The 144,179-nt window shown below is 33.5% G+C and overlaps 1 protein-coding gene across 1 annotated transcript; it reads right to left on the bottom strand.

The window, feature by feature from the left end:
- Positions 1-60,773: 60,773 nt before the first annotated feature.
- Positions 60,774-129,615, bottom strand: LOC129229560 (methylcrotonoyl-CoA carboxylase subunit alpha, mitochondrial-like). The gene is made up of 16 exons (XM_054863887.1): positions 129,508-129,615; positions 127,641-127,669; positions 124,526-124,668; positions 121,137-121,354; positions 112,859-113,006; positions 110,360-110,481; positions 109,378-109,489; positions 107,479-107,560; positions 91,582-91,709; positions 90,942-91,125; positions 86,897-87,006; positions 84,089-84,293; positions 82,424-82,516; positions 75,241-75,425; positions 69,110-69,289; positions 60,774-61,005 (listed from the first exon to the last, which is right to left on the bottom strand). The coding sequence occupies exons 1-16, from the start codon at positions 129,546-129,548 to the stop codon at positions 60,898-60,900; spliced, it is 2,088 nt and encodes a 695-aa protein (XP_054719862.1). The 5' UTR covers positions 129,549-129,615; the 3' UTR covers positions 60,774-60,897.
- Between the last annotated feature and the right edge of the window lie 14,564 nt (positions 129,616-144,179).

Genomic DNA, 144,179 nt, shown 5'->3' with positions numbered 1-144,179 from the left:
GAACTATAAATTGAGACCAGATACCTGTACTGTACACAGTAAAAATTACAATCACCCCCAACTTGCTGTTATTGACACCATAATAAAGGCCTACAAAATACATAGCACATTTTTTCACTTTTTTTTATACAGTATGTACATCTAAATGACTGTTTGAAGTACACGAAGTTCAGTTTAATAGGATCTGGATTTATACTTTATTACATTTTCCTGTCACATGAAAAAGTAGTTGGACGTGCTAGACTATAAAAATTTCTGGCAGGGGGAAAAATGAGATTTTGAAATACGGTGAAAAAGTTTAACAAACTGAGAGAAGGGACTAAAATATATTTTCGTGTTAACCATATTTTCTGTTAAGAGTTATCATGTTAAATTTTTTTCACTGTATATCCATAGATACAAGTTGTGGGATGATTCCTAGATTGAAAGTATCTTGTCGCTTTAGACGGAGACTGAATGCTAGGACCCTTAAATATTTTTTAGTGTAATGAAGGACACCCATCAGCGGAATAACCTTTTCCGTAATCTGCAAGATGCAGCAAACTAAGTTTTACTGCAAAACCATACCACCTTTGCAGTTTCCAGTATTAAATTGAAAACAAGCCATTTTCGATAAAAAAAAAATTCTCTCTTTTGACTCCTCAAAACTTTGATGGTAATCAGGGCTGCCGCTACCAGAAATGCGGCCCAATGCCAATTTTAATCCTCCCCCCCCCATGAGCCCCTATCCCCCCAATGCATAATTTCATGCCCGTCTGCTTAATTTAATCTCCCTCACACACTTAAGAACTTCAAAATGAATAGTTTAAAATTGCATTCATATGTGACGTTGCATTGTTTACTTGCTTATAACTGAATATTTAAATTTTAATGTAAATTTTAAAATTGTAATTTGAAGTTAGCATAAAAATATATTTACAAATAGTGTACCTTTATTGTGTAAAAATTGGATAATTTGTCATGTCTGAGGTAAGCAAAGTAACTATGAATTTTCAGTAAGGTGAAGTTGGACGGACCAAGAGAAATGATCTGATTTCGAAATAAAAAGTTCTTTTTGTAAAAATTAAAATAAAACATGATTCAGGCACTTGTAAGATAAATAGAAATATCCTTGAATGAAGTGTTGAAATTATTATCACACATACATATTACATTCGTCTTTTTCTACCCACCACCACCTTTGTATTCGCTTCTGGTGATTTAGGTTTATCAGGTTGGTTTTCGCTTCGATCAGTTCTAAGTAGAGTACCATATGCGACTCTAGTTTTAAGAAATTATGCCCCCATTGTACTCAAAAACTTTTGCTATTTTTTCATTGCCCAAGAGTACTTCATTTATATTTATACTATCGAGAAATGGTAATGTAATGCAAGTTTTTTTTTTTTTTAGAAAGTAGCATAACTTTTTTGATGGAATTATTTACATTATTATTTGAAAGGCAGCTCCATGCTTTTGCTCCCAGCTTTACATGCAAGCCCCTCAAAGCTCCGGGCCCCGGTACTATAGGTCCGTTATCCTCACCCAAACGACGGCCCTGATGGTAATTAGAAATATGGATCACACAAAATGTTTAATACCAGAATTTAAGAACATATACTGCATTTAGAAGATCAAAAAATTTGTAAATTACAGTACAACTACAATTATCCGAATCAACCGCACCCCGTTCGGATTGTGAGATTTTTTTGAAAAGGGATGTATTTTAATCTACTTACTGTATAAATATTGAAAAGCAGAACTACTTTTAAAGAAAGAGCTTTTATTTAATCACTAGTGGTACCCGCACGGCTTTGCCCATAATAGAAAAATTAAAAGGTCTTTTGGTTCGCCTGTATATTTACAAATAATGTATGGTGAATTTTCTCGCCAGTTGGCTTGTACCCATATTACGGTTCCACATTATAATTTCGTATCTCTCCAATTGGCTTGTGTTACGGTTCCACGTTATGAAAATTTCGTGATTTACTCGTCCATCTTATGATATTTTTGTTCTTAAAATTGGAATAGAAAAAGAACCACATCGAATTTTCGAAAAATTGCTTCGAGGTGCACATCCCAATGCTACAAACTAACTTTATGCCAAATTTCATGAAAATCAGCCGAACCAGGGCCGGATTTAGGGGAGGGCAGGTGGGGCTACTGCCCCGGGGCCTCCACAACAAAGGGCCCCCACAATAAAATTATTACAAAATATCCTAACTTTCACGGGTCGAAAATATCGGATATATACGTATGTATCAAAATATTCGTATATATATCGAAGTATTGAATATTTTCGAAAATATGATGATCTTTTCGAACCTTGATTAGGGGCCTCCACACTTCCAAATCCGGCCATGGGCCGAACGGTCTAGGCGCTATGCGCGTCACGGAGATCAAGACATCCGCCGGACAGAGAGACTTTCAGCTTTATTATTAGTAAATAAGTAGAAAGATAAAGCTTTTCCTGATAAGTACTAACGGTGGTGATGTTGCAGAAGGAAAGATAATAGCATGTGTCGAGACAGAATCGTTACTTTGCAAATCGCAACAAGTGCAATTGCCTTAATTAGTCATCATTAGTGATTCTTCATGAAAAAGTACCATTTGTTACTTGTTGGAAACCATTATGTATCAACTTATTTTTAATCACTTATTGACTTGAGAATATTCTCCAATATCTTTTTTCTGTAGGGCAGAAATGGGACAGCGATACATTCTTGCTGAATAAGGGGGGAAAAGCAGCTTTAGACTCTTACTGATGCATTTACTGGACCAGCTAGAAAAGCTTTTTTACATTTTATTTCAGAATTAATTCAGTGCTGTCTCAGTCCTCTTAATCTTTTTTTTTTTTTTTGCTATAGGGGCTCTTATTATCCTTAATGTCTAACGAAACAAGGCACAATGAACGAAATCGATAACGATTTTTCAAATGTTAGATTAAGGGGCATACTCAACTGTAACAGAATTAGATGAAATCAAATACGATCAATTGTACTTACCAATAGCACAGCCAGAAATTTATTTTTCCCCACATAAAAGTAAATTTGTGGCTACTACTGGTCGACACAATTTGATCAATTCGAACACAATATAGTTGAATATGCCTCTAAGATAGAATACAGGAACTGTAATATTAAATATTTAACGATTGATGCTGCATTATCTTAATGTACAGTGGCTCCCAAAAGTCTTCGTACACCTACGACTTTCAACGAAATAGGCCCTAAATCATTGGTTAGAATTAATATTTCGGAATAGGTATTTAATTATAAGATTTATGATCAATTTTAAACAAAACTGCATGAAAAGTTTTTAAAAAATATTAAAACTTAATTTTTAAAAAATCAAAACCCGAAAAGTGCCGGAAATTTTATCTCACAAAAGTCTTCGTACACTTTATTAAATGTCTATATATTATTGAATAATCCAACTTTTGATTAAGTTATTAATCAGTAGAATATCATACAGTATTAATAACACCTTTTAAACGTCTGGGAATAGATTTCATTCTTTTTCTTTCTTTTTTAGCGTAATTTCTGAGTAAGTGTTCAACCACATTTCGAGTCTTACTATTTCTAGCTCTATTTTCGTTTTAAAGCCCTATTTTCGTAATCTGGCCTCCAGATATCTCTAAATACGTTACATTAAGTTACAATCTGGAGATTGAGGGGGTATTTTCTAAACTTTAGGACAATTTTTGAGTCACTAAACGCAAACGTTGAAAACCGTGTGCTTCTTATCGTTATCTTGATAAAAAAACATAGTTGTTTCCAATAACCAAATTTTTGGCTAAGAGTTCAAAATTGGTTTTTAAAATATTTAAAGGAACAGCATGATTCATTATTTCATCAAAAAAATACAAACTACCAAGTCCTGATGCTGATATGCACCCTCACACTAAAACACCTTCACCGACCTGATTAACTGATCCAACTAAGTTCTTAAGATTAAATTCCTAATTTTTGCTTCTACTTACAGTTATACAACAATTTAACCAAAAATGTTGAATTAATTTTTTTCTGTAAGTAAGACATGATTCTAAACTGTTTTTAGCTTATTTATTATTGATTTTGGGCCGAAAAGCGTAAGCTTTCTGTTTTTCGCACGACCAGGAAAATTTCTGCAGGAAGAGGTCCCATTTAATCCAGCTAATCAAAGAACTTGGCGAACAATTTCAGGTGAAAATTAAATGTAAAATGTTTCATTTAACTCTGCAGAAACTTTTACAGTGCTCAAATGTGTTTTTTTTCATTAATTTTTTAACTTTAAATCTACGATCACGTTTTGTCAACTTTGCCGGTTGACCTTTTCTTACCTTGTTTTCGGTCCGATTTCTTTCTTTAAAGCATTTTATCAAGCGATTTACTATACAAACAAATAAATTAACTAATTTAGAGACATTTCAAACCAATTTACCACTACTATGGGAAAAAATTCAAATTTTGAATGGCGTTTGCGGTTTTTTACGAATACCAGCCATTTTACAGTAATAAGCAATATATTAAGGAATAAATAAACAAAAAATTAAAGCCAAATGACTTATAAGGGTCAACATAATGCAAAAATATTAATAAAACGGCATATGATAATTTTAATCATGAATTTATTCGAAAATATTTGAGTGTACGATGATTTTTGTGACGTGTTATTTCTCTGTCTCTTCGTTTTCTGACCCATTTCAAAAAAAAAGATCCTTCAATATTTTGAAAAAAATCAATGGGTTATATTTAGAATGACATAGGAAAGATGTGAAAAAATATTGGACTTCATATTCGAATTCAGTTTTGAGTTATTTTGGTTTTACTAAAAAATTTCAAAGTGTACGAACACTTTTGGGAGCCACTGTATGCAAAATTAAGTAATTTAAGCTAAACATTAACTAGGAAGTAAAATTCAAGGAAAATGGACTTGGTTAGAATACAGCGAAATTAGCCAGCTCTGGATAATACATACGAAGAGGCAAATGCCATTCACAGGAAATTTTCTAAATTTGCAAAATGTTTTACATTATTGAAACTAATTCTGTATAACTACTTTTTTGGCAAGTGCATGGCCGCAGAGAGCCAAGGCGGGCCCTTGTCAGTTTGGTCGCCAGGTCCCAATAAAACTTCAATAATTTCTCAGATTCCAAACTAGGGGCCCTAGTTCTCGACTAGGCGGATATAGCCTCTGGTCGAGCAACAAACGTTGTTCGCAAATTTTGAGATTCTCCCAACTAATTATGTTGAAAAAGGAACAAATATAATTTAAAAAACATGCTAGTACCATTGTGGTACTCTTAATTCACTGACATTTTTGCTGTTGGCCATGATATGAGACTTGGGAGAAGTGCAGCGGGGTTTTGCAGAATGTTTTTAAAAGATAGTTTGAATTGATAGACAGTTTTAAATTTTATCAAGAGCCTGGCTGCAGTCGTACCGTTAATTTCTGATTTCAACAAATTCTATCAACTTTAAACTGCAAAGCATGCAACAAAAAATCAAGTAATTTCATTTGTTAATGGACAAAGCTCCTGATCCAAATGTGGAAAGAAAACTTAACCGATTTGAATAAGTCAAAAAGAAATCGGTTGATTTTTGAAAAAATTAGTAAAGAAATGTCGCTGTTTGTTATCATCCGCAGTGTGGAGGAAATCAAAACAAAAATTGAAAACTTGATGAAACTCTACAGGTTTGTGTCAATATTTGTTTTTTATCTGTGTTTCTTATGTGTTAATTTATTAAATCACATGCATTAATAAATCATTATAATATGACTGTGATTTTTGTTTTTTTCTCTTTTGTGCGATGCAAATAATCAATCATGCGTAATTGAGGAGAAATAAACTTTTTTTAAAATTTAGGCTACCAATTACACTACTACTTTATTTTGCACATATAAAACGAAGAAACATGTATGGAAATCTTACTTTTGCCTTTAGTTATTTTTTATTATTTTTCGCTAAGAATTGGGCTACTAATTATTAAATTCTTTGTTTTTGTTCCTGCATAACACAAAAACGCTTATTCGAACTAGTTTTTTATTATCAATTGAAAAAAAAAAGAAATTACATGAAAATGAGGAATTTATTTTTCCCATTTTTTTCTGTTGTTCACATAATTTTTTTAAGTCTTTTGTATTGATTTCAAATGAATGCAATTCTTGCAGCTATGCTTGATGATCACAGTTTCAGGTCCATATTAAAATATCTTACCGGTGTTAGGAAAACAGAAAGTGTATATTCAGTGTATGTGTAAAAAAACTGTTACATTTCTATTTTTTAAAGCCTTAAATGTCCACTCCTTAACTCCACATCTTTATTGGGAAAAATAATAAATAGAGTATAACGCTATCTTTTTTTCAACTGGTATGCAGGATTTAAAATTTGTATCCTGGCGGCCAATAAACATAATTTTTTCGCACAGGGACGCATCAAGTTTTTCCCGATGCGAAAATTCTTCATCAGACATTCCACGAACTCCACGAACTGTCGTTTTTGACCAAAGAATTAACACTTCTCAAATTAAGCGAGTGCATCATATTATGCAGCAATCTTCGAGAAGCAAAAGAAAAACAAACTTTAGAATACTCTCGACACCAGTCAGTTTTCTCACTTAAAAACTGGTTCTAGAGTACAGTCGACGCTCGATATAACGACCATCTCCGTCCTAGAGAAAAAGGTCTTTATAACGAGTGATCGTTATAAGAGGTATAAATTTAAAAAATGTACACCGTCATCATGCATGCCCATAAGTAAATGCCCAAATGTTTTTTATCATAGGAATTTTTAGAAAAGTAGTGTGCAAAATATTATGACAGAATATTAAACAAGTTTTTAAGTAGAAAACATATGGAGGAAAATGTTACACACTTTCAGATCTTCTACTACTACTACTACCACAACAATTTCTGAAGATAAAACCAGAAACGGAGGTCTGCCTTTTTTAGTAGACGTGATTTTTGCAAAACATTATTTTCTGTTTCAGATATAGGTGATAAATTTTGTTTCTCTTGCTTTCCAAAGAAACATTTAAAAGTCCCTCGAGAACCCCAAATCTTTAAAAATACTAGATTCAAACACCAAACTCCCAATACATCTGTCAACTCCCTTTTCTTAGGAATCTGGAATTTTCTCGATTTTTCCACCCACTATTTTTTCTGTGCTAGCTGTGGTGAGTGGTAAACTCCCCCCCCCCCCCAACCCCTCTTAAAGTAGGATTTGACATTGAAAACTTCAGGCAGATGTCCGTAAACAATAATCAATGTCATTTTAAGCTACAAATTTGTTTTATTGGAAAGAACACAAGAAATAGCGTCCGCTGATTCGGTCGCTGTATTGGATTAGACGATACAGAACGGTCGTTATAACGAAAGCAAATTAACATAGAGTTTATAGGAACAAAGTTGGGACTTCTACCACTGGTCGTTATAATGGGACGGTCTTTATAATGTGTGGTCGTTATAATGAGCTTCGACTGTATTTTTAACCCGGATCAGCGGTAGCTAATGCGAACAGTGAGAAAAGGGAAATGGGTTAACTTTAACTCGGATCAGCGGTTTATGTAGCTCGCTCCAAAGCCAGTTCATCAAGCAGTTTAATAATTTTAGCACCAGAAAAAAAAACTAAAAATGTTGTATACAAAGAAGTTCTAGCTTAAACATAGGTATAACAATAAAATGTGGATGACCTGTGTTTGCAAAGATAATCAATACTTTAAAAGGATCGTTAATAACAGTTAAAGATCGGTTAAGGACAAGGGCATATATATATATAAGGAGTCCAGGGGCCCCGGGATCCTCCCCAAATTAGAAAAAGTTATAGGTAATAAGTAATTATTATGGGGGATTTCCGAAACTAGGTGCACCAAGCACTGTTAACCCCTGCTAATTCCATTACCCGAGCAATACCGGGTGCGGGAATGCTAGTAGTTCATAATCCTCAAATTTTATAATTTATTTTACACACTATTATTTTTTAAATTTTCTTACACATCTTAATTTTGTACGAGTATGTTTTTTTTTATTATTATAATGTGTTTACTACGCTTTTTAGTTATTTGTATACTATCATTATTTTTTAATATTTATTCATTTTTAAATCATGATATTTTCAAACTTAAATTATAACGTTTTATATTCGCGGCACCCTTTGATGGATTTTTAGTGATACAGTTTTGAATATTTTTAATTTCACAAACCAAAATTATGACGACCGCATTGATTATACATACCCTAGTAGCACCCGATATCTTAGCGTCATCTGTACGTCATTGCCGTATATCGTTTCATCTACCCGATATCGTATATCGTTTCTACTGTATAGCTCGTCATCGGCACGATATCACACGAAACGGCATTTTACAAAATTGCTTATAATAGTCAAATTTCAAAACTGTACAGTTATTTTATGAATAAAATGGAATAAATCAAAAATAATTCAGTTTTAATAAAAAAAATTCAAATATTTGAAATTTCACGCACTTCTCTAATCGCGACGCGATGACGCTTACGTTATCGTTACAGTGACGCGTAAACGATATAGGCAGATATCGCAAACGATGACTGCACAATGACGCTTGCGTTATCGTTATAATGACGCGTGACGATTTTGTCAATGGCGCACGCTCTGTCGGATTAGACATCATTTTATATCGTGACCCGATGACGCAGCGATATAGGATTGGTTATTTTCACGATATCGTCGTACGTCATTGTAATTTCTTTTTTTTTTTACTTGTACCCATTTATATTGGATAGTCACTCCTCTCTAAACAAGAAATTTCGAAAAATAACTTATTCTACGTTCGAAAATAGGTTTCATATTTTTTCATTTTTTTTTTTTAGGAATGACAACGATATTTTTCGCTTCTTCCAGAAGCCAGAGGGCGTTCGCGCTGTTTTCTAATTCAAATTTCAAGTGTAAACAAACATTTGCTTCGAGCGAACGTGGAAAATTTCATAATTAATTTTCGGGATCTACATTATGACATTTGACTGTTTTGCGTCAACAAGCTCTAAAATTCAAAGTCAAACTCTAAAATAATGAATTTGTGTTTAAAATTTAAACATTGTTTTAGCGACAGTGAGTTTGAATGCAAGGTAATGGAACGCTGTTATGGCTGAAACATGATTTTTTTGTTGCTAATTGAAACTAAATCACAAATTTAATTCCTTATGCAAAGCTGCTTCAGTAAATTTATTTCAGATGAAATTCCATTAAAACAAACACTTGCATTGTATATAACTAGGTTTAGTATTTTTTTAAACGGTACAATAAAAATGGCAGATATGCTTGCCTGCTCCTGGATTATCCATCTCATTACTAGAAATGCTGCAATTTTGAATATTCTACAGCAAGATGAATTATAGTTTGACATTTTTTCCCCAATAAATTTTGATTTTCTTATTATGTCCCCCCCCCCTCCCCTGGCATTTTAAGAAGACCCTGTGCCCTCTTTTTAGTATTTCTCAGTACACTGTCCTTGCGGGAAAAAAACACAGAAGATCTTGTTTTAAAAATAGGCCAAAAAGCACCGGTGGAATGGTTTAATTGATGGAAAAAACTGCTTTTCTTTTCTGCTAATTTAGTCATTTAAAACAGTTTAGTTGACTGATTGCAATTTTAATTTACAGCATATTGCATGCTTAATTGAAAAAAATGTTGTTTTTTCCTGGATTCTTTTCGATTATTGTTATCAAAATATATTTGTCCCAAAGCTATTGCATTGAGCGTTACTGTACTGTTTTTTCCTAACATTTGCAATGTGTATATCAGTCTTGTATAATATAGACGAACGCGCGAACGGCGTTCGCAGAAAATTTTTGGCTCTGCAGAATTTTTTTTTTTTTTTTTGAAACTGCTAACGTTGATTTTAAAAAAAATATATATTTTTTTAAAGGGATTTTTAAGAAAATCCCAGAGTTTATTTCTGTTAAATCCTTTTAAAGCACATGTGTAAAAAAAAATAATGGTTTTGGCAGTTTTCTTCAGTTGATGAAAAATAAACTATATGTTATTGTAAAAAAAAAAAATTATATGATTTAAAGCACTTTTTTTTTTCTCTTTCATATTTGAATATAAATTTTTTATTCACGGGTGAGTTGCCATGGCAAAATAATTATTTGCAGAAAATTTGCCAGTTAGGATTTGTGTTCGAAGAAAGCTTTTCATTTTATCTAAGTCTGGTGTATATGTCCGTTGCCTCGCTCCCCGTGAAAAAATTTTAAATGATGGGCTTAGTGCGCACTAGAACTGCCTGAAATTCTACATTATGGTTGCAATAACAGACAAGAAAGCTAGTGAAATAGAATTCCAATATATACAGTGATCTCTCGGTAACTCAAAGTCCCAAGAACATGGTTAAAACCTTCCAATAATCAGCAGTTCAAGTTACCGTAATTTCCTTTCCTATCATTCTCAAGTATAATTTTTATTTTGTTTCTCAAGAATAGTGCCCGATACATAAACTATTGTAACATGCATAGTTTGGATAAATTAAATATTAATATGTATTAAATAAAAATAACTTTACAGAGAACAGAATAAATTTTTTAAGATACTGTCACTTAATGGGGTAACAGATAAATGACTACACCGATTGTATGAATAAAACCTCCTGAAACCAAAATTTTCCCCATAGATGCAGTTTTAAAGACAGGGCTGGATTAAGTTCCATATACACCCTAGGCCAAACTTTGAAATGACGCCCCACCTCACATCCGAACTATATCGAAATCAGCCCCCCTCCCCAATGGGGTTAGGCTCAGAAAAGGCCTCCTTCCTCGTATTTTGCTTTGTCCATAATATATACAGTTGGCTCTCTGTTTAACGACGGCTTTTCACGGTCCCAGATAGTCCACTATAATGTTAAAAGCATTCTATTTAAGGACGCTTTCTACTTAAGGATGATTTTTTGTGGTCCCTTGAAAGTCGTTAAACAGAGAGCCTACTGTATTTTTTATTTTTAAAAATATTTTGTAAAGCATCCTGCCATACTTTTTCTTTTCTAAAAATATTTAACTTTTAGTTTTCCCATAAAGGAATTTTCAAATTTCAATCTCAAATTTTTGTTCCCCCTGAAAAAGGAAATATTGATACTTTGGGCTGAGGTGGGTATCTTATGTATTTTTTTTTTATTTATTTACTTAAATTTAAATATGTCTCTTGAATTTCCTGATACACTTTTGTTCACCATTCATTTTTTACGTTAGGACCATTTATAACTGCAAGTATCTCTTCCTTTCCATATTCTAAATTACTTTCTTCATTTTATTCATTTATTTATTTTTTTTTTCTATTTAAAACATATTTTGGGGCATCCCATGTATTTTTATCCACTTTGTTGGGGTCTTCGTGATGAAATTTTGAATAAAAATGCTCCAAAAAATAATATGTTGGCAGCAAACTCCGATAACCAATATAATTATGAACAAAATATATAAAACTGTGTATATAATTTGCTATCAATTTGAAACTTTCACGCAATTAATGTGTGTGTAGAGAATTTAAGCAGTCTATGGCAAATATTTTGTGCAAAATAGGTGATATGTCTTGCAGAGGCGCCCCAATGGAGGTGTCATGGGACATCCCCAAACTTTTTCTCTCTTAAACCTGTGCAACATTTTTTTTCTTTTTCTTTGTGCCTTTGAATCTGTGAGCTCTTCGAGAGGACCCAGTCTAACCCTGAGCAAAGCTATACTTTGAAGAAATTATTGTTCAAATCAAAGATATTGAAAATTATCTGCTTTTACTGGAAAAGGACCTCGACTCAAGCATACACCCCCTCAGCTCTCCTCAAATAGCTTTTTTTCTGTCTAAAGATCTGGTTGCATATCTATAAAGTTGAATTTTGCTTCTTCATAATAGCATGCCCGTTTTTTTTTTTTTTTTTTCAACAAGCTATTAATTTTTTTCCCGTGACGTGTGCCCTTTTCGGCTTGCACTTTTAGCCCAGGGCTTAGGGTGGCCTATTGTGTAATCCGGTCTGATTAAAGACTCCAGCTTAATCGAATAATTTTCCTGGGTAATTGAATAATAGTGATCAGCTTTCAAATATTTTTGTTGAGAATTTTTTAAAATAAATTTGAAATTAGTAAGAACAATTATTGACGTAAAAATGTAAAACAATATTTTCCGCCCTCAACGGGCGAGAAAAAACTTGAATTTTCCATCAAAACTTTTCGTCTATTCTTATTGTTTTTTCTTGCTGCCATTACAAGAAAAGACTATAGTGCAGTCGTAGGGGTACATTTGAGACATAGAAACAACTTGGTATTAAGAAAAACTTAAATTATTTTGGGACCAAATGGAAACTTCGAAATGAACGAATGTTTAAGTTATAAACCTTCGAGTTATCGAGAGTCGACTGTAGTATAGTATTCTGATTTTTTTGCTCTTGAAATAGAGGAAGGCTATCATATTTCAATTTTTTGGCTCTTGGTTAAATTTTGCCGTAAACTAAAATTAGGGTTAAAACAGATTTAACTTTAGTTAAATAGGGATGACCACCTGAGGGGGGGGGGGGGGGATCATGGTGCCGACTGCGTCCAAAAAGTTTTTAGGGGGCATTTTTTACCTTTTTAGGGAGGTTCTTGGTTTTTGGGGGGTCTTCGTGATTTTTCGAAGTGGTGATTTCGTGGTGAAGGGGGCTGGGCACTCCTGAGTTAAAACTGTTTTGTGAAATTCCTTAAGTGGTCTTAATCAAGGCTACAATAACAAATATAGAGTGATTTAGCAGTAAGTTACCACTCCTAAGCTATGGCTAAGGCAGAAATACATGAAATACAGCACGGTTATCGAGGCCTGTAACTATAAATTTTGGGCCCTCCTACAACAAAATCTATATGCCCGCCCCTCAAAGGCCAACAGTGTAAATTTGCAACGTTAATAAGTTGTAGTGCTCATGTTTTTTTTAAAACTTCTTAAGGACGTGCCCCCTCCCCCCCCCACTCCAGGGGTATGCAGATCGGAGCCTGCGGTTATCACATCCAGGGACTGCAGTTCCGCTCTTATTAGAACTCATCAGTCTAAAATAGCGAATAACCAAGCTGGAGGCAGATGTAATGGCATTGAAGCTGAGAATGCCAACTAACGAAAGGTAAAGTAAATTTATCTCACCATTGAGTGTATGAAGCATTGTTCAGTTTGACTCATGATTAAATTCACGAATTGGGAGAAAACCTATAAAGCGGGCAAAAATGTAAGCCTAACTTGAAAGATTTATAGAATGAAAGCCAGGGTTGGCAAGTTTCTGCCGAGGCGGTTAAAACCACTGGTAGAAACCGGTTAAAACCGGCATGGCAAAAACCACTTTCTGCCACATTTGCGGCAGAAACTGGCAAAAACTCACAACATGAAAAAAAGAATTAAATTATTGACATGTAATAAGAAGTGCATAGAAAAAATAATTATTAACCAAAGCACAATTTAATTACGATATTACCCAAAATTTAAAATCAAATGTTACATTGTTTGGACCCTGCAGTTGCTTCTTAGAAAAGGTGGTTCTAAAATCTAAACAGTTTCTCAATCTAATATGTACAAATGAGAAACTTTAGAATATTCCTGCAACAGAAGAGCTAGCAGGCAATGCATGAAGGAACAAACAATGTTCATCTATTGTATTTTTTTTTTTAAGTGGTCCACCATGTAGTAACTGGGGTAGTGGGAGAAATTCAACTGGAAAAATAAGTTTCGAGAAATAGGGCCAATTTGTTTTGCAAAGCTGTGACATTAGGTAAAAAATCTATGTTAATATTGGCAAGTAAAATTCTGGCACTTTCTTCTTGAAGCAAGTGATAATTTCGATCACAAACAATTTAGATGAAACATATAAGTGAGCAGATTAAAATCAGAAATGCCTTTTAATTCTGTATGTCACTCCTCTTTCCTGAGCACCTTATATAATTTTTCGTCTTTTGTTAGATTAATCCAAACAATACGAGCATCTGCAATTGAAAAGTTCCCTTTTTGAACTAAATCAAGGGCATTAGCATAGGATTTTATTTTTTTAAATGATGAAATAAAGTTTAATTTTTTAGTTTACTTAAACGAATATCATTTAGCAATCACTTAAGTAATTCAAGATGCTTTTGAGTTTTTGCCAGTTTCTGCCGGTTTTTACCGGTTATAACCAGTTTCTGCCACCGGCACGGCAAAAACTAGTTTCTGCCGGCAGAAAGCCAACCTTGATGAAAGCCCTACCCTGTACTACGTTAAGCTGATTCCGTGTAATGTAAAAATTCTTTCAAAACCGAAACAGTTTTGAGGTTCTTAAACTTGGATTGAAATTAAAAGATTGGTTAAATCTCGGAGAGCTGTAAAATTATGGGAAACTTGTTTCTTTGCTGACATAACTTATAAACGAAATGAGTGTAACAAAATCAACATTAAAAAACCCACGTAACTACCTCGATACGCTTAAACAGGTAAGTTAAAAATCAATAAACTATAATATAAGAATAAGATGAAATAAAAACACTTGAACAAATAAATCCAAAATTTGAGAAGAAATATTGAAACAGGTAGAAACAAGCAACTATCACTTGGTTAAAAATTCTTCGTTTGGGGGGGGGGGGCAATCCAGTGAGCCGCTGGGACACTGCAAAATTTTTGAAGAGGGCCGCTTACAATTTACAGATCCGTGCCGGCTGGATGGCCATGGTTTCAATTCCTGTCGGTGTAAGTTTATCCATGTTTGCTAATGGTGACTGGTGTATGATTAATCTGTAGAAATCTCAGTCTTTCAAATTATCCTGTTTGCATTTTTGAAATTTACCAACCATAAATGAGTCATGTTAGCTGTAAAATTTGTGGAAAAAAAAATCGAAAGGCATTGGTTGAAATGACAATTGCATGCGATTGTGGATGTTTAGTTGGGTAGTGACTCCATGATCCTCTCCTTGTATCCGTCCCTTAATACTCAGCTCTTGGCCAAAGTTTGATTATGTAGGGGGAGATGATGCATGTAGTTGTTTGAATGCAATAACATGCATTTTGAGCAAGTCAAATATTTTTAAAATGAAAAAAGTATGTTTTCAGCAGTTTTGAAAATTAATTTCAACACTAGCTGAGTGATTTTGATAGGCAAAATTTTATTTTGTCATTTTAATGACCTTGCTGGTTGCTATTGAATAACCCCAAAGAATAGCTATTGCTGTTGACTAGTGCATCAGGTAAAGTAAAGACATTTTGTGAAGTAAGTGTTCATTTTACTATGCAGATCAGCAATTCTCAACCAATGGTCCCAAGGACCAAAAACTGGTTCACAGAAAAATTTGACTGGTCCTCAGAGGTTTTTGTTAGTTCATGTTAAAAAAGTTACCTTATTTTTTTTTAGAAAAAAGGAAAGAAAAAAAAAAGATTTAATGTTTAGCTCACAACATTTAGAGTACAATCCCTGGCACACATGTGAGTTTCGGCATCTTGAATTCAAATTATGTTTTTCGCAGCCACAAGTTATGATAGGATCATACTCTTTGGGATTCTTGTTTTTACAAATGCCTCCTATTGTAATTATAATTTAATAAGAACTTAATTTGGATTCAAGATGTCAAAATTCAAATTAATGCAGGGAACTGGATGCCAGATGCTGTGCGCAGGGTTCCGGATGTCTACAAAGGATTGTATAAAGTCAAGTGGGTCCGGCATAAATGAAATCGATTCCAGGTCAGGTGACATGGATGCCACAGCCCAGGAGGAGCACCAGTCTGTGGATTCTGGGGGGGGGGGGTTCAAACAGGAAAGAATCTTTCAACGTTCAAGTAAAACCACAAACAATTGTGACTTCTCAATAAAAAATATTGCATTATCTAACCTATTTGAAATCTTTTACGTTAATTTGTTATTAATGTTCGTATTTTTCTACTTTGTTTAACATTGCAGTCTTTATTACGCATGTATAATTATATCAGAATAATTTCTAATCTTATAATTAATGTTTAAATATTTTTTAAAAATAGTTCTTTAAAACCAGAGCTGCGAAAATGACCAACTCTCTGATTACTCTACTTTAAAATCAGACTGATTCAAACTCTGACTCCGCAAGCACAGGCAGCATTACAAACTTTGGGAGAAAATGACTCATTCCAACTCTTGAAATTTCAAACGTTCGATTCCTTCTCCTTCACCCCAAAATCAATACGGCTCCGACTCCGCAACCCTATTTAAAACTAAACAAAGCTTGATTAAACTATTTATCAATTAATTTTTATCAAAGGTACCCACAGGGGAAGATTATGGCGCAAGTTGCGGCATCAAAAAAAAAAAAGCAAGGGGGGGGGGAGGCAGCATTCATTTTTTTAAAATTTATTGATTTATTTTTAATTTCAATTATTAATTTACTTCCATTTATTTATTTATTTAGCTTGTGTGTGTGTCATTGGCATAGCACAAATCTTTTCTATCAAAATAATAATAGCAACAATAATTAAAATAAATAAATTATCAAATAAATAATTTAAAAAAATCAATGAAATTACGAAAAAGTGAAAAATAAAAAAAAAAAGGAAAGAGAGTTGAGATGAGGGGGGGGGGGGGAGCAAACCTGATTTTTATTATTTCTTTGTAAAAAAAGATGATCTTAATTACAGCTAGCGATGTCGACATATAAAGCGAAATAGGGGTGATATCAGAATAGTCAACCAAATGATGACAGCACGATGTCACTTACGATATCGTCACAATGACGCTTACGTTATCGTTACAATGACGCATAAGCGATATAGGGAGATATCGGAACTATGGGCAAAACGACGACGACACAATGACGCTTACGTTATCGTTACAATGACGCATAAACGATATAGGGAGATATCGGAACTATGGGCAAAACGATGACGACACAATGACGCTTCCGTTATCGTTGTAATATCGAATACGATATTGTTACGATAGCGCACGCTCTGTCGGATTAGACATCGTTTTATATCGTGACCCGATGACGCAGCGATATAGTATTGGTAAATTTTACGATATCGTCGTACGTTATGTGCTACTAGGGTAATAGTTGACCCCTATGCAAAACATAAAATATATACTACAGTACAAATGAAATGATAATATCTTGAGTTCTTTTCGCTTTACTCATACAAAACGAAACATTCCTTTTCTCCCTTTCTTTTTCAGATTTTATTTATTGTTTTAAAATAGCTCCAATGTTTTAATTGCACCTTCTCTTATGAGATTTTGAAAATAGAAATAAAACATTTGATTTCTTTTCAATAATCAAATTGCCTTAATTAGTAAGTAATCCTATGAAAGTAACTAAAATTTATCCAAGTATGTTAAAAAAAAAAAAAAAAAAAAAAATCCGACTCGATTTCAAGCAAAATTTTCTTTTTTTTTTTCTTCTGAAGACATGTTCCCAAGTACAAGCAGTAAAGCTTGCTTTGAAATTCCTTTCTGATTCAAACTGTTTTGTTGTACGAAAATAATGCGGAAGGGTTGACCACAAGACACCAAGGGGGGCACCTCCTTAGGGAATCCGCCCAGGCCGATTCCTCTCTCAGCTGGGGGCTTTTAGTTGCATGGTTCCCTTTAGGGAAATCAGGGCTTTCGAATACAAGGGCTAGCTCGTTCCTTTGATCTTTTCATCCGCCGCGAAGTGGACAGCGAGAAGAGAAAACTCGTTTTTGACGTCATCGGGTACACTCCGCGGGACAATATCCACAGCGTATGCCCTAAGAACTGTGGTATGCCTTAGCTAAAATACAATTAAAGAATTTTTACTCTGTACAAGGATTATTGAAGAGGCAGTTAAAGGGACTGAGGCCGCTCCCAGACAAGGCTAAAAATCACTTATTATGAATAAGGATATGAATATTGTCTTCAAGGTTTGATTTAAATTTTCAAATGTCTCATAACATTTGACTACGGTTTCTTCAGAAATAAGCTCCTGCTCCTGCGCTAAATCTGTTGGCAGGTTATTTTCCCTTCACGTTATGCTAAAGTAAAGGTCACATTTTATAGAATCGAAAATATTTGTGGGTAATTATATTTGAAAGTATTGAAAATGCCTTCACGTGCTGATTTCCTAGTTGCTGAAAAAGTTCTGGAAACTTAAGCTTCCCCTCAAGATTTTCAAAACACACCCAAAAATTTAGGAATACAACCTTTTTTTCTGTTTTGAAATGCTTTTTATTTATTTATTTATTTATTTATTTTTTATTGAATACTAACTTTGAAGCTGCTTCAATAAATAATTGGGGGAAAAATTTTAAAAAGTTAAGATAAAGAGCAAGACAAATTTTATAAAATGTGGTGTACGAAGTTATTTTTTAATGTAAGATTTGGTTCAACCCTGTCACAATGCAAATTTATGATATTTAATTAGTTTAGTAACGGCACTGTGAGACCGTAATAAATTTCCTTCAACCGTAAAATTACAATGCATTTAGATGTAATGCATGAAATTTCTTTGTAAATATTATTCAATAGATTTAACTCTACAATTTCTTGAACACTGTATCCCCATGCTTAAAATATATAATAATTCGCATTGATGCGACAATGACTTAAAGATGGGAGAAGAGAGATTGAAAATAAGTACTATATCGTGATTATCTCAATCGTGTATCTATTTTTGTAAAGGAGCTTTTTTTTGTGATTATTTAAAGCTTTCAAATCAGATACATTAGTGTTTTTATGATTGTACAAAAGCTAGGCCATTTAATTGGTCTTCTGTATTGAAAGATCAATTGCCTGACCCATATAAAAAGGCTATTGAACTTTTTTCTCGAGTAAGAACATTTGGAAGAATCCGATATTTGAATGAAAAACTTTCTGAGGACAAAAGGTAAGCCGGCAGAAATATATATATTTTTTTTTAATGGATTTTATCACAGAAGAAAACTTTGTAGAATATTGGGAAAGATTTCATTTATTACTGTAACGTAATGTTTTGGAGAATTCAGACATGAAGAAATTTTTCAGTCTACAAATAAGTTAGCTTTATAAATTTGGTGATAATCATTGAAACTTTAAATTTGGTTTACGTTGCTAAATTTCAATATGTTATTTTTAAATTGAAGTGATTGAAATGCTGATTAACAATTTCAGTAAGCACCTATTAATCTGGAATTCGCTTTATCCGGAAAACCATTTGAATGTACATACGGTATAAAAAAAGAACGCGTTAGCGCAATAATGTATTTTTGTAAGGCTGTAACTTTATTTTTTTAACTTTTTCTAATGCAGCTTGATATTTTATTCTCTTTAATTCAAAATACAATTTTTACTGTGTTTAAGTATTTTACTTATGTACATTGGTTCAATTTATAGGTTATTTTGCTTAATTCGTTTTAAACAATCTAGATGACCTGGATCCTCAATTAGTCCAGGTTAATGAGGTTCTACTTCAGTTTTCAAATACAACGTTTGTTAAGATTCTTGGTCAGAGTTATAGTTACTTCGTGAAAAAAAAACTTCCTCTAAAAATATCGGCAGTATTTAGATTCAAATGGGTTATCGCGAAATTCCAATATGTTTTAGTTATTCCTTATATCTGTCTTATCTCTTTCATTTTCTTTGAGAAAAGGTTGAAATAACAATATTATTATTATTTTTTAAAGTCGAAACTGACAAAATTATGTACACACATGAGAAAACTTGACGAGCACAGTAAATTATTTTCATTTCTTTATAAGTTCAATTTTAATGCGCAGAATTTCCGCTTTATACCCCTTTAAAACATGCATATTGGATAAAGAATATCGAAAACTACACAATAGGAACTAAAAATTTGTATTGTAGATTTCTATTATGTTTATTGTTTTTGGTATCGCTTATTAACTTGTCGATAAGACTCAAAACATTTACCCTTGTATTTCATTTTTTTGAAGCTTAACCCTCAAGAAACTTTTAAACATAAAAACGGGAAAAGAGAGTGAAGAATTACGCACGCAAGCACTATACAAATGTCCCAGATCGAGTCTACCCAGTGACGTCACTGGCACTTTCCCCCTCGTTCCTACTTTCGCGGCGCTAAGAGCCAGCCCTTCTAACTTCTATAGTCCTGTAGGGAAATAGGGGATTAGCCGCAAGTTTTGATCTTTTGTAAGCATTTATCTTTAAAATACTTTCCACGCTTGAGCAACTGATATTTGGACACTCAGAAGGAATTTAAAAGTCATCGGAATTAGGATAAAAGAACCGACCAGTCTCTGTGTGTATAGGTCGTTTTGAAGAGTCACAATGTATCAAAAGGCACCGAAGAATACTTTTTATCCTCTTAGAAAATCATTCCCACAGTTATTAAAGCGTTTTGTCCATTCAACAGGTCCAATTCACAGGTTGTATCGATCAGTCAATTGTTTGAAGAATGCTTTGTTGAGCCATTTTGAAAGATAGATCATCTTACATTTAACAGTTCTTAAGATTTCTTAAGTGTATAAAAAGAAAAAAAAAATGATATACTGAGGTAAAAGCAAAAAAAAAAAAAAAATAATAATAATAATAATAATTGAATAAAATAATTAGTGTTATAAAAATAATTGCTTTTTGTCCTATCCTCTATTGTTTATTTTCCTTTATGTACTGTGTAAATTTAAGGAATATTTCAGCACATATTAGCAACATTGTATTTTATTGCACTATTTAATTCAGGGCCAAAAAAGTAATAAAGCGAAGCGATTTTCGAATGCAAGCTGAACAGCAAAAACAGCATTAAAATCCCGATAGCAAAATGGGGAAAAAAGTGCTCTTGCAACGTAGCAAAAAGCAACTCCGTTCGTTATCTGCGGCATGCGCGTTAAGGGGTTTCGGGTTGATCATGGAATGGGTTAATTCCGAACAGAAGATGGTATAAAGAAAATGTTCTGAATGTATTTGACCGTTCCTATCAAGAAATTAATCTTTCTTCGACGGTAATTGGGGGGAGGGGGCAGACTCGATTTAATGGCTTTCTTTATTTCCAGATAATTGTACATTTTATCAAAAGTTTTAAGTTTGTCCTCTTGCAACTTTTGAAATCCATCGAAAGTTTTAAAAAATCTTTACCAAACAGTTTTCAAATCCTTTTTTTTTTGAGCAATCACGATTGTTTATTGTTCTCACTTGACGGTCCTTGGCATTGTGGTTCCTTTTTCAGCTTGGATCAGGAGCCTCTGCAGCACCACCGCCCACCGGAGGACGGAGCTGCTCCTCTGGTCCGAGCCTCCACTCAGGGGCGGATCTAGAGGGGGGCCATGGGGGCCATGGCCCCTCCCAAAACCTTGTGATTGTAGGAATTGTTTTAAGAAAAAAAAGAAAAAAATATTATGAGAAGATAACAAAATTTAACACTTGTATTTTGCTGAAAAAGAAGTTTAGGTCTTAATTTGGAGAGAAATTATATCCCTATCCTCAAAACAAAACTTTTTTTTTCCAAAATTTTTCTCCATCTTTTACATCATTTCTTGATTCCAACTACAGACACTTGGACGATCTCTAAATGCTGCGGTTCTCAGAGTATACCTTTTGTTCACAAGACCAAAGAGAGCCTAAATTTTCGTTTCTATGGCTTTAATTTCGAAACTAGGAGGAGAACCCCCTTTTCCCATGTCACGAATGCCTTGATATGTAGCAAAAAACTGCATTTTAAGTCTTTTATTTGGAAAAAGTGTCAACGGAAACTAGCTTATCCAGCCCTTATCACTTAACTTGCTTAAAAGCAACTTAAATGAATTTTTTTTGGACTTCAATTACAAACGAGTTTTGATAGGACCTCCTCCTTCTCTAGTTTATATCGTGATGCTAGCTTTAAAAGGAGGTTTTTCGGAGGAGCTCACGAATCTTCCATCCCTTTCTAAAATATGTATAAATATAGTTAAAAATCGAATTTTTAGAGCCTCAAAGGCAAAATATTTCCAGGAAGGAAGGATTCTAAGCACCTTCACACGTCCTTTAATGTAAGCAAACATTACCTAAAGGTGCATTTTTAGGCTGGACAGCTGAAGAGCTAGAAGAGCACCCCTCCTCTTCTAACTTCTCAATGTATAACGACAGAATATTTTGGTTTCTAAGCTTTATTTTCAAAAAGTATTTTAGGTCCAGCGGCCGAAACCTAGCCTTTCTCCGTACATCATCAAAAATAGACAAAATGCGTTTTTAGTTTCCTAATTTTTAAAAATTACTCGAAAATTTAAATTTTGAAACATTTTCGAGGGAGATTCCTAAATCCACCCCCTCACCTAATAATGTCTCGATACCCCGAAAATTGAGTTTTTAAAACTTCATTTTAATAAAATTTCTGGGGAGTTATCAGGGCCCAATTTCCCAATAGGCAGAGTAGGCAGCTGCCTAGGGTGGCAAACTTTTCAGGGGCGGCAAATTTGCTATTATAATACACATTTTTTGAATTAAATTGTTATTCTTGAACGTAAAATATTAATATTCTTTCATTTTCCAGAGACCATTTTTTCTGGTAATTTAATAATGATTACTTTCACACATCTTATGAAATTCAAATGTTTTTCAATCATGGTATTTGTCGAATCGTCAGCAAAATTTGCCGAATAAAAAATTTTGTGGGAGATCACTGTAATCGGGGCGCCTCAGAATGTGAAACGCCATCATTTCTTCATAAGTTTGAGAGTTTGAATCTGGGGAACACTTTTTTACGTTTTTTTGAGTCAAGGATATTTTGCTTCTGTTAGGGGGGGGGGGGGGGGCAGATTTCAAATTCGCCTAGGGGCGGCATGGAACTAAATTCAGTCCTGGGGAGTTTGTTCAAAAATTTCGGATGGCCCCTCCCAAAACAATCGGCTGGATCCGCCACTGCCTCCACTAGCCCTTTAAGCCGCTTCTCCTGGTCGGTGGCGTCCATGTCCGACACACACACACATGCTCACAAACGTACACGCTCACACACACGTATCGTTACGCACATACACACTCCCACACACATGCCGTTACACACTTACACACACACACACGCCTAAATGCATACACACAGGTCTACACACACACACAAGCATATACATGAACGCACGTGCACCTGCACACACAACTATACGCACGTAACCGTCCAGGAGGAGAGGCAGTCTTGAGGGGACAGGAGCCGTTTCTAGAAACCATAACTCCAATGAGTAGGGTGTTGTGATTGCGAAAAACATAATTTGAATTCAAAATTTCAGAATTCAAATTAATTTCTTTTTCTTATATATCTTAACTAGCAAAAATACCCGGCGTTGCCTGGGTCAGTAATAATTATTAGAAAAAATCGTTACTTGCATTTGTTTTTTGTTTTAAGTGAAAGAATTTAAAACACATCTTTTTGACGTGATTAAAAATCGAGTTTCTTCCTTACTCATAAAACTAAAATAGCAATACGTATAAAGAACAAAGTAGTATTGATTTAGAAACGAAAGCACTATATTTAAGCATATACAAATTTAAAAAACATGAAATTAATCTTCTCATATTTAAAAAGATTAATCTGTTGATACTTTTTAACATGGAGTCTAAAACCTTCTCTGTATGGCTAATGAAGTACGAAGTTATTAAAAAAAAAGTAGCCGCGCTCGAAATCCCCTTATACTTGCTTTAGTTATTTCGGGAAATTTCAATCATTGTGGCTCTTGGTGCGATTTTACCGAATTTGCGAAAGTCGTTTCGGGGTACCTTCGATGATGCTCCCCCATTCTTTCCTTACTTTGTAAAACGATATGATATTAATTTTCGTTACAGAGATATCGTCGCCAGATGCTGAGATATTTTTGGTCACCATAAAATGGCGCTAAACAGTTTCATACGAAATGTTACCAAAATAAGTAATACAATTTGGTGATTGTTTGAAATTGTGCAAAAAGGAAAATTAATGGAAGTTTTTGTGCTGTTTATGGATTTGCCTAATTTAGTTGCTGGATTATTTAACACAGTAAAAAAAGTCTTTTGAAAATTCTTTGATTGGCGATATTTTGTTTACATGGTGAAAGCTGAGAAACATTATGACGTAGTCTTCGGCTTCAAAAACAGCAACGTTGAAAAAACTGCCAAATGCATCAGCTACGGAAATCTTTGCAAAAATTTTGGCGATCTGCTGGTTGTTTGGATAATGAGTAAGTGTTCAATCAGCATAAATAATAATAAAAACCATTAATTACATTAAAGTTCCGTTTAAATGGAAAATCATGAGCCAAATCATGTATTATTTGCCATTCTTGTGCAAAAATCTTACTTCAAGATTTGACTTGAGAAAAGCCTTGAACAATCACGAAAAGCAAAGAAAGTCAACAATACAACAATTGTCGCTATCGACAGGGAGTTGAGATGATACACTAAATACTGTATTGAGTTGAGGAAAGCCTTCGAACATGGATCTAAAAAGCTCATAACTCGTTTTTTATTCTACTTAGAAATTTCGAACAGGTGCCATCTTCAGCAGAAAAATCAGAGCTTTCGATGGACATATAATGTAAATATGTGCAAGTATTTTTTCATCCCAATATTAGAGAATTTATACAAAAATTGTGTTTTATTGCCCCCCTAAGGGGGTTTTGCCCCCCATAACGGGACGAAAACTACCCTGTGTGTTATTCTGATGCATAAGCTATATTATTGTAAAGTTTCATCAAAATCCGTTCAGTAGTTTTTGCGTGAAAGAGTAACAAACATCCATCCATACATCCATACAGACAAACTTTCGCATATATAATACTAGCAAAAATACCCGGCGTTGCCTGGGTTAGCAATAATTATCAGAAACAATCGTTACTTGCATTTGTTTTCTGTTTTAAGTGAAAGAACGTAAAACACACCTTTTTGACGTGACTTAAAATCTAGCTTCTTCCTTACTCATAAAACTAAAGTAGCAGTATGTAAAAAGAGCAAAATAGTATTCATTTAGAAACGGAAACACGAAATTTAAGCGTATACAAATTTGAAGAATTTCCGAAATATGTGAAATTAAACTTCACATGTTTAAAAAGATTTATCAGTTAATACTTTTTTTTTTACATTGAGTCTTACCTTCTCTGTATGTCTATTGAAGAACGAACTGTTTAAAAAAATGTAGCCGCGCGCCCGTGATCCCCTTAAACTTGCTTTAGTTATTTTGGAAAATCTCAATTATTGTGGGTTCTAGGTGCGATTTAAAATATTATCGAATTTGCGGGAATCGTTTTGGGATACCTTGGATAATGTTCCCCCTCCTTACTTTGTAAAACGGTATGTTACTAATTTTTGTTAAAGAGATATTGTCGCCATATGCTAAAATACTTTTGATCACCATAAAATGGCGCTGAACAATTTCATCCATAATGTTTCCAAAATAAGTAGTAAAATTTGGCGATGGTTTGAATTTGTGCACAAAGTCACATTAATGGAAGTTTTTGTGCTGTTTATGGATTTGCTTAATTTAGTTGCTGGATTATTTTACAGTAAAAAAAGTTTGTGAAGATTCTTTGATTGACGATATTTTGTTTACATGGTGAAAGCTGACAAACATTATTACGTAGTCTTTGACTTCAAAAACCGCGACAGTTGAAAAAACTGCCAAATGCATCCGCTACTGAAATCTTTCTGCATAAATTTTGGCGAGGTTTCTGCTGTCAGATTGGATAATGATTAAAAAATCCAATCAGCACAAATAATAAAAAACCCCCCATTAATTGCACTAAAGTTCCGTTTAAGTGGAAAATAAGCAACCAAATCTTTAGCTATTATTAGCCAATCTTGGGGGAAAAAACGTTACGTTAAGATTTGACTTGAGAAAAGCCTCAAACAGTCAGACGAAACACAAAAACATTCAACAATTCTAACTATGAACTGGGAGTTGAGATGATACACTAAATAATGAATTGGGTTGAGGAAAGCCTTCGAACATGGAACAAAAAAGCCCATAACTCGTGTTTCATACAACTTAGAACTTTCTAACAGATGCCATCTTCAGCAGAAAAATAAGCGCTTTCGATGGACACATAATTTTAATATGTGCACGTTTTTTTCCACCCCCATATTGGGGCATTTATGCGAAAATTGGGACTAAAATTGGAATAAAAAGGGAACTATCAATCGGATTTTTTTCGAACTGGTCTATAAACCTTCCCAGTACCAAACTGAACAAACGGTGAAAGTTTCAGCCAAATCTGCCGGGTAGTTTCTGAGATCTTAGGGAACAAATTTACCAAACTCCATTTTTACTTTCTTCTATATCTAATATATAGAAGAAAGTATTGGATTCGTGCAAATTTTCGAATTTCGAATTTTGACGGATTCGAACGTTTTGAGGTGTGCTGAGTCCATTTCGACCATTTTTGGAAAATGTCTGTCTGTCTGTGTGTGTGTGTGTATGTATGTGTGTGTGTATGTACAGTGGCTCCCAAAAGTGTTCGTACACCTACGACTTTCAACGAAATAGGCCATTATCCATTGGTTAGAATTAATATTTCGGAATAGCTATTTTATTATAAGATCTATGATGTATTCTTAACAAAACTACATGAAAATTTTTAATAAAACATGAAAACTTAATTTTTAAAAAATCAAAAACCAAAAATTGCCGGAAATTTTATCTCACAAAAGTCTTCGTACACTTTGAAAAAATGTCAAAAAATTAGTAAATAATCTAACTTTTTACAAAGTTATTATTTAGTAGAACATCATACAGTATCAACAACAGCTTTTAAACGTATGGGAATAGATTTCATTGTTTTTTTCTTTCTTTTCTTGTGTAATTTCTGAGTAAGTGTTCAGACGTACTTCTAGTCTTACTGTTTCTAGTTCGCTTTTCGGTTTAATGGTGCATTTTCGTAATCCAGCTACCAGATATCTCCAAATATGTTCCATTAAGTTCAAATCTGGCGATTGAGGAGATATTTCAAAGCTTAAGGACAATTTTTGAGGCACCAAGCGCAAACGCGTGCTTCTTGTCGTTATCTTGATAAAAAAACAAAGTTGTTTCCGATTACCAAATTTTGGGCTAATAGTTTAAAATTGTTTTTTAAAATATTTAAATAAACAGAATGATTCAGTATTTCATCAAAAAATTCCAAATTTCCAAGTCCTGATGCTGTAATACACCCTTACACTGGAACACCTTCACCGTCCTGATTAGCTGATCCAACTATGTTCCTAAGTTTAAATTCCTCATTTTTTCTTCTATTTACAATTATACAACAATTTAACCCAAAATATTGAATTTATTTTTATCTATAAGTAAAACGTTGTTCCAAAATGTTTTGAGCTTATTTATCATTGATATTACGACGAAAAGCGTAAGCTTACTGTTTTTCGCACGAACAAGAAAATTTCTGCGGGATGAGGTCCCATTTAATCCAGCCATAGACTAATAATAAGAGTAGACCGAGCTTTCTCATTCTTGCTGATGAAGAAAATTGGTTCATAGATGTATCATGTGACTAGTGGAAGGGCTTGGCGAAGACTTTGGCAGCATGGTTGCTAGATGGCAGCATTATCTACAGTTTGGCTCTCGACATGTATTTTACGACAATGTGTTTTCATTAAAAAAAACTTCCAGGTGCAGAGATTGAATTGTTTTTCTTTTAGTTATGCATTATTTTGACATTAGTAATAGTTTTTGATCAGTTTTCGCTAACTTTTATTTCATTTGGAGCTGTCAGCGTTGGCGTGAACGAAATGGCGTAAACGTTTTGCGTTAACGCAAAAATGTACTAATCGGTATCTTAAATTGAAACTGTAAGTAAAAATCTTACCGTTTGCTGATTCTTCTTGGTCGCTTGCATCTTTTATTGCTTAGAGAGTTATTGAAATTGACTAAAGGAAATGCACAATACTATCTAAACGAAAAACTCACTATATTAACAAAATATTTACAACTTAGAATAACAAATTTACAAATCGGACTCCATAAACGATCATTCTTCCGTGTTCCATAAATTCTATTTATTTTATTTCGCGCTGGCGTTGATCGTCTGCTACGATTAACGCCCGCTGTTGCTAGGATATCCACCAGTCACATGGTTTGGTTCATGAGCAGCAAAAGGGTTGCCATAGCTCGGTCTACTCTTATTATTAGTCTATGAATCCAGCTAATCGGAGAACTTGGCGAACAATTTTAGGTGAAAATTAAACGTAAAATGTTTCATTCAATTCTGCAGAAACTTTTTCAGCACTCAAATGTGTATTTTTCATAATTTTTTTAACTGTAAACCTCCGATCACGCATTATTAGCTTTGCCAGTTGACCATTTCTTACCTTGTTTTCGATCTGATTCCTTTCTTTAAAGCATTTTATCAAGCACTTTACTATAGAATGGAATAAATTAACTAATTTAGAGACATTTCAAGCCAATTTACCGCTACTGTGGGGAAAAAATTCAACTTTCGAATGGTGTTTGTGGTTTTTTTTCGAATACCAGCCATTTTTAAAGTAATAAGCAAAATATTAAGGAATAAATATACAAAAAAATTAAAGCTAAATGACCTTTAAGAATCAACACAATGCAAAAATAATAAAAAAAACGACATGTTGATAACTTTTATCATGAATTTATTCGAAAATATTTCAGTGTACGATGACTTTTTGTGGCGTATCTTTTCTCTTTCTCTTCGTTTTTTGACAAATTTCAAAAATAAAATCTGGCAATATTTTGAAAAAAAACTACTGGGTTTTTATTCAGAATAGTATAGGAATGGTGTGAAAAAAAATTGGACTTCATATTCGAATTCAGTTTTGTGTTATTTTGGTTTTACTACACAATTTCAAGGTGTACGAACACTTTTGAGAGCCACTGTATGTATGTGTGTGTGTATGTATGTGTGTCACGTCTGTGTGTGACCAGTTTTTTGTGGCCGCTCTACAACAAAAACTACCGCATGAAATCGAACGAAAATTTAGTACACATATGTGCCCCTATGTGAACTTGTGCCCATTAGTTTTTGGCGCGAATTCCTCCAAGGGGGGGTGGAGCAATGGGACGTTTTTCGAGTTACGCGTGCTTGCTATTCCTCAGGAAGTTACTGGCGGAATCAAACAAAATTTGGTCCACATGTTGGTATTAACAAGAACAGGTGCTGATTCAATTTTGGTGTCAATAACTCAAACGGGGGTTGAGCTATAGAACGTTTTTTGTCGTCAATTGTGACTGCTGTATCTCAAGAAATAATGAACGGAATGAAAGAAAAATTTATCGGCAAGTAGCCCTTAGTGGGTATAAGAACTGATTTTATTTTGTTGTGTCAACAGCTAGAAAGGGGGGTAGCGCAATCACCCGTTCTTTTTTTCCATTTTTGAGTGCCCTATCTCAAGAAGTAATGCTACGTTCTGGTTGAAATTTGGAATATATGTGAATCCATATGTAAACAGGCTTTGGTTCTATTTTGACGCCGATCGCTCCAAGAGGTGTTGATTTTTTTTTTTTTTTTTTCGAATAAAAATATTTTTATTAATGCAACAATAAGAAAGATAAATCGTAATAGATTGTCGTCTGCGTATTTCTCGTGATTTTAATTGTATGGAAATGATAGGAAATATTATCTCAATGATTTAAAATTTTTAACTGTTGCCATCTTATGTTTGTTAACAAATAAAATATTTGTAATTCATTCAAGCAAGGCTTTTAAAATAACTTTCAATTTTCGCTCTTTGCTTTGCTTTTGCAATAATTCAGACATTGGGTCAAGTTTTTGCATGTGTAATTTTGTTTTTGTTGGGAATATTGCTTCCTCGTCAAGCATGGGGATGGATCAGAAAAAAAAAAGAAAAAGAAAAATATAGAAGAAAGTTTCGTGATGGCCACAACATACTAGTTATATATTAAGATTAGTAAGATACATAAAAATCTTCTGTGCGTACGTTTGTCACCATAAGGCTTTTAAGTGGCTGGGTCGATTTTGATCAAAGTTTTTGTATGTAATTAAGTTGTGGCAAGCATGGTTTCGAAACGCGATGGATCGAATCGGAAACGTTTTTGTTAATTGATTAATTAATTTAAACATTTAATGGTAAAATCTCCCAAATGATTAATATTTATTTAAACCTATTGTTGAGCGAGAACTGAAATAAATATTTAACGCGTTGCCAAAGGACAAGAAGAAAGCCAGCTCTGCTTTTTATAATGAAACTTCCTACTGTGATATGTCAATTGATAATAGATAAAACGTAGATAGAGAGAGAGTGAAGCCTTCATTTGTTGAAAGCAACGATTTTAGGTCCCGTCATGTATTTTAAAGTAAAGTACTGCAAGGTTCACGCAAAACATGTGTTCTGTCGTCATAGTTGAACCACGTGACCAGATCGGTGCTTTAGGTTTTCCTAATCAAATGATCAGAAAGTACCGTACCTAGCAACATTTGTTTCTCGGCTGAAATCCATCTGAGTTTTGGCACCAATGTCAAGAATACTTTAAGGATTATCTAACTAATCAGTACATTATTAAAGAAAAAGATGATGGAATTTACAGTCGAAACAAATTTTATTTTCGTCGAGATAAATTACAACAGGATAGATTCAGTAAATTACCACACATTAGCCAGGGCTAAAGCAGAAATACGTGAAATACACCGCCAGCCCAGTAGTTTCGTGCTTATTAGCACACATCAGCCCGACATAGGAAAGTGACTGAGCAGATACAGATACAGATAGGAATTTATATGGGTCAGAGCGGAGCTCTTTTAACCTGTATGAGGGAAAGTCATGAAGGAGTTGATTTGAAATGGTGTGAGGGGGGGGGGGGACGGAGAAAAAAAAAAAAAAAGGAATCTTTTCAGAGCCACACTATATACATATTTACAGGGATTACATAATTGAAATGACAGAAGAATTGAATAATCTGGAATATGATAAGAACTGAGTATATACAAGTATTTACATGGAATGTACAAGTGGAATGAAAACTGATAGGCCTAGTCCTATCAGAGCCGAGAATGAAAAGAAGCTTAGGCAAAACCTAAGCAAACAAGAAACATCAACAAATGAACATAGCATCCGACGGCATATTTTTGCCTCCAGAATTAAATGCGAAGAAGATTTGATCGAAGATCAGTGGGTTATCGTGATAGCCAAGTTTGGTGAAGAAGTTTGTGGTGGTGTCAACAATATAGTTTTTGATGTAAGATATCCCCGAGTCCTTATGCAGGGTTTTATTGGAGACGAACCATGGAGCTCTAAAAATTCTCCTGAGAATTTTATTTTGGAGAATTTGAATTTTATTGACGTTACTAGTAGCTGCATATCCCCAGCAGGGGATACTGTAAATGAGAGCAGGGCGAATGATCGTGGTGTAAAGTAGTAGTCTGCTTTTAGTGTTCAGTGAGTTATTTTTATTAAGGAGAGCGTATAAATAGCCCACTTTGACATTGGCCTTTTTGATAACTTGTTCAATGTGATAATTGAACCTGAGCCGTCTGTCAAGATAGACGCCCAAGTACTTGACATTCTTAGAGCATGGGATAGTGTCTTTTCTCACCATGATTTTCTTGAGATAATTTTTGATGTTAGGTGAGAAGCAAATTGCTTGTGTTTTGTCAGTGTTGATGGCTATACGCCATTTGTTTAGGTACTGAGTAATGATCCATCTGAGTTTTGGCACCAATGTCAAGAATACTTTAAGGATTATCTAACTAATCAGTACATTATTAAAGGAAAAGATGATGGGATTTACAGACGAAACAAATTTTATTTTCGTCGAGATAAATTGCAACGGGGTAGATTCAGTAAATTACCGCCCATTAGCCAGGGCTAAAGCAGAAATACGTGAAATACACCGCCATCCCAGTCATTTCCAGCCGAGGATTGCAGTTTCGTGTTCATTAGCACACATAAACCCGGCATAGGAAAGTGACTGAGGGGGGGGAGTCAACATTTTGCGTTTGGGCCTATGATGCTTTCGCATCTTTACCCCGATTTAATGGAAGGTAAGATTGGGAAGGGAAGGGGATGAATAATTTTGAATGAGCCTCCAGGCATTTAGGATGCCTGGGAAAAATCAAACAAAATATTGGGGAAAGGGAGGGAAAAATAAAAGAAAAGGGGGGGAGGGGGGGGGGTCAGAATATCTCTTTCCCTGAGAGTTAAGCCAGTCCTTGGCTCTGGAGGAAAGTCATCAACTTGGCGATGAGGTCCGGGGGTCGGGACGTCTGCGATCTTGGGGCGGCAGCAGCCTCGGCGTAGGATGCCATTTGGCGGGGCTTTGGTCTCTTTTAGGACAGGTCCGGCTCATGGCTACGTGCTCTCCAGTTGATGCATCGGGAGGGTTCCTCGGGCTTTTTCTTGCGGGTCCTGCTGTCATGATCTCCGGCGCAGCGGTAGCACTTCGGCGGGAGGGTGTACTGGTGAGCAGTGTGGTTTCAACCTTGGCAGTTGAAGCACTGGGAGGGCCGGAACTTGGGGCGTCTCTGGTGCTCCACTCGAATACGGAAATAGGACATCCTTCTGATGTTGAAGATCTCTTGTGCCTCTGGTCTGTTTTCGAGAAGGACGAGGAAGAGAGGGAAAGGGGCGAAGCCCTGATCCCTTCTCTTATGCAGCTGAATCACCTTCCGTACTGGGAGCTTGAGGTCGGTAAGTTCTGCGTGAATTTCGTCCACCGAGTAGTTGATGTGTAGTCCTCGAATGATGTCTTTGACCGGTCGGTCAGCGTCAGATCGGGTGGCATAAAATGGGATGTTCTTGGCCTGAACTGCAGATTTCAGAGCAGGGAAGTCGTCTGGGTTTTCTGGCTGAATGTGGAGGGTCGATCCGGAGACTTTCACCTCTATTCTGTTCTTGGTGCTGAGTTGCAGGTCATCAAGCAATGAAGACGGTTCATTAACTCCAACGATGCTGATCCTGGGGTTACGAGATTTCTTCGGTTTCTTGGTGCGGGGTTTGGGAGGGGGGAGGGCAGAAGTTTCTACTTGTGCGCCTTTTCCCTCCGTTTTCTTAGGTCTGGTCATACTTATAATCTTGCTGCAGAGAAGTTGACAGCTTACCATCAGATGATGGAGCTCTTGAGCATCCTTAAATAGGTCGATCTTCATGAAATTAAGGAAGGTCAATCCATTCATGATCTTGTCAAGAGATGTTTTGGCTAGTAGGAGTTCATCGATTGAGTTCGAATTCCGGACTTCTAGGTCGAATTTTTCCGGGGGAATATCCATTCTTGAGTGAAGTGTAAGGGAATTCGTAATCCGATAAGTCATCCTCTGTGTCTATCGATGAGTTAGCGGTGTCATTCTTAGACTTCTCACGCGCTGGTGTCGAGAGTGGATCCGAGCTTGCAGCGTCACGTACGGGAGGAGCCGCCTGTTCCGTTGTCGTCGATCCAAGTTCTCTGCGGGACCGGTTGATGTCTAATTGCGGCATGGCCGGGAGTGCGCCGATGGGAGAAGCGGGGGGAACCGGTTTCTCCCTTAGTTCTTCCTCATGACTCGATGCGTGAAATATTCTCTGGATTCTCTCTTTCAATCAATCAATGTCGAAAGTGACTGAGCTGGTGATGGAAAACCTCTTAAGGAAGCTAAGAGTGCGAAACAAACTGGTAGCTAATATAGAATTAGCTGACTAGACGAGTGACCGAAGCACGAAACGGCACGTCCTCGGCTGGAAATGACTGGGCTGGCGGTGTATTTCACGTACAACAGGGTAGTTCTGTACACAAAAGATCAGTGCAGTGGAAGATTTTTATCTTTGGTGGAAAGAACAAATTAGGCAATATATGAAGCTTTAAAGGTTTTCGTTCAAAAGATCGGACTGCTAATCGGTCGGAGTTGGCTTCTCTCACTGATCGGCCGAATTACAGTAACGTGGTGGCTTGGCGACTTTGGCTATAAACAATACAGTTGCGTGATCATTTGTTTACATTTTAAAGTACCTGTTAATGTAATTTATTGTATGTTTTGTTTATTTGGCGAAATATTTCAAATTGTAAAGGATAGTTTTTCGGTTTTAAAGAGTTTTTAGTCATTTTAGTTGAAGAATGTTTATTTTACATCGAGAGGGGGGGAGGGATGAGTGATTTTCGCTTATTCAGAGAACAGTTTTTACCTTTCTCATTTTTTTTTTTTTAATGATATCCTTTCGATTGTTTTATTCTTTTTTATATGGGGGGTGTTGCAGCGGGATTTTCCGTTTGCTCTAGATGTGTAGTTAGTTTTTACATTTAATATCTGAGGACGCTTTTTATCCTTTTAGTATGGCTGAAAGAACAAACCATCAAGTACGGGAGAGAAAATAGTTTACTAAACAACTGCTCAGTGGGCATTAGATAAATCAAATTGTAATAAATATACGCATTCTGACACCAAGCAGCTTTAAACATTTTCTTTTTATTTATTTTCTTCAACAAAACGGTTCAAACACTTGATAGTTCATTGAAAATTTTTAACTTTTCAAGTTACAAAGTTTGAACCGAACAACGTCTGTCGGGTCCTCTAGTACTCTTAGAAAGTTTTCCAATTGTCGCCAAGTGTTTTGACACCAATCATCAATGCACCAAAAAATAATCATCGTGCATAATTCGCCAACTAAAGTCTCAAACATTGAAATATATTCCCAAACTTTCATATATATATATATATATATATATATATATATATATATATATATATATATATATATATATATATATATATATATATATATATATATATATATATATATACAGTAGACTCCCGATTATCCGCGAGCGGTTTATCCGCGGGGCGGATTATCCGCGAATCAATCAACAATCACGAACATGTATTTTCGCAGTAAAAAGCGAATACCAGTGGCTGTTTTTTTTTTTTTTTTTTTTTTTTTTAAATTATACATTTACTCTCAGTTGCTTTTGCTTGATTGATTGATTTGATTTAATTTTATTATTATTATTATTATTATTATTTTTATTATTGTGCGTTCTTCATCGTACATACACTTGCTTGTTAAGTTCGGTTGTGCAAAAATGCAAAACATTTGTACTGTACTCTATATATATTTTCACTGTTTGCAGAAAGTGTTATGCATCAATACAGTTAAGAATTTGAGATAGGACAATTTTTACCTGATTTGTCCCCCATTTTAGTCTTTTTGCGGTTATCCGCGATTTATTATCCGCGGCACTTGTGCCACCCAATTCCGCGGATAATCGGGAGTTTACTGTATATATATATATATATATATATATATATATATATATATATATATATATATATATATATATATATATATATATATATATATATATATATATATATATATATATATATATATATATATATATATATACTAGAGGACCCGACAGACGTTGTTCTGTTCAAACTTTGTAAATTGAAAAGTTTCAATGAACTATCCTGTGTTTGAACCATTTTGTTGAAGAAAATAAATAAAAAGAAAATCTTTAAAGCTGCTTGGTGTCAGAATGCGTATATTTATTACAACTTGAATTATCTAATGCCCACTGAGCAGTTGTTTAGTAAACTATTTTCTCTCCCGTACTTGATGGTTTGTTCTTTCAGCCATACTAAAAGGATAAAAAGCGTCCTCAGATAATAAATGTAAAAAACTAACTACACATCTAGAGCAAACGGAAAATCCCGCTGCAACATCCCCCATATGACAAAGAATAAAACAATCGAAAGGATATCATTTTTTTAAAAAAATGAGAAAGGTAAAAACAGTTCTCTGAATAAGCGAAAATCACTCATCCCTGCCCCCCCCCCCCTCTCGATGTAAAATAAACACATTCTTCAACTAAAATGACTAAAAACTCTTTAAAACCGAAAAACAATCCTTTGCAATTTGAAATATTTCGCCAAATAAACAAAACATACAATAAATTACATTAACAGGTACTTTAAAATATAAACAAATGATCACGCAACTGTATTGTTTATAGCCAAAGTCGTGTATTGGTTATAGCCAAAACATCATCCCCAACTTCCAGTTTGGGTTTAAGGAAAAACACTCCACCACCCACCAACTTATCCGTATGGTCAACTATATCCAAAACAATAATAATAATAACAAATTTACGGTGGGAGTCTTCTTTGACATTAGCAAGGCTTTTGACAGAGTCTGGCTTGAAGGACTCTTATTCAAACTCATCAATCTAAAATTCCCAAATTACATTATTCATATTCTGAATCATTACCTCCACAATCGTACCTTCCAAGTGAAATTTCTCGACAGTTTCTCTGATAAACACACTATCAGGGCTGGTGTACCACAAGGTAGTGCCCTGGGACCCACCCTCAACAATATCTTTATCCAAGACTTCCCCTCTAATGAGGACCATCTCACTTGCCTTTTCGCAGACGATACCAGCATCATGACAACCGACTACTGCAAAGGCTTCGCTAGGCATCGTCTTCAAAAATATGTCAACATCATTACTCAGTACCTAAACAAATGGCGTATAGCCATCAACACTGACAAAACACAAGCAATTTGCTTCTCACCTAACATCAAAAATTATCTCAAGAAAATCATGGTGGGAAAAGACACTATCCCATGCTCTAAGAATGTCAAGTACTTGGGCGTCTATCTTGACAGACGGCTCAGGTTCAATTATCACATTGAACAAGTTATCAAAAAGGCCAATGTCAAAGTGGGCTATTTATACGCTCTCCTTAATAAAAATAACTCACTGAACACTAAAAGCAGACTACTACTTTACACCACGATCATTCGCCCTGCTCTCATTTACAGTATCCCCTGCTGGGGATATGCAGCTACTAGTAACGTCAATAAAATTCAAATTCTCCAAAATAAAATTCTCAGGAGAATTTTTAGAGCTCCATGGTTCGTCTCCAATAAAACCCTGCATAAGGACTCGGGGATATCTTACATCAAAAACTATATTGTTGACACCACTACAAACTTCTTCACCAAACTTGGCTATCACGATAACCCACTGATCTTCGATCAAATCTTTCTTCGCATTTAATTCTGGAGGCAAAAATATGCCGTCGGATGCTATGTTCATTTGTTGATGTTTCTTGTTTGCTTAGGTTTTGCCTAAGCTTCTTTTCATTCTCGGCTCTGATAGGACTAGGCCTATCAGTTTTCATTCCACTTGTACATTCCATGTAAATACTTGTATATACTCAGTTCTTATCATATTCCAGATTATTCAATTCTTCTGTCATTTCAATTATGTAATCCCTGTAAATATGTATATAGTGTGGCTCTGAAAAGATTCCTTTTTTTTTATTTTTCTCCGTCCCCCCCCCTCACACCATTTCAAATCAACTCCTTCATGACTTTCCCTCATACAGGTTAAAAGAGCTCCGCTCTGACCCATATAAATTCCTATCTGTATCTGTATCTGCTCAGTCACTTTCCTATGTCGGGCTGATGTGTGCTAATAAGCACGAAACTACTGGGCTGGCGGTGTATTTCACGTATTTCTGCTTTAGCCCTGGCTAATGTGTGGTAATTTACTGAATCTATCCTGTTGTAATTTATCTCGACGAAAATAAAATTTGTTTCGTCTGTAAATTCCATCATCTTTTTCTTTAATAATGTACTGATTAGTTAGATAATCCTTAAAGTATTCTTGACATTGGTGCCAAAACTCAGATGGATTTCAGCCGAGAAACAAATGTTGCTAGGTACGGTACTTTCTGATCATTTGATTAGGAAAACCTAAAGCACCGATCTGGTCACGTGGTTCAACTATGACGACAGAACACATGTTTTTGCGTGAACCTTGCAGTACTTTACTTTAAAATACATGACGGGACCTAAAATCGTTGCTTTCAAGAAATGAATGCTTCACTCTCTCTCTATCTACGTTTTATCTATTATCAATTGACATATCACAGTAGGAAGTTTCATTATAAAAAGCAGAGCTGGCTTTCTTCTTGTCCTTTGGCAACGGGTTAAATATTTATTTCAGTTCTCGCTCAACAATAGGTTTAAATAAATATTAATCATTTGGGAGATTTTACCATTAAATGTTTAAATTAATTAATCAATTAACAAAAACGTTTCCGATTCGATCCATCGCGTTTCGAGACCATGCTTGTCACAACTTAATTGCATGCAAAAAATTTGATCAAAATCGACCCAGCCGTTTAAAAGCCTTATGGTGACAAACGTACGCACAGAAGATTTTTATATATTATTAATACCCGGCGTTGCCTGGGTCAGTAATAATTATGAGAAAAAATCGTTACTTGATTTTGTTTTATGTTTTAAGTGAAAGAATTTAAAACACATCTTTTTGACGTGATTAAAAATCGAGTTTCTTCCTTACCCATAAAACTAAAATAGCAATAAGTATAAAGAACGAAATAAGTATTGATTTAGAAACGAAAGCACGATATTTAAGCATATACAAATTTCCACAGTATGAACATGGAGTTTAAAATGTTCTCTGTATGGCTATTGAAGTACGAAGTGTTTAAAAAAATGTAGCCGTGCTCGTAATCCCCACTTATACTTGCTTTAGTTATTTTGGGAAATTTCAATCATTGTGGGCTCTTGGTGCGATTTTACCGAATTTGCGGGAATCGTTTTGGGATACCTTCGATGATGCTCCACCTCCTTCCCTTACTTTGTAAAACGATATGATATTAATTTTCGTTACAGAGATATTGTCGCCAGATGCTGAGATACTTTTGGCCACCATAAAATGGCGCTTAAGAGTTTCATCCGAAATGCTCCCAAAATAAGTAGTTAAATTTGGCGATTGTTTGAAATTGTGCAAAAAGGAAAATTAATGGAAGTTTTTGTGCTGTTTATGGATTTGCCTAATTTAGTTGCTGGATTTTTCAACACAATAAAAAAAAGTTTTTTTTAAAGATTCTTTGATTGGCGATATTTTGTTTACATGGTGAAAGCTGAGAAACATTATGACGCAGTCTGACTTCAAAAACCGCGACAGTTGAAAAAAGTGCCAAATGCATCCGCTACTGAAATCTTTCTGTATTAATTTTGGCAAGGTTTCTGCTGTTAGATTGGAAAATGATTAAAAAATCCAATCAGTACAAATAACAAAAGAAAAAACCCATTAATTACACTAAAATTCCGTTTAAATGGAAAATAATCAACCAAATCTAGTATGGGGAGGGATCCGAAAAAGGAAAAATATAGAAGAAAGTTTCGTGATGGCCACAACATACTAGTTATATATGTAGAAGATATGAAATCTTACTGCCGAAGTTCAAATTGGATAAGTAATACGTAAGGCGCAGTGGCGGCGATTCGTGGGGGGGGGGGGGGGGGGCGACTGCCCCCGCACTTTTTCCATCATCAAAGATTGCCTAAACGTTAATATTTCAATTTCAAAACATTCTGGGTGATATTACCCGAACATCAACGTTACCAAATATTGCTTAAAATTTCAGTTTTAAAACTCAAAGGGAAGTCAGTTTTTAAACTTTAGGAAGAGAATCCCCCTAGATAGCGTAAAACTGAGTTTTTAAGACTCCAATTTAGAAAAAACTTTCAATAAATATGTGTGCAATAACACTTTGGATGTTTTTTGATGACCTAATTTATTTATTTGGTGAAACCATACATTATTATTATTATTATTTTTTTTTTTTTGTGGATTTTAAATTAAAACAAAGTAAAATTATTCACCACATAAAAAACGAGGGTTTAAATAATATGAAAAAACTCGTTGAGATATTTCGCCAAATCAATTTTAAATTCTCCATTAGCATATAACATAATAAGCTTAATAAATAAAGCGAGTCAAAAATAAAAATTTTAAGCCTCTTTAAATTTGTAACATTAGAAAAGAGAAGCAAACATAACGGCGATGTAAGCCTAATTTCTCAAATTTTGTCAGCGATGATATAAGAGTAATTTTTCAATTTTGACCAAGGTAGAGAGAAAACAACTCACCAACGAAGTGACGTACCAATAATGGAAAAAATTGTAAGACAGTATGTATAGTATACTAAACGTTAAATACCGGTTATCACAAATTTGCCATTTCAACTGCGCTTGCGCGCGGACTTAGCTTTTTGGGCTTTCTGTAGCTTTTTGGGCTTTCTCTTTTGATTTAGTGTTGCTTCTTTATATTTAGGCTGAATGAGAGTCTCACCAAATTAATGAATGCGATTAGAATATTTTCACAGCGATTTCGTGATATATTACATGAAACTACGGATATGAATAACTGATAATCTTAAGAGAAAAATGACACTTCATTATTTATTAGTTTAGAAATATTTATTTAACATAAATGTAAAACACATTGTGTACTTCAAAATTGATTGGAATATTAGTACAGAAATCCGTCTTTTGCGGATATTTTACGTTATTATGCATAACTTAGTATTATACAATTTTATTTAAGTTGAGGGTTCGGCTTTGTATTAGAAGTGATGCTGAAATTCTAGTACGCTCTTCTGAGGTTAAGAATTTGGTCCTGAAAACGGACAGACAAATCAAACACCGAATCCATTAATAATTAAGACGCAAAATTCATTCTTTACCGAAGCCTAAAAAGTAAATCAGAGCAAACTTTGTGAGTTCTGATTTTTATCTGTTGCTATCTCATATTTATTACCAAATTTGAAATGTTTGTAATTAATTTTCGCAAGATTTTTGAAATCAGCTAAGTCCGCGCGCAAGCGCAGTTGAAATGGCAAATTTGGGATAACCGGGATTTAACGTCGAGTAAAATGTATTGCATTCTTACCGATATTGTCCGAATAAAACTATTATTGGCGAAATCTTAATGATTGCACCATTAAATACCTCCTTTGCTCTTTTAAAGTTTTCAACAGCCCTCTGTATTTCGTAACATTTTTGAAGTAGAATTCTGAAAATTGGCAGGATTATTTATCTTGTTGTATGTGTCTTTCACACGAAATTTCATTAAAATCAGAAATGGTGATTAGGTCAAGAAGGTGGCTGACCTGACATATGGAATTCCACAATGTAAAACATGTGAACATTCTTGATTTTTTTTCAGTACCTTTCCATTGCAATGTCAGTCTAAGTTTTGGTGTAGTAAAAGAACAGTGTTGGAGCTATAAAATATTTTTTTTGAAGAGATTCTAAGGGGGCATGTTTTTAGATATTCGAGGTCAAAAGTCACGGTGAATGACCTTGAAACTTAAACTTGTCGTAAGAAAGTCATGTTTTATATCAATAGAAAGCTCTATTCTTTAGCTTTACAATGGTTTCTGAATTTTCATTCTACTATAGTTAGGAGAGAAGTTAATGTCATTTGAATGTCACAACCTTTCGTTTTTTGTACTTTTTCAGTTTTTTAACAGCCCTGTATTTCGTAAAATTTTTAAAGTAGAATTCTAAAAATTGGCAGGATAACTCATCTTGTTATATGAGTCCCTCACACCAATTTTCGCTAAAATCAGAAATGGTGAGGTCAAAAAATTATTATTATTATTACTATTTGATTGATTTGATGTGGAATTACCCACCTGCTTTGTGAGAAGGTCAGCAAGATTCTCATTTAATGGTATGCACTCAAACACAATTCTTTTCTCTTTCACCAAGTCTCTCAAAAAGAAATACTTTATGTCGATGTGTTTACTTCTCTCTGAAGTCACATGGTTCTTTGCAGTAAATATAGCGCCCTGGTTATCGACCAGTACTTTCTGAGGTGAGGACATGAACTCGCTGCCCCTAGGAGATTATTTATCCAGATAGTCTCCTTGGCAGTGTGACACATGGCTATGTACTCGGCCTCTGTTGATGACAAGACTGTTGTCGGCTGCTTCTTGCTGGACCAAGGGGTTGGAGCTCCCGCAAGTAGTATTATATACCCACTGTAGGATTTGCGATCTGATCTGTCACCTCCCCAGTCAGCTTCAGAATAGATTCGCAGGGGTTCGCCTGTCTTCATAAATTTCAGCTTTCTGTCTCGGGTTCCCTTCAAGTACCATAGGATGTGCTTTACACCCCACCAGTGTTCTTCGTTAGAGTGTCTTTCATTGAACTGGCTCATATAGGTGGATGAGTAGGCCATATCTGGACGGGTACCACAGGTGAGATACAATAGGCTTCCAATAGCTTGTCTATATGGAATCCCTTTACTTACATCCTTGATTTCTTCCCATTGTTGGTCGTCTACTTTATTAAATTTTATACTAGGATCTAGTGGTGTAGCTGCATTCCTTGCTTCAGTCATCTTGTAGGAGTCTAATATTTCATTTACATATGCAGTTTGGTCTAAAGTGTAGGATCCATCTTCTTTGGTTATCTGCATAGAAACTCCTCACCACCCATGCGAATGCATGCAAGTGCTTCTCGCGGGACAGGGAGGTGAGTCTCTACTCTCTAGTTTCTCAGGCCGGGTCCCGGCTACAGAGCCGACACCACACCCCAGTCAAGGGGTTTACCTACGATGAAACCAAACAATTTTCCCCGCCTGACCGCCGGGTGGTGGGTATAGACCTACCACTGTTGCGGATGGGGGATGGTTATCTGCATAGATAAAATTTGGTTTGCAGGACCTCGATCTTTCGCAGTAAACTTTTCTTTAATTTTTCCTTTTAACTTGTTTATTTCTTGTATGCCGCCAATAATTAGGAGGTCATCAACATAGACTCCGATTAAGACGTTTCTTCCATGGCAAAAATAGATACAAGAGTCTGCTTTAGCTCTTATTAATCCATAATTAATTTGGAAGTCATTCAAACAAGAATTCCACACTCTTCTTGAAGATCATATATACTCTTTTTCAGGTGGCAGACAAGAAGCTCTTTACCTTCTTCAATGCATCCTTCAGGCTGTGTCATATATAGGATCCCTCCCAAAACGCCATTGAGATATGCAGCTGTTATGTCCATTTGGTGGACTTCATGATGCTTTTCAGCAACTATTGCAAGCAACAGTCGAATGGATTTAAGCTTGATGACAGGTGCAAAGGTATCTTTGAAATCCTTGCCAGATACCGGAAAATAACCTTTTGCAATCACTCTGGCCTTGAATTTGGCTCGTTTTCCAGATTCATCCTTTTTTCTGCGAAACAGCCATCTTCATGGTATTATCTTCACTCCTGGTGATCTGCCAGTAAGTTCCCATGTTTGGGCTTGAATGAGGTTTGCAATTTCTTCATTCATAGCCTCTCTCCACATGTCTACTTCAGGGGATTGCATGACTTCTTTGACTGTCACTGGGTCTCTCTCATCATGGTGTGCCTCTTTGGCATTGTAGAGATAGTAATCCGTAAAGTGTTTGGGGAGATTCACAGGCCTTGCACCTATTCCTCGCTTGCTTCCACTGTCCGAACTGCTATTTGGTGCTTCAGTAGTAACACACATCATCATGTGTGTAATTCACGTCTTCAATATCTCCAAGTGATTCATTTAAATCTTCACACTTGTCATCTAGGATGTCTTCTATCTGTTGATTCGAGCATGCTTCAGTGCATAAGTCCTGTGATTCTTGAAGATTTGAAGGCATCTGATTTTCTAAATTTGAACCATCAACGTCTTCAGAAGTATACATGCAGTCTTCATCTTCAGAGTTTTCAATGCTAAGAATAGCTTCTTCTGCAGTATCTTTACAATTTTCTACCTTTAAGGGAAAAATATATTACATTTCTGTGTACGAAAAACTGTTTTTTCTCCAAATCATATAACTTGTAGCCTTTGACTCCAGTTGGATAGCCAAAATGAACGCATTCTATAGCCTTTGGGTCAAGTTTGCTTTTCCTTGAATGTGTGCGAGTATAACTGGATGCTCTGCATCCAAATGCCTTGAGGTGATCTATTTTACCTTCAGAGCTTGACCAAACTTCATCGGGTATCTTGCCATTTATTGCACAAGATGGTCGCTTGTTGTTTAGGTAGGCTGCAGTAGCTGCTGCTTCGGCCCAAAATTCATGGCCTGCTACGGATTCAATTAGTAAACATCTTGTTGTATTTATCAACGTCTGATTCAGTCTCTCAGATTTGACGTTCTGCTGTGGTGTTTCCTGCACTGTGAGTCGTCTTTGAATCCCATGCGTGGTGAGGTACTTGTAAAAACTTGCATTCTTGAACTCTCCCTCATTGTCACTTCTCAGAATCTTGATCTTCTTGTTGTGGATGTTTTCAACTGTGCGGCGGTACTCGTCAAATTTTTCCAATGCTTAAGTTTTGGCCTTCATAGTATATAATGTAGTACGATGTGAGTAGTCATCCGTAAACGTGACAAAATAGCTTGAACCTCCAAGAGACGAGGGAGATATCTTGCCAACAACATCTGAGTGCATTATTTCAAGGAGATCCTTGGCTCGTGTGCTGGCGGACTTCGGAAACTTTTTTCGCTTCGTTCTTCCTTGAATACAGATAGTGCATGGTGTATTTGCTGATTCTGATCATTTTTTGTCATCATCAAGAGTATTCAAATTCTTGATGACACTGTAATGTGGATGACCGAGCCTTCTGTGCAACAGCTCAGTACCTTTAACTCTAGTCACATAAGGGTCATTCCATGTCAAGTGATCCAAAATTTGGGAAATTTTTTCCCTCACCTTTTTGTATTTCTTTGAAATTTGGCTCATCGATTGTACCCTTTGAGATAATCAAAAGTCCAAATTTTTAGATTTTTATCTCTATTATTTTTTTATTTATGACACTTTGATTTTTCGAAAAACCCGCGTTTTTTCATGGATGCTTGAACATAAAATGGACGATAACTCAGCACCAAATATAGATAGAAAGATTTGGTAAAAAGCATTTTAAAGTACATTAGTTGCTGTTTAATGGGATATGCAACATGACTAATTTCAAAAAATATATAATTTTTAAAAAATGAAATTTAAATTTTAAATTTGAATTTCTCAAAAAAGGTATAATGAATTTTTTTAAAAAAATTCTCAAAATTTTTTGTGTGTTTTATCTTCATTTGTGCAAAGTTTCAAGTTGGGATCTCAATGGGATCATATTTTTATGAATTTTTAAATAAAATTTGACTTATGAAATAATGACATTTTTCAGATTCTAACTAGTTGAAAATGGGGTTCTCTCACTGGGGATGGTCTAGTAAGTAGTAATTGATCATAACTATGCTTGAAATGAGCTGACGTGAATTTCTAAATTGGCAAGCACCCCCCCCCCCGCGCCACCACTTTTATTATTATTTTTTTTCAAAACTATTTTTAAAATGTAAAAAATAAATAAATGAATAAAAAACCAAATTGAATAGTAAACGTATTAAAAATTGGTAAATGTTCTTCTTTAAAGTAAGAAAAAGACCCCCCCCCCGGGTCACCACTTTAATTTTTTTCAAAACTATTTTCAAAATGTAAAAAATAAATAAATGAATAAAATAAAACAAAATGAATAGAAAACATATTAAAAGCTGGTAAATGTTCTTCTTTAAAGCAAGAAAAAGTACATTACCCCCCCCCCCCCCCACATTCACTCACACGTACGATTAACACTATACTAGTATCATGCTTCATCTGATGCTTTTTTTTTTTTTCAGACCAAGTGTTTTTTTTTTTCAATCCGAACTTCACAAAGTGTACTTGATTATTTCACTATCTGATAAGGAAAGTTATGATTCATTTCGTTCCTTACCCCTGCACCAACTTTCAATTTTGGATGGAGGAAAGAAATAGTTTGCCCCAAGATCTCAGCAAAATAGGAGTGTTTCCCCCCGTGTTGTTTCATTCTTTTTACACTTAACTAAAAATAAATCTAAGTATCAGATCATATGTCTGTCAGCATAAAACTAACTGTCTTTCTATAACATTTGGAGTGCAGCTGTTTTTTCTTTTCTTTAATGCTAGTTTTCTTTTAATTTCACTTGTAAACGAGAGCAATGCAGCGAGATCTATTTATACATACATTAAAAGCAGTTATAGATCAAACAAATTTTGCTAATTTGAGCATAACCTTCCATGTTGTTATGTTTCATTCCAGATTGCCCCCCCTCCCCCTACCGTCCCACTTTCCGAAAGAAAAAAAATCTGCAAATGAGTGGTTCTCTTCAGTTTTTCTGACTTTTAGTTTTTATGACCCCCCCGCCCCCATTTATAAGCTTTAGTCACTACTGATGTTTAGCAGCGTGTGTCCCAGTTTATTAAGGTTATAACTCTTACGTGCCGGCCTTTTTTCTAAATACAGTTTTGAAAAAAAAAAACGATAAAAAGTGGTTGTGTGACGGAGGGGGGGGGGGGGTACTAATCTACAAAGTCATGTCAGTTCATTTCAAGCATAGTCATGATCAATTACTACTTACTAGACCATCCCGAGTAAAAGAACCCCATATTTAACTGGTTAAAATCTGAAAAATGTCATTATCTCATAAGTCAAATTTCATCAGTACCCCCCCCCCCCCCCTCCGTCACACAACCACTTTTTATCGTTTTTTTTTTTCAAAACTGTATTTAGAAAAAAAGCCGGCACGTAAGAGTTATAACCTTAATAAACTGAGACACACGCTGCTAAACATCAGTAGTGACTAAAGCTTATAAATGGGAAGGGGGGTCATAAAAACTAAAAGTCAGAAAAACTGAAGAGAACCACTCATTTGCAGATTTTTTTTTCTTTCGGAAAGTGGGACGGTAGGGGGAGGGGGGGCAATCTGGAATGAAACATAACAACATGGAAGGTTATGCTCAAATTAGCAAAAATTGTTTGATCTATAACTGCTTTTAATGTATGTATAAATAGATCTAGCTGCATTGCTCTCGTTTACAAGTGAAATTAAAAGAAAATTAGCATTAAAGAAAAGAAAAAACAGCTGCACTCCAAATGTTATAGAAAGACAGTTTTATGCTGACAGACATATGACCTGATACTTAGATTTATTTTTAGTTTAGTGTAAAAAGAATGAAACAACACGGGGGAAACACTCCTATTTTGCTGTGATCTTGGGGCAAACTATTTTTTTCCTCCATCCAAAATTGAAAGTTGGTGCAGGGGTAAGGAACGAAATGAATCATAACTTTCCTTATCAGATAGTGAAATAATCAAGTACACTTAGTGAAGTTCGGATTGAAAAAGAAACACTTGGTCTGAAAAAAAAAAGCATCAGATGAAGCATGATACTAGTATAGTGTTAATCGTATGTGTGAGTGAATGTGGGGGGAGGGGAATGTACTTTGTCTTGCTTTAAAGAAGAACATTTACCAGCTTTTAATATGTTTTCTATACATTTTGTTTTATTTTATTCATTTATTTATTTTTTACATTTTGAAAATAGTTTTGGAAAAAAAATAATAAAAGTGGTGACCCGGGGGGGGGGGGGTCTTTTTCTTACTTTAAAGAAGAACATTTACCAATTTTTAATAAGTTTACTATTCAATTTGGTTTTTTATTCATTTATTTATTTTTTACATTTTAAAAATAGTTTTGAAAAAAAAAAAATAATAAAAGTGGTGGCGCGGGGGGGGGGGGGGGGTGCTTGCCAATTTAGAAATTCGCGTCAGCTCGTTTCAAGCATAGTTATGATCAATTACTACTTACTAGACCATCCCCAGTGAGAGAATCCCATTTTTAACTAGTTAGAATCTGAAAAATGTCATTATTTCATAAGTCAAATTTTATTTAAAAATTCATAAAAATATGATCCCATTGAGATCCCAACTTGAAACTTTGCACAAATGAAGATAAAACACACAAAAATTTTTGAGAATTTTTTTTAAAAAATTCATTATACCTTTTTTGAGAAATTCAAATTTAAAATTTAAATTTCATTTTTTAAAAATTATATATTTTTTGAAATTAGTCATGTTGCATATCCCATTAAACAGCAACTAATGTACTTTAAAATGCTTTTTACCAAATCTTTCTATCTATATTTGGTGCTGAGTTATCGTCCATTTTATGTTCAAGCATCCATGAAAAAAAGCGGGTTTTTCGAAAAATCAAAGTGTCATAAATAAAAAAATAATAGAGATAAAAATCTAAAAGTTTGGACTTTTGATTACCTCAAAGGGTACAATCGATGAGCCAAATTTCAAAGAAATACAAAAAGGTGAGGGAAAAAACTTTGAATCACTTGACATGGAATGACCCATGTAAAGTCTTCCTGTTTTCTTGGCCGACAGGAGTATTTCCCCCTCGCTGTCGATTATTTTGGCTTTGCTGTCTGCAAATTCTACTTTGAAGCGTTTTTCTTCTATTCTTCCAATAGACAGTAAATTTCCTCCTAGTTCTGGGACAAATAAAACTAATTGTACTGGGACTTAAATTCACCCGAGGGATATTCTAAGCCAAACGAATACACAAGGGATCTTTTACATGCAGCATAATCATACGACATGGGCGCTGAAGATTTTCTGCTCCTCGAAAATCTACCGACTGGCCACCCAGGTCAGAACCTGAGTCCCCAGTCAATAGTTGATGTTGCTCTGATTTTTTAGGTTTCCATAAAAACGAGAATAAGCTAACTAGCTCTTTTATTAATATTTATTAAGAGGATAATTTTGGTCGCCACGGTTACAAATCGTTTACGTTCACTTAAGGCTCAACTAAAGCAAATTATACTTTTTAAAAAAAGGGGGGAGGGGTGTAAAATTTTTTTTTTGAGGAAAAACATCAACAATGAATTTTACAAGCAAAACTTCATCAAAAATATATTTAAAAAATCCAGATTGCTATTTTCTATCATTTGAGATTGATTAGAAATATACATATCATTATACACAGTAAATAATCTTAATGAGAAGTGTACTGGTGGATATTGGCCTTGCACGGCAGTGTGTCAGTCAAGTTCGGAAATCAGGAAATAAACGTAACGCATCAGCCAGTGTGTATCTCATCAAGGACGTAGCCAAGGGGGGGGGGGGTCCATGGGGTCCGGACGCCCCCCTTCCCGAAAGACCCCTGTCCTTTTTTCTCAGTTGTTGCATCTCGCATCAACAAAATTTTTCCGAAAGAGAATGTTTTTATAAAACCTAGCATTTTCCCCTTAAATATTCCCATTAATCTGCAATTTTCTCAGTGTCTGAGTCAATTCAGAACACGAGAACCTCGTACAACAACTGCAGGTTCCTAACTTTCGTCTGTCTTTTGCTGTGTTGCGTAAAGGAAGTGTCCGTTTTGTCTTTCAAACCAGCTGGGTCGTGTGACCTTGAAATTCAGCCCCTCTCCTTTGGTCCATTAGATTGCCATCGGCAAAGTAAAAACAAGCATTTGTTGCCCCCCCCCCCCCAGTCTCAACCCAGTCTCATTGGCGTGGTTTTCTTTATTTCTTTCTCCTTTTTGGATTTTCGTGGATTTCGTAGACGCATGTTGCACGAAAGACAGCCAGAGTGAGGTGCGTTTCTGGTGAATCAGTAATTGAATTCCGATTCTTTTCTGTTTTAACACGCAGTTTTTATTTACCTCATACTTAAAGGAAACATATCTTGAACAAAATTATATGCAAAAGAAAATTAAGTTTACCCAAACTAGGTAAGTTGCAGTGCTCCCTTTTAAAGTTTTCTTAAAAATGCGAGCAATTTTATGTGTTAATGTGCTTTTCCATTTAAAAACTAATTTTAGATTATAAGCCAGCAGCGAAAAAAGAAATTCTACACATTTCGTGTGCTTGAGGATGAGAAAAAATAATTATTGATTTTTTTTTTTTCATTTTAACTCTTTATATTTTTGGCATGGTTCATTTCAGATTCGTTTTATATTTCGATAAAAATTTTATTTGAACTTTTAGATTATTTTTAACATCTCTCTCCTTTCTGAGTAACAAATTATATAGATTTTTTACTCATGTTTTCCCCCCAATATTTAAGCATGATCATAGAACATATTAAATGCCCAAAAAGAATTCGTTTTTGAAGGTAAAATAAATAAAATAAATGAATAAATAAAACTTGAAGTTGATGTAACAAACTTTTTGCGGTATCAAAATTTATAGAAAAATAAAATTGAAAATTACTTGAATATTTTACTGTGATCAGGTTATGAAATTACAAGTTCGGCCATATTAACGTATGTAATAAGTAATTTCTTAGAAATTATTACTTTTAAATCTTACTGAATTGTGAATCTATGATCCCAAAAGAAAAACAGTTAGTTTTTTAATTGACGAAAAATTATCTCTCTCTCAACTCTTATTCGATGTTGTTCCATAAAACATATTTGTATTTGCATCATTGGAATACATTTTCTGATTGTTATTCACTGGCTTTGTACTGAGAAGTTATTCAATTAGCATCTATGCATCCATCTTTAGTAAATTGTGAAGGTAGCATTAAACGTAACAAAAAACAGACATCTGCATTTAACTATAAATTACTAGGTGAAAATTACCGCTATTTACTGTGTTACAAGCAAAGAAACAAAAAAGGTGAATACGAGGTAATTTTTTTTGAGTTTTTCGTTTCTATATTGCTTTTTTATTTTAACTCTTATTTTTTTCAAGCTAAAGATATTTGCTATTTCTTGCAATAAAGTGTTTTGCTAACATCGTATTATAGAAAAAAAAATCATGGCCTGCGTTATAAAATATGATATGTCTTGTTGTTAAAATTAACAACATGTTGTTAAAATAAAATTACACAGATGCTTATTTTAATTCATTAGGTATACATTCCATTAATCGGCATGTAAAAGATCCCTTAGGACGTTTGACTGGGAATGCTCTTTACAAAATTAAATTCCTTTTACAGTTTCGCATCGAAAAGAGCTCAGGTATTTCCATCTGGTGGAAACTGGGCATCAAATTTTCCTCTAACATTTACATCCGTGCCTTAATGGTGGCATATGAATGACTGGATGCCATATCGTTGGTTCGCATTTGTTCCGCTAAAGGCTAAAGCCTCTAACACAGCCCCATTTGAAATCAAATGTAGAGGAGTTGAAGCAATTTACACCCGTCATACCGTGACGGGCGACTTTCTAGTTTTCAAATAAAATGACATAAGTACAAATGTACATATTTTGTTGAAATATATTACAAAGTTTTAATATTTTATTAAACTATCGCATGCATTTTCCAAGTAATTTCTAGAACAGTTTTCGTTTTTCTTTTATTGTGCCCTTTTTATTAATAGAAAATATATCACTCATTTTCAGGAGGACAGAGGATCACCCATATTTGGAAACTTTGTATGTGATAATTTTCAGTTTAATGTTAATTTACAAACTTTCAATAATCAATTTACCACTTAATATAAAAATTTTGTTAACTAATTTTAACTAATGGCTCTATTAATTTCAATTATTTAATTAATTTTAGTTAATTATCATATTTTAATAATCCGTTTTAATTGGATTTATCTTATCTTGTGCAACTATCGTCTATTAATTCTGCTTTAGCACGCCTCCTTTTTTGAAGTTCGTGCAACCTTGGACCTCCCCCTTAACAAAGTTCTAGCTACGTGCCTGATCTCATCCAAACCTATTCAAGCTACGACTCTTTCATTTCTAAAAAGTGATTAGATCTACGATCTACATGTTTGAAATTTCGTGTGCATAATAGCTCCATAGAACGCCTATATTCCTCAATTTGATTGAATGTGCCTCATCATTGAAATTTGAAAAGGATCAATTTTTACACTGACTTGCTTACTCACTTCCAAGTGACTCACGTACTAGAAATTTGGCATAAAGGTAGATTTTTATGCATATATAAAAGAAAAACTCTAAAAAGTCAAAAAACTACATTAATATAGCCTCTGGAACTGTTTTGCGATTATCTTCAAAACTTAGGATACAAACCGACAAAAGGCCTTGGAATCTCCAATACCACAGAGGGCCAAAGTTAAATGGCTATCCCATCGGGTCTTATCTCGCAGCAAATTCATGTCCCTCGGTTTTCTTGGTACAGTGGGCGCGGGTTAATTGAATCAACCGCTTTAATGAATCAAATTGTGAAAAACAGAACAAAATCCAGCTGTATTGAATTAGCTACTTTGTGGAATCAAAACTGTTAAAACAAACGTGATTATTATAAGCAGCGACCACTGTATTAGGATCCGACCGAAGTCGATGGCGGTGGCTAGAACCCTTGTAACTGGAGAGGCCGACGCATCCGCCATATTGAAGCAAGCGTAGAACAGGGAAAGCTACCTTTATTGGCAATCATTCGCCAAAGAGGGAACGAGAGAGTCGGAGAGCGAATGTGAACATTGGCGAAATTTTGGAAACAGTTGGCTTCGTTTCCAGGCTGCTAGTCACTTCGCGGGCTATTAATTATCCATTTCCTTTCTGCATCTGCTGGAAATCTGAAGAGTTGAAATCCTTTTTTGGAGCTGTTTGCACAATTTACAGCTGAACAACCACCAATTTGACTGAATTTAACACAGGCTAAAGAAATGTAAACATCAGCAGCAATGCCATCGCTAGATCAAGTTTGCTCCAAAATGGCGGATGCGTCGGCTCCTCTATTATACAGGCCTTAGCATTGGCAAACCCTCCGCCAATTCCAAGAAACTCCATTCATCATTAGCAACAAACGGCGATTGCATGTCGTCGCTTCAAAGGTTCCGTTTTAGTGCGGTTGCTTTCCGTAGAACCCAGGCGGAACGTAAAACCCGGTGTACGTTCTTATCCATCTTCCGTGTTACAAGCTCCACCTCTGTTAGCAATGCATCCTCGATGGCCTAGCGACTATAGTACTATATACTGGTGCCAGTAAAGAAAGATTATTCTCCCGGAGGAGAACTGCAATCTTTTCTGGCATTCGTCTCGTGAGGTAGCGAGGAAGCTGCTGTTAAACGAGTAACAATTGTCTTGAAACTTATATAGACACAATCGTACTAAAGACTGGGAGTTTGAATCGGCGGGTGTTTCCTAGAATCATATATACTACTTTTAGTCACTGACTGAAATTGGTTGTATAAGCAAGAAAAAAAAAAAGAAAAAGTCATGGAGTTCTCGAAAATAATTTTATTTCCCGGCATTTAACTACATTTTTAAAAATGTCTGATTTCTTAAACAAGATTGTTCATCCTATGACGTCATAAAGCCAACCATTTGGATTGGATCATCAGAACGCGTAAGACGTAATTGTTCGGTAAAATATCGCCTTTTGGTTATTTTTCATTATTTCTCTACTATTTTTCTCAAATAAATATCATCAACAGAAGGAATTCATGCAGAAGAAATAAAAATGAAATATATTATTTGTACCTGGAGCCAGATTAACAGAAGTCACTAATCGTTACTTTACAGGAGAGAGGAAAGCAGTTGCGCTTCGTCCATTAATTCTTCTTTGATGGAATCAATAATTAACATTTAAGAAAAAAAGTAGGTGTGCCTAAAAGAGCCATTTTGATCCCTGTTGGCGAAATAATAAATTTCTTTTTCAGCTTATATCAACAGAATTTTTTAAAAAATACTAAGCACTTTTAATAATGCACTCAAAAGGACAAAATAACTTTTTTGAGTCAGAAAGAACATTTTAAGTATTCCTGTAGTTTTCAAGTCCAAGAAAATGACTCCACAAACGAAGAAAAGTGCGACTCTAGTCATTTCAAACGAAACTTTCCCAGAAAAATGCATGTTTCACTCAAATTTATGATTGAAAGGTAGATATTGATAATAAATTCTCTACATGACTTGAGCCTCATTTTTCTTCGTTTGCGGGATCATTTTCTTGGAATAATTGAAAACTACAGGAATACTTAAAATGTTCTTTCTGACTCAAAAAAGTTATTTTGTCCTTTTGAGTGCATTATGAAAAGTTCTTAGTATTTTTAAAAAATTCTGTTATTTTATTCTTTTTAGTTTAACTATATTTCAGAAATAGAATAATGTTGCTGTCACGCAGTTTTGGCACTAAAAATTAATTCGCAACTGCAACAAACTATAGGGGGCACTGCAGCCACTGTCTAATGGCGGATGAAAAAGGTAAAGCAAACGCATGTCGTAGCATAGAAAATGCTAATAAGTCTCTAGTAATTTTTGTTTGAATGCATGATATTTTTCTTTCTTCTTTTTAAATTCAATTTTAAAGTCTTGTTGGCCCAAGTAGAAAGAAATGATAATACAAGAAGCATTACTAAATGTCAGAAATTAAAGCAAATTACATTGTTGGTAGTTTTAAGCAGCCATTTCCATGATGTTGAATTCGATATTTATCAGTTCTTGATGGAACTACATCTTCATTGTGGCCATAAGACTGAAAATATTATATGCTAGATAATTGAACTATATGACATTACGAATTATTATCAAAACAAGATGATACTTCTTTGCCTTGCTTGGCTGGCGCTAATTGTTTTGCATTTGAAGCTGAGTTATTTTTCTCAAATTGCCGAATCGGTTAATTTTAAATTTTTATGTTTCGTATGTTTCTTATTTTTGAGTTATGATTTAATTCTGTCATGCTATGCAAATCAACAAAATTCTCACGGATATATAGTGGTAGTTTTCTTTTTAATTGATTTATTATTATTTCTCTTAATTCTGTATTCCTTCTACCATTTTATTGCACTTATGAGAAAAAATAAAATTGGTTTAAATGACATGCGAAATCTCAAGGGTTCTTTGCTGGCACAAAACTAAAACTATAACCCTAAACAAATTTTTAGCGAAACTCTTCAGCTGAGAATGTAAGCATTAAAAAAAAGTTGGCGCACTATTTTGCCGATGAACATTCTCAGCTTTTGTTTTTGCTAGTTCAAATTTCTTTCTCGGTTAACATTTTTCATTTCGTTCTACGATAATATATTCAAGTAAATATTTTGCATACTGTCCATTCCAACTAAATGCTGCTGAAGATAATGTTAGTTAGATTAATTATTTTAAAATTAGGCAGAGATGAAAGCTCGAATTCTTCTGCTAATGTTATTAAACCCTTCTTTTGAGCTTAAGAAAAAAAATCATATTCTTACAAATTCATGCAAAACAATAAAATTTTTTACCTAGTATAACGTTATGCTCTTTCAAAAAAAAAAAAAAAAAGCTTCGAATAAACAAGCATATTTGTTTTTAATTTCATGCAAATGCAAAGTTTGTTAATCCAGAGTTTTCTTGTGTTTACGCTTTTGCCATTTACGACAATCAACTCACTTTTTAGAGGAAAATATGAAAACTAGCATTATTTTGAGAAGCTCAAGAATACCATTACGGGAGAAAACAATTTGCTGAAAGCAACCTAAGACACATCGAATGCTTTAATAAATACTCATAACAAACTGCCTATGTTTACCAGCAGACACACGTGGAACGCAATGTTTTACCTTTTTCTTTAATTTTGTAAATCACCGCAAGGTAGCATATTCGAGCGTTAGAGTTGTGAATCCTTGTTCCTCTCTAGGATTCATCTGTGTGCTAATTTAATTAAAACCATTTAAATATTAAAGGTTTCCCAAACTAATTTATATTTCAAAAGATACAAGTTACTTGTTGGTAAAGATCTTAATATGTCTCTTTACTTAGCCCCATTATTGATTATTTTCATAGATCAGAGTATTTCATACTTGCTCCAAAGAAGCCTTGATTCAAAATTTTCATTGTGATTACTATTAACATTTCTGTTGCAAGGCAACACAATTTGTGACAATGGATTTTATATTTATACATTTAATAGGGAACATTTATTACATGAAATCATGAAATTTGCTGTTTTCCATCCTAACCGAAATAATAATTTTATTTTAGAATTTCAATTTTTCAGAGTTAAGTCGTACCTTAAGATTAAGCAAATCATTTAGTGAAATCCCTAAGTCTCTAAGTGGTATAGCTGCTGAGATATAAGCAAAAGCAAGCCTCATGTTTTTCCATGACAATCAGGCCAAGTATAATAAAAGTGCTTAAAATATGCAAAATGAAAGAAATCATACGGTAGTTTCTTGGGAAAACCATGATATAAGGGATACAGTATGAATATCAAAAGGGATGTGCCGACCGAAACTCACTTTTGAAGCTATCTTGGGAGCAGGAAAATGGAAAGTTCGGCTGTAGTAGTAAAACGGTGCATATGAAGCAGCCTGGAGCAGTAAAATTGCAAATTTAAAGCAAGCTGGAGCAGTAAATTTGCAAATTTGGAGCAACTTGCAGCAGCAAAAATTTAAATTCTGCATAAATTTGGAACAACTTTGCAGCAGCAAAATTTTAAATTCTGCACCAATTTGGAGCAAATATGTATATTTCACACACAGAAACATGTGTGGCAGGATAAAATAATAAAAAAGAAGATTAAAGATGCAAGAACACCATAACTCTAACTACTAATTGAAGCTCTCTTAATTATATTTATTATTATTAATATTACTACTACTATTACTATTATAATTTTTTTATGTCTAATATTTTTCACAAAAGACAAGTCCTGTCCTGCTTTACCTATTTCTTACACTTCCTCTGATTAAAATTTAGTTCACACATTTACTTTGCTTAATACATCACTGCTTTAGTGCACATTTGAGTTATAGTGCTTTAATACCTATTTTTAAAATTTGTTTGCTTTTATGCAGTTCATATATAGGCATGTAAACAATATAAGATATATATATATATATATATATTGAAAACGTATTAAATAGGAAAAAAATAAAGTACCATAAACTAGAAGTCCAAAGATGCGCAAAGCAACCTAACAAATAAGCCTGGTAAATATAAACATCAATACAGTAGAAGACCATTATAATGTGTTCACCTTGGGACCAGAGCTTTTGTGTTATACAGGTTATTGTGTTATATAGATTATTTCACAAATTTTGAAATTAATATTCAGAATATATCTATATATTATCACTTCCGAATGATTTATCTGCAATGAGTATTAAAGCACCAATATTACAATTAGTTATTCACAAATAAATATGTTCCACAATCAAAAGAAAGTGCATTATCCTGCACTTTTGCTAGCTTCATGGTTTGCATAACAGCTGCATTTTCAAGAGCAATCTGGTACGTATTTTCTTTTTACTGTGAATACTAATTTTCAATTTAAAAGTTTGGAATTCAGATGGAAAGATGAAAAACTTTCAAGATTTAATATGCCTAGCACTTTTTATGTTTGCAAAGCAAAACAGAGGGATTTTTTAAACTTCAAAACCTATTCTTTACTTCTAAAAAGTTGTGCGGTTTATAGAGAATTGCGTTATATAGGTCAGCATTGTAACGGTCAGGGCCGGATTTAGGGGAGGGCAGGCGGGGCTACTGCCCCGAGGCCTCCACAACAAAGAGGCCCCCACAATAAAATTTTTACAAAATATCCTAACTTTCACAGGTCGAAAATATCGGATATATACATATATATCAAAATATTCGGATATATATCAAAGTATCGGAAATTTTTGAAAATATGATCCTTCGTTGCCCCGGGGCCTCCACACTTTTAAATCTGGCCCTGATAATGGTCTTCTACTGTAGAACAATAAACAGACAAGGTTACAACACAGATAAATGATAGAGATGAAGCCAGTACTCTTCAGCAGTGGAAACTTCATCCTGTGGTCGAAAGACCAAAAATTTTAATACTAAAACTAAGAATAGGATGTCCAATTCCGAAAAAGTCAACATTCAGGATTAAATTGGGCAAAAGCATCACATGTGAAAAATGAATGCAGATTTTTGGAACTCAGACCTAAAACTAATCACTAGGGTTTTGTCTCGGACATTAGAAGCCAAGGCTATCAATAATGTCCTTCCACCGTACCGCCAGCAAAAATCAAGTCTTACCTATGTGTCCGGGTGTAAAAGTAGAATCCGCGTCCATCGGGGCCATTTCCGTGCCAGTCGATTAAAATAAAAACAAAATCAATTGCCCAATGTAATCCTGAATGTTGATTTTTTTGGAATTGGACATCCTATTCTTAGTTTTAGTATTAAAATTTTTGATCTTTCGACCATAGGATGAAGTTTCCACTGCTAAAGAAAGAGTACTGGCTTCATCTTTGTCATTTATCTGTGTTGTAACCTTGTTTGTTTATTGTTCTATTGATGTTTATATATATATATATATATATATATATATATATATATATATATATATATATATATATATATATATATATCATCATGCTCCAAATGAGGTCTAACTCCTATATAAAGGCAGAAGAACCTTCTTAGATTTGTTTGGAATAGATCAATTGATAAACCCAAGCATTTTGTTTGCTTTGTTACTTGCAATGCTGCACTGTGGAGGCCCCTTTGTTGTGGAGGCCCCGGGGCAGTAGCCCCGCCTGCCCTCCCCTAAATCCACCCTGATCAGTAAAACAATTCATGCTTTCAGAAATACAAATAAATACAAATACAAAAGTGTCGACCAGCAACAGGCTCTGGGCCCAGCTAGACTGGTCCTAGTCAATTTACAATCCCCAGTGAAGATCAATAGCCCTCTTAAAACTATCTACTCCTTTGCTCATTACCACATCTTCCGGTAAACTGTTCCAAGGTTCCACTACCCTGCTAAAATAATAATTTTTCCTAACATCCATGTTAGCCTGAGATTTAAATAGCTTAAAACAATGACCCCTTGTCCTGTTTTCAGTGCTAAACTTCAGCCCCGTAACATCTTTCATTTTAATAAATTTAAACAACTGAATCATGTCCTCTCGGTCTCTTCTTTGCACAAGACTGTACATTTTTAGCCTTCTAAGCCTGGAATCATAGTCTAAGTGAGAAAGTCCATTTATTAGCCTTGTAGCTCGCCTTTGAACCCTTTCCAAATACATTAATGTCTTTCTTAAGATAAGGAGACCAAAACTGAACATCATACTCCAAATGAGGTCTTACCAAACTTCTATATAAGGGCAGAAGAACTTCTTTAGATTTGTTTGAAATAGATCTATTGATAAACCCAAGCATCTTATTGGCCTTGTTACTAGCAATGCTGCACTGTTGGCTAAACTTTAAATCCTGACTTATTAAGACCCCCAGATCAGTAACTTTGTCTGCCTGACTAATGACTGAACCTTGCAAATAATAACTTGTACACTTATTTCCATGCCCTAAATGTAGCACTTGACATTTCCCAACATTAACAGCCATACCCCATTTATTACCCCACTCTGTAATATGATCTAGATCCTCTTGCAGCTGTTTTGCTTGTTCTTCATTTTCTACAGTCCCCATAACTTTGACATCATCAGCAAAACAATTCATGTTCCCAGAAATATTTTTGTGAATATCGTTCATAAAAACAATGAACAAAACAGGCCCTAACACTGATCCTTGAGGAACCCCGCTTAAAACCTCACTCCAATTAGAATAATTTCCCCTTACAACTACCCTTTATTTCCTTCCGGTCAGCCAGTTTTTTACCCAAATGAAAGTTTTCCCTCCTATTCCTATATCAGCTAATTTGCTAAGTAGAGCAACATGCGGTACCTTATCGAAAGCTTTTTGAAAATCAATGTAAACAACAAATATTATCATTCATGTCATTCATAAAGATAATAAACAAAAAAGACCCTAAAACTGATCCCCGAGGTGCTCCACTTGAAACACCACTCCATTTAGAATGATTTCCTCTTACAACTACTCTTTGCTTCCTACCAGTGAGCCAATTTCTAACCCAAAGTTTTTCCTCCTATTCCTATGTCAGCTAGTTTGCTAAGAAGAGCAACATGCAGTACCTTGTCAAAAGCTTAATCAATATAAACAAAATCCACACATTTTTTGTTATCTAAAGCAGAGGTAACCTTGTTGTAAAAATGCAATAAATTAGTAGCACACGATTTACCTTTCCTGAAACCATACTGCAAACTAATCAGCAGACTACTAGTCTCTAAGAAATTTATGATCTTAATTTTGATCAAAGCTTTGAAAATCTTACAAATCACTGAAGTCAGACTTACAGGTCTATAATGCCCAGCATTACCTTTAGACCCCTTCTTAGAGAGTGGCGTTATGTTAGCCAGCTTCCAGTCCTCTGGAATGCTACACACTAAAGTTGACACCAACAAGACACAAGCTGTATAATAGCTTGTGTCTTGTTAGTGTCAACTGTTGAATATTAAGAACAAAACACAAGAAAGTAACACAAACAAACAAAGTAACAATATATTCATGTTGCCAAATCAATTGATTCCACTTTTAAAAAAAATCATCATTTCTGCTTTATCTCCCTTTTCTATACTTAGTTATGAAATATTGAATATTGCCAGTGTGTCATTGTCATTCCAGGGAGGCCCATCTTCCCCAACAGCAAGAGTGCCCCCCCCCCCTAAATACCACAAAACACCCCAACCCCATGAGCAAGCCTGAAAAAAGAGAGAAATAACCCTAAAAACTCTCCCTCCCCCTAAAAATTTCAATGGGGCAGTCTGCGCCATGAACCCCTCTAGCTGGGCACCCCTGTGTCATTCAACACATTCTTCCTGCTCAGGAAGTGTAACAATATCTCACAGTTCGCCTCCCGTCACACTTGGAAATGCATACTGCTGCGATAATGATTCTCCCGAGGAGGAACTCTGCTCAGAAGACGATTGGGTAGTGGTAGGAGACAATCTTAGATATTGTTGCACCTCCTGAGCAGAAGAATGTATTGAATGACAGTTACACTTCATTGCAATATTCAATATTTCACAACTTTATATGGAAACAGAGTAATACAGTTCAATGTTAGAAACTCTGTGTAGTCATTTAAATTTTTAAATCAAAATAGTTTTAGAAACAATGCACTTTTTTAAAAAATATTTTCCAGATTTGTCTGCCATGTTAGTTTTTTTATTTATAATGCAGTAAAAAGCGAAGAAATAACTTTATTTAGCAAAAGAATTTTTAAATTTAAATGATTCACATAATTTTATTTAGTGTATAAAACATTTTCTTTGTTTTAAAATTATGAATAAACTTAAAACAAACCTCCTGCATCAAACCAAAAACCTATGAAAAATTGACACCTCTTTTTGAGGGACAAAATGTCTAGCCCTCTTAGTGTCTTTTTTTGAGAGGCTCTACTGTAGATTGTATTAATGGCATAACTTGTTTCACTTTCTCTCTAAAGTTGCTATAGTTTATAGCCAAACATCGTTGTGTGCCCATAGCTTTTTGAATTGCAACAGGTGTGCAAATGCATACATATTTTTTTGAATCTACAGCTCTTTCTGAATTTGATAACAATGATTTATTATATCTTTGTTTTAAAATAACAATAACAAGTTCTTTACAGGTCAAGAAAAGCATTGCCATTTACATTTTATACAAAAATATTTAATGAAACATAAACCATAAAAAAAATTACAAATATCATCTTTATATTTTATAAACATATATAATCTGTTCGTGATTGGGCAAACAGAATATGAATTTCTTTTAAGAATCTTCTTTGATATGCAGGAGCTGTTCATTTTTGGTCACACTTTCCCCAGTTTTGTGAAATATTTTCTCAACTGTTCCATCACAATGTGCTTTTATGACATACTAAAAACAAATACAACATATTTAACTCTTAAAAAAATCTCAAAATTAAAAATCAGAATTAATCCAGTCAGTTGGACTTTTAAGAGAAAATGTAATTTTATGAATGATTTTCTTTAAGAAAAGCTCAACAAAAATCATCAAGCACCTAATGCAAAATTGAAGTTGAGTAAAGAGTTTATAAATTTTGGCAGCACACAAATGCAGAAACGATAATAGGTTTGTCCAACAGAACATCAGAACTTCAATTAACAATACTGATTAGGACAATGCTGGATCTTGAACCGAGCAAACTGGGGCTTTTGCCCCAGGCGGCAACTTCTGAGGGCAGCAAATGCACTTGATTTCTGTCATTTTTATTTAAAAGAAAAGCTTGAAGGAGGGATGGTGAGGGGGTGCAGTTTCACAATTTGGCCTGGCTCGAAAAATCAAAGCTCTGGCACTGAGGCAAAAAGTGTATATTTAATGGAAAAATTAGAAAAACAGCAAAATCCATGCCCATGTTTTTTCTAAAAACATACATTTTTCAAAGCCGAGGAAGGGCAATTGACCCCCTAAATGACAAGCCTGTATGGGAGTGCTATTGAATTTTTTAAACAATTGCATACGCTCGTATGATGCAGGGTTTGAGCTGAGTTCAAACTTCTTTTAGCAAAAAAGCTAAAATTGGGGGAAACGCTTTAGCAAAATGCTAAAATGTAGAAGGATCACATATACAAACGAATACGTTGACATATTTTTTTTCACTGACTCAATGTGTTTCATCTCCAGTTGAAATCGAAATTCAAAATTCAGATATGACGTCTTTAGAGAAATAAATACACAGTAGCTAATGTTTCTTTAACCCTCTGAATGTCCGGGGTCCTGAGTAAGATACGTGAAATTCTTACTCATTTTTTTTTCTTTTTTTTTTTGAAGTAACTTGCCATGTAAATCAAGTGCCCTACCTTCTATCAATGCCTAGCTAGCGCCCTGGGACTCCGACTGTTTGACAACGAACATTTAGCATTGGAAAAAATAAGTGTAAAATGCTTTTGATTAGAAAAAAAAATAGAATCATACTCAGCATTGAGAGGAGTTTAATAATGCAATTATTGGGGGGGGGGGGGAATATAAATCCTAATTACGGCAAAAGTATTGCTGAATATATAGGTAGTCAAAACATGTCGACTAAAATTTATAAAAAAGATCAAGTTCTATCGCCATGCTAGATTTCTTGGATTGTGTATCATTTTTTTTTTTTCTTTTTTGAGCATAAAAGCTAAAATACTTTGCTTCATTTTCGCAATTTGTATAGTATTTTCGCATTTTGCGAAAAATGCGACTGTAGCGAAAACCTTGGTATGATGTTTTATAAATGTTTCAGATTATCCGAGAAATTCTCTCACTCGCGGTCACCATACCACCATATTCTGGCAGGGTTCGTTGATTTAAATCAACTTGATTTAAATCGTGATTAAAATTATGATTTAAATCAAGTGATTTTTATAAAAAAAAATCATTGATTTAAATCAATTGATTTGAATTAAGTGATTTTTTTAACCAAATCATTAATGAAAACCAGTTGATTTTACTTTTGCACTCTACTGTTCACTCTACTTTGTTTTCAAATTCAATCACTTTTGAATATGTTAGTATTTTCTAGGAGCATTTAGTGTCCCAAATATTTACGGATGTGCTCGATAAAGGAAAAAAAAATGATAGAAATCTTGTATAATTTGGTACTTACAGAAGGCAGCCTTTTATAACCTTGAAGTGATATTTTTAATATACCATTAACAGAAATTATGAAATTGGCATCAGTTAAACAAGATTCTGGCTAAGTACCAAACGGCACGAACTTGAGAAACATAGATCTGGATGAAATTCTGGATTTAAGTCAATTTGCACTAGATATGAACCCAGGTAAAGCGGTTTGAGTGCATAGGCCCTAGCTCAGCTGAAACGGAGGTTCAAAGATGCTAGTTCAGCTCTAGAAAAAGATTGGGTTTTCCCTTAAAATGAAGCTTTTTTTTGTTCTTTTCTGCAGTTGCATTGCATTATAAGCCAACTGCATACATTTGCAATATAGACTACACCCCCCTCCCCCCATACGTTGTAATGACAGTAGACGCCAATAGTGTTGATAGAGCAAATACTGTACCAAAGTTTTAAAATCCAATGAAAATGCCATTGCGATTCATGGGCGGATTTATGGGGGGGGGGGGCAGAGGGGGGCAATGCCCCCCCAGTTTTGGGAGGAGTTTATATAGTAACAACTTATCTTCCAAAATCTTAAAACAAAAACAAAAAAACATGATTTTTTCTTTTTTGAATAGTTTAATTAAAATGAAGAGAATAGCGAATGTCCTTTTCTGAAGGGAGAAAAGAAAAAGAAAAAAAACCGAGCATTATATACAAATAGTACAGCTGTCACTGGGGTACTGAAAATTGGTCTAAATTCACTATTTTGGACTGAAAAACATTTGGGCAAGTATATGAATGAAATTGGCTGATTTGAAATGTATGCTATTGCAAAAGAAGTACATAGATAAAAGGTTTTTGTACAGCCAAATATTATCAAATGTAACAGTTAACACCATGCTCAACGAATGTATGTAACAATGAAACAAAAAACTGGAAAAATTGTCCAACCATTGAACAAACAGAACGTAAAATCACTGTAAAAAATGCGTTAATTTTTTAGGTGAAAAAAATAGGAATCTCAATCCCTAGCAGTTCAAAACTAAATTTCTGATTTTATAGAATCATATACATTGTAAGGAAAACGTCAGAATAAAAGAAAAAGTGAGGGAGATATATTTCCGGCACGAAAGTTTTGCACAACTCTTGTAAGATCGCATTATTACCTGATGCAATGTTTTTATAACTGTGTTTTCTTTATTTTTTAAAGGAAAAAATTTGTATATATGAAACTAATAGTTAGAACTATACTTCATGCGCTTGGAAAATTTTCGGCTTGTCTTTTTTTTTTTTTTTTGGGAAGGAAAAGTAAATACTATCGCAAACTGAATAAACTTCAGTTATCTGAACGTTCTGATTAATTGAATCTTTTTACTTAGAGGGGAAATACTTTTTTCCTTACTTCCTAAATACTGTTTAAAAATTAAGGTAAGTCATAATCATCTAAGTCTAAATGAGACAGTTACTGTCATTATTGAAATCTGAGTACTACAGTCATCAAAAGTTTTGGAAAAATTTGCTGAAATTTGATAAAAACCGATAAAAACGGTACACAGATTGGTAAAATCTTAAAAATCCTTTAACTGTAAAAACTGACAAATTTTCGTTACAATTACAAAAAAGCAAACAAAAATCTGCAGGTAAGAGTGAATTACATGCAGGGCCAGATTTGCCTATAAGATAAACAAGCTATAACTTAGGGCCCTTGCTTTGAAGTGGGCCCCTAACTCCCAAAAAATTGTGATTCATTCCTTAAAAAAATGGAAAATGCTTGAAAAACTAATTTCATTTTCAAGTACTTGAAAACCTTGAATATTTGGAAACGTGTGGCTACAAACCTTAAATTTTAAAATTTCTAACAAATTGTAGGTGGATGAATGCCAAAATGTGTCAAATTCAGCTCCTTGCTACATCCTGCATCAAAAATGTAAAAATCGTGGTTCTCGCGTTTGTAACATATTACTTGAAATAAATTTTTGTGACTCACATGCTTCATATCTTGCTATTTATTTATCCCCGAATGCAGAATTTTGGAAATTCTTTTGTATTGATTGCTTTTATCTTACTTTTACTGCATATTGTTAATCTGTTTAGCCCGGGGAAAAAAATGATACACTACCCCTATTCCTTTTCGTTTTCTGTATTACTTATAATTAAAAAAAAGTTGTGATGAGAAATTAAAAAAAAAATTTTTTTTTCTTTTAAACTTAAAATAGCCGTTTCTTACGAAGAACAATACTGTACAACTGTATAATCTACTACTCAATTTCAGAGATTGGAAAGTGCAAATTATTGATAGGTTCTAAAATCCCTGGAAAGAATTGGCGCAGTATAGCCTACCAGGGCTCTTGAGCCAAAAACCCAATCTAACCAACCAAACCTTGAAAATAATTTGACAAGTCTTTGAAACTCCTAAGCAAAGTGTGCTTCAATTTTATTTCTTATCAAGTGTATAAATTAAGAATTGTTCAAATGGGTAGTATGCTACTCTCTTGATACCTATTCTCTAAATGTGTGCACCATTTCTTTTCAAGTATTAACTTGCATCACAAAGCATAAAACTTTGGAGTAACCCTCGGGCCTCCTAAAATTAGAGAAATTCTATATCCCACTTAAAAGGGAGCCCTGCATTACTCTCTTAATACCAGCCCCCTCTCTTTTAAGATCAATTCAAAAAGGACAGCATGATTACACACAGTAATGAAAACGACACATAAAAAAGTAAAGAATGGCCTTATGCATCACAGAAAACAGACAGAAACTTGGGAGAGGGGAGGGGAGGGCAACTAAAAATGTTACTCCAAAAAAAAAAAATCCTGCCCCCCCAGGAACTCAGTCCTAAATCCGCCTATGCTGGTGTCCTGAAAATCAGTCTGGTCCATACGGCACGACTTTGAGGATAACAAGTCTGAATAAAATTTATTCTAATTCATACTAGATATGAGCCTAGGCACAGTGGCGTCAGAGCATAGCCTTTGGTATGGCTGTTAGAGAGTTAAAATTTGCTTGTTTGGCTCCAGAACCGCAGTAGCGATTCCTTTAGAATTTAAAGTTTTGTCACAATATTTGCCTTTCCAACACATTTGGCGTATACATTTTGAATGCATACATTTAGCTCATACTGCAATGCAATAGCAAGAAAGGGTAAAAAAAGACTTAACTTCAATGGATCACTATTGCTTTTCAGGAGTAAACTAGCAACTTTGGACCTTTGTTGCTGTCAAACTAGGGCCTTTGCAGTCAAACCGCTTTACCTGGGTTTATATCTAGTGCCAATTGACCCAAGCTCAGATTTTCATCCGGATTCGTGACCCTCAAGGTCCTGCCGTTTGGTAGTTAGAGTTCCAGGTAAATGAAAGTTCTACTGTAATATTACTCAAAATACGTACAGAGGTGATTTATGCATATGTAGGATGGGCACTTCCTGGCTAAACACATTTAGGTGAGCAGCAAAATTTGACTTATAACCTTAGACATTTTTAGTTTAAACAATTTCATAAGCATTGCCAGATAAATTAAGCATATCCAAATATCAAAAAATGCATTCAATTTTTGAATACACTGATAAACACAGTTTCAGAACAATGAAAAAAATGCGTATCAAAATGAAATTTAAAAAAAATTGTAATCCAAGAGTCAAACAATAGAGTATAAAAGCATGCTCAAGATGATTTAATGTGATAGTTTATTTTAAATTACACTTACTTTTTACAATATTATATAGTGCAATAAAATCAAACTAGAAATTCAATAGTAATATTTCATTTTTATTTACATTCAATTTTAATTACTTACTATCAAGATCCACAACATGATTTTACCTCAAAATTTTTTTAAATTATTATAATTCATGAATATTTTAATTATACATGCTATGCATTGACTTAAAAAAAATATATCTAGCACCTGGCTAGTCAGTCAAGCAATGCATACTCTGGCATACTGCACACAGGTGTAAAAGGTGTACCTATATTTCCAATTATCTTTCCATAATTTTAGGTGTATTCATCATACAATAGGCACCTTTTTCTAACTCAAAAGGCAATAAAATATTTTTTTCAAAAGGAGGTCAAATGCATGATGATTGTCTAAAAATAATGTGGGTGTGAATAATAAAAGCATGAAATTCAAATAAATCTGGCATAGTTTGAAAGTCATTTTAAAAGAGCTGATGCGTGCATCACATGACTTCCTTTTACTCCAATTTAATGTCATTTTCTTATTATTGGCAGTTTTAATATGATTCAATAGTTTACTCTCTAAATATCACCAACAGTGGCCAAATTGAAACCAGAAAAAAAAAAAAAAAACACCAAATTTGTCGCCAAGCTGGCGACCAAAAAGACTGGCGATATATCGCCAAGTGTCCGCCAAATTATAACACCACTTGAGTTTACATCGAAATTAACAATGATTTCCCCCCAAAAAAGGGCAAAAGACCCCCTTTGGAGCATCCAAATACAACCAAAAAGGAAGGTGCACAACTAGACTCCACTAGGAGTCTATGTACCAAATTTCAACTTTCTAGGACGTTCTGTTATTGAGTTATAAGACATACATACATATGCACATACATACGTACATACCGACATCATGAGAAAACTCTTTGTAATTAACTCGGGTATCATCAAAATTGATATTTCGGGTGTCTGTATGTTCCTAGGTGTGGTCGGGTTGAAAAAAAAACTCAGCATTCACTTGGGGGTGAGCAAAATGGAAATTAAGCCCGATTTTTGGGCTAAAATTTTTTTCGCGAATACACTTCCTTTTTCGTAAAAGGAAGTAAAAACATATTACATATGTTTATTTACAGGAGTGGAAAATGATTGCTTATTTATGGATCAAAATAACAGTGAAGATGTAGAGAATGTGATGATATCAAAGTGCCTAAAATATACTAATAGAAAATGAATGTGAAGAGCTTTTCACACAATCAGGTAGAGAATTTGTTCAATTCATTAGGCATGCAATTCGAAAAGAAAATAAACATCTAGATGCACTCATTCTTTTCTCTTCCCTACTCTACTAATGTCTATTATTCATAAAGCATGAGATAAACACCAGTAAATTTTGATCTTTTTACTTTCTTGTATATCTAATATATAGAAGAAAGTATTGGATTTGTGCAAATTTTTGAATTCCAAATTTTCGAATTGCAAATTTCGACGTATTCAAACGTTTTTGAGGTGTGCTGAGTCCATTTCGACCACTTTTGAAAAATGTCTGTCTGTGTGGTGTGTCACATATGTGTGTGACCAGTTTTTTTGTAACCGCTCCACAGCAAAAACTACTACATGAAATCAAACAAAATTTGGTACATATATGTGCCGCTATGTGAACTTGTGCCCCTTGGTTTTTGGCGCGAATTCCTCCACGGGGGGGTGAAGTAATGGGATGTTTCTTGAGTTATGCGTTCCTGCTATTCCCCAGGAAGTAACGCAGAATCAAACAAACTTTAGTCCACATGTTGCCCCTAACAGGTACAGATGCTGATTCAATTTTGATGTCAATAGCTTAAACGGGGGTTGAACTATAGAATGTTTTTTGTCATCAATTGTGACTGCTGTATCTCAAGAAATAATGAACGGAATCAAACAAAAATGTATCGTCAAGTAGTCCTTAGAGGGTATAAGAGCCGATTATATTTTGGCGTCAACAGCTGAAAAGGGGGCAGCGAAATCAAACGTTCTTTTTTTTTCCATTGTGAGTACCATATCTAAAGAAGTAATGCTACGTTCTAGATGTAATTTGGAATAAATGAATTCATATGTAAATAGGTGTTGGTTTAATTTTGGCGCCAATAGCTCCGTGGGGGACTGTTTTTTTTTGTGTGAATAAAAATAGCTTTATAATTCCAACAATAAGAAAGATAAATCATAGTAAACTGTCGTCTGCATATTTGTATGACTTTAATTTTTAGAAAATAACCAAACAATCGCGATGATTTAAACTTTTTAACTGTTTGCCATCTTGTGTTTGTTAACAAATGAATGTTTTTGTAATTATTTTAAGCAACGATTTTAAAATAATTTTCAATTTTTCATTCTTGTGCTTTGCCATTGAGATAAATCGAGAATTGGGATGGTCGTCAAGTTTTGGAGTGTGTAATTTTGTTTTTGTTGAGAATATTGTATCCTCGTCAAGCATGGGGGGGGGGGGGGGGGGGATCAGAATTATAAAAAAGATATAGAAGAAAGTTTCGTGATGGCCACAACATACTAGCTTTTTTTGTAAAGAAAATCAGCATTATGTTCCAAAATATACTGTATTTAACAACCCAGTGAAGATTTAAACTTTTAAACTATCAGTAAAAATAACTGTGCAATTGAAGCTGTTTTCAGTTTTGAATCAACCAGACAAGAAAAATTGTATGATATGGGTGACAACAAGAAAATTATGACAACATATTAACTTCCAATTTTACCTCCATTTTCATTGCAGTCATAACTACAAGAGGCTGTCCTTTTTTCACATGGTCTCCCAGGTTTACGCTGATTTTGTCAATCATGCCGGGCATAGGAGCAACTGCTCCTCGGCTACTGGTGTCTGAAGAAGAAGCTGTTACAAACTTTGGCAGAGGCAGACTGAATTCATAGCTAAAAGTCTAGACAAAAATATGGAAGCAGCAGAAGTTTAGTATTTGAATAGGAAATTTATTTCAGAAATTTATCAAATCATATAAACAAGTAAAGGATTAGGCAGGACAGAAGAGATATTTTTGCTAGTGGACTGGATCTGGGTCTTGAATTGGATCTGGAGATATTTGTGCCTATCCTAAAGAACAGGCTTCATTGCAGATTACATGCAATTCTATGTAATAAAATATCAAGACAATGTGACAAGCTGTCTCTTTCAAAAAATCAGTAATCCAACGTTATAAAGCACAAAATTTGCAAAATATTGCAGACACGTGTTTTGGTGTTACAAGGAACACCTTTTTCAATGCAAAGAAGTGTGAGCTTCTGGATGAAAAGTCATCCGAGAAAAGCAACACGGTGGAACAGGAGATAGTATAAATATCAAAAAATACAAATACAAAAGTGACGACCAGCAACAGGCTCTGGGCCCAGCTAGACTGGTCCTAGTCAATTTACAGTCCCCAGTGAAGATCAATGGCCCTCTTAAAACTATCTACTCCTTTGCTCATTACCACCTCTTCTGGTAAACTGTTCCAAGGTTCCACTACCCTGCTAGAATAATAATTTTTCCTAACATCCATGTTAGCCTGAGATTTAAATAGCTTAAAACAATGACCCCTTGTCCTGTTTTCAGTGCTAAACTTCAGCCCCGTAACATTCATTTTAATAATTTAAACAACTGAATCATGTCCTCTCGGTCTCTTCTTTGCACAAGACTGTACATTTTTAGCCTTCTAAGCCTGGAATCATATTCTAAGTGAGAAAGTCCATTTATTAGCCTTGTAGCTCGCCTTTGAACCCTTTCCAATACATTAATGTCTTTCTTAAGATAAGGAGACCAAAACTGAACATCATACTCCAAATGAGGTCTTACCAAACTTCTATATAAGGGCAGAAGAACTTCTTTAGATTTGTTTGAAATAGATCTATTGATAAACCCAAGCATCTTATTGGCCTTGTTACTAGCAATGCTGCACTGTTGGCTAAACTTTAAATCCTGACTTATTACGACCCCCAGATCAGTAACTTTGTCTGCCTGACAAATGACTGAACCCTACAAATAATAACTTGTACACTTATTTCCATGCCCTAAATGTAGCACTTGACATTTCTCAACATTAACAGCCATACCCCATTTATCAGCCCACTCCGTAATATGATCTAGATCCTTTTGCAGCTGTTTTGCTTGTTCTTCATTTTCTACAGTCCCCATAACTTTGACATCATCAGCAAAACAATTCATGTTCCCTGAATTATTTTTGTGAATATCGTTCATAAAAACAATGAACAAAACAGGCCCTAACACTGATCCTTGAGGAACCCCGCTTAAAACCTCACTCCAATTAGAATAATTTCCCCTTACAACTACCCTTTATTTCCTTCCGGTCAGCCAGTTTTTTACCCAAATGAAAGTTTTCCCTCCTATTCCTATATCAGCTAATTTGCTAAGTAGAGCAACATGCGGTACCTTATCGAAAGCTTTTTGAAAATCAATGTAAACAACATCTACAGGCTTCTTATTGTCCAAAGCCATAGTAACTTTATCATGGAAATGTAATAAATTAGTTGCACAAGATTTACCTTTCCTGAAACCGTACTGAAAACTAGTCAATAGATTATTAGTCTCTAGAAAATTTACTATTTTAGTTTTTATCAATGCTTCAAAAATTTTGCAAACCACAGAAGTTAGACTCACAGGTCTATAATTTCCCGCACTCCCTTTAGACCCTTTCTTGAAGAGCGGTGTAATGTTAGCCAGCTTCCAGTCCTCTGGCACTGTCCCCGAGTTATAAGAAGCATTGAAAATATTTACGATTACATCTGCTAATTCCTCCGCACATTCAACTAAAATTTTTGGATAAATATTATCAGGTCCCGGAGCCTTAATCTCTTTAATTTTTTTCAAATGAAGTAAAACGTCATCCCTGGAAAATACTAAGTCCTCAAGCTGTACTATAGCTTGTGTCTTGTTGGTGTCAACTGTTGAGACACAGTTATCGTAAAAAAACACTCGAAAAAAAGTGATTAAGAACATTAGCAATATCACTATCGTCCTGAATTAAAATTCCGTGCTCATCAACCAGTGGCCCAATATGATTATTTCAAACTTTCCCCAAATAAATAGAATTTAAACAAAACAAAAAAGATAAAATGACACCTGGAGGCAAAATTTATTACATAATTCCATCAGGAAAAACCGTTAGGTAATAAATTTTCCAAGAAAACCCATAAACAATGCAAAAAGTCCAAAAATGAAACCACTCTGAATAAATTAGCAATAAATTTACCAGCGGGGGGGGGGGGGACTATGTATGGGAAACAATATATCACGTGTCTGCAATATTTTGAAATTTTTGTGCTTTATAACGTTGGATTACTGATTTTTTTGAATTTTCAGCACAAAGATATTTATGCGTTATTAAGCTGTCTCTTTGCTTGCCTTCAACCCCTCCTACACTTTAATGTGCTTTTCGACTGACACCAAATACACACCATAGTTCATTTTAATAATATTTAAATTGATTTATTGATATATTGAATCTTTGCTGTGAATTCTTTAGCTACTCAGATTGTATACAAATAACTTCTATCTGAAACACGAAACTGAAGAATAGAAATTAAATTGTGTATTGATAATAAAGATGAAAGTCTGGATTTCTGGGTCTATGTGACGCGCATAGTACCTGGACCATTTGGCCGATTTTCATGAAATTTGGCACAAAATTAGTTGGCAGCATAGGGGTGTGCACCTCGAAGCAATTTTTTGAAAATTCGATTTTATTCTTCTTTTATTTCAATTTATTTTAAGCCCATTCATTTTTCACATTAAATTGAATGGGGAGGATATATTTTATTAACATTTTTAAGTTTTAGGTCATTTGAAAGCTTGAAATTTTCTGCAGCAGATGAAGTTTGTTCAAAGTTTCTATGAACATTTGGAAAGCTGCAGGAATCATTTAAGAAAATCAAACTCCAAAGCCTATCTTAGCACACCAAACGATTCTAAATGATTAAGCTTGAGGATGAAATCAAAAATTAAAGATAACTTCTGTTTTGAAAGTAAATTCCATTTAGCTTTTGTTTATTACCATGGTTATGTCTTTTACTCACTTTGATTGTTCCTTTTTTAAAAACATTTTCAAAAACGTAATCCAAATCCTTTTCTTTTATTAAGAAAAAACTAAATTGAAATATTTTAACTATTAAGAAAAAGTCATCTGCTTTTATTTTCTAAGTATTTATGGAATTACGTTCAGTAAATTATTTTAATATTGCTATTACAATGCTCTTTCTATCGTGTTTAATTTTAGAAAAATGTTTTATTTTGCGTTTTAAGCAAAGAAGAGAAACTTCCTTCTCCCTTTTAAAAAACTTCTAAGGCTGGTTTCTGTTTAGCTGCATACTAAGTTTTTAAATCTGCAAAAAATATGAAGAGATTTTGAAAAAAGAAAAAAAAAATTAAGGCATAGTAGAGGTTAACTGTAAATATACAAGCGAACCAAATGCCTGTATAATTTCCTATTACAAGCAAAGCCGTGAGGATACCGCTTGTATTTAGTATATACTTAACCCTAAAAATGCATGTTTTTTAAAAAACAATTTAAAATTTGTACTTTGGCTTTAAATTTCTGTTCAAATCATGAGAAAAATAGTTCAAAAATCATCGTTTAATTTAGGGTTGGTTTATGGTTGAACAACTGCTTAGCAACATTGGGATTTAACTGAAAAAACATGAAATAATTTACCATAAAATGTCCCAAAACACCGAGAAAAATATTAAAAATGCCTTACTATTTTAAGTAGTAGTAAAACTTCATTCAACATAGAATGAAAAGTATTTTCATTCACTGGCGTATCCAGACGATCCTTTTGGGAGAGGTGAATAACAAATGTTTTATTGGGGTGGGGGGTGGGGGATTAGTAAAAATAAAATTTAAAAAAAGTTTAAGAACTGAAGCATGATAGTTTTTTTTTTTCCCCTCAATAATGTGTATGATTCAGACAGTTTGAATGAAAGTTAAAAGTGTTTGGAGTAACACAAACAGAATAAAAAATTGAAAATTAAAATAAAAAAAAAATGGAAGTATTGCTATGATCCATTATCTAAGTTAAAGCCTTCAACTTTTGATTTGTTTGAGGACTTGTGAGGTATTTTCAGTAGCAATTTGGGTCCTCAGTTGTACTTTTTTTCTTGAAAGGCTGCAGTATCAAGATGGCATCTCATTCTGCCAGTTTTCGTACCAAACATAATGAAATACAAAAATTGCAATTGTAAATAAAATTTGAAGAGAGTTATTGGTTTGTTTGTTGATCAAGCTGTTTAAAAGCCATAACACATTTCCCCATCAGTTGAAGTGTTTGCTGTATCTTCCCTGAAATTTTTTGTTAGGAACGCATCTTTAGAAGCTTTTTGATGGTCAATAGGAGGAAGAGAGGTTTGAAGAACTCTCTCCTCTAAATTTTTGAAATTTAAGGGTATATTTTCAAAAATACAATTGTCGCCATCTTTGGTGGCAAGAAGTAAGAGGATGATATTCAGGAATTCTCCCTAGTCGATTTTTGACATTTTAGCTCCAAAGTGCAATTTTAAATCTTTAATGATGATAAAAACAACTGGGTTTGGGGGCTTTTCCCCAGCAAAATTTTGGAAACTCTAAAAACACAGTAGTAAGCCACCTTTGATGACATAGCAGAAGACTTGAGATTGAAAACTTTTCCCCAGAAATGTTTCAATGTAGAAGTTCCAAAAACAAGAGCGCCCATATGAGGGGGCAAGTGGGGCTTCAAGCCCCCCTTTGAAATTAGAACTTCCTTGCTTATAGTACTTTTTTCTTTGCAAAAATGTAAAAAAAATTCTTCTCTAGCAACTAATAAATAAGTTATTAAAAATGTCAAATTTTAATAACTCTAATCTGCACTGAAATCGGTTTCAATGGGGAAAATATCTTGCTAAACCATGGGGAAAATATCTGAGCCCCCTCCCCCTAAATTTTTGATTTTTTTTTCAGTAGCATTGTTTTTCAGACGGAGACTTTTGTGACGTGTCAATTAGGTTCACAAGATGGTAAATTTTGACATCATTTGATAATTTAAGGTTTATTTTGCAACGAAACAAAACAAAATTTCCCCAGTCAGTTCCAATCAGAAAGCAAGCCACTGTAAGTGGGAAAAAAAAAAAAAACCTCGAAAGTAACCTTCCTTCAAAAAAAAAAGAAAATGTGTATTGCATATAATATGTGCTTGTTATTTTTTATGGTAGGGCATTATTAATGGATTTGATTATATGCCAATAAAGTAATCAATTCTGAAGCAATCATCGTTACTGCGGTTTGTTCATTTTTTTTAAAAATAAATTATTATAGGTTCCTTTTACAGTTTTTATAGTGAAGTTTAATTTTTATTTATTGAATAGCTATGGTAAATTCTTTAGCACTGGTTTAGGGGAGGTAACTTACTGCTCAAATGTTTGCTTATTTAGTTTTAATATAACTTTTATAAAATTATTCATCATTAAACAATATTTTTCTTGTTAAAATAACAAATGACATTGTTAGTAAATATTTTTACAAAATTAAATTGTTTATTAATATTAATAAGATATGTATAGAACTCTTATATTCATTTTTAAGCTAAATAGAGTATATTTTTTATAAGACTATTTTTTTCCTAACCTTGATTTTTTCTGGCATGCTGGAAAGGACTCGGCAAGTGTTATTGAAAATCTGGTGACCCCCGAATTTTGAGGCATGCCGGATAATGTAGGGTAATATGGTAAATAAACATAAAATGAAATAAAATAAAAATAAATAAAATAAATCCAGAACAAAAATTGATTTGATAGCAAAAACTAATTGTACAAAAGCCATGTACTTAGAATAGAGTTAAATATTTTGCAGCTGAAAAATATAAAACCTACTTTCGTAAACAAATGTACTTCCCCTTCATTTAAAAGGGTTCGTACAGTAAATGTTTTATCGTTCACAGAGCAGTTTAAAATTGTAGGATCATCTATAGAATGGGAACCAGAAACCAAATATTTTTGGGTACCAATTTGAAAAATGTAACCTCCATCATCTTCATATTGGACATCGACAGAAAAATCTGAAAATATACAAACATAACAGAATAAATAAATAAATGGAAATGACATCTAACAAAAAATAAGAAAAAAAAAAACAATATAAAGCACAGAAGGCAAAATTAGCATAAACAAATGTTTCAACAATTTTTATTAAATTCCATTTTTTGAAGTTAAAAAAAAATCAGAACCAAAAAATGGGGGGAGGGATCACAGTAGACATTGAATATATTTAATTCGTATGATTTGTTACAATGATTTTTTTTCATAAAAGAAGAACTTTATTTCAACATATGCAATGGAAGTCAAGCACACAAGATATACTATAAAGTTAGTTTCTAACAAGAGAGTTTGCAAATAATGGAGAAGCATAGGCAGCTTGTACGGGAAGGCAAGGCCCTAACTTTTTAGAGTTAAAAATTAATAATTGCTTGAAAAATGGTTGTTTATTGGGTGGATTTATTTCACGAAAGTAAACACTAAAAATTCTAAATAAATGGACTTTTCTCATCTTATTTTATAAGAATGGAACTTTAAAATGGAAAGGGAAAGTTTATAGTGGCCATCCATCCTGATTTTGATGTTATATCCGACATTTTTAACCGGTAACATTAAAAGCCAATAATATAGTCCAATTTTACAAAAGAAAAAAAACCCCTGACCCCTACACTTCTTTTGCCCCCCCCCCCCACACACACACTTTTTTGGTGCACCAGTCATCTATGATGTTAAGATACATTAAAATGTCATTTTACCTTAAATTGCCCACTTAATTTTTATTTTTGCAATTAACATTACATTCACTTACAAATTGAAGGCAACTTGCTCACCAACTAAATAATATTTAGTTTAATAAAGCACAAGAGCTCATGGGGTTGAGAGCAGGGCCGGATTAAGCCAGCGCGGGGCCCGTAGCAAATCTTACCAAGAAACCCAGGTTTTTGTATGATAAACAATCATGGAGATGGGTGGTGCACTAATAATACATATATGCATACATACATGCGTACGTATGGATAAAATGCTAGAGCTTTTATGAAGTTTTATGAACTCTTTAAATTGTTCCTCAACTCCCTGTCATTATAAGTTTTTTGGAGCTCTTAATTCCAAAAACGCTACTTTTGACGACTTAAAGGGACCCCCGAGAAAATTTTCGATATTTCTATTTTAAAACCACAATTCTAATGACCTCTGATGACATTAAGGGAAGAGAACGTAATTATATCCCATTTTTGGTAAGGTTACAGGAAGAAATCGAGTCCGCAGCGACTCTCTCCAAGCAATTTTTCAAAACTGAAGTCATAATTGAAGTTGTAGATTATCTTTAATGATGTTGGTGGAGAGAAGAGAGAGGGGTTCAAGGAGGTCCTTCCAGAAAATGTTTTACTTTATAATTCTAAAAACAATTTTAAACCGAAAATTTTCGAATTTATAAACTTTAAAAGGATAATTTTATATGCATTGTGATAATTTTGGAGCGATGGGGGAGGGGGGGCTCAGGCGCCCTTTCATGGAGACTTCTCAAAATTGAAGTGTTAAAAATGTGATTGTAGACCATCGCTGGTAGCATTTCGGTATGGGATGGGGTTCAGGGACCCTCCCCGGCAACTTGGAAAATTTTCGAGGTTGAAGTCCAAAAAATAAATTTTAGGCGATTGTCAACAATGTGGAAGGAGGAGGAGCACTTTATCACTGAAATTTTTCGAACTTGTCCATACTAGAGGACCCGATAGACGTTGTTCTGTTCAAACTTTGAATTGAAAAATTAAAAAATTTCAATAATTTATCAAGTGTTTGAACCGTTTTGTTGGAAAAAATAAGTAAGAAGAAAATGTTTTAAGCTGTTTGTTGTCAGAATGCGAATATTTGATTACAACGATTTATCTATTGCCGACTGAGCAGTTAGTTGTTTTACTAACTATTTTTTCTCCCGTACTTCATGGCTTGTTCTTTCAGCCATACTCAAAAGATAAAAAGAGTCCTCAGATATTAAGTGTAAAAAACTAACTACCCATCTAGAACAAACGGGTTCTCCCGCTGCAACATCAACCATATGAAAAAGAATAAAACAATCGAAAGGATATCGTTTAAAAAAATGATAAAGGTAAAAACAGTTCTCTGAATAAGCGAAAATCACTCACTCTCCCCCTCCCCGCCACCCGATGTAAAATAAACATTCTTCAACTAAAATGACTAAACACTCTTTAAAAACGAAAAACAATTCTTCGCAATTTTGAAACATTTTGCCAAATAAACAAAAAATACAATAAATGACATTAACAGTAGCTTTAAAATGTAAACAAATGATCACGCAACTCGATTCTTTATAGACTAAGTCACCTCTCTATCAGTCCACCACGTTACTGTAATCCAGCTGATCAATGAGCGAAGCCAACTCCGACCAATTAGCGGTCCGATTTTTTGAACGAAAATTTTTGAAACTTCATATATTGCCTAATTTGTTCTTTCCACCAAAGATAAAGATCTTCCACTGCACTGATCTTTTGTGTACAGAACTACCCTGTTGTAATTTATCTGGAAGAAAATAAAATTTGTTTCGTCTTTAAATTCGATCATCTTTTCCTTTAATAATGTACTGATTAGTTTGATAACCTTTAAAGTATTCTTGACATTGGTGCCCAAACTCAGATGGATTTGAGAAGAGAGACAAATGTTGCGAGGTATGGTACTTTCTGATCTTTTGGTTAGGAAAAACTAAAAGCACCGATCCGGTCACATAGTTCAACTACGACGACAGAACACACGTTTGTGTGAACCTTCCAGTACTTTACTTTAAAATATATCTGAGGACCTAAAATCGTTGCTTTCACGAAATGAAGGCTTCACTCTCTCTCTACGTTTTATCTATTCTTAATTGACATATCACAGTAGGAAATTTCATTACAAAAAGCAGAGCTGGCTTTCTTATTGTACTTTGGCAACGGGTTAAATATTTATTTCAGTTCTCGCTCAACAATAGGTTAAAATAAATATTCATCATTTGGGAGATATAATCATCCAATGTTTAAATTAATTAACCAAAACGTTTCCGATTCCATCCATCGTGCTTTGAAACCATGCTTGCCACAACTTAATTACACACAAAAAATTTGATCAAAATCGGTTGAGCTGTTTAAAAGCCTTATGGTGACAAACGTCCGCACAGAAAATTTTTATATATTAAGATTACACAATTTTAGGACATCTTTGATAACATTATAGCGAGCGATCAGGTTCCAGATTTCACCCCCCGGGAAATTTTTTGAAATTAAAGTTCCAGGAAGCAATTTTAGCCGGATTTCATTTATGTTACACCAGCGTTTCTTAAATTGTGTTCCGTGAAAACCCAGGGCTCCATGTTCCTTGAAACTTGAAATAGTAAAAATAAGGAATGAAAAAGCCATTTTTTTTCTCAATATAGGGCTTTCAATTATGTCAGCTCTAGAGCACGACTCTTTTTTAACTGAAATGGCACTTGTCCTTCTTGCATCAGAAATTTAAAATGATGCCATTCAGTGAAATTATGATGCAATTTAAGAGATGAATGTTCTCAATTATCACGAAATTCCTTGTTGGCACTTTTGCTGTCAAAAACTAAAGTTATATTTTCAACATATCTATCGACGAAAATTAAATATCAACACAGACTTATGGTCAGGGGTGGATAGATGGGCCGATGCACCCTCCCGCCTATAAGCCCTCAAGTCTGAACACCTTTTTAGCCTACTTTCCCAGTAAAAGTCAGAAAAAGAAGAAAAAAGCATGAAAGAAGGCTTAATGCATCTTAAAAATATCGCAAAAAACAAAAAACAGTCAAAAATAAATAAAATAATTAAAAAAATATTGAAAAATTAAAAATTGGAAAGTAGGGTATTGAGATAAGGAAAAATGTCTGTTGGTCTGTCGGTCCGTCGGTCTGTCTGTCCCCCCTAATAATTTTTGAATGAATAGTCCCATTCGAACAAACTTTTTTTTGTTCGAAAGATGTCAGCGAGGACACCTCATTCCCACATTTAATTTTTTTCTTTGAACTATTTTTTGTTCAATTTTGAACAGTTCAAAAAATCTTAACATTAGCGCCTACGGGGAAAATCAAGGCAACTCCGAACTGTGAGGCGAATTTGCTTCAAACAAACTTTGTAGGAAAAAGCTTTTGATGAAAAATTTGTATATAAAATATCTTTCAATTTTCCGTTCAATTTTGAACAGTTCAAATCCCTTAATATTAGCGCCTACATGGAAACTATAAGTCAATGTAGATTCCGTACTTGAAGGCGGACTTTTTTCAAACAAATTTTGTTGGAAATAACTCTTGACGCCAAACTCCAGACTTCGACTCCGAGAATTTAGGGGCACTTGACTCCGACTCCTATGCCCGACAATTAATCGGACTCCGACTCCCCTACTTCGACTCTGACTTCGTAGCTTTGGCAAAAATTTATACATGGAGGACAAATGACTGACTGCCACTCCTTTACCCCAAAATAAGATTGACTCCGACTCCGACTCCGCAGTTATGGTTTTGACTGTGAAATAATTATTGTTGATCTGACTTATTTTTATTTTTACGCTAAAGTTTTAATTTAGGTATTCAGTTTTCGGCGAATAAACTCGAAGTCATTTATGTTTCTACATAAAGGTATGCGCAGACGATTTTTTTTTTTTTTGACAATGAAAATTATTTCTTTAAGTTGATATTTTATCGTTTTTATTTATTTTGGTAAGTGCATTAATTCATTTTTTAAAATTGTTTTTGGCAACAGGGGAAAAAAAAAAACATTTTTTTTTTGATATGATGTATTTATTTTAATGAGCTTATTAATGTTAATTATTATTTTTTCGTTTTGAAAGCTGTTAAAGATTTTTTTTAATGGAAAAAAGTGTATTAGCTGCTTTGTTTAAAAGTTGCTGCTTTTTTTTTTACGCATTTAATTTTTTTAGATGAGTGAGGAATATTTTATTCCTAGAAATCAGCTTAACGTATTTTAAAAATATGTTTGAAAACATTTGTGATTTTAGCTGAATATTGATCAGGTACTAGAAGGTAGTATGGTTATACGGGAAAGTAGGCTCGTCTAGTTCTAGACAGAACTTCTTGTTTTATTTGTTTAAATTTTTTTTTATTTATTTTATTATTTTTTTTGGTGCAAATTTCCTTATTTATTATTTATTTTTTTGCTCTCACAAATCTTTGCTTTTTTATCTCTTTTCTTTAAACTCGTAAACGTATGTAATATATTTTTTTGCACCATTTTTTTCTGCACCTTTTCTTTTTCGGCACCCTTTGGAGGCTAAGGTTGGCGCCCTCTTGTGGGATCCAGTCCGCCCCTGCTTATAGTTGGGGCAAACCTAACCTGACAGCATTGTGCAGGCTACACAGATCCTAATAGCAGCATTATGATGCTGCTTGGTTAGGTTTGACCCAACTATAGTGATGAACCTGATCTCAGAATGCAACTTTCATTCATAAAGACAGATGTTAAGATTGTATCTGTCATAGTAAAAAGAGGTCTTATTATTAAAATTGAAACTTTAAAATTTTGATTGAAACAAGTTGTAAATGTTTTTAGAAATTTGTGCTGAATTTGAAATTATTTTTTTAAGTCGAAATTTTTTTTTAAACAAAAAAAGTTTTTTTATTGAAAATGAACCATTTCTAGAATGCTGCACGCAAACTATACTACTGAGGAAAAAACAGGGGTTTAATGAAAAAAAGTCGACATTCAAAAGGGTTTCACTTCTCAAACAAAATAGGAAACGCTGTGTTAGACGATTTTCTTCCTCAATTTTTCGGAATTTCAAGTTCAAATAATGCAGTTCTATAGGCTACCTTGTGATGCAAAAGAAATGAATTGAGTTCGAGGACTTCCTCCCAGGCCCCTTCTTTGCTAAGCCATCTTTGATTTATTTTTGAATACAAATACTGCGAGAAACTCTGACCCACTATTTGTTTCAGAAAAAATTAGTTGTTTAAAATTTCCAAAAAGACATTTTCCATTTCCACCCTAATAATTTAATTTGTTTGAAATACAAATATCTGCGGCTTCAGCAGCATTTTTTTTCTACATTTTTTTTTTCTCATGGCGCGGAGCCCGAATCATTTGCTACTTCTGCTTTATGGCTAATGCGGCCCTGGTTGAGAGTCAAAATTAATTTCATTACATTATTTCAGCTGCAATCCAGGGTAAAATTTGCAAAAAAATATCAAGCCAGAAATGTTTGAAACAAAAATGCTGTGTGTTCCAAATTTAGTTTTTAAGTAAATAAAAGAACTGTCTGGGATTTTACACTTGAAAAATAGCAATTTATTTATTTTTTCAAAATTGGTCAAAAAAACAAAGTGTAAAGAATTATGATTGCTTAAAGATTAAAATTATAAAAAATATCTCACATTATTTAAGAATGATTTCTTTTTTCATCATTAGATAATGAATAGTAGTTTTCTCTTTAATATGATAGTGTGATTACAAATTTAAAAAAAAAACTAATTTATCCAACTTTTTCCCAGGGAAATTTATTTACTGATCATTTATTACTGCTGAACTTTTTTGCTAGTTAAACATTATGGTTGGTTTCTTCTTTAATATCATATTTCATATAAATTCATTCTAAAACCTAAATTAAAAAAAATAAAATTAATTAATTTTAAAAACATGAAGTAAATCAAAAATACCTCTTGTTTTATTACCAGTTGATAAACAACACATTGAAGACATGCTTTTATAACAATTTCTTAAATGAAAAAAAAAATGCTTCAAAAAGCAGTTCAAAAAAATAAAAAATCAAACAATAATAATAATAAGAAGAAGAAACAACCTCTTTGCTTAAAAGGGAAGAGAAGTCCCTCGTCATTTACTTTTTTCAGCCCCCCCCCCCATAGCAGAATACATTTTTTAATTTTATGCACAGAATGTTTCATTTATGAATCCACTATTTTAACCAGGAGCATATTGTTTCAATTTCAAACATTTTATTTTATTAGCATGAAATAAAAAATTTTTTGCTAAAAAAGTTAGCATACCTGTATTTTTGAAAAGGAGCTTCATTTTCCTCTTATAACAAAGGTTAGGAACAGTTCCATCCAGAAGAAGAAAAGGAGAACTTGTGTCTGATACTGTGAAAGATTTTTAAATGAAATGAATGTTAAAAATATAAAATCTATTTCTTGTTTAAAAAAATTAAAGAGTTTAATCACTTTAAAAATAGTTTTGAATAAGTTATTCCAGCTCTTCCCAATGATTTTTATTCCATTAAAACTGTTTTGGCATTTTTTAAGTAATAAACATTCCTGTCTGTTTAAATTGAAGAGCCAATGTAAATAAAGCACAAATGAACACAAAAATACAGCAAATAGCTATTTCAAAGCTACAAAGGAGCCTCTTCATCAGTGCAAAAAAGCTCAACAAGCAACCAAAAAGTCGTGAGAGAACTGACCTCAACCATGTGGACACCGGTATTTAAACAAATGAGCCAACCAATAGGAATTCACAATTTATGAATATTTCAAAGGAAGTCCCTGCCGTTAAATAAAACTGTTCATTCTGAAGGGTTCAATTTCATTGAGTAGCTAATTTTAAAAACAGGTTAATTTTGTTTAAAATAGTGTGTTTTCCATATAATACAGCAGACCCTCATTTTACACGACGGTTATGTTCAACCAAATGTCGTGTAAATCAAAACGGTATAAACTAAGACTTAATGATAGTAGTAAAATAGGGGTTAAGTTCTATAAATTAAAAAAATACTGCATTCTAGTGATATATAAATATATATCATAAGCTTAATGTGTGCTTATTTCGGAACATATGCACAACATGCATAAAGAAAACATGAATTAACTTAGTGAATATAAAACTGTGTGTATGCAAACAAAGGGCAAGAGCTCTCTCACAGGCACATGTCTGTAAGAGAGCTTTTGCCCTTTGTTTGCATTCCTATTGGTTCTTCATTGGTTTATAATTTTCTTATTGGTGTTTGGTTAATCCTCTATTTTTATCTTTTAAGCTGTTTGCTCAGCTAGCTCTTGGCTTTTGTCAGATGTCTTTTCATCTATAAGCTCATTACTTTTTGCATTGAAAAAGGCGTTCCTTGTAACGCCAAAACACGTGCCTGCAGTAATATGCAAATTGTGCTTTTTGACATTGTTATTTCTTACTTTACTTTTCCACACAAAGGTATTTATTTTCTTTTATTTATTTTACCTAAAAGCTTAACATTTCTAGAGAAGTAAATATAGTTATACACTAAAATTTAATATTGTCATCAATTATGCTATTGAGATAAGATCGACAGAATCTAATATTGGCCCATCCCCTGCCACAAACTCGGGCCTAAGAGCGGTAACTTACTAATTAATGCACTGCCCCAATCATTATATTTTAATGGAAATAGATCCATCTCAGAAATGGCCAAAAAGTCTTGAAAAGAAGGCTGATCGCTAAGAACATATGGAAAATTTTTATGCCTGCTAAAAAAACACAAGTATTTTATTTGAGTGTGCACAAAAAGGGATACACAGTCGGATTAGGTTGAGAACCCCTCATTAAAGTACAATTAACACAAGCTCACCAAAACGATTTTGTTTTGTCTGGGGCGACCAACCAAGTGGGAACCCTAATTGGTCACTTGTGGACTTACACATAAATTGCACACAGCATGTAATGGCAATATTGAAACTAAATTTTACCATTTGTTCTGGAAATTCCTTGTCTCTTTTCATTTAGGATGATCCCAAGGACAGCTGCACAAACATCTTGGTGAGAAGGAAGAAGTTCTGGGAACAATTCTTGCTCATGTTGGGCAATGAAGTTTGTGTGAACATCTCCCAGTAAGAATGTTGGATGGTTTGAGAGGCTAAGGAGGAAGTTTACATTTGTCTTTACTCCCATGACCTATAATGAACAGATAAGAACAAATAATTGGAAAAATTCAGGGGGTAAGAATAGTATTACATAAAAATTAAAGCAGAGTACACACAAAAACGAACGTCGCCAAACATTATCTTATAAAGCACATTAATAAACAAAACTGGTCACAAAATAGTAACAATCACAGTAAGAGTAGCAACCAAAGCATGTTCGAAAATGAATGGAAAATTCACATGTATTTTTGTGAAAAATAAGTTGTTTTTTAAACACATGGACACGTGCCTTCTGTATTATTTTCACGCAGAGACAAATTGTCATGCATGAAAATGTGATTCCCAAAAATTGTCGGTTTCAAGCTGATACACTTGTTTTGGAGTACAATTTTTGTTTTAATAATTTTTTAAATTTAAATTTAGGGATTGCAACACCAGACCAAAAATGCAATACTGGGATTTGGTATTTTTAAAAATGATACCGGAATACCGGCATGAGAAATTTCTCAAAAAATGATCGAAACCATATTGTTTTGTTGCCATATTTCATAATTTTGTACAAAAATTCTATTATTTATGAAGCCGTATTGTGAACAAATATAAAATGAAGGATCAAAATTGACAATAGTAAGAAACATAATACAAAACTAATTTTAGTGCATAAATGTTCTGCAATTTGAAAATACTTTCTTCAGTCACACAGGTCGATGATACTGTCAGCAATGTGTGATACGCTTCCTCTATTTGCTTCAAAGTTCTGCATTTTCAAATGACACAGTTTGCCATTTTTGGATTAATCTTTTTCTCTCTGTGTTTGTGTTTCTTTTGCATTGTTTATTTGCTTGTTTTTTTTTGAATTTATAGCTAGTTTTAATCTCTTTTCAAGAGAGGATACTTTTCCAATACTATCAGCATCTTCAACGAATTCCTCTCAAGCAGGAAAGGTTTATGTTTTTTCTTTATTAGCCCATTGGTTAAAAATTTACGATGAACTTAACTAAATTTGATGTTGCAAGTTTATTTATTTTCCTTCTCTTTTCAAAACCCTTTACAGTTATAGTTACGTAAATATCTAAAAATTTAGGCCTTACCTGTATGAAAATTTTCAAAGCACAATGTAATTTCTAAATATTATCTTGCCGAGTTGAAAGTTAAATAGTGAGACGGGGCAACAAACCAATGCTGGGGATAGCTAAAAACCGTATATAGAAGATACGCTTCAGAGTCGCGCAATACGCGACCCTCCGCTCATTGGTCGAAGTCTCCAGTTTACCCCTGCAGGCGATAAAGATTTTCCTTACACGGACTTAACATAGAGCATCCAAAAAGCTATCAAAAATACACAGAATCCGATAAAATACAGGAATGAACGACTCTTTTGCTATTAGTTATCAATATGTGTATGTTTAATCTATATGTATGTGCAATTTTTTCTGGAAAAATCCCGTTCTTTATTTTTAAATCTTAATTTTTGCGTTCTGGTAGTGAAGCATCCATGCTGTTTATAAACTTATTTTTTGCTTAGAGTCATTCCATGTCAAATCATACACCTAAAAAATGAGTGCTCACAGATTTTAACAATATTTTGCAGGTTCATACCAATTTACTAAGTGGTATAAAAAAAAACAAACTATGACCCTCTAGCTGTTGTAGTTTTTTAGATATAAGGGGTCGAAATTTTAATGTTTTGCTCCACTGGCTCATACTTGCCTGACCATAACTCTGGAACAAATAAAGTTAGAAACTTGAACTTTATATATTTTGGAAGTTTGCATTCAGAGCTTTAAAATGATACATTACTTGATATAAAAATATAATTTTTCATTTTGAAGGTCATTTGAATTGACCCTTGAGCTTGAGTGTTTCCAAAAGTTATAATTTTAAAAATCTGAAAAAAAAAATATGTATATTTAGTATGCACTATTATTTTCTTTATTTGTGCCAAGTTTCATGTTGGGACATTACTGGGATCATGCATAATTTAACAATTTTTCATTTTGAAGGTCATTTGAAATTGACCTTTGATCTTGAGTATTTCCAAAAGTTATAATTCTAAAAATCTGGAAAATAAAAACATATTTTGTACACACTATTATTTTTTTTATTTCTGCCAAGTTCCATGTTGAGACAACACTGGGATCAAGCATAATTTAACAATTTTTCATTTTGAAGGTCATTTGAAATTGACCTTTGACTTTGAGTATTTCCAAAAGTTAAAATTTTAAAAATCTGAAAAAAATATGTTTTGTATACACTGTTATTTTCTTTATTTGTGCCAAGTTTCAAATTGTAATAATTCAAATCAAATTGTAGTTATAAATTGTAAAAGTTATTATATAAATTTGATTTCCCCCAAAAAGGTTTTATGCATTGTAAATGACTCCCAAAAAAGAGGGTATCGATACAGATTTTCCTACTACATTTGGCTTAATGTCTTAATGTTGGGTCATTAATAACTGTCCGTATAAGAAGGGTATCCACATTTGAAAGGAGTTCATTAGGAGGGATTTTACAGTATTTTCTTTGTTGTACCTCTTTTGCTAATATGCTATTTCCTTGACACAAAGAATCAGCAAGACCTCACGGTACATTTGAACAATTAATAAAATGTATGTATGAGTGGCACATACTAACATTGTAATCTGCCAAGCAATTACTTAGTTTCATCAAAGCAGATTTTCTGTCCTTCCCCCATACTACCAATTTAGCAATCATAGGATCATAGTGTACAGAAACTTCATCGCCTGCAGAGAAAAAGAGCGAGAATAATTACCCATTTTTAAAAAACAATCTTTCAATATTTTATGGATTTTACATATGTCTCCATTAAATACAGAAGTTAAAAACATGCAAGAACTTTTAATCATACACTTGAAATAACTGACAAAAGATAAAGACTGGCCTTTTTTTTAAATTAATGACATTTTCATAATACATTTGAAGAAACTGACAGAAATTAAAAAAAAACATTTGTTTTCATTTGTACATTAACACAAGAATATATAAATGATGTATAATATATTTACAGGGGTAGAAGTGACTGACTTGTCACATATAGGACATTTTCCACAAAAAATATAGGACAAATATAGGACACATTATATGAATAATTTTGCTATGAAAAAAGAAATAATACATATCATATATTATTTATTTATTCTTATTAATGATTTTGGTTTAAAAAAAACCTCAAACAAAATTATTCCTTACATCTGAAATGACTTTCCTGTAGTTGAAAGAATAATTTTTGAAAAAAAGTGTACTTTATAGACGAAATAATTAAATAAAATTTGAACAAAGAAAATTTTTTATTTTTTCTTCCTCACTCATGACCCAAGTACTAATTCCACTGTTCTTTGATTTTATATCTAAACTGAACCCTTTAACACTTGTATTAAGAACAAACAGAGCTTGAAAAGGATCCTCCTGACGTTTTTCAGAGTTTTCTTTGTGCTTGAATGTTTTAGCATGCTGCCTCAATTGCGAAAATCCACTATTGCTTATGGGCACTGAACCGTTGCAAAAATGGCAAAAAGCGGTAAAATAATTTTTTCCTTTAGTACACCATGCACCCAAATTTGTAGAATTAATGTACTCCAGGTTCAACAACAACAAAAAATGGGAATATAGGAAATATAGGACATTTTTGAAAAATATAGGACGATTTTGATGCTTTTCTTGAAAATATACAGGGGTTGAAGTGGTCCTATATATCCTATACTTTCAAAAAAAGAATGAAAATCGTCCTATATTTCCTATATTTTTGGAAAATGTCCTATATTTCCTATATTCCTGTTTTTTATCCAATTTATTTCTTTAAAACAACAGTAAACAAACTATCTGACTTCGGATTTTTTGTCGAAAGTACGTGTGCAAACGAATTTCAAATTAAAAAACACAACTCACTAAATCCTGCAACAGGCATCTTCTCTCATTGGCCACAGCAATATGACGTCACTGTAGTGGGTGGAGTTTCGAGAACGAATTCTGAAGTTGGTTTTAAAATTTTGCGTTTGGCAACAGCAGTTTGTTTTGTTTTCCAGCGTGGTTTTTTTGGTTTTGTTTTCGTGGTTTTTTTTGGTTTTTGTTTTCGCGGGTGTAATTTTGTGTTCAGTGCATTTTCTGATCGGAATGTTATAATAGTCTTTTTAAAATCTTTTCTTTTTGTGGAATTTCATAGAACAAAATATCTGTATGTTTGTGCTGCAAAGCATTGGTTATTTCCTGTTAGTTCTCAACACAAAGACGGTTTTTATTTATTTATATAAGCTATGTTTGTGACACTTTGTGAGTTGCTGTGTTAATTATAAATAAATTTCACTTTGTTCTTTTTTTTTTTTTTTGTGTACAAAGTACACTTTTTTCAAAAATTATTCTTTCAACTACAGGAAAGTCATTTGAGGTGTAAGTTATAATTTTGTTTGAAGGTTTTTTTTAAAACAAAATCGTTGATAAGAATAAATAAATAATATGTATGTATTATTTCTTTTTTCATAGCGAAACTATTCATATAATGTGTCCTATATTTGTCCTATATTTTTTTGTGGAAAATGTCCTATATGTGACAAGTCGATCACTTCTACCCCTGAATATAGGAAATATAGGACATATAGGACTACTTCGACCCCTGTATTTACATAAATCTTTATACTGGTGGCATTGAACATCTGACAATCTAGTTGCAGATTCATAAAACTATATTTTTAAAAACTAGAAATTAGAATTAAAATGAATGATTTAAATAAATGAGTAGTAGCATGAATGGAAATTTTTCAAAGAGGAGAAATTTTAGCAATATTTTCAGTAGATCAAAAACTTCTACTATTTAAATCAAGTTTTGGAAGAAGTAAACAAATTATCCATACTGTCAGCCCCCCTTAATCGGATAACGGATAAACAAATACCCCACTTACACAAATAAAACCTCCCAGAGCCGAATATTTCTCCATAGACGCTATGTTAAAGATCCCTGCTTAATGGAATAATCCCCCCCCCCCATAAATTTTGAAAAAATTATAAATAAGTATGAGCAATTATTGACGTAAGAAAATATAACAATATTTTTTGCCATCAACGGGCGAGATAAATAGCCATATTACACCAAAACATTTCCTCTATTCCATCTTATTTATTTTGTTATTGCCATTAAAAAAACTATAAATAGCGCAGTCGATAAGTAAATTAAATTACACAAAGAAATATACACATTTCAAACAATAATACATTGAAAAAATTTTTAGTGCCAAACATGGACAGAGGTGGGGGAAAAAAAAAAGGAGTTAGAAAAATATTCCCATATGACCTTGAGCAAACAACCCAGTTTTGCAGAATTTTTCAAAAATAACGTATTGAAAACAGGTGCCAAAACAAAGATTTCATAACTCAAGCTGTAAGTTACTTTTTCATAATTTTCAGCAAAACCTTTCTATCGATTACATTAATTTTCTTTATATGGCTTTTGATTTATTATTATTATGTTTTTAGACAAATGTTGTAAATTTAGAAAGGTAAAGAAAACTTCCCTGCTTAATCAAATACCCTGCTTCATCGAATAATATTTCTTGGAACAGACAATATTCAATTAAGCGGGGCTGACAGTATAGATCCCTACTTGATGCTTCCTTGTCATGAGCTTTCAAGGCAAGAGCAAAAGATTGAAAATTTCAAACACAAGAAGCACTTTTTCTGCAAAGACTGAGTAAGTTCAAATACTGCCATGGTTCCAAAAAATAAATTCCTTTATTATTTTTTGAAATTAAATATAAAATAAGCAAAACTAAGGTAGATTTTGACAAAATAACTTCCGATTGTCAAAAACATCTAAATATTTACAAGGTGCAAAAGGATTGAAATTTCAAATACAAGAAACAATTTTATGCAACGTCTGCAAAAATTCAATGATGCCATGGTTTCTAAAATAATTCCTTTGTTACTTATTGAAATTAAACAAAAAAAAAAAAAAAGCTAATTTATGGTAGCATATGTCAAAAAAACTTCCGATTGTCAAAAACATGAAAATATTTACAAGATGCAAAAGGATTGAAATCCCAAACACTCGAAGCAATTTTTTGCGAAGCTGCAAATCGAACACGTCAAAAGCTGCACCAATAAAAATTTTGGAAAAAAAATTAAGCACAATTGAATGATTTTTGAAAGAATTTAAGCACTGACAAATTTGTCCAAGGTTTCAAAACTGCTTCAAGGTTTTCAAGCATTTGAAAATGATCTTTTTTTTCCCAAGCATTTTTCAAAGTTTTTCCAGGGTGTATGAACCTTGTTTCTGCCAGTTTGAATAGCTTTTATGGAACAAAATAGATTGGCTGAATTCTGATAACTTGATATATGTTAATTTTAGAATCACTTTTAGTCTTAAGTTTTGAAATATTTTTCTGAAATTTTCAGAATTTAAATCCTTAATACTGCTGTCAACCTGGAAAGACCATGCCTGAGGCTGGTTAATATATAAAGATAACTGAAGTTTTGGGATTTTAAAAAAATCCAAAGAGGTCTAAATTTAATGATAAGAGTCTTAAAACTGCTTTTTTCTACGCATGAATGGGAATTTTTACTTTATTTTTTGCCTGACTGCTGAACATTTGACAATTTTCATTATTGAGGTAGACCATGGAATGTCGGGCAATGCAGCTAGTAGGAAATAAATACAAAAAATTTGCCTCACCTGGACGAACACCTGTTTCAATTCTGACATTATTATTTGATTGAGGAACAAATAAATTCAAGAGTGGACCAGCACCAGGCATAAAGTTATTTTCAGGATCTTCTGCATAGATACGAGCCTCAAAAGAGTGGCCGTTCAACTTCAACTCTTCTTGAGAAAGAGGAAGTTTCTCTCCAGATGCAACCTTAAATGAGAAGAATATGATAATAAGTGATAAATCATAAGTTTAACCAAGGCCCCACTTGATTCGCTCACGCTTATAGACCGTGACAACTGACAATCACTGAAATTCATGGTAACAAAGAGGGGGCTACAGGCAATCTCTGTTTTCCATTCTTACAATCAAAATATCCAATCCTTGTCTAATCAAAAAGAAACAAACTTTGAAACGTTGGCATTGATTGGCGAATACACAGGATTGGGTTTAGTGCCTCTTGCGGTCAAAATGGGCGACATATGAAGTTTTGCATTTTTCGAGAATTTCAAGAGCAGGCTACTTGTTGCATCAGTTCAACACAGGAAAGTTATAAATTGTCTAGGCCCGTAAAGCGTAAGCGAATCAAGTGCGGCCATGGTTTAACCTAAACAAATTAAATATGACTTTCAGCATGATATACTCAAAGAGAAACTTTAAACTTACCTGTAATTGCCACTCTACCAAGTCGGTACCAGTTATCATTTCTGTCACAGGGTGCTCAACTTGCAGCCGAGTATTCATTTCCATGAAATAAAAGTTTTTCTGTTCATCCATGATGAACTCTACAGTACCTGAAGCAGTGACAGAGAAAATTGCATTAATTAACAATGGGTATACAGCTCAAAGGAAATTTGATGGTAAAACTTATTCGTTAGTTATTCTATTATTTTTGCTTCATTTTATTTTTTAACATTCATTAGCATTCACTTTTGCATTCATCTGTTCATTTATTTTAATGGATGAATAATTTATACGTTATTGTGACAAACATCCAAGCTTTTGAAACGCATTACATTGCATAGACAACATACAAACGCATCATATCGAATTTTTTGGGGGGTAGACTTCTTTTTTAGACTTCTCGTCTTCTTTTTTAAAACCACCAACTTGGACTTGCCGAAAGACTTCCTTTTGATTTTTGCTTCCCATGACAGCATTCCACATTAGGGTGCCCCCCCCCCCAAGAAAAACAAAAGTCAATTTTTCAAGTCAAACACCCTCTTATATTTTTTTCCTTGTATGTCAAAACAATTGCAAAATAAAGTTTCAGATAATTTGAACAATGGCAACTGGCAACCCGTCTGGTGTGAACCAGCACTTGTATATAGGCGGAATATAGTTTTTTTCTTTTTTTTTTTTCAAACTAGAAATTTCATGTTATTAAAATGTTGTCCATATACCCCACATGTATTAAAAAACCATTCATTCAAATTTGAAAACATTTAGGTATCCCACACTAGGCTTAAAATTTATAATTTTCTTCAAAAAGTTGGGTTTTTATCTATCGTTTAAAAAAATTGTAAAGTATAGTTTAACCCTCCGCGTACGGCTCTTGGAATTTGAGCAGGCAATCAGTTTCATCCCTCCCTGACTATGGGTCATGTGAAAATTGAGGGGGAGAATTTTTCCTCCTTATATTAATACGGATTTCGTTATTTCTCTGTGTAAGTTGAAAACACATCATTTGATGCTTGTTTTCGCTGCTAGATGGCACTGGTGGGTGCAGGAATTTTTTTCTCTTGCCTGTTTTTGTTTTTTTTTTTTCTGCGCATTTGTAAGTTTGCCTTTCGTAGCCTTGCTTTTTGTTTGTCTTTCGTGCAACAAGCATTTCTGAACTATATGGACTTGCGGCGTATTATGTGGGAATAAGAAACAATGTTTTTTTCTTTTTTTTTTTCACATTTATGTGAAATAAAAGGTTTAAAATTATATTTATCTGAAAATAAAAATATTGCATGATTTTTTTAACTTATAAAACTGCTGAAATAGCGGGCACTGTACTACATAATTTTCAGCTATGTAAGAGTTACTTAAATTCTTGCATTATTTCAAAAGAACTGATAAAGATGAAAATTGTAATATATGTATATTGAGTGAGAGAGAGAGAATATTAAAAAAGCAACCTCTATTTCTGGACTGGAAAGTATAAAAACTGCGCTGTATGCGGAGGGTTAAGAAGTTATCAAGCTGAAATATATGAACAGTAAAGTAGGTAATTAGTGCTTTTTTTTTTTTTTTTTTGCTTTCCTGCAATATTTAAGTGCAACTCAAATTATACCATAGTACTCAAAGATATGGGGTTTTCAATTTTAAGTTATTTTTCATTTTAAATGCATTATTTTTTTAATGTTCCATTTGCAAATGTTGATTTGAAAATGTGTTTGCTATTAATGTTTTAAGTTGCTATTTCATTAAAATTTATATGTAATTTTTCAAAAAATAAAAAAAAAATAAATTTTTGAAAAAAAAAAAAAATCAATTTTAGGCCTCCTGCTTGACACCTAAATATTATTATGGTACAGGTTAAATGTTTTATCAACATGAAATTTCAAACTTACAAAAAAAATTTTTTTCTTTTTTAATTCGGACTAGTACACAGTGCTGGTTTACTTTCAAACACAAGTCGGCGGCACAGGTTGCCATTGTTAACCGTACATAAATAAAATAAAATTTCCAGAAAATTTTTTTTTACTATGTTTTTCAGTGTGTTCCATTTTTGGAACATTGGCGCTTTGCATGAAGCTTTTTTTTTTCAGAGAATTTTTTTAAACTAAGAGGTTTTGAATGCGGTTTTTATCTTTGCATACTTTATTACGGAAAAAATATTTTAAATTGCATTTATGTGCATACCAGAGTTCAGAAAATCCAATACAGAAAAATTTAATGCCCATGATATGAAAGGAAGCATTGCTGGTGAAGTCGTTTGTCGCAATGGAAACATTTCTTAGTCGTATTTTTTTTGCACACTGTGCAACGTCCTTGGGATGCAGATACAATATAATGTCTGTCAGACATTCTTGATTGTTTATGTAAATGACAACGAGGCCCTGGATGACTTTCCACTAGTACTTTTCTTCTTAGGAGGTGAGTTGTTATTTCTCTTCGGAACTCTAAATGCTTCATCTTGACTTCGTGTAACTCTCTATGAAGTAACCAACTAGCTACAACTGAAATATTCAGAGCATTACTAAAAAGATTCCACCACCATTTTTTACTCCTCAAATGAGGTCTGTAGCTCCCTAAAAGTTTATCCAAGACGTCCACACACCCAGGGGCGGCAAATAGGGGGGTCAAGAGGGGGCGGTTGCACCCCAAAACTTTTTGAGGAGAATGATAGAAAATGGGTGAACTCAATTTATGTAAGTGGGAAATCAATGTTCATTAAAGGAAATCTCGCTGGTTCTCAGCAACTATTTGATGAAACTCGACACATTCTCAGACTAGAAAAAGTGTTTTTCGTTATTTGGATGATGACTTAGGAATTATTTTCAGCTTTTTCAGAACATAGAAAACTGATAGAGAACCATGGTTAATTTTAACTAAAGAAGACATTGCCATTAATAGGCTAAATATTTCACACTTATGTGTGCCCAGTGTAACGATGGCATGTCCAATATGAGAGGCTTGTGAAAAGTGGTTTGGCTGCGTGGTTTTCACAAGAAAATTCCTTGATATTTTACATTCACTTTTACGCTCATTTTCTAAGTGTATGTTTATTTAATGAGTGTTCATCGCTTTTCTTCTGCTAGAAACACATTTCAGCTGCTCAATACATTATAATGCTTTCATAGAAACTTCTTAAAAATGCGTGTGATTATTGAATAAAAAAAGACTTATGAACCAAACACCTTTTATAAGGCTCTATAATTCGCAATCGCGGAGTGACAAAAGATAATCTTTGAGAGTTAAAACGATAAAAACATTTCTCTATAACTTCAAAGCAGTGATTTGACGACTGGAAGAATTATTGCAAAACGATTATTTCAATGGTGAAAAAGCTCATGCCCTTTAGCATATATGACTTCGTTTGAATTTTTACCCAATTTGTTCGCATCGGGAAAAGGTTTTTGAAAAATGCTTTACTCTATCAAAATCTATATCTTCAATCTGCTACTCGACTATTCAAACCACAGTTCAATCTACAATTGATCTGTGCACCATATTACCACAGTTCAATCTACAATTGAAACTGAAAATAGATTTTTTATAGATGTATAGTTCAATCAATCTTGAATTTTTTCAAAAAAAATCTTCCTCCGAGCCAATTTTTAAAGTTTGCAAAAAAAATGTGACAAAAATCTACATGATGATCTGAAGTCAAACATTGATTTTTGAATATTTTGTATGAAGTAATAGATTCAGTTTCGAATGAAATTAAGACAAGTCTGATGATAATTATTTTTCTGTATGGTTGGCTGGGATTATGGTTACTTGGATTAGATTTTGAAAACGAAAAATAAAATGTTTCAAGTGTGAGAAAAAATTTTAGCATGAGGCAAGAGAAAATTACAAGCAATATACCGACAGAATAGTTTTCACATCCAGAGACTGCAGTTTCATCCTTGTTATGGACTCATTAGTCTGGAATAGTGAATAACAGAGCTGGAGGCAGATGATATCTCACTGAAGCTGAGAGCGCCGACATGACTAGATTATTCAATGATGACAAGTTTAAACCCGTCACAGTTTTTGAAGTAGACTGGGTGATTTTGAAGAGCAAGATATATAAAAAGTGTTTTCATACATAACTTTGTGTTACTTCAATTATTTTTTAACTATTACAATGAGCTCAGCTAGTAGAGAAATATTTTTTTTTATGTCTCAGGAGGTTAGAGAAATATTTTCGAAGCACAAAGGGAAAAAAAAACCTTTTCCATTTAGCTGAACTGGCAAAACAGCACGACATCGGGCACTGATCGATTAGTAACACGATTCCCAGCTCTTCCGAATTCTCAAAATCATGCATCATGACTTTTCCAAAAGGTATAAAAACTTTAGTAGCGAGATGTTTTGTATGATAACTTTTTAGTCAATGAACCAAAATTTTAATTGTTTCTAAACACTAGTTTTATTCATATTAAACCAATTTCATGACAACTTCTTGTTAGCTAATGTGTGTTTGGTTTCGCTTTGGGGTTATAACACATATTTAAGAAACGCGACCCCCCAAATGAAATGGTGAAATGCCGCCCCTGCACACACCCCATTCCTTCGTTGTATTTCTTGATAAGATGAGGTTGTGGCACATCAATCTTGCATTTCTGAACATTTGAGTAACATTTTACAGATGCAAGTGGCTCATGTGTATAACAATTAGATGCTACTGTAACCACTGCATTATCATTCCAGCTGCACATATACACTGATCCATCAGATCGATAGTCAAAATTTCCTCGATCTTCTTTAGAAAGGGCTTTTTTGGATTTCAGTGGACAATAGCCAGTTCGGTTTTCACGAATTGTTCCTGTTGCTCGTACACCTTTTTTTGATAGCTGAGAAATTAAGTCATAAGATGTAAAAAAGTTATCAAAGTATACTTCATGTTTAGACGTCCATCAAAACTGATAATAGATCATTTACAACTCTGGATCCTAATTGCACATCAGGGGATCCTTCTTTTTTGCCTGAATAAATCTCCATGGAATATGGGTATCCACTTGAAGAGCACAGCATCCAAATTTTGAAGCCGAATCTTATTGGTTTTCCTCTAATAAACATTTTACATGAATGCCGACTGTAGTAGGGAACCATAGATTCATCTATGCTCAATTTTTCATGAAATACACCAAATTGTTGAAGGTTTTTACACAATTCTTCGTAAATAGGGTATACTTTTCCAAGTTTGTCATTTTGTTTTAATTTATGGTTGTCCATCAAATGAAAGTTGTTTTTTTATTTTTCGAAAACGATTTCGAGGCATAACTGTTGGTACAATTGGCACAGATGTATCTTCTGCACTGATCCAATACATATCTTCAGAGGGAACGGAATGGTACCCACTCAATAGCAGCAAACCAAAAACTTGTAGGATTTCATCTCTGTCAACATCTATTGATTCTCCTTTTTGCAATGCATACAAGTTTGTCATATTTGCTAAGTGTTCAACATACTGCAAAGGTAAAATTAAAAAAAATAAATCAATTGGAGATAAATCTACTATATTCGGGAATGCGTGTCGAAGCGGTTCAATACTTTCTGACCAAATCAGTTTCTGAAAATTAGCTTTCTTCTCCCAAGTTAAATCCATTTTCATTCTTTTTCTACTTTTATATCCTGATAATTCCAACTTTTTCTTTTTTTCCGTTTTCATTCACTTTTTACTTTTATTATCTACTGATTTCAGACTTTGTTCTTCCTCCGATTTTTTTGTTAAATTTTCACGAGAGTTGGCGAAAAAAATGTCCACCTGTCCACATACATCAATTGGTGTAATAGGTTGTAACTCATCTTCTAGAATGTCTTCTTCCTCAGTGATATTGCCTGGTTCATCAAAGGGTAATTGGCATATATCTACATCTGACAAATCCGAATCTGACAATGTCTCTAAATAAGCCACAGCTTGTTCTACAGTAAGAAATCTTGTAGACATTTTTTAACATTTATGAACAGTTGGTATACGTCAAACAGAATTACGTTTCGCTCGAAAACAAAGCTAGCGAATTATTGAAATGCATTTAAAATATGAAGAATAAAACGCTCACTAATATTATTTTTTATTATCAAGTGACAATGCAGCTGTCCGAGCAGGTGTGGATTCGGAGCCATATAGTCTGTCAAACAGTAGACTGTTATTATTTTCTTTGCTAACATCCTTTCAAAATATAAACTTACTTGATTTTGCCAACATCTACATCAGAGTACATTCAAAATGAGAAGAAAAAAGAAACATATATTACGATAAATGAAAATTCCCCTTTGAAGTCGAACAATTTACTTCTTGGAAATTTGACTCCTTAAAAGTGCCAATGTTCCAAAATTGGAACATGCTATTTTGAAGGGGTACAGCTTTTGAAAATATCATTGTACATTTCTACAAGCATTTTAAAATCATACATAGAAGTATTTTTCACAACTATAATAAATATCATCACATTTTCTGAAAAAGCCAATTTTTGGTAAATTTTATAAGAAAAAGTTGCAAAAAGCTAAAAAAACACTCATCTTTGAAAAATCGCAATACATAATTGAAAATATATAAACAACCAAGCAGGAAATAAAAAAATACTTTGAAATAAGACTAAACTGTGTTAAAAAAAACTTGCTTATTTTAACGTTATTTCTTGAGAAAATTTTCAGTTAAATATGATGTTCCATTTTTGGAACATTGGCGGGTAAACGGTTACAATTTTTTTTGACACAAAAGGAAATATATAAAAGGGTGTATGTGATTTGAAAAAGACTTCCGTTATTTTTGGGACACTTTAATACACATATTCATAAATGTAAGTGGTTAACAATGAAGAAAAGCTGATAAAAGTAAGTACAGTCAAACCTCTTTATCGCCACACCCGGATTTTCACGGCACTCCGGATGAAATGTCACTTTTTCAAAGTCCCAAACTTATGGTACATAATTTTAATGTTAAGTAACTCCGGATTTTACGAAAGTTTTTTTTTTTTGGTGCAACTCCAGTATGGCAACACTTTGAGCTGGGCAGACTGGATCGAATTTTTCTTAGCAATTGAAATTTATCTGCAAAATAATAAAAAAATCTGGAAAAATTTATTGTCGGAATATCTAACTCAGACAAGAGACTTGACCAAGCACAACACCTTATGGTAGGAGACGAGTAGATAAGTTCTCAAAGCTACAAGTTTCACTTTGACAAGAGGGACAATAGAAAGGAACTCACAGCTGGTGGATTTTAAAGAAAAGAAGCTGGAGAAGAGAAAGACCACAGGTACTTTAAGCTATAGGTGGTCGCTACAAGATTCTCCTATGAGAGAAAAAGAGATAAGAGCCCTACAAACTTTAAAGTGGATAAAAGAATTAGAAAGTGTTTTTCCACTTTCGAAAAGTGAACTTACAAGGAGAGGTTACGGTCTCGGAAATTCAGATCGGGATGAGATTTGGCAGATTAGTAGTATCCCTTAAGGGTACTCTCAGGGTAAAGTAATAAAGCGCACTAGCCATAAAATTCCGAGAAAACAGCCTTTAAAGATTTACGCGCAACTTATTAACTAGTAGAGATTGTCCGTAAACAAGCGTCCGGCGGTCATGTGGGCAGCGCGCTGGGCTTCCATGCTGTCGATCCGGGTTCAAATCCACTGCGAGTGTTTTTTTTTTTTTTTTGTTCATTTATAAAGTAACTGTTACAGCTTTGTACAATTTGAATTGAAGATAATGCGAAATTTTTAAACACGTAAAGCACTTGAATAGAGAAAATGGAGATAAATTAAATCGATACAAGTTAAAATTTGAATTACAACGGCTACAAAATTACTGTGGAGCTTAATTTATAGATGATTTTTAACAATATAGTTGTTATTTATATACATACACCAGAATGATATTTATCATAAAAACATGGAAAACAAAAACTGTTTTGATATCTCGCACAATTTATAAAGGAAGATTGCTTACAGGATCAACTTTTTTGTGAAAGAGTCGTTGGAAAACATACTTCATTTACATTCAGGAAAATTTCTCTTTTGTCAGAATGTTTAGAAGTATACCAGGTATATCGAATCATTTTATCAAAAATTGGCGATGACAGTTGATGGACAATTGATTGTATTTTTATGCAGTCTTCACGGGCATTTATTTCTCTATCATTTTCAACGAGAAACGCGCAATTATGTATATTTTTTATTAAATTCTTTACCTGTCTATAAAAATAGACGTCGCAAGGTTGAACAAGTGGAGTACATTTTGGTGGAATCCCTTTAACTGAAAAGTTGGAGATTTTTCATCATCCTGGAAAATTTGGTCGTATAGTTCAGGTTTTGTTTGTCCTCCCGAAGAGTCGATAATCAATAGAAATTCTTCCTTTCCCACATAAAACTTCAAGCAAACGGTTTAAAAATTCGATGTATAGTCTTGTCGTTACCTTTCCTGATTTCGAAGATGTTATTATGACATTTTTATATTTTTGTTAGTATTTATCAATTGTTTTTTGAATTCGGGGGCCAAAAATACCAGTTGCTTTTTGTAAAAAAACAAATACAAAGTGCAGAACTTTTCCAGACAGGGTAAAAGAATATTGAGCTGTATATGAATGCATTACTCTATTCATGTCGTGCCTTTTGACGAAAATAGTTTTACTTCCCTTTCGAGCCAAAGTCCTGTTGTACGCCGACTGATACTGACATCCTGGAAAAAGGAAATGGGAATTAAAATATTTTGTCAAAATCAGGCGCGGATCCAGAGAGAGGGTTGTGGGGGGGGGGGGTCATGACCCATCTTTTAAATGACCAAATATAGAATAAAATTGCATTTTTGGGACATATTTTGAAAAAAAATTTCCCATTTCGCACAAAAATTACCCTTTTACCCCTCCCTTTCCGAAAATGACCTCCTCCTAAACCAGAAGCTGGATCCGCCCTTGGTCTGAAGATTGTAAAATAAGTTTTTAATAACTTACCAGTTTGGTCAGCATTGATAACATAATCGTTTTTGAAATTCGGTATCAACTTTAACGTCTGGATTACAAAAGTGTCTGCAGAAGCCAAAGTTTCTTCGATCGTCACAGTTTCTCTTTTTGAAACAAATTTTGTGACTTTTCGCTGACGAATGGCATGCTTCCTTTTGAAATTTTTTTACCCAACTGTCAGATGTTTTAAATTCAAAATCTGTAAACTGTCGTGCTGAAAGCCCACTGTTGCAAGTTCCGAGTAGTAACTTGTTGATAATTCTCTCGAGCTTCTAGAAAACGATCATATGTCCAAGAATTGATTACATCGTATTGATCTAATAGATTTCCTCCATTTTTTATTTCTTTCTCCCATTGCGATAAATATTCATTTTTTTTAACCTTTTTTTGTAAGGTTTGTAGATTCCATGAGGGGTGAGCCGTTGCTATGTTCACAACTTTAATTTTGTAATCCAAAGGAAGATGCTCTACCTCTCTTCTTTTTTTCTCTTTTGGTTCGTATTCAGCTGATGAGCTTTGAATTTCGACTTGCTCAAAAGGTTCCTCCTCACAGTTTTCATTTTCATGAGCAAGTTCGTCATCAGTTACAAATATTTTTTCAACCAGCATATCCATAGTACGTTCATAAATTTCTTCGCCCATTAACACTGCTTCATGAGAAATTGAACTTGATGATTCTGCTGCAATCAAATGGTTTTCAGTAAGCAAGCTCTCGTAATAAACGACCGCATCTTTTAATCTCTGCTTCAACAATTCCTTGTGCAATGAATGTTGATCCATTTTGCCAACAGATTTTATTTGTTTCAGGATTACTTCAATAACCGACCATTTCGATTCACAATATTTTAAAAACTGAAATCCTTTTTCACGGTATAGAATGTTCCAGTCTAATATACAGTACAGACGATAAATAAATTTAATGATGAAAACAAATATGAACATTGCAAACAATAATAGATGGAAAATAAAGAGTTGAATATTCAATGAAAAATACAGCAGACGATAAATTTACAAATAACAGAATCAAGGAGCAAAACCATTGCTCGATAAGTACGGTTAGGTTTTTTTTAAATTTGACTACCTGCTTATATGCAATAAAACAACATTTTTACTCATCCACAAAGAAACTGATTATGTTTTTATTGCAAAAATCATTTACTTCGTCAAAGTTTATAATATCTAAAAATGTGTAATCACTTGTTTGTGAGAATAGTAAATAGAGTTTTGCAAACTGCAAAAAGCGGTAATAGTCACTTTATAAATGAACAAAAATGAAAAAACTCGCAGTGGATTTGAACCCGGATTGACCGCATGGAACCCCAGCGCGCTGCCCACATGACCACCGGGCGCTTGTTTACGAACAATCTCTACTAGTTAATAAGTTGCGCGTAAATCTTTAAAGGCTGTTTTCTCGGAATTTTATGGCTAGTGCGCTTTATTACTTTACCCTGAGAGTACCCTTAAGGGATACTACTAATATGCCAAATCTCATCCCGATCTGAATTTCCGAGACCGTAACCTCTCCTTGTTAGCCGTCAAAATCTAATCATATTGTGGACAAAAGTGAAGAGTTCTGAATTTGTTTATTTTCTTGCTGATAACTACAGGAAACCCTTTTTCTGTTCACTTAATAATCAACTTCGAGGAAAGAAGGAATGTTAAAAAATTTTATTCAAAAGTCAAGCAAACCATTAATGGAAAATATTTTAGAGTTGGGGGGGGGGGAGTGAGTTATTTTATTTCTTATAATTTTAGTTTTATCGACCAATAATTCAAACTTACATTAGTGCAATCTGATTTAAAAAAAAAAAAAAAACTATTAAGAGCCAGTTTTTTTAAGGATCAGGCAGGCTGGATAGTTGACACTTTTGATTTTGCTGAAATTTTCAGGGTAGGTCCCTTATTTAAAACTACTAAACACATGTTTTTTTTTTAATTTTTTCAAAAAAAAAATTTTTTCTTAAGTTTTCGGAGGTCAAAGTTGGACTTAGTTCATTTTTTTCAAGAAAAACATATAAACTTACATAGGCCAATACTTTTTACTTAAAGAGTGAACCACGGCACTGGCAATTATTTTGTGTTACATTATATCTTTGATATCTGTTAGTACATAATTAGTTGTGGTTGACTCCTTTAGCCAAGATCAGGGGTCACTTAAAGTTGTAAAAAAAAAGGGTTTTTTTTCTGCAACTTTGACTGTCAAAATCTTCTTGCACCAACAGTAAGCCACAGTAGTACATATTTCAGTAAATACATACCACTGAGTAGTATCCAAAAAGAGGAAGATTTGTGTGGCTGACATTTGGCGCACTGAAATATTAGACTTAGAAATTGCAGAAACTACAAAATTGTATGACTTTCAAGGTCAGTAACTGTTTGCGCCAAGAGTCAGCAGGTATGAAACTACCTGGAGAAGAAGCCTTTCTTGTCATAGAAAGACAATCAGTTAACAGACCTATGGCTACTGTTTCAACTTTTACATAATTTGAATCTAAACTTTGCTCAACAAGTGTTTTTTGGCGATTGTGAAAAAATCACAATTATCTGGTTTTAAGTATTTATTACTATTATTTGTAACAATATTTTAATAAATTTTCATAAACTAACTAAAATATTAACAAAAGACAACATAAACTTGGAACCAAATTGAAAATTAAGTCCATAAACTACTCAGTATGCAACAAAAACTCTATTTGTCTAAGTTAAATAAACACCCTTGTGAATGAAAAGTAAAATAAGAAATAACAACATCAAATAACATGAATTGCTAATTACTGCAGACATGTGTTTCGGTGTAACAAGGAGCGCCTTTTTCAAATCAAAAGAAATCAGCTAATGGATGAAAAGGCATATGACAAAAGCTTCTGTCGAATGTCTTTTCATCCATAAACTCATTTCTTTTGCTTTAAAAAAGACGTTCCTTGTAACGCTGAAACATGTATCAACACACATTCTAATTTCTTATTTTCGATTTGTCTGCTTGGCCAAGCGACTTTTCTTGTAACATCTCATCTTCCATTTTCCATTGCAGAATTATGAATCTGCTTGAGTGTAGTAAGGTCTAAATTGAACCAAAAAAGCTTTTAAAAAGTACCATGAATTTGAATGAGAGGTTAGGCCCTTTCAACAGGAGAAAAAATGTGCTTCTCATATTGATAAACGATGCACGATTGCTATATTTTCATGAAAGGAGAGGAAACTGGTCTTCAGAAAGCACATCAAAAGAAATCAAAGACATCCGACAAAGATCCCTAAAACCTCTCCTCATCTCTAAACGTCTCCAAAGATGACCTGAAATTGCGTTTTACCTTTCACAGGAGGATTCTCGAAATCTTCTTTTCCAAAGATTGCCTAATGTTGGGAAAAAATCTGAATTACTTTTGAAAAGAACCTTAAAATAAAAAAAATCAAAAGTTACTGACTATTGATCAGGTTATTTCGTCCATCACCTCCTACTTTTTTCACCTCCCCCCCCCCCTTTTTTTAATTATTTTTCCTAGTCAGTCTAAAAATAAGAAAGTCTTTAAAATGCTACACTTTGCTAGCACCCTCCACACACTTAAACCATTAAAGATTTTCTCAAACCTCGTTTTCAGGGCTTCAGTGTTGAAAATTTGTCAGAGGACAGTACCAAACGCCTTGCCTTCTGAAAGCATCGAAAACCGTTTTAGATTACTTTTATGGAGCTTCAGTTTTGAAAAATGGCCAAACCCCTCAAATATGGTCCACACTCGAGCTTTTAAGACATCAATTACGAGAAAATTTGGGGCGAGGGTCCGACTGCTATCATATGAAATCTGAAAATGGAAAAAAAAACTAGTTTCAAAAAATTTAAGGTGGAGAACATTTAAATCCTTCCATCTAGTATCACCGATGAATCTTAATATATAAAAATCTTCTGTGTGGACGTTTGTTAATATAAGGCTTTTAAATGGCTGGACCGAATTTGATCAAATTTTTTGTGTGTAATTAAGTTGTGGCAAGCATGGTTTCGAAGCGCGATGGATTGAATCGAAAATGTTTTTGTAAATTAATTAATTAATTTAAACATTGGATGGTTATATCTCCCGAATGATTAGTATTTATTTGAAACTATTGTTGAGCGAGAACTGAAATAAATATTTAACCCGTTGCCAAAAGACAATAAAAAAACCAGCTCTGTTTTTTGTAATGAAATTTCCCACTGTGATTATGTCAATTGAGAATAGATAAAACGTAGAGGGAGAGATTGAAACCTTCATTTCTTAAAAGCAACGATTTTAGGTCCTGAGATATATTTTAAAGTAAAATACTGGAAGGTTAAAGCAGAATGTGTGTTCTGTTGTAATTGAACCATGTGACCAGATCGGTGCTTTACGTTTTCCGAACCAAATGATCAGACAGTACCGTACCTAGCAACATTTGTTTCTCGGCATCGCTCAAATCCATATGAGTTTTGGCACCATTGTCAAGAATACTTTAAGGATTATCAAACTAATAGGTACATTATTAAAGGGAAAGATGATGGAATTTAAAGACGAAACAAATGTTATTTTCATCCAGACAACATTACAGCAGGGTAGTTCTGTACACAAAAGATCAGTGCAGTGGAAGATCTTTATCTTTGGTGGAAAGAACAAATCAGGCAATATATGAAGTTTTAAAAGTTTTCATTCAAAAGATCGGATCGCTAATCGGTCAGAGTTGGCTTCGCTCACTGATCGGCTAGATTACAGGAGACTTTGGCTATAAACACCAGAGTCGCCTAAACATTTGTTTATATTTTAAAGCTGCTGTTAATGTAACTTATTGTATTTTTTGTTTATTTGGCAAAATATTTCAAATTGCAAAGAATTTTTTTTCGTTTTTAAAGAGTGTTTAGCCATTTTAGTTGAAGAATGTTTATTTTACACCGGGAAGGGGGTGGGGATGAGTGATTTTCGCTTATTCAGAGAACTGTTTTTACCTTTATCATTCTTTTAAATGATATCTTTTTGATTGTTTTATTCTTTTTCCTGTCCACCCCCTATGCACTGGTAGCGAAAATTTTTTAAGAGTGCCCTCCTAATACTATTTTCTGGTTGCGTCACTGTATGACAGTATGAAGTCCTTGCCCCATCTCGAAAATAAGGAGAAGATCAGGGCAATGTTGCTCCCCCTCCCCTCAAAAAAATTGAAATTACAAAAAAACAAAAAATGTGGGAGGTAGGGGGGTCTATTCTTGGTTATATGGGCCCCCTCCAAAATAAAAACATATATATGCCACTGAATTAAGCTACGTTTTAACTTTATTTTTATATGAACAAATTTATCACTGATCGTTTTACTATAGTATCATTCATTATATTTTTACTTTGAAACAGCAATAATCCGCTATGAAGACTAGTAACACAGAGTTTTTCTCATTATTTACTCTATACTAGGGCTTCCCAAACTTTATAGTCAACTGACAACTTTCATTAAACAATATTTAGAACGGACCCCCAACATTAGGGTGCATAGATATTTGTAGTTAGTAGTTAAAAGGGTGTCAAAAATCATACATAACACAAAGAGAAGAAACAAAACCATTCCAAATAATTTTATTGTCTATTTCTCACTAACATGAGACTAATGGAACATCTGAAATTAGATTTCCAGATGTTGAATTTTGCAAAATTTCCAGGTGAAGCCCCAAATACTCAGTGACATTGAAAAAAGCTTAAAGTGTTTTTGGAGTTTTGATCTTCGAAAATTACTGGCTGTAATACTATTACAAAATATGGTCTTACATCGTGATTTTAAGACTTGTATTTCAGAAAATATTGGGGAAGGGTACCTATACGGCTTTCTCTAGTATCAATACACAATTAGGTTTTTTAAATCATATACTCACAAAAAAATGAAGTGGAGTAGCTCTGGAATATAAATCATTGCTTACGTTTTCAGACCAAAATTTTGAAAAATTTTCCTGGGCAAAGCACTAGAACCTTCTTCCCATAAAATCTTCAAAGATTGTCTGCAATTGAAATTTTTAAACTTCAATTTCGAAAACTTGCAAGGGGAGAAGGAATTGATTTCGATTTCTTTTCAATAAATATGATCTATAACCATGTTTTTAAGGATTCAATCTCTAGAAATTTCCGCTGAGATTGCTGTATCCCCCCCCCCCCCAATATTAGCAAAGGAAGTCTAAAACTGTGTTTTTAAGACTACATATTTTAAAAATTTTCCAGGGGAGAATCACCTGTCCCCCCTTTCCTGTCAGATAAAAAAGATTTTCAGATCATATTTCTTTCAATGTGCTCCTCCCCTCCCCTTCCAGAAAAAACTTCTTTCTGGTTGCGCCATGTACCAAGTGTATCTAGAATACATCCTGCTGCCACAATGATTTTTTAAAATTGTTATTTGCTTTTTTTTAAATTAAATGCTATTTATTGATGTTAATAAATCTTAGCTGATTCTTTAAATCAATATTTGGTTATTTATTTTTAATAATTAATTGATTAGTTATGCAGTTTAAAACAAATTATGAAATATGTTTATAATTTATGTTTCAGAATATTAATTAAATATTTAATCAATAATGAATGGGAGGATTTTTTTTTTAATTTTTTTTTTTTTAAATTGGAGAGGCACACGTGTTCTCTGGATGCCTGAACCGAATTTTATCCCCAGCTCGACCCTGAAGGGACGTATCCTGAAAACTTCAGCAAAATCAAAAATGTCAACTATAAAGCCTGCCTGATCCTTAAAAAAACTGGCTCTTAATTTCTTTATTAAATCTGTTATTTTATTATGAAATAAAGGTTCACTTATGAATCTTAAACTATTATGGTTATGACTTCGCTCCCGCTATGATGACTTTGTTGACAGTTCCAAAGGTGAAGAGATAACGAGGTTCGACTGTAGTATCATAATCAAAAAACTTTAAAATTGCATAAATAAAATTCCAAAAGCTAAATACACTAAAGAGGATCATAAAAGTAACATTCAACAGAACTTATTACCTGCTCCAACATAGTTTACAGCTTTTGCTGCCCTAACAGCAGCTTCACCAATTGATTTTCGGGTCTCTTCATCTAAACCTGGCTATAGGAAAAAAATATCATTAATTTTAATTATATTTCAAATTAATTTTAATATATATATATATATATATATATATATATATATATATATATATATATATATATATATATATATATATATATATGTGTATATATATATATATATATATATATATATATATATATATATATATGTATATATATATATATATATATATATAAACACTATCATATATTGTATTTATAATCTGGACAAGTCAACCAAAATGAACTTCACTAAAAATGAACTTCACTACTCAGTTCAATAGGACCACAAGCTGCTCTGTGATACTGGTAGACAACACATTTGATAGCAATATAAGGATTGAACAAGAACGAAAAATTCTTTTAAAAGAAGGAAAAAATGAAAAAATCCCAAAATACCCCGGGCCTCATCAGGGGGTACTCCCCAAGGGTAGGGAAAAACCATGAGATGTTTCGTGAGTGTTGCTGGCAAAATTTGCCTAAAAAAGCAGCACTAGTCCCCGACATCTCACAAAACAAGCAATTGGGTTACTGAAAGTTCAGAATATCAGCATGACATGAAATACACACCTTTTAAAAACGAAAAATACAAGTTTTATCTAAAGAAAATAGAACAATATTTAAGCTACAAGATTTATATAAAGAAAATAGAACAATATTAAAAGAAAATAGAACAATATTAAAAGAAAATAGAACAATATTTAAACCACAAGAGAGTTCTTTCTTTTGATTTTGAGTTTAGGTATGAATTTTGTTTCTCTTGTAGTTTAAATCTTGTTCTATTTTCTTTATATAAATCTTGTAGCTTAAATATTGTTCTATTTTCTTTAGATAAAACTTGTATTTTTTGTTTTTAAAAGGTTCAATGTTTGTATTTCATGTCATGCTGATATTCTGGACTTTCAGTAACCCAATTGCTTGTTTTGTGGATGTTGGGGACTAGTGCTGCTTTTTTAGGCAAATTTCGCCAGCAGCACTCACGAAACATCTCATGGTTTTTCCCTACCCTTGGGGAGTACCCCCTGATGAGGCCCCAGGGTATTATATATATATATATATATATATATATATATATATATATATATATATATATATATATATATATATATAATAATAATAATAATAAAAGTGAAAAATATTGAAAAGACCACACCAAGAGCCCATAGATGCGCAACGCAGCAAAACTAAAAAGCCAAGCAAACAGAATTACAAATATTAAACAAATTATAAATAACAAAAATGCAAACAGCTATTAAGTAGGAATAGAAAAAGAGTGAATCCAGAGCTCATCAGCCGTGGAGGATTCATTAATTATGATCAAAAGACCAAAATTTTAACTATAAACTAGAAGAGAATGTTTAAGCTCCAGTACATGCAATATAGAGTAACAATGGGCAAACGCACCACTTGCTAAGCTAAAAACAATAAACTAGAGCTCAAACCTAAAACTAAAAGCAGGGGGTTTTGCCTCGACTAATTAGGAAAACAAGTTCCGATAATTAGCGGTATATATATATATATATATATATATATATATATATATATATATATATATATATATATATATGTATGTATGTATATATATATATATATATATATGACTTCAAGGGCATGCAAATTTTATTTGTTGCAAGGGGAACTTTGTTGTAAAGGAATTCAAATGATGTTAAGGAAATTAAATAGGAGCTGAAAATTTATTTTGTTGAAACCGATATTTTGTCGTATTGGTATTCGTTGTAACAGGATTTTACTGTACTACTTAAGTGGATTCTAACTGCCTGTAATGTGAGATAAATTATTATTTTTTTAACTTACAGCGGGAGCTTCTTCAATAATTTTTTGATGTCTTCGTTGCACACTGCAATCTCTTTCAAATAGATAAACATAGTTGCCATGCATGTCCCCAAATACCTGCACTTCAACATGTCTAAAGCAATAAAAAGTTTTGAGAATAGCTTTACAAATTTTGAAAACTTTAATTTTGCTTGAAAAACAAAAATTGCTCATAAATGACTATTAGATAACTGATATATGCATTTATGTTAGCATAATGCGTACTCAAAAAATAAACTTACAGTAAAAAATCAAAATACGCAAAAAAAAAAAAAATCATGACGTATTAAAACAAACCAAAAACAAAATATGAAAAGTTAAACCCCCGGAAAGAATAGTCTCAAGCATGAAACATTTGAGTTATGAGGCAGGTTCCAAAAGTAAATATTGTTTCAAAAAATAAATAAATAAAAAAAGTAATTTTTTTTTTTTTACAAGATGTCAGTAGACTTTTTTCATATTACTTTTTCATAAACAAATACATAAAATAGAGCACTACAAAGCATAAAAAGCAAAGAAAGAATTTTTTTTTCAAGAAAGACGTATTGAAAAAAAATATATTGTATTGTTCATAACTACATCTACACACATGAACAAATGGTTCCAACTATTTTGACACATTACTGTCAATTTATTCTTGAAAATAAGGCAAGAACAAAATTTTGAATAATTTAATTAAATGAGATCAATAGCTCAGCAATGATAAAAGCCTATTATTGCAATCTGTAATAAAATTAAATTAGGAAATAATAATGCATATTATTATGCTAAATCAAACTAGTTCTCTAATTTTCATTACAGCAATTTTCATTTAAGCAAAGCTTTCGACAACCACAAATTAGGATGGACAATAAATAATTTTGTGATGCATAATACTATAATAAATTCAAAATGCATAAAAAAGGTATATTATCCATTTAATATCATTGCACAACTTTTCTCTTAATAAAGTTTTAAAACATACCTAGGCTTTTCAACAAACTTTTCCACTAACATTCCATCATCGCCAAATGATTTTAGGGCCTCATTTTTAGCAGATTCTAACTGTGAGTCAAATTCTTCTTCAGACATTGCAACACGCATTCCCTAAAAGACAAAACAACATTTACGTATAAAAAAAATGGCTCCAAACAATTTTGAGAAATTATTTTCCTGTTATTTCCCATATTTTATAACTATCTGAAACCAATTTCTTACGTTTCAACTATGGAAACATGCCCTTTTTTTGGCAGTCTGCGATTCAGTTTAAGAAATTCCCAAAAAATAGTCTGCAAGTCCAGCATTAGGTTCTTCAAAAGTGAGTCTTCCTTAGTGATTTTATAAATCATTAAGGAGCAAAATAGGGTAAAAAACTTCTAAATAAAATTGCATAGGTCATGCCAAACAAAGTGCTTTTGAACTCTAGCAGATTTTAGATGCCTTTTTTCGCTAATACTTTTTTTCCTGTTTCATTCTAAATTGTGTGTCTTCTTTTTTTACTTTTAATTCAACAGAATCAAGCAAAAGGGAAAAATTTCATTCCAATTCAAAAATAGTCTGCAGACCTCTTCAAAATCTACAACGGGCGATGCAGCGTTGTCTGTTTCTGCAACCAGGATTTTAACATTGCAAGAAACAAACTTAAATACAGAATATTTAAGGATATCTTATATGAGGTATGGATATCTTTATACATACTACATTTATTCCAGCCTATAACACTTCGTTGCCAGGGTATGTTATAGTACTACTTTTTTCTGAGTCCAGTGAAATCTGTGTAAATTGACCACTAGTGGTGCATTACTTTAGCGGTCAACTTAAGCAGGTTATCAATTTATAGAGGTTTATTCAAATGATATGAGATTAATTCTGTCTCTGATAAAAGCAGTGAACATCCAAGGGTGGTCAACTTTACAGATTTTACTATATCAATATTAAAAGGTTTATATTGCATCTGTACTGAATTTATTTTTTTCCCAATATTTGGGTGGCTATTTTCTCTTTGACCTACTGCATAGTCTAAAAGATTTCTCTTAAACCATGGCCGCACTTGTTTCGCATACACTTATAGGCCATGACAATCACTGAAATTCATGGCAACATAGAGGGGGCTACAGGCAATCCCTGTCTTCCATTTTTGTCCAATTAAAATACACAAACTTTGAATCGTTGCCATTAATTGGTGGAGTAAGTTTTATGGTATGGTACCAATCTCCATTTTCTTGACCTAGGACAATGGGATGCAAGGCAGTTGTCCGAGTAATGTGGTCAAAAAGTCAAGTACCAAACCTCAATTTTTTAGTTACCAAGCACGCTTAGCACTCATTACAGCAAGAAGGGATAGAAGTCTGACATCCTAATTTTTTGAAAATACAGTGCACTTCCGATTTTACATTTTCTGTCGTACCAATGATAAAAAACTTTCCCAACAGGGAAACATAAAGTCCTTGCCATGCTAAAAATCTAAGCATATTGTTCGAAAGTTGACTCTTATTCAATAAAGTAGCAAGAAAAATGTAAAATCTTTACTTGCTTTTTGTTTTTAAGTACAGTTTTATTTATAGCATAATCTGTTCTAACAATTTTTTTGGCAAATTTGCTTCTTAGTTGGCATTCATTAATAAAAATAGTTTTTTAGTTTTTATGCCTAGAATTGCTTGATCAGCTGTGATTATTTTTTCGCTTGATTATTTCTTCTTCGTCTTCATCATTAACATTGCAAGCGGGTAGTAAATGTGATAGTGAAGGAATTCGTGATGTGATGAGATGATACATGCGTCACCAACTTCTGTAAAATTTTTAAGTAGAGTGTCAGCAGCTCTAGTCCTCAATTGTCATGAAGGAAGATTAGACCATCAGAGAAAATCCCTCTCAAAGACAAAGGACAATTAAAAAGAACAAAAAGAATGCAGAAGCAGCTTCAAAGAGCTATAAAACAAATTTATCTTTAATAACAGAAACCTAAAAAAAATGTTTGCGTGAGTCTTGTAGATGAAAACATTTGGATATATTTGTAGAAAATGTATTTAGCGGATTTTCCGAAAAACGTAATGTAAAATCAAGAATATTTTAACATTATCAGTATAGCCTTTGTCAGAGACCTACAGACATCGGAAGCGGGATAACATATGAAACAGACAACGTAAAATCGAGATTCCACTGTACTGCTATAAGATAAAAACTGACCTTGTACCTCATATTCCTTTCATCTGCCCTTAAAGAAACTTTGACATCCCCAAGACAACACAGTACATCAAAGAGAGGTATCAAGAGAAGGAAAGAACTCATATAACAATGTGCTGTTCCAGACTGAATTTTTTTTTAAATTTGAAACTATGCTGGGCATTTCTAATTTCTGTAGGGATCTTTATACATGGTATCACTCAGAAAATTTAAACTAGTACATGATGTAAAGTACTACAATCAAGTTTTGAATAACTCACTCAAACTAAGAAATAAATGATAAGAAATATAGATATTGTACCTTTCCACCGCCACCTCTAACCGCTTTAAGCATGACAGGGAAGCCAATGTTTTTGGCTTCTTCTTTCAGTCGAGCATTTGACTGGTCTTCTCCATGATAACCATGGATGATGGGTACACCAGCTTGAGACATCACAAACTTTGAAGTGCTGAAAAAATTAAATTCAGGGTTCATACTCTAATTAGATGAAAAATTTCCATGCCTTTATAAAAATATTCATGACCTTGTTACACGAAGGGAATAGTGCTATTTACTATCAAACAACGCCAATTTTTGGAAATGAGCATTAGTAAAACTTCTATGTGAATGCTACTACCTCATCAAAGCACTTCTTGTAATTGAAAAAATATCAGTGTACACTGCAAAAACTAAACTATTTTTATCATATAAATTTAAGCAAGATAAAAATACAGTGAATGCAATTTACTGATGCTTAAATGTCTAATAAATACTAAATAAATGGGATAAAATGATAATGAATGAGACAAAGGTTGAATGAGTCATTACTGTTTCAATAAATTTGCTTCAAAAAACATTGCTTTTTGGTGCCAATAGGACATCTAATCACCCATGTAACTTGAAAGTAATTTGGTTCTTAACCACAGTATTCCTTAAATTAATTTTTCTAAACCAGATAATAATGAAAAACCATTCAGTAGTGAATACATCTCTTCCTACTCAAATATATTTATTTACACATTTTCAAATGCATATAAATAAAAGGGTTTTGGAAATTAAAGAACATAGTGTTTGATTCCTAACATTAAACATAACACCAGGCTACATGGATCAGTTTCATGGGCCGTATGTTAGGCACTAATGTTTTAGAGTACCAGGATTCCCCTATTTCTGTATTCTATCAGCTGAATTATCATCTTTATTTTCTAAAACTTTCAACGAATTCAAATAAATTTAATAATCAAGCTTTTACAAGTTTGAAATGAACTCAGATGCCATTGAAGCAAGCTTTTTGAGTGAGCATGCCAAAATCAAGAATGTGTAAGTCCGCTACTACAGAATATAAAACATACGACAAAGTGCAAATAACCGTGAATTCAAATTTAGTGATGTCCAAGCAGTAAAATCACATTACAAAAGAAGGTGAGCACCTGCTTCATAAGTGGATACAATGGGATTTAAAAATTCAGATTTGTTTTTGGGATTGTTCAATTTTCCAGTTTTCATATTCAATACTGGTTAATCACTCAAGATTTCTAATGTAACTGCTTTTACTTTCTCTTTGCCCAGGACATTTTTCCATGACTTTAAATCAATTTCCATGACTTTTAACAAAAATATTAATTTTCCATGACTTTTTCAGGTCTGAACTGTGCTATTTTTCCCCCCATGACTTTCTAGGATTTCCATGACCCATACGAACCCTATTAATTTGAAAATAAATTTACAGACTCTGAGACCTAACACCAGTTTTGCAAAATGCTGGTAAATTCAAATATCAAGAAATTCCTTTCGTAGATTTAAATAATTTTTGCTCAATTTCATGTCACTGAGTAACTAAAGATTCAAAAAGTTGAGAATGTCTCCTTTGTATAGAAGTTTGGTAAGACTAAGGCTCCTATATAAGGGGCTGACTTATCCGACATTTTGGTTCCAAAATTGTTGGGTGAAAAAAATAGTAATTGTACAAAAGCCTCATTGCAGAAAACTGGTGTCCAAGCTTTAGATGTGTCGCCTGATTGATGGTTGATTATTTTATTCTGTAGATGAAGACGATTTAATTAGGGTGATTTGCCAGTAGTTGACCATTTAGTGGAAATTTCTACAAGTTCTATTTAATTTCACAGGAAAAAAACTGGCAAAAAATTGAAAATGTTTTTATGTGTCTATAAAACTATCAGGATCAATGGTTACTAATCATTTTTCTGTTTTACTTACTATTTTTCAAGTTATTTCGAATAGAAGTTAAAAAGGGAGATTTTGCCAGTAGTTTACCACTCACTTCCAGTAGTTGACCAGCGTCTGCTAGTAGTTGACCACTTTTTAAACAATGTAAAATATGAAATTTACAATATTAATATTGGACTGGATGCATGCCTTTATATACTTATGTTCCCTTAAAGGTCGCCCCTGATTGGTTGGTGGGTGAATGACATCATCACAGATGTCACATGACTTTGATGATGGTTACATGACAGTGATGAATAATAGGTTAAAATATCGTGAAAATTTTGTAATTTTGTGACATTTGGTGCCAAAAAATAAGTTGCCAAAAAATGGTGCCAACTTTATATTACATCTTCAATTTCTTGCCAAGTATATAGACTACAAATGCATATGAGGTCATTGATATATGAGATGCCGAAGGTACCTCAGGCGGAGAATCTAGCCATCCTAGACTGCTCGTATAATGCTTAAATATTTAGTAAAAATAATGCATTGATATTATGAGTGATCAGTTTAAGTACAGTAAACTCCCAATTATTTGAAGTGGATAATCCGCAAAATAAATTAAAACCAATAGCTAAAAAAATCAACACTTGCATATACTCTTAAAATCTGCCAGCAATGATCTGTTAAATTTTAAAAAGTTGCCAAATTTTGTGACATTTAGCAATTTCTCGCCAAGTTTGGGGACAAAAATAAGTTGCCAAAAATGATGCCAACTCAGCGATATCTCTTTAATTTCTCGCGAAATCCATAGCAGTCACTCCAAGCAGATATGACGTCACCATCATGTAAGTTGCCACAGGATCCAAACGTTACCATCGACCCGAATCTAGTTAGCATAGCTGCCAGAATAATGCCTAAATATAACAATACTGTTAAGTAATACTTAAATGAAAAATGTTTAATAGTTTATAGGGGTGTCCAAAAGTAATTTTCCTTATATACGGAGTCCTAGCGGCCTATTCGCTGGACCTATCGATCCAAAATTTTAGAACGGTTATTTGAAGGAATGCATTTGAGATTGATGATTTTAAACAAAGCAGTAATCTCATGCCCATGGTTAAAGTGATAGAATCTCAAAAATTTTCAAATGACGACATACACTTTTCCTTGCGCAAATTGATCAGTGTATTGATGAGCCAGAAATGGCATTCTATCGTTCGACGTGTGACGAAAATTGTTTGTTTGAAAATTTAAGCACTGACTGAAGAAACACGCTTTCCACTCTGCATTTTACAGATTTTTCCTTAAGCTTTGCACGCGGTGTTTAGTGGTTGGTGCTTCTATCACTGTCTTACCCTATGAGTTATGCAAAATGCTTGTCTTTTATACTGTCACTAGGATAAACAATTTTCATCTTTGCAGTTTTTTTCACACGCCACTCGTTAGAACACAATTTGAGGTTTTTCAATACGCGAATCAATTTGCACAAGAAAAATGTGGATGTTGCAATTTGAAATTTCCAAAATTAGCTTAGTTTAACAAAATCTGTGTTGGTACTATGTTGTTTAAAAGTTTCGCAATTAGTAGAGCATCTATTCAAATAACCGTAACACAAATTTTGGTTTTATTGGTTCAGCGGACAGGCGGATAGTCATTTACTTGCAAAAATCCTTTTTTTTTAAACAAAAGTAGAATTATAGTTTATCTTAAGCTAAAAAATGTTTGTAATCACTTTGGTTTTTGAGAAAAGAGCTTTAAAACCAACATAGGTTCATTACCACCGTTCTGGTCAACTACTGGCATTAATTGCATTTTACACAACCAGTAGTTGACTACCCCTCAATCCCAACATAAATGATTAGCAAAATGCTGCATTTTTTTAAAATTTACTTCGCATAAACACGTATGATCAGCATATATCAGTAAATGAACCTGAAGAATAAAATTTAACATCGAGGAATACGATTAAACATTTTATCTCACGACAATTCTCACTAGTAAGAAAAGTGATTTTATTGAAATTTTTTTATGTGTCTTTGTAATTGTACTGTCCTAACCTCCATTCAACACTTTAGTTACAACTATAAATTATAAGAGAACACTTCATGGGATGCTATAAATTAGTTCCCGCAAACAGATTAAAAATACCTACTTATTTATTCTTATTTTGTACATATTAGTGCTCGAGTGGTCAACTACTGGCAGGTGGTCAACCACTGGCAAATCACCCTAATACGAATCAAAAACAAATAAGGTGTGAAAATGAGTTTTATTACAGTAAACAGTTTCCGATACATTTTTGTTGAGCATGTGAACCAGGGTTGGCAAAAACCCGGGTTTTTTTAAAAAAAAGCCCATGGACCCAGGGTTTTTTTGGGTTTTTTTAAATAAAACCAAAAAAAAAACCCAACTAAAGCTGGGTTTTTTAAAAGAAATGTGGGTTTTTTTGTCTTTTTTTAGGGAAAATGTAGGGTACTTGTAGCATATTGTAGCGTAAGTATATGAACAAAGCACAAGAATTGTCTTGGGGTAAAAAAAGCTGGAAAACTAGTTAAAATTCAGCGTTTTCTGAAGAAGGGTATGAAAGACGACGAAACCCAAGAATGGTGAAGTTTCAGATTTTTTAGTTTCCATGATTACCAACAGTTAAGGCAAAATTACTTCTTGAGTGATAAAATCTATTGTACGTTTTTAATTACTACTATTTTTTTTTTTTTTTGCATTTTACTTTATTGTATTTCATTTTTTTATGCAAAACTACTGTAAAACCTCAAGTAGTTTAAATCCCTATTTACTGAATTCCAGCTTAATCAAGACATTTCTTTGAATTTTATGTTGCCTGTTTCTCTATTTCTGTGTACAGATTAAGAAATATTAACCATTTTTGTAAGATAATGAAAATACTGTACATCCTATTCTGTTTTCTGTCCAACCATTTGTAAAAACCTGTTAATTTCTAAAAAAAATATAACTTGTTAATTCGAAATTTGTGATGTGTCGGGTTGCAGAAAATAATTCACATGAAAGCCTTTTAGCTAGAGTAGTTTCCTCTGTACAATCTACAAATATTGAGAAAACCAGACGTGACAGGACTTAGTCAAGATAATTTGAGTTATTTATTGACCAGTTAAAGATAAAAGTTAAATATATATTTTTTAAATCCTTGAAGTATTTTTAATGCCGTTAAGAGTTAAGAAATACTATTAACGTTCAAAATTCATTTTTTATGTCCATTGTCTGTGGTGAAGAACAAAAAATTAGAAGTTTAAATTGTAAAAGTATTTAAATTAATTACTTTCTTAAAAAACTTCTCAAAAAATTTTAAAAAACCCAAAAGTGGGCTAAATAATGGGTTTTTTAAATGGGTTTTTTCAAAAAAACCCATTGGGTCCAACCCAATTGGGTCCAATCTGGCCAATCCTGATGTGAACTAAGTTATCTTTCTAGATTCAGCTTAAGTGAAACTTTAGTCAAGTTATCATCAACTAGAAACAATGATATTAGCGTTGAAATCAATTGCCGCCTAACTATGGCAAACAAATGCTACTTTGGTTTGAAAAGCCAATTAAAAAGTAAACTTCTTTGCAAAAGTACAAAAATAAACATATACAAGACCCTGTTAAGACCAGTCCTAAGTTATGGAAGTGAGTGTTGGGCTTTAACTAAAGCAGAAGAAGAGAGATTGATGGTTTTTGAAAGGAAAATTTTAAGAAGAATTTTTGGTGCTGCCCAGGAAAACAACAGATGGCGCACTCTCTATAATTTTGAGATATATAAAAAATTCTATAAACAGCCAGATATTATCCACTTTATTAAAGCCAATCGCATCTGATGGCTGGGGCACCTTTTTAGACTAGGTAGTAGGGACCCAACCCATAAAGTCACCTCCACAATTCCAGATGGTGCGCGCAAGAGGGGCCGCCCACCAACCAGATAGCTCGATTGTACTGAAAAAGACTTAAAAACTGTTGGCCTCAGTGGATGGAGAAAATCTGTTTCTGACAGGGCGGGATGGAGGAACCTGATTGAGACGGTCTTGGCCTGCCCTAGGCTGTAGTGCTGAAGAAGAAGAAGAAACGAGGTTGGATCCAATTTTGTCTTGGAACCAAAATGTTGGATAAGTCAGCCTGTCATTTTCAAGGGGCTCTAGGTAAGACCTCAATTAAAGTATGCTGTTCCGTTTCGATCTATTTATCTCAAGAACGATATTTCTTTATTAGAAAGGGTTCAAAGATACTAGGCTAGTAAGAGGACTTTTAGATTTAGATTATCTCTACTAGCAAAATTTCTTGCATCAACCTTGACAGATCTTGATATTATACAGACGGTGTCAATATTGACGTGTTTCATACTGCATAAAGATTAAAAAGCAACATTGCAATAGCAACATGTATGCAACATCGCATTCATCTTAAAATGCCAATATTGATTTTACCTTACAATATCAGCATTGCATATATGTTGACGCCATCAAGATGGTATTGATTTCATAATGTCGCAGTCAAAATGGTATTGATTTCATGTTGTTGCTGTTAAGGCAATTAGTACACAATAGAACAGGTGGACCTTTGTTGAGAGTTGCGCATGCACACAGTTCATTATACCCAGAAACCCTTGTATTGCTGGCACGTTATTTTCCTCCTTCAACGTTCCACAGTCGGTCCAGGAGCTCCACGCTGCATGTGGCTTGCGATCTTTATGCTTCGCTAAGTTGGTTGCTTAATTATTCGGGTGGAATATTATTGTTTTAGGAATAACTTATGAATGACTGATAACTGCATTTGTTTATTAATATAATATTAGACAAGCCATTTTGCAGACGATGACTGATCAATGATAGAAATTGCCGAAAGAAAGGTTTTTCGTCCCTAGACTTTGAAACAAAGGACATGCAGCCCAGAATTTTGTATTATCACTTCAATCTCCGGAGCAAGATTAGTTTTTTCAATAATTATTTGTGTCATTCTTTAGGATAAAATCAAATGTTTTGCCAGGGGATATTTTCAATGCTGACATCCACTTGGAAATGTACTTTATTTTATTTATTTACTTATTGCTATCTTTACTCTTTAATGTGCTATAAAAACTTCCGCAATTTTTCCTAATTAGGCATTTTATGTCTTAATAATACAATTAGAAGCATGAATTTAAAAAATAAGTCAAGTATTATGCAAAAAGAAGAAATTTTCATTTTTTAAACTAAATTAGGAGTACTATTAATATTTTTTATATGAATATTCGATCAGATGTCAGCTTTAAGAAAATATTCTTAGGCTAGAAAATTAATTAGTATTGAAGAATAACAGAAAAAATTAAAGAATGAAATTTAATTCTTGAGTTAGAAGCTAAAATTATAAAAATAAATAGATAAAACGTCTTGCAAACGTACTGATTTCATACTGTCATGTCAATGTATCCTGACATTTTCCTGTCATATCAATATGTATGCAGGATTACAAAAGCAAGATCATTTTGCCTAGACCTTGATTTCATGCTGTCATGACAACATCTTGATATTATTCTGTCATATCAATATGTGTGCAGGATTATCTTGCCTAGACCTTGATTTCATGCTGTCATGACAACGTATTGATATTATCCTGTCATATCAATATGTAAGCAGGATTACAAAAGCAGCCTACCTTGATATTTTCCTGATATTATGCTGCATACACGTTGTCAGTCAATATTGTGGCAGCCTGCTGACAGCATAAATGGAGTAACATAACAATACTGAGGCAGCATTAATGCAAGATGATTTTTCTTGCACATCAACCTTTATGCAATATGGAGGCAAAGTATTTTGCTTACTGGGATAATACCAGACTTGAACGGATTAATATGTATAGTCTGGGGAAAAGGAGAATCAGAGGGAACATGATTCAGTTGTTTAAATTTATCAAAACGCTAATGGATTAAATTTTTGCACGGAAGCAGGTTGAGGGATCGTTGTTTTAAGCTATTCAACTCTACCGCAAACCTGGTAATTATTAAAAATTACTACTTTAGTAAGGTAGTAAGCACTTGGAACAGCTAACCCAAAGAGACTGTAGTGAACAAGGGGGTAGATAGCTTTAAGGGACCCATTGATCTTCATTGGGGACCAATAAATTGACTAGGACCAACCTAGCCTGTTGCTCGTTGTCACATTTGTATTTGTATTCAAGAATTATTGAGCAATTAATCAGGATTTTATTTAAGAAATTCTGCAGATAGTAATTAAGCTCAAATTTCTCTTGTCCTAAGGTTAACTTAGCAGCAAACAACTTTTGAAAGAGTCTTGTTACATAACAAGACATTAAAATTTTCAGAACAGCAATATTATGTTGATAAAATTTAGTCAATTTTTACTTCAGTTTAATTTCTACTAGTAGTAGTATAATTTTAAAAATTATAGTGAGAAGTATGAGACATTATCAAACTATACCTTTTGATCCCCATGTCCCTTATAGCTGATGCAGGAGGTCCAATAAATATTATGCCAGCTTTTTGACACCGATCAGCAAATTCAGCATTTTCTGAGAGAAATCCATACCCTGGATGTACAGCTTGAGAGTTAGTTTCCTTAGCAAAAGAGATGATTTTTGATTGGTTTAAATAGCTTTCTTTGCTTGCAGCAGGGCCTAAGCAGTATGCCTCATCTGCCTAGAAATTGAAATAAAAATTAAAAAGAAATTATTTTTTATATGAACATGATTCATAAACATAGCGACTGAGGTTTTCGCAGCTGCTATGACAGGGTTTAAGCTAAGTTTAAAAGATTTTAAACAAAAAAAGCTAAAACTGAAAAAAAAAAAAAAAAAGCTTTAGCAAAATGCTAAAATGTGCAAAGTTAATGAATATGTTCACATATTTGTCTGTACACATCAATGTGTATCATTTGCAGTTGAAAATTAAATTCAAAATGCTAAATTCAATTTGAAATTTAAAAAAAAAATAGAATTTTACTTACTACTGAGAGAATTTGATTTTTAAAATGGTACAAGTCCCTACCCCCAATAATACATTTATTGGAAAAAAATAACGCCTATTTAGACTAAGTATTGTTGCATTAAATAGTAATTTAATCATCTGAACTTTGATTTCTAAAAAGAATAAGCCGAATATCGCAAATTCTGTTGGATCACGCTTTTTTTTCACTTTTTTATTAGAGCAAAAAAGCGACCGTAGTGGAATGTGAGTACAAAAGAAGAACATTTTCAATTTTATTTCAGAGCTTTATTATGGAATTTGAAGATTAAGAACTGCATAGAGCAACATCTCTCAACCTTTTTAAAACCTAGGATCTGTACATTTGCAAAAAATTTCGCGAAAACTGTTTTTTTTCCCTTTTACGAAAATAGTAACAACAGCAGTAACAATAATAATAAGGGATATTTAAAAACGGAACTGATGTGATATACCCCACCCTTGGCGACTTTTTCCTGTTGGCGCCAAGAAAGCGTTGCCAAGAAAACGAAGTATGACGACATATGTCATACATCGTTCTTAGCGATGCTTTTTTAGCGCCAACAGGAAAAAATCAGATAAAAAAACATGATCAAAGCACTTCAGAACACAATATATATAAAAACAACATAAAAGCACAACAAAAAACATCACGAATATATGCTTCAAAAATGTACAGGGCCGGGGTTTTTTGTAAACATATTAAAATACAATGAAATAAATTATTGTATTAATTACAAGTCGAAATTAATGCATTAATTGTTTTTTCATCATTTCTCCGGGATACGAGCCCTCGGTCTCATAGTACTTTCGTAATGAGACCTCGGCTCGCCGGCCCTGCCTCGGTCTCATTACGAAAGTACTATGAGACCGAGGGCTCGCCAGGACCTCGCTCCGCTCGGTCCGTTATCCCTCCGACTGTTAATATACATTACAGTCGGAGTATGGTCACAGTTATGTATATTTTCATGGAGACACCCAAGGGTGGCTCCTTCCGTTCAGTGTACAATAATGACACAGTTTTAAGTGTGAAATATGCACCATTATTGTGCAGATTTATTAATAAAATTCAGCATTTTTAAGAGTACAACCGAAAGAACTTTCAATTGTTAACATAAAATTCAGTACCTAAAGGAGGCACAATAGAATGTCTAAATAATTCGTGGCATCGATAAGAATTAACTTTTAGAACAAAATAACTGTACTATTTCTGTAAAATTAATTTACATACAGTAAAAATAAAGTTAAAAACTACAAGAACCCTTCAAGGATTTGTAAAAACGAAGAATTTTGGAAGTGAGAAGTTTTTTTTGAATTCTAAAATAAAGAACTTACCTTTTTATATGGTATAAATATTCACACTCAGTCTAAAACAATACATCATATGACAATGGCACGTTACAGATACACACCACGTTGGAGTTAACTTTTAATTAACCTTCAAGTTTGAAGAAACTGGCATTTTCTAATGTTTTTACTTCAAAACACAACTACTGAATCTAAACTAACACAAAATAAGCATTTCTGTAAGGTATATTGCACAAAACAACACGTATCTCTCCTGCGTAAAACCAAGTAAAGAACCCAAGTAAACAAGTTCGAACAAGTTTGCCTTCGCGTTGCCAACCACAGGTTAGTTTCACCAGGGATGCCATGCTTAAAAATTTATCGCCTCATTGGCAAGAAAAATATTTCAATTTTGTGCAAAAAATCGAATGTCGCCAAATGGGGGGGGGGGGGGGGGGGGAAGGTATATCACATCTGTACCTTAAAAACTACTAAATAAGTTAATGATGACATTTTTACCTTGAATGACTTATAATACTCCTAAGGTGAGGAATCATTGTACTTGTTATCTATTTGTAATAAAGTATTGAAAAAAAAAAACATTACAGAATATTTTCAAAAAAACACTTAACAACCAAGACCACAAAGGGAGAAAATGCAAGAATAACTACTGGAAAATGTGAGAAAACCCCATGATTTTATCTTAGACGAATGCTGAACTTCAAAGTTGTAGCAAAATTTAGTCAAGATTACATGACACAAAAAGTCTTTGATTGATTTCACTTGGCATATCAAAACTATGCAGTTTCACAAAGAAATTTTAATCTAAGTAGTGATCATCCTTATACTTTGAATAGTAGAGAAGTTGAGTGTCCCAAGCCCTAAATATCATTCAAGCAAGCAATCTAGGCTCAGTGGCCAGTTCTCGTGCGCTTTTGGGCAAGCAAACTGAAGGCATACAGCAGGGGTACTTATTCTCTACAAGAGCAAGGGTGCACCTCCTAAATATTATGAAGTCCTTCCCCAAAATGAGAAAAAATACCCCTCAAAACAGCCCCCCCCCCCAGGTGGGCACCTCTAGATACAGAGACTTGTCAGTAGAGCTCCCCATAAATCCGCCAACGTCTGAAATATGCATCAATTTTTTCCCTTTTTTTATGTATCAAGTTTTTTTTCCCGCTATGAATTTCGAACGAAAACTTTTGTTAATGGAAAAGGTAATCATATTTGTGATTAGTTTGGTTCTTTGTCAATACACTTATATTCAGCAATGATGCATACTTCGTCTGCTTTGAGCTACTTCTAATATTATTCAAATGTTATAAAATTTCGTCCCAGTTATTTTCTAATGTATTGAAACCAAATGGGTAGGTAAGACTCAATAAAATTTTCACCTTCGAAATTTTGCACTACCCTACTGTATGTGCCATAGTTAGAAGTAAATTTTTATTAGACAGTTGTGAAGTTGGAATCAGGCATTCGATATCAAACTTCAACTAATAGAAAGTTTCATTTATTAATTGGCAAAAAATATCATTAATTGTCAGCAGAACAGGAAGATAATTGCAACAAAACACTTACCATTGACACATGCAGCGCATTTCTATCAACTTCACTGTATACAGCTACGGTTTGTATTCCTAACTTTTTCGCACTTCTGATTATGCGGCAAGAAATTTCTCCTCTATTCGCAATAAGAATTTTCTTCAAAGGAGTCACAGCAGCTGAAAGAAAAGAACAGAGATGAATGAAACAAATCAATCGAGTGATTCATGCATAGATTCAACGAACTATTTATACATTACAAATGAATAGCAAAATAGTTGTTTTTATTCTTCATGAAACAAGTATATTGTCGTAATATGAACAGCTTGAGAAGTGAGGAATATAAAAACTAAGAAAAGAAGACAAAATAACTGGCTTCCTTCAATAAATTTTTGTGCTTAGTGATAATTATCCCAAAACTGTCAGATTTGTTTGATCTCCCATGTTTTGTATGATAAAAAGTATCAGACCTAAATTCATTTTTTTCAGTTAATGAAGCTGATCATAAGTTAGGAAGTCAGTGGCAGCTCCAGGGCATAGGCAAAGGGGGCAATTGCCTCCAATCAGAGACCTTCTGCCCCCCCCCCCCAAGAAAACTCTTAGTTCTGCTGGGGAACTCCAAAAAAAAATTGCAAAAAAGAAAGGTTTTCAGCGATTTTCCCAGCAATTGTCTACTAATAACATCCTCCTTTCCTGAGCTCCAGGGTATGGCTTCGATATGAAGAAACGGAGAGTGGGAAAACAAAATAACATCCTCACGGGTAAACAGGGGGCGGATACATACTGTTATTTTAGGGGGGGTCACACTGAAAAATGACCCTCTCCCCCGAACAAACTTATAGTTTTGGGCCCGAAAAGTTTCTGAAACTGCTTATGTGTTAATAAAAAGCACCGAATCAGCCAGGAATAAAGGCATAAATGTTAGGAATTCATTTCACAAGCAATCAGAAGTAGCAGTTTTTCAAATATTTTTTTTAAAAACTAATTAATGAATTGAAAGACTACCGAAATCATTTACATTTTATTCGTAAAGTGTTTGAACATAATGGAGACGGATACTGTTGTTGATGATTTAGCGAGGGGGAGGGGTTCATGACCCCCAAGACCATTCTCTTGTATCTTCCACTGGAGGTAAAAGGGTCGATTGTCCCCTGCTAATGTTTGTCCTTGATCTAATGTTGTGGCCCACGCATCAGAAACTGTAAAACACCCATCAGGCGAGTGGTGGGGTGGGGGGGGATCCGACAACACCACATGTTCTTAAACTTGGGTCTGGTGAAAATGTTGTTTTAAGCGGGAACCTGAGGGCCTGCTTGTAACAAATGAAAGGCGTTTTCGTTGACAGATATGTTTTCCTGTCATAATTCAGCATGATAAGTTGTTCTTTCATGCATCAAAAAGGTAAGAGATTAGGCTTTGCTTTTCAGTTTGTTATTCAATTCAAGTCAAGTGCATATGCTTTCTCTTTTTAAAATACATGTGAATAAAAAAGAAGCAAGTCATGTCATGGTTTCATCCTTATAATTAATAATTGTTGTATTACAAGATACCGTTATATGATTATTTTAATGTTAAATGGCAGTCAGAGAATATAACTGCTGTAAAAAGCAATATGTTTTATTTGTGCTTTTTTAAAAGATAATCCACATTGTTAACAGTTACAGAAATGCTACTGCTCCTTCCACAGCCGGTCTTATGGACTTTTTGTCCGCCAATGAAGAACCGGAAGTGCAGACCGTTCATTCTTCTAATATTGCATTGAAGAGCTTACAAATAGTGAAAGGCTTTTCTTTCTCATAAAGTCCAGGGGAAAAAACTTGCATGGTATTTCAATCCTGAAAGATACTGCCCTTACTTTGAACTCAATGCTTTGAGCAATCTATTAATGTAGACTATTTTCCAGGGCTTCAGAGTCAAAGGGAAAATGGCCGACTTCGACTCCAGGATTTTAAAAGGTCCGACTCCGACACTGGGTTTTTATTTTTTTTTTTTTTTTAATTTTCCCCTCATGAGAAAGGGAAAAAAACCTAAAACAGTGATTGAAATATAAGTTCCTTTTTATGAAATTTTTGCATCATGTTTTATCGCAAACCCAACATTGGACATTTGACTTAAAAATCAAATTTTCCAGTAGATGATTTTTTTAAGTGAGATTACTCAAAACACCCATTTTTTGAAAGAATAAGATGGATTAATTTGCTCTCCTTTTAATGTTTAACAAATTAATGTAGATAAAATCATGTGAATTCAATTTTTGTAAGCTGTAACTTTAGAGAAAGAAGCTTTTTTGCAAAGCTCCCGGAAGACACTCATCTCAGGGGTGTGAGGCACTCCAAGTTAATTTTAAAGCTTGTAAAAAAAATATATATAAATACTTTTATTCTGAAATTTTTTCCCGATAAACCTTAAATTATATTTTTTCCATAAATTTCAATAAAAATAGGGCATTATGTTGCTGGAAGAGGATGGGTACATGTGCGTCTGGAGCAAATAAACATTCCTCCCAAGCATATCCATACAAATAGGTGCCAATAAATTTTAAATAGTGTGATAAATCTTGAAAATAAAGCAACAAAAAATATTTCAAAAAAGTAAGCGTACAAGAATACAAGCTGTCATATCATATGGCTACAACTAATCACGGTATGTAAATAGTTATGACAGACCTTGTGATTCACATATTTATTTAATATGGGTGCCACCCCAAGAGCAAGGGCACATTTAAAACACCTCTTATCCTCTAAATATTTCAATGGCACAGTTTGCCCCATGACTCCCCTAGGTGAGCACCTCTGAATTCAAATCAATAATAATCGAAATAAAGACTTCTGAAAGTTAATTCATCCAATTTAACATTCATAATGTCATTGCCATTTTTAATTTATACTCAACATCTTACTATACATTTCATTGTTTTAAATCTCTCCCTATATGAGCATTTTACATCACTGGTGGCATTCAGGCTGGCTGATTTGAGAGTTGAATGCATCGTTACACAAACAAAGGACGAAACATTTAAAAAAAAAACTTTTGAATCAATATAATAGTAAGTTTTATTTTTAAATGAGTATTTTCTGAGAGATTTCAATATAAAGATAAAATTCAATGAACAGCAACAGGAGTCATAAATGTAATTTTATTGGTTACTAACCTGATACAGCATGACTGCAATTCAGTCTTCTGAAAGTGAAGAAAAGATACAATATCAAAAGCAAAACATAACTAAGTATTGAGAAACATGTATACAAGCTGCTTTAAAACCAGGGCTGTGGAGTAGGAATGGAACTGATTTTGGGGTAAAGGAATCAGAGTCAAACTGATTTTGGGGTAAAGGAGTCGGAGTCATTCGAAAACACACATGCTGACTCTGGGTATCTTTTTTTGCTTTATTTTCCACTGACTATCCTTGCATTAAAAAAAAAAAAAATGACTACCAATTAATTTGATTACATGTATAAAGGCCTACTAATAAGAAAATAACTCATTGTGATAACCAGCTATTCGCCGAACTTTCTGTTACAGCTACCTACGCCATCTCCCAGTTTGCTTATTTTCTAACTTTGTTTAACTGATAGCAACTGTCAACAAACAGTTTCATTACCTAACATTTTCTAAGTAATCACTTTTAAATAATAGTGATATTTTTTACCTCCATTTCAGTTATGAAATAGTAAAAAGAATGTATGTATTGCTTGAGCAAGTTAGGAAACTTTTGAGGGTGCTTGGTAAATTTAAATAAGCGTTGGCACGAAAGTGCAAATCCAAAAGATCCGATAAAGTATAAATGGATTTTTTTTAATCTGAAGATTTTATCGAAAAAAGCTTGGTTTACACTAAAAAGAACAAAATAAATTTAGTACATGATTTATCAGTTACAACACTTAATAATTGTAGTTAATCCAATAAAATTAAAAATTGAACCAAGAAATGAAGGAGTAGTAAAAGCTATTTGTACAAAGTTGTATGCCGCCGCATTTTGTGTAAAATTTACTCCAGACGTACATGTACCCGACCTCTCTCTGCAATAGAGTGCAATATTTCTGTTGAAATTTTTTAAGATGAAATTTAAGATTTATTGAGGATTTTTTTCAGAATTCAAGTATTTCAGTTTTTATAAACTCTGAAATTAACTTGAGTTGTCATCCACCAGATGAGTGTCGCCCGAGAGCAGGGGGGGGGGGGGAACTGCCCCCTCAAGAAAACTTTTTTTATTTCAAAAAAAAAAATTCTCCTCTCACTCTTCTCTGTGCTTTTAAAAATTGAAAGCACAGGATTTGATCAACATCTATTTGTTAAACATTACTAGGGTGCAAATTAATTCTTTTAAGTTTTTTTAAAAATTAGATTTTTGAGTAATCTTACTTTAGAAATCGCAACTATTGAATAATTTGATTTTCAAATGAATTTCTAACGTTGTATGCATCTTAGGTTTACAATAAAATGCAAAGCGAAAATTTCATAAAAAGGAATTGATATTTCAATCTCTGTTTAGGAGTTATTCCCCCTTCCCATGAAAGGGGGGGGGGGGTTGAAAAAAAAATAATAATAATAAAGCCGGAGACGGAGTTGGAGTCAGAGTCGTACGTTTGAAAATCCTGGAGTCGGAGTCGGCTAATTTTCTTTCGACTCCGCAGCCCTGTTTAAAACTCATGGGCATAAACTTCAGAGGTGATAGAAGATATCAAAGTCAGCGTGAATCAAACACGAAAATGGAAGATTGCGCCTTTGTGAGAACGAGAAGAAAAATTTCCTTTTTTCAAGACGTGAAATACTTCTGGTTACAAAGTAGACTGTTATTTTAGCCATGTCAGATTTCGATACAAAAATGCCCAGAAGTGTTAGTTATATTTTCACTAATAAATTATAAAGTTTCATTTTATGCCTAAAGTAAGTCAATGAAAGAATAAGATTCCTGCAAATAGGAACAAATACACGAAACAAATTGAATGAAGACAAAGATCAATTTTTTCATGCTTATCGCAATTTGAAGTTAAAAGATCATTATTTAAGTTTCTTACTTTAAAAAGGCTTTATCATATCTTAACCGAGGTTTGAACATCTTGCTACGTTTGTTTTTGTTTACAAATATAAAGACGTTAATAAGAGCAAAATCCTTGGCAATTTTGACTAGGAAGTTCACGGCAGGCTGGTATAAAAACGGATCCCAACGTAGGATATTACGAGACGATTTTTATTGGTTGAAATGGTTATCGTAAAATAGAGTTTTGCGCTAATCTATGGCGAAAAAGGCAATAACGCTTTTTTGGCGAGTTTTAGGATTAAAGCATGACCCTCACTGAATTTTCGCCATGGTTAAAGATTTTCCCCATGGATTCGTCCATGTGGAAATTGGCCCATGGGGGTTCATTTATTGAATTGAAAGAAGATTTATAACTGAAAATGCAGTATCTCTTTTTAAAAAAATTATTTGTAATGGCAAGATTTTAAGGCAACTACGGATACAACTGGATTAAGGATATAAACAAGTGGAGGACAAAAATACAAAAAAATAAAATAATAAAAAAGTAACTTCAGCAAAAATCTATGAATCCAAAAGGCCCTTGAACTCCCAGTATCGGTCCACAAGGGAGCGTTTGGAAAGAGCAGGGCAAATGACGAAATGGTCAGCGTCCATAATCCGTCCCAGCTCACAAAGACTACAAGAAAATTCATTACAGTTTTTTTATATATACTAATATACGGAAAATCATAATTATTTTTAGAAGAATGTTTGTTTATATAGCAGATTAAGGGGGCAGATTTTCAGAGTTATTCAACTTAATTTTTTCTAATAAGGAAGGTTTTACTCATACCTGAAAGTTTTGCAATTTGTACTAGGTTTTTGGATCTTAGTTTGCTTGGCTCGCCATTGATTTTTTGGTAATATAGTCGACTCCCGCTACAACGCGATCCGACGTGCGCAAAATGGCTATAACGCGATTTTTTCCTCAGAATTGCGAAAATTTCCCGAAGGGAATCGCGGTGTGTAGGTATCCGTCCCTTTAGCCTCACTGAGAGCGGAAGTTCTCACACCGTACTACTGAACATCGCTTATACAAATAACTCTACTCCTCATTTTCTATTTATTTTTTTCATTCTATATGGAAAAGTTGATGAAATATAATGACATCTAAAAGAGCGCTGTTTCATTTAAAGTTTGTGATGATAGAAGGAAAAAGAGAAAGTTTCTGACAATTAAAGAAAAGCTAAAGATTATGTGCTTGAACAACTATAAAATGCGTCGAAGGTAGCACGACAATTAGGTGTGAGTGAATTTTCCATATTCACCAAATATCCTAAATAAACAAACAAACCACTGACGTAGACCGGAAGTAGCGAGTCTTATTTCCGGTTAAGCGCCAATCTCCATTGCTAGAGATAGGGGTTCATAGCGAAAGCGATTTTGTTGTTCTTCTTTAAAAAGCAGAATAATGTCTTCTGCGTATTTCAATGCATTAAATGAGAATGACAAACTTAGTTATTGTTAAAAATTATCTTTCAATGGCTGTGACCTTACCGATCCTTTAGTAGATGGATGGCGAATCTATTGCTAACGATTGATGTTTACAGTGTTCAGGCAATTTTGTTTTCTTTCAGTTCTAGGTAGAATCATGTCTTTTGCGTATTTTAATGCATGAAATGAGTATAATAGGCTTTGCTACTCTCAAAAATTGTCGATCAACGGATCTGATTTTCCTGATCCTTTAAATACAGAAATAAGGGAAAAAAAAAAAAAAAAAAAAACGAGTCTTATTCGTTTGTCGATCATTACCGTGATTTCAATGATAAGCATTTATGAATACCTCCTAAACAGAAATAAAGTTGATACAAAGTCTGCTTTCAAGAATCACAAATCTACTGGATTGCAAGTATGTTGTGAATTGTAATTCCTATTCTTAAGTTGAAGAGCTATTTTTTCAAAGATGGAAGCTTTTCTGCACTGTGTTCACACAGAATGGCTATGACAGGGAGTTTTGGTGTCATATTCAATCAATTCTCCTGTTGTAGCTTTTCAGTTCACACACACTTATTGGTTTACAGTTGCTACCTAATTTTCAGGTTTGATATTTAATATATTTTATTACATATTTGTTCATCACTTTTTTTTTTTGTTTAATCAACTTGCTTCTGTAGCAAGATTGATAGGCATAAAAAAATTGAAAGATAACAAAATTTAAATTTAATCTCGGAGTGCTTTCTCCTGCGTTAAAATTGCTTTGAATGTAATACCAATAGCTGTACTATGATACTATACTATAACTTTAATTAATGTGTTTGTTTACCGATTGTCGAATATCTAAATTTATTTACAATTTAGAGCGCCTAATATTAAAGTACCGTCAATAACTCGAAGTCCCAAGAGACGGGTTAAATGGTTCGAGTTATTGATAGTTCGAGCTATGGGAATTTTTTTTCTCATGAGGTAATGAATAGTGGTTCTTTATTTTAATCACACAAATCAAACTGCTTGAAACCCGTCAAAACACTGGAAACTTTCAGCTTTGCAGGAAGCAAATAAAAAATTGTTCAGGTTGAGTTTTTCTAATAATCAATTTAATATAGATCAATATAGATCTTCACACATTACAGTAAAAATACAAAGCTGATGAAATTAAGGTGAATGTTTCCAGCTCGTAAATACATCGCACAAAGTGTGTTTACTACATAATATTCATTAAGATTCAATCCTTTCGCTTTAAAGCATTGGCTTTGATTCGACGATCAGGACCTTTAGAAATTTGAACATCTTTATTTCTGACATCTTATTTGCTCCTGTCCTCATGCTGTACCCGAAAGCAGAACAACATCCGCTCTTTTTACGAAAATTTTGCGCCTTTGAAATTCATGATTAATTTAAAAAATTCAATCAAATTACAGATACGTAAACAGAGCAATTCGTCGTAAGAAGCAATACAAATAAGACTTCCGCCGGAAGTTTTGAGTGACCCCGTGCAGCCCGCCACCTAGTGTTCAAAAGAGTAAGCGTGGCTTGGAATTTGGTGAATCTACAATTAAAAAGCAAGAAAAGAAAATCCGTAAAAGTTCACCGAATAGTTTCTAAGCAAAATGCAAAAATTATGAAAATGGAATATACTCTTGTATTGTGAATTTAAGAAACCAGGAAGAGTGGTGTTGTCATAGATGGAAACGTTAAAAGAACTAGTAAAGCTATTGTATTGTGTATTTAAAATTACAGTAGAACCTCCCTTAAGGGACACCTCTATTTTAGGGACATTTTTTCTGGTCCCAGTCCCTTTGAATAGGGACCCTCCATGTATTTGCCTCTAATTAAGGGACAGTCACAGAGGAAAAAAAAATATGTGTACAAGTGCATAAGAAAGAGTGAATTTACTGGAATTCAAGTTTCACTTTTCCTCTAAAAATTAATTGAGGAGAGTTTACATTAACATATGTTAAAGAAACAAATATATATTTTGTAAAAGTCTTGATGAAAGTTACGTGCACGATTTGCCCATCAATATATTTATTCAAGTAGGTTCAGAGCCAAAGGAGAAGGCACAAACTGACCAGCTTTTTATATAATAATTGAAATGTGAACACTGTATGTGATGTAATTCGCAATGACTTGCATTGTAAATTACGTGACATTAAGTAAATTCATGCAATGAATTACTTCAAAATAATTGCTTCATGCTGCAAAATTTTGGACTTACCAAACTTTTGACTGAGTTAAAATTAATAAAATAATAAAAATTTAAAAAAATTATTAAGTGTATTTTTAGTTATGTATGAAAAATGTATAGTATTTAATCTTAACCGTTAATAGTCTAAATAAGTTCATAAAAAAATATATTGAGTTAACACACTGCATGCATAAACTAAAATACCTTCGAAGAAGGGACACCTCTATTTAAGGGACAAAATGTCAGGTCTCGTTAGTGTCCCTTATTAAGAGGTTCTACTGTATATAAGAATAACGGTTTGATCACGCAGCATAAATCATCATCATCTGCGCTTTTTTAAGTTACAAACATCATGGATCTACTATAGAGTATATGGTCTTTGGTACAACTAGTGCATTTGCCTTTTTTACTACATAATGTACGTACCGTAGTGGTTTATTTTACGTCTATCTTTCCCGTTGATCATTGATTTTGTGCATTGTAGCAGTTTTTTATGTTAAATAAAACGTTTTTTTTTTAATGCAAATAAAAATACAATTTTTTTATGTAAGAAACAGTAATGTATAGTAAAGAAATGGTTTTGAACAGTTTGAAGTGGTGTTTACAAGTGTTACAAAAGTTTTTACATGTACCCTTTTCCACAACGCGAAATTTCGACTTACGCGAGGGGTCTTGGAACGCATCCCTCGCGTAAGTCGGGACTCGACTGCATCGAATTTAGGTTGTCGACCTATGCATAACACCAAATCTAATGGTTCAATGCACCTCTTTCGAACTAACACCGAACTGAACCAAAACGAACCATAACAGTAAAAATGGCAGATTTCCGAAAATAAAGTAACAGTTTAAATCTATTCAAATTTTTTTTATATTTTTATGAACTCAGTTTGGTAATACTTTAGAGTTACATTTTGTTTGGTTCTGAATCATTTCACAAATGTGTTGCGAAAAACATTTCTCTTCACATGATGGGGGGAAAACGCTTAAAGATGACACCCTTTATTTATTTAGTTATATTTTTTACATAATTTTTCAAGTTGAGCATTAGTTTGCAGGATGTTCCAAAAATTACTGATACATTTGAAAAATCAATGAAAACTAAACGGGCAACGATAGAAATTCAGTGGCTCCCAAAAGTGTTCGTACACCTACGACTTTCAATGAAATAGGGCCCTATCCATTGGTTAAAATAAAAATTTCGGAATAGGAATTTTATTATAAGATCTATGATTAATTTTTAACAAAACTACATCAACAATATGAAATATTAAAACTTAATTTTTTAAAAATCAAAAACCAAAAAATGCCGGAAATTTTATCTTACAAAAGTCTTCGTACACTTTAAAAAATTTCTCTATATTGTTCGCAACTCCAGAGCTCGAATACGCTACCTTGCGGTGATTAACAACACTACCGAAAAAGGTAAAACATTTCGTTCCACGTGTTTTCTTTATGGTAAATTACAGGATTCGGGCAGTTTATGGTGTACTGTAATTTCAGAAGAATAGAAAAGAAAGCTTCCCACAAACATGATGAAAAATTGTACTGTCATTCACCAAGCTTCAAAGCAAATTGTAAGTTACGGCATTTGTTTGTTTTACCTTTTTCGGCTGCCATTAGAGTGTGGCTGCAGCGCCCTCTATAGTTTATTGGAGTTGCGAATTGAATAATGTAACTTTTTATTTAGTTATTACTTAGTAGAATACCAGTCAACATCCACAACAGCTTTTGAACGTCTGCGAATTGATTTCAATGTTATTTCTTTTCTTTTTTTGTGTAATTTCTGAGTAAGTGTTCAACCGCACTTCGAGTTTTACTGTTTCTAGCTCTATTTTCCTTTCAAAGCCGTATTTTCGTAATCTAGCCTCCAGATATTTCTAAATATGTTACATTAGGTTCAAATCTGGAGATTGAGGTTGATATTTTCGAAACTTTAGGACAATTTTCGAGGCACTAGGCGCAAACGTTGAAAACCGTGTGCTTCTTATCGTTATCTCGATAAAAAAAAACAAAGTTGTTTCCGATAACAAAATTATTGGTTAAGAGTTTAAAATTGTTTTTTAAAATATTTAAACAAACAGCATGATTCATTATTTCATTAAAAAATTACAAACTACCAAGTCCTGATACTGATATGTACCCTCACACAAGAACACATTCACTGTCCTGATTAACTGATCCAACTAAGTTCTTAAGGTTAAGTTCTTCATTTTTTCTTTTATTTATAATTATACGAAAATTTAACCAAAAATGCTGAATTTATTTTCATCTGTAAGTAACACGTTTTTCCGAAACGTTTTGAGTTTATTTATCATTGATTTTGTGACGAAAAGCGTAAGCTTTCTGTTTTTCGCACGAAGAAGAAAATTTCTGCAGGAAGAGGTTCCATTTAATCCAGCTAATCAGAGATCTTGGTGAGCAATTTTAGGTGAAAGTTAAATGTAAAATTTTTCTTTATATTTTGCAGAAATTTTTACGGCGCTCAAATGTGTAGTTTTCATAATTATTTTAACAGTAAACCTCCGATCACACTTCGTTCACTTTGCCAGTTGACCTTTTCTTACCTCGTTTTCGATCCGAATCCTTTCTTTAAAGCATTTTATCAAGCACTTTACTATAGAATGATATAAATTAACTAACTGAGAGACATTTCAAACCAATGTACCGCTACTGTGAGGGGGGGGGGGGGGAATTCGAATGGTGTTTGTTGTTTCTTTCGAATACCAGCCATTTTAAAACAATAAGCAGAATATTAGGAAATAAATAAACAAAAAAAAAATAATGCGAAATGAACTAAAAGTGTCAACACAATGCAAAAATAATAAAGAAACGACGTGTGGTAATTTTAATCATGAGTTTATTCGAAAATATTGCAGTGTACGATGACTTTTGTGGCGTATTCGCAACTCCAACGAACTATAGGGGGCACTGCAGTCACTGTCTAATGGCCGACTTAAAGACTAAAACAAACGCATGTGGTAACGAAGAAAATGCTAAAAGTGTTGTGATTTTTGTTTGTATGTATGATTTTTTCGCTTTATTCATTTGAAAAGATTTTTCAAAGTCTTTTGGTTATTCTGACCCATATAGAAAGAGATTAGAAACCAAAAAGTATTACGAAAGTAAACAATTAATGCAGAACACACAGTAAGTTGTTCTGAAGCAGCCATTTTCACGATGTTGAATTCGGAATTCATAAATTTTTGGTTCGCTTCGAACGGCATTTTCATTTTGTACCGTTTTTTCTATACATTAGTACATATTAAGTTCAGTTTCGTGACATTTCCGGCATTTGTTGACATTTTTGTCACATAGTGCACATACGTGGCAGACTGTCAAGAGTAACGTTTAACACTAGATAATTTATTTCTATGACTATATGATTGTGCATTTAATTCATTCGTCATGGAAATGATTTACCTGATATGCGAAATCTTGTCAAGATACATTATTCTTTCACACAATTTTAAAACCATAACCCTATAAACAGATTTTTGGCGAACTTTTATTTTTTATTGTTCAAATTCTTAACGTTCTTTCTGGATTTTTCAATCTGTTCTGCGATAAATATTTTTAAGAAAATTTATTTGCATACTGTCTATTTCAGTAGGATACTGTAGTAACAAAGGTTATTTAAATCATTTATGTGGAATTAGGTTAAGGAAAAGTGTCCAGTCAATGTTAAGTTCGTTTTTTTTTTCATCGAATTGAAAACTGATATTTATTCAAATTCACTCAGAAAAAAATAAATAAAATGTGTACTCACAGTTCATATATGGTGGTAGTTTTCTTTTCAGTTGATTGACCATTATTTCTTTTTACTTATCGAATTCTGTAATCTTACTATCATTTTATTCCACTCATGATAAAAATTAAAAATGGTTTAACTAAAAACGCGAAATCTCGCCAAGGCTACTTTGCTCGCACAATACTAAAACTATAACCCTAAACAAATTTGGAGAAACCTTTCAGCTGAGAATAAAAGGAATAAAGTAAATTCTTTCTCGGTTAAACATTTTTCATTTTGTTCTACGATAATAAATTCAAGAAAATATTTTGCATACTGTCCATTCCAACTAAATGCTGCTGTAAAATATGATTAGTTAAATTAATTTAAGATTAAAAAAAAACTCATATTCTTACAAATTCATACAAAACAATAAAAAAATTTACCTGGTATAACGTTATCCAATTTTGTTAATCCAGAGTTTTCTTGTTTATGCTTCCACCACTTAATACTTTTTTGAAAGAAATAAGGAAAACTAACATTATTTTGAAAGCTCGAGAATACTACTAAGGGACGAATTAATTTCTGTAGCTGAAAGCAAACTAAGACACATCGATTGCGTTAATAAATACTTAGAACAAACTGCCTGTGTTTACGTCAACAGACACACGTGGAACGCAACGTGGCAATGTTTTAGTTTCATTTGCAGTTTTGTAAATCACCGCAAGGTAGCGTATTCGAGCGCTGGAGTTCCGATTCCAGAGTTCTGTTGTTTACGCTTCCACCATTTAATACTTTTTTGAAAGAAATAAGGAAAACTAACATTATTTTGAGAAGCTCGAGAATGCTACTAAGGGACGAATTAATTTCTGTAGCTGAAAGCAAACTAAGACACATCGATTGCGTTAATAAATACTCAGAACAAACTGCCTGTGTTTACGTCAACAGACACACGTGGAACGCAACGTGGCAATGTTTTAGTTCCATTGGCAGTTTTGTAAATCACCGCAAGGTAGCGTATTCGAGCGCTGGAGTTCCGAATTATTTCTTTGTCTCTTCGTTTTTTGACAATTTTCAAAAATAAAGTATCGGCAATATTTTGACAACATTACTGAGTTTTATTTTGAATGGCATGGGAATGATGTGAAAAAAAAAAAGAGAGAAAAAAAAATTGACTTCATATTGTTGCATTATGTTTAGGACAAAAGTTGATTTTCAGACAGACAGACTTTCAAATTTAGTTACAATGTTAATCAACAGATAGCGCTGCAGGCATTTTTGAAGGGTGTAGAAGAAAACGTAGTCTGTAAGATCGCCAAAACAACCGGTATATTTGAAAAATCAATAAAAATTAAACGGGCAGCATTGCTTTATCAAATATACCGGTCATTTTGGCAGTCTAACAAACTGTGTTTTTTTTTTATAACTTTTGAAATGCCTGCAGCATATCGGTCATTTTGGCCATAGACTAATAATAAGAGTAGAACGAGCATTCCCAGACTTGCTGATGAAAAAATTGGTTCATGGATACATCATGTGACTGGTGGAAGGCTTGGCGAAAACTTTGGCAGCATGGTTGCTAGATGGCAACATTATCTACAGTTTGGCACTCGACATGCATTTTAACAGGTAATGTGTTTTTATTATAATTTTTTTTCCAGGTGCAGAGATAGAACTGTTTTTCTTTTAGTTATGTTTTATTTTGACATTAGTAATTAAATTTTGTTCACAGTTTTCAGTAAGTTTTATTTCATTCGGAACTGCTACGTCAGCGTTGGCGTAAACGTTTTGCGTTTCGGGATCTTAAATTGAAATTGTAGGTAAAAATCTTACCGTTTGCCGATTCTTTTTGGGCGCTTGCATCTTTAATTGCTTAGAGAGTTATTGAAATTGAATAAAGAAAATGCACAAAACTATCTAAACGAAAAACTCACTATATTAACAAAATATTTATAACTTAGAATAACAAATTTACAAATCGGACTCCATAAAAGATCATTCTTCCGTGTTCCATCAATTCAATTTATTTTATTTATTGTTGATCGTCTGCTACGGATCGTGTTGCTAGGATATCCACCAGTCACATGGTTTGGTTTATGAGCAGCAAAAGGGTTACCATAGCTCGGTCTATTCTTATTATTAGTCTATGATTTTGGCAGTCTTGCAAACTGTTTTTTTATACCTTTTGAAATGCCTGCAGCACCATTAGTTGAGGAACATTGTAACTAATTTTGAAAGTTTGTCTGTATAAAAATTTACTGCTGTCCCAAGCATAATGCAACAAAACGGTATATTTCTATTGCTGCCTGTTTAGTTTTTATTGATTTTTCAAATGTATTAGTTATTTTTGAAACACCGTGTATGTTATGAATTGGGAAATTAATGCGGAAGAAAAAGGACATTTTTTGCCAGATGCACTCAATAGTCAATAGACACGTTTAGTGGTGACGTCAGGGGTTGCCAGAAACTCGGGGAAGTTTCCAATCATGCCGTTGCTAAGGAAGAAACAACATAGGATCTTCGTACGGATAGGGTTAGAGCGATGTTTAATTGATGGTTTCTTGCCAATTAAATGCTTAAATAATTTTTTTTAGTGGTTTCAAGTTACATATAAGCCACCTGTAGACATCATTTGACGAATATCGATAGTTTTTACATGTGAATCGGGTTAAAATTCGGCAAAACATAGACTTATGTGGAATACAAGTGTGTTTTCTAGAGTTATACACTCTTCTTATTGTTATTTCTTTTTCTTTGGGTGGAGGGGAACAGCTTCGCCATTTGAGAGGGTCTGGAAAGACATTGCCCCCCCCTCCCAAGCTTTCGGAAAATTGCTGTATTTCTATAAATTTTGCGCAATTTTTTGTCTTTCGATGCAATATGCATTTACTGTATATGATTTAACCCACCCCCCCCCCCCCCTTTGCAGAAAAATTTGAAATGACGATATTTTTTTTTGAATCCTGTTTAAAGTTTTCTAGGAATTTGATTATAATTATTTTCTTCGGGCGGGATTTTTTTTTTTTAATGGTATAAGTAATTTTTTGTTTGGGGAAGGAGAATTTTTCAGTTTTCCTCGATTGTGATGCTTGTTTGCATTGAAATTATTTTTTTTTCGAATGGGAGGGGGGATGTTAGGTTACATTGTCCTTATTCTAATGCGAGTTGGATTGGGATATTTTAGTTTAAAAGTTTTTCTTCTGCGAGAACACACACGTAATTTAAGTTAAACTCCAATTGAGCTCTATTCCGAATAGGAATAAAAACTAGCTTGAAGAAATTGACAAAATTCCCATTGATCCTAGAAAAAAACTAATATGTATATCCTTGTCCCCCCCCCCCCAAAGAGCAATTACTTAAAATTACGCGCAGCAAGAAGAAATACTAATTTTGAAAGTTTGTCTGTATAAAAATTTACTGCTGTCCCAAGCATAATGCAACAAAACGGTATATTTCTATTGCTGCCTGTTTAGTTTTTATTGATTTTTCAAATGTATTAGTTATTTTTGAAACACCGTGTATGTTATGAATTGGGAAATTAATGCGGAAGAAAAAGGACATTTTTTGCCAGATGCACTCAATAGTCAATTTGTAACTCCAATCAACTATAGAGGGCGCTGCAGCCACTGTCTAATGGCGGATGAAAATGTAAAACAAACAAATGCCGTAACTTATAACTTGCTTTGACGCTTAGTGAATGACAGTAATTTTTCATCGTGTTTCTGAGAAGCTTTCTTTTCTATTCTTCAAAAATGCAGATTATTAAAATATAATCATTAATTATTTAAATAAATGCAAAAGGCAAATTATTGTAAAAATAATATCAGGTGTAATAAAAACAGTGTTTAGTATATTTTTTTCCCAAAAATGCAAAAATTTGTCCAATTAGCCCCCTTTACCCCTATATTGATTTGGCTTTATTTTTAACTCGCTTGGTGACTTCCTAGCCGCTTATTTCACATTCAATATCCACAGATTTTCAATAACGATTATTATCAGATTTGTTTACCCATTTAAAGAAGTGTTGCCTCTTTTTTTTTTTTTTTTTTTTTTTTTTTTTTTTTTTTTTGTCCTCGTCGGTTCTGCGGAATAATTTTGAAGCTCCCGAATATTTTTAGGCGAGTCTTTTTTTTTTTATTTTTAAATTAAGTTATCCGGTACTCCGGCTGAGATCCCAATATATTTGTTCTTATTTTTTTTCGTTATGCATGGTCCATTAGTAATATAGTATAGATACAATGCTGTAGCTGGAAAAATGTAATAACTTAATTTTTTGACTTGCTGAAATGGAACCTGGGTTTTTTTGAATGGAAAACATATCTTACCATTTGGCAACTGAGAAATATCTCACAAAATGAACTATAATTGATTTATGCATCTAAACCTAAATGAAGTTTTTTGATTCATTTTTCATTAGGCATATTTTTTTTACTTTTACATCATTTTAAAGTCTTATCTAGAAGGCCGCATACCTCTTTTTCGAACATATATAAGGCTTTTTAACTGTTCCTATACTATTTTGACCGGCTGATTCCAAATCCATTGAATGCCAGACGCTAAACCTTGAGCGTTTTTGTCAAAATTCAAGACGGCGGCTATGAAAGGTAAGAAGCAAAAAAAGGAAACATAAGTGCAATAAAATAAATCAGAAATCTAAAAAATATAGTAATTTTTATCCAGGACAAAATATGTAGTAAACCCTCATCCATCCGCTCCCCTTTAAACCAGATTTCGCTTTATCCGGACAGCCATTTAGATGTACAGATTGTATAAATAAAAGACGAGTCGGCGCACCAAAATATGTTTTGTAGGCCTGTGTTATGCTCGTGGCACGGCGATAAAAGTTACTGTCGTGCCGGTGACGTCGAATGGCGTCAATAACAGCAAGCTGGGGGTGCTCTTTAGAATTTTTACTGCATAAAGTAGTTTATGATTTTTAGCTCAACTTATAGGTTATTTGGCTTGATTCTTATTTTAATTAATTCGGACAACCTGGGTCATAAATCTGGATGAATGAGGTTCCACTCTTATTGGAAAGAAACATTTATAAAAGGGATACGCGTACAATCAATCCGCCCACATGCTGACCTGTAATAGAACAATTTGTTGCTGAAATGAAGAATAGTTTGCAAAATAAAAATGAGAGAGAGAGAGAGAGAGAGAGATATTCAGATGACTTTGCACAAATTGTGTTTTCACTTTTCTTAAAAGTATAATTTTTTAATTGTTGCTATCATTATCGTTATCACTATTGACATTTGATAGTTTTGAAGGATATATTTCTTAGTTGTTGCTATCACTATTGTCATTTGATGGTTTTGAAGGATCCTTGCAGTCAAATCCATAACATAAGCAAAATCCTGGGCATGGCGTAGAGACTTTCCGGCATGGAGCATAGTATACTCTGCACCCAGTAGTGTACCTGCAGCTGTTTAAGTTGAGCATTTCGCTTGGAGCTGACAAATGTCATGGACATAATTCATCTAGTGTCGACAATAGATTCTGATAAATTCAGCATCAAAATTTATTTCCCGTATTTATGGCCACTAGCAGGATGGACTGCCTCTAGAAAATTTGTGGTAAATTATGTTTTAAAGGGAAAGAGGCATTTATGTGTCCAAAACTTAGCGGCTTGTCTTCTACTGAAACTGATTTATATTTCACACTGCCTACTTGCACACTACCTAAAAATTTTATAGAAATCAGCTGGTTCACCTTTCTCACTGGCTCTCAAGCCTCTTGATTATAGTTGGGAAAAATTAACAGTGTATTACAGCCAGTGAAAGCATGCGCTGCTATGAGGTTTGACATGATTTTTTTCTAATTCCCGGTGATCTTCTCTTCATGATCAACTCTGTTCCTTAAAGCAATACTCCCCTGCTTATATAAAGATGATGAGTTAAGATGCAAAGAACCTGTGTCATCAGAAATGACTCTCAGATGAGATTTTTCCTTCGCTTATTCGCAAATAATGTGGTTTGCTACAATCACATCAACTTTTTCAGGAAAACAGGAGTCTGCTTGCGGTCCCACACCAATTTCATTGGTAAAAAGATCGATACCAGTAACAATTATACTAACCTAAGGCTAAAAGCTAAAAGGTAGGATGTTGTGGAGAAGAATAACAATTACACTTTGACCCAATAGAGAAACATTCATTAAATTCAGTCTGCTCACTCACAAACTTAATTACTTTCGTCCTATTTGCTGCTATTTTCAAGCTGATGTCTCTTTTTGCAAGTGATGATTCTTCGTTTAGTTGAAAATCACGACAGAAACATTTTTCTCGACATTGTGAATTGGTGCTAAAGTTATTGTATTCATCAAATACAAAGTGTGCCTTGGAATACTTTGTATGCGGTGCTTTATATGTTTTTCTACAGCATTAATGCAATCATCTACCAGTGCTAGCGTTGCGGGCCAAGATGCTGCCTCTGCGTCAAGAATGATAATTTCTGGGTGACTCACACATACTACCTGTAATCTACTTTCAGTTTTGGCTGCAATATAGATTTATTTGAATCTTTTATATTTCCATCATCATCTTATTAAGCAGGAGGATGAGGTACAGTCATAGAAAAAAAAACGAAACACTCGATCGTATTCAAAGACTATTGACACTAGAGACACGTGTAAGGTGTCATTGTTTCAGGAATAAAAAGTTCTACATAATCATGGTAAAAAATTGTTGTTAAGGGGTCGTCTTCATATTAAAACGAGCATCAACTTCAAATTTTTCAATATGAACCCCCCTTTTTTATCACATATTTGTGATCAGCATCCTTTTTTAACTTTGTATACAAAGTTTTGTTTAATTCGATCCAGCCGTTACTTCAGAATCGAGTTTTGAAAAACTCCTCTCGTAATGTTAAAACGTATTTTGATATTTTTACTCATAGCACAAAAACTATATTAGGCACGGCAAAGATTGTTTTTTAATATCAAAATATGAATCGACCCAATAATAAAAACATCATTTACAATACCTAAAATTTAATTTTAGTTTTTTTATGAATTATTTTAATATTTTTTGGAAAAAATATGATCTGAAACCATATTAAATTTTAACAGAAAAACAATCTTGAAGAGCTTTTATGTGGGAATCCAAAATTTTAGCTCGAAATATTCAGTAGTTTTTGCGCTATGCTTAAAAAATTTTTTTTTTCTACTTTAGGGGACCGTATACTTTTTTAAAATAGAAATTATGAAAGTTGGTTTCTTCGAAAAAAAGAAAAAAATTGTTTAACAAAATAAGCAAACCAATTATAGCGTGGATTTTTTACATTAGAGTTCGTCTATGAATTTTTTAAATGCATAA

The sequence above is a fragment of the Uloborus diversus genome, chromosome 9, assembly GCF_026930045.1.
Source record: "Uloborus diversus isolate 005 chromosome 9, Udiv.v.3.1, whole genome shotgun sequence".
NCBI classification, from domain to species: Eukaryota; Metazoa; Arthropoda; class Arachnida; order Araneae; family Uloboridae; genus Uloborus; species Uloborus diversus.
Note: the sequence above shows the minus strand (reverse complement) of the source record. Positions and strands in the feature narration are given on the sequence as shown.

Excerpts from the sequence above, each read along its gene's own strand:
- LOC129229560 (XM_054863887.1), bottom strand. The coding sequence starts at position 129,548 with ATGTTCAAACCTCGGTTAAGATATGATAAAGCCTTTTTAAA. Across the intron at positions 113,007-121,136 it reads AGGGACATGGGGATCAAAAG|CACTTCAAAGTTTGTGATGT; the intron begins GTATAGTTTGAT and ends TAATTTTTTCAG. Across the intron at positions 87,007-90,941 it reads TGAAACAGGTGTTCGTCCAG|GCGATGAAGTTTCTGTACAC; the intron begins GTGAGGCAAATT and ends TTTTCTCTGCAG.